Raw genomic sequence first — 121896 nt, forward strand, 5'->3', positions numbered from 1 at the left:
TGTGGCATATGTATCTTCTAGGAGATGCTTAATAAAAACAAGGACTTCCCTGGTGGTCTGGGCTTCCACTGCAGGATCAGATCAGATCAGTCGCTCAGTTGTGTCTGACTCTTTGCAACCCCATGAATCATAGCACTCCAGGCCTCCCTGTCCATCACCAACACCCAGAGTTCACTCAGACTCATGTCCATTGAGTCAGTGATGCCATCCAGCCATCTTATCCTCTGTTGTTCCCTTCTCCTCCTGCCCCCAATCCCTCCCAGCATCAGAGTTTTTCCAATGAGTCAACTCTTCGAATGAGGTGGCCAAAGTACTGGAGTTTCAGCTTTAGCATCATTCCTTCCAAAGAACACCCAGGGCTGATCTCCTTTAGGATGAGCTGGTTGGATCTCCTTGCAGTCCAAGGGACTCTCAAGAGTCTTCTCCAACACCACAGTTCAAAAGCATCAATTCTTTGGCGCTCAGCCTTCTTCACAGTCCAACTCTCACATCCATACATGACCACTGGAAAAACCATAGCCTTGACTAGACAGACCTTTGTTGGCAAAGTAATGTCTCTGCTTTTGAATATGCTATCTAGGTTGGTCATAACTTTCCTTCCAAGGAGTAAGCGTCTTTTAATTTCATGGCTGCAGTCACCATCTGCAGTGATTTTGGAGCCCAGAAAAATAAAGTCTGACACTGTTTCTACTGTTTCCCCATCTATTTCCCATGAAGTGATGGGACCGGATGCCATGATCTTCGTTTTCTGAATGTTGAGCTTTAAGCCAACTTTTTCACTCTCCACTTTCACTTTCATCAAGAGGCTTTTGAGTTCCTCTTCACTTTCTGCCATAAGGGTGGTGTCATCTGCATATCTGAGGTTATTGAGATTTCTCCCGGCAATCTTGATTCCAGCTTGTGTTTCTTCCAGCCCAGCGTTTCTCATGATGTACTCTGCATAGAAGTTAAATAAACAGGGTGACAATATACAGCCTTGACGTACTCCTTTTCCTATTTGGAACCAGTCTGTTGTTCCATGTCCAGTTCTGTTACTTCCTGAGCTGCATACAAATTTCTCAAGAGGCAGATCAGGTGGTCTGGTATTCCCATCTCTTTCAGAATTTTCCACAGGCGTGGGTTTAGTTCCTGGTCAGGGAACTAAGATGCCTAAAGCTGTGTGGTGTGGCCAAAAATTTAAAAAAAAAAAAGTTTTTTGATGAATTTTTAAATTAAAAAAATAGGAAGATAATTCTTGTAAATTCCTTGTAATTATAATGCATCTTAATGAAAAATTAGAACTTGAACATTCAAATATTTTAAATATCTATTTCAAAAGAGAGATGTGATTAGGTCATCTGTGTCTAATATTGGTGCTTATTGAGGTTGGTTCCTATTCTCTCACAAATACTGCATGATAGACCCTTATCCTTCTTGATGGTCACATTTTAAAGGAAGGGCTCCCTTTGAGAAAGACATTCCTGGGTTATAGAAGATACACATACTTCTCAACGGGATGGGAGGAAAGTCTTATAATTGCAAGTTTTCTAAAGTAAATAAGAAAAGGGAGGTCAAGGGGCTCATCAGGAACAAATAGTAAATTTGTTTGACAGCCTGAGTTTTCCCAAGCAGGAAATTAGAGAGGCTGGGTCAACCCAGGGACACAGCCACAGGCCACTAGGGCCACGTTAGAGTTTGGTCATGTCCCTTTGCGTTGGGAATTGGATGGAGTCTTTCGTGTTGAGAGTTTTGCAATTCTGAACACCAATGTCAGTTATACACTTTCAATGTGTACAGTGTATTGTCTGACAATTATACCTCAATACGATTGCCTTAAAAAAGAAAGCACCATTATAAATCAACTCTACTTCAATGAAAAGAAAGGAAAATAAAAAACTCTCCTTGTTGACTGAGATCTCAGACGGAGGAGGAAACCAGAAAGTCAGTGTCTTTCTTCTTTTTTTTTAATTAAAAAAATTTTTGGCTGCACTCTGTCTTTGTTGCTGTGGCCAGGCTTTCTCTAATTCTGGTGCATGAGCTTCTTTTTATGGCGGCTTTTCTTATTGTGGTGTATAGGCTCTAGGTGTTCAGGCTCCAGTAGTTGCGGCACATGGGCCTAGCTGCTTTGAGATACATGAGTCTTCCTGGACCAGGGATTGAACCTGTGACCCCCTGCATTGGCAGGTGGTCCCATCCATTGCACCACCAGGGAAGTCCCAGCTTCTCTCTTGATAAAGAATTTCTTGGCTTTCAGATCAGATGTGACCACAGCATGGTGTTAAACAATACATTGCTCAGACACAACCTTTTCTAACATTCTCAGAAATAGCTTAGTGTCTTTTGAAAAACCAAGAGCCCCAGGATCCAAACCTTGGTTTAAACTGATCTGACAGACAATTTGATTTTTTTTTTTGCTTACCAAAATGCAAAATTTGCAATATTTCCTGATAATTTGCTCTGGAAAGTTAGTATAAACTACATTTTAAGAAGTGGCATAAATGCTTTTGAACTTTATTTTTTGAATCATTCATGTGAATCACACATTAAATATGTATACAGTGAAAAGTACCCCATGTTGCTTTTCATCCAACCAGCTCCCAACCTGCAAGAAGGTAATAACTGTCATTTGTTTCTTGTATATCCTTCTAGGGTCTTTTACGCACATGCTTTATTCTATTTTGTACCATTGATCACTTTGTCTAGCATTATGCCAATATCACAAGATTCTAAACAGTATGTAGCTTTATAATATTTCTTGAAATCACATACTGTTAGTTTCTTCCTTAACAGACTTGTTTTGGCTCTTCCAGGATCCTTGCATCTCCATTTGAATTTTATTTTTTATTTTTTTATTTTTATTTATTTTTTTTTCCATTTGAATTTTAGAATCAATTAGAATTAGGAAAAAAGCATGATGCGATTTGGATTGGAATTGCATTGAATAAACACACACATACATACTCTTGCTTCTCTATAGACTAAATGAAGAATGGTACTCATAAGTGTCTTAGAAATTATTTTAAGTTAAATTCAAAAGATAGCAAAAGATAATACATTCATACTATACCAAACTCCAAATACAGCGAAAAGTATGTCCTACCACACTCACCCTCAACCAAACTCCTAGTTATACAGTTTTTGTCCCTAAAGGAACTCTCTGTTACCAGTTTCTTGGGAATGTTTCTGTGTTTATCCTCATCATATTTGCATCTTCTTCATCCTTATCCCTCACCCCTTCAGCACAAATGGGAACGCAGCAAACACACTGTCCTGCTCCTCACTTTAGCAACCCACTCCAGTGTTCTTGCCTGGAGAATCCCAGGGACGGGGGAGCCCAGTGGGTTGCACAGAGTCGGACACGACTGAAGCGACTTAGCAGCAGCAGCAGCAGCCGCGTGTTCTGGGCTTGTTCCCTGTCAGCACATATGGCTCTGCTCCATTCTTTTTAATGGCTACATAGTCCTGATCTCAGAGCTTCAAAGCCATGCATGTATGCAATTCATCTTCCGTTTGCTTAGCTCTGGAGTTTGTGACGACACTGGCCAGGTATCAGCTCAGTGTCACTTTTCTATTACACCCCATTTTCTTGTTGACTTGTGGGTCCAAGAGATGATGAATTTACTGAGGGCAGGAACTCCAATCTCCATTGCTGTATCCCCCACCACGGCAATGTTCTGCAAATTGCAGATACAAAGACAGAGCACAGCACAAGGTTGACATCCAACCAGTGTCAGCTCTGCAGAATTGAGCAACAAATAAGTACTCAGCAAGAGTCAACATCCTTTCAATTAGTGAGAAGTTGGTATCTTATGGACAAACTCTGTATACTTGAAAGGCTGCTCCGAGGTCTGTGCTAACACCCCTCTGTTTGGGGGTTTATTAACATGGGTTGTTTGTCTTCTAGAATTTCCTCATAGCATCCTTTAGAAAGGGATTTGAAAGTTGTGGAAAAATCATTATGGGCAGCCACCAACAGGGCAAAAAGCCAGCTGTAGTTATTCACAGTCTTTTTATCAATCAAGTCATGATTGTGCTGGGGGCGGGGAGGAGAGAAAACAGGCTTGTTTGAAGCATATTCTATAGCAGAGCTCAATTGACCTGACACAGAAGACTGGGTCACTTCTCCCCCTGAACCCCTTCTCGGGGAGTGAGTGCCTTTGTTGGGAGCCATCTGGGCCCCCAAACACTGGCAGTGTCCCTTTGGGCAGAGTGATGGAACAGTTGCTCATTCATACAGAAAACTTGCTCTGTGCATGACAATCAATGTTAACTTGACTCTGTTGAGATATCTGAATGGCCTATGGGTCTCCTGGCCTGGCTAGCATCATGCTTGTGGCTTTTAATTGAGACAGACACAACTTGGGTCAGCTTCCCACTGGAGTTGGGACCCTGGAAGCTAAGGAACCTATGAGTGAGGCAAGGTGGTTTTATAAGTCTCTTTTAAAATGATTTTAAAACTGATACTGTATGGTTCTATAAAATCTGTGCTGTGCTTAGTTGCTCAGTTGTGTCCAACTCTTTGCAACCCCATAGACAATAGCCTGCCAGGCTCCTCTGTCCATAAGAATTCTCCAGGCAAGAATACTGGAGTGGATTGCCATCCTCTCCTCCAGGGGATCTTCCCAATCCAGGGAGCGAACCCAAGTCTCCAGCATTGCAGGCTGATTCTTTACCGACTGAGCCACCAAGGAAGACCAGGAATACTCAAATGGGTAGCCTATCCCTTCTTCAGGGGATCTTCTCAACCCAGGAATTGAACTGGGGTGTTCTGCCTTGCAGGAGGATTCTTTACCAGCTGAGATCTAGCCTGGAGCAAAGAGCTGAGTTCAGTTTGTGACTTATTTTCTTGGTGGTAAGCTTTATATGTTGTTTAGCTCTTACCTTTATTTTATTACTTCATTAAGTAGCTGTCACAAGAACAGGGACCATTTCCTTCATAGTTGGAGTCTTGTTTTTACTTGATACCTCTAGACACATGTCCACTTAGAGATAAGAGCTTTGAGAATTATAAAGTATGGATCTTTTTTTGCCCTTCAAACAACACTGACATATTTCAACATTGGTAATCACTGAGATTTGGCAATATTCTTTTCAATAGTCATCACAATATCTACAATATTTATAAATTCATAAACATAAATGGAAGTCACAACAATTTATTGACAGTGTCCTATAAACCATTAATGCATTGTGAATGTAAAACAAATTATTAGCATTCATGAACAGTACTTGAACCTGTTGAATTTTTCATGACATTCAACATTCAGCCCCTTACACATAGAGGAGAGCAGTTTTGCTGTAGAAGATTTTGCTCTAGCTGAGGATTCAGGCTACTAAAGAATTTCAGTTTAGGCCTAGTGGATCCACCTCTTCTTGGTTACTGTTAAAGTCCACAAGATTCTGTTTCCTTGATATGCTAGACATTTGTCTTGGTAAAGCTCCATCAAGAGGACCCAAGAGAAACTCCCTGGGAATAAAACTACAGCTTCTTCATGGTAATGATGAAGATGAGGATGCTTACAGTGAGGCAGGCATTGGGAAATGGCCCTAGCGTGAAGTTCATGGGCAAGGGTGACAAGCCACAGCAAATTTATGGAACGTGTATGCACTTAGATAGTGCTGCGGGCTGAGTTAAGTCCCCCTCCAACTTCATGAAGCTCTAACCCCCAATGAAGGAAGTCAAGTACTTCAACTGCCTGAAGTAACAGGCAATTTGGTCTTGGAGTACAAAATGAAGCAGGGGAAAAGCTAACAGAGTTTTGCCTAGGTAATGCACTGGTCATAGCAAACACCCTCTTCCAAAAACATAAGAGATGACTCTACACTGAACATTACCAGATGGTCAATACCAAAATCAGATTATATCCCTTGCAGCTGAAAATGGATAAACTCTATACAGACAGCAAAAATAAGACCAGGATATGACTGTGGCTTACATCGTGAGCTCCTTATTGCAAAATTCAGACTTAAATTGAAGAAACTAGGAAAAATCACTAAACCATTCAGGTATGACCTAAATCAAATTTATGATTATCAGATTAGATCTGATAGAGTGCCGGAAGGACTATAGACAGGTTTGTAGTATTGCATAGGAGGTGGTGATCAAGACCATCTTCAAGAAAAAGAAATGAAAAAAGGCAAAATGATGGTCTGAGGAGGCCTTACAAATAGCTGAGAAAAGCAGGGAAATGAAATGGCAAAGAAGAAAAGGAAAGATATATCCATCTGAATGCAAAGTTCCAAAGAATAGCAAGGAGAGATAAGAAAGCCTTGTTAAGTGAACAATGCAAAGAAACAGAGGAAAACAACAAAATGGGAAAGACTAGAAATCTCTTCAAGATAATTAGAGATACCAAGGGAACGTTTCATGCAAAGATGGGCACAATTAAGGACAGAAACGGTATGGACCTAACAGAAGCAGAAGATATTAAGAACAGGTGGCAAGAATACACAGAAGAACTGTACAAAACAGATCTTCATGACCCAGATAACCACAATGCTGTTTTCACTCACTTAGAGCTGGACATCCTAAAGTGTGAAGTCAAGTGGGTCTTAGGAAGCATCACTATGAGCAAAGCTGGAGGAAGTGATGGAATTCCAGTTGAGCTATTTCAAATCCTACAAGATGATATTGTTTAAGTGCTGCATTCAATATGCCAGCAAATTTGGAAAACTCAGCAGTGGCCACAGTACTGGAAAAGGTCAGTTTTCATTCCAATCTCAGAGAAGGGCAATGACAAAGAATATTCAAATTACCATACAATTGCACTCATTTCACATGCTAGCAAGATAATACTCAAAATCCTTCAAGCTCGGCTTCAACAGTACATGAACTGAGGACTTACAGATATGCAAGCTGGATTTAGAAAAGGCAGAGGAAACAGAAATCAAATTGCCAACACCCGTTGGGTCATAGAAACAGCAAGAGTATTCCAGAAAAGCATCTACTTCTTCACTGACTATGCTAAAGCCTCTGACTGTGTGGATCATAACAAACTAGAAAATTCTGAAAGAGATGGGAATGCCAGACCAACTTACCTGCCTCCTAAGAAATCTGCATGCAGGTCAAGAAGCAACAGAACTGTACACGGAACAACAGACTGGTTAAAAAATGGGAAAGGAGTATGTCAAGGCTGTATATTGTCACCCTGCTTATTTAACTCTATGCAGAATACTGCATGTGAAATGCCGGGCTGGATGAACCTCAAGGTGAAATTACGATTGCCGGGAACAATATCAACAACCTTAGATGTGCAGATGACACCACCCAAAAGTGAAAAAGAACTAAAGATGAAGGTGAAAGAGGAAAGTGAAAAAACTGGCTTGAAACTCAACATTCAAAAACCTAAGATAAGATCATGGCATCTGGTTCCATCACTTCATGGCAAAAAGGTGGGGAAGCAATGGAAAAAGTGACAGACTTTATTTTCTTGGGCTCCAAAATCACTGCAGATGGTGACTACAGCCATGAGATTAAAAGACGCTTGCTTCTTAGAAGAAAAGCTATGACAAACCCAGACAGTGTATTAAAATCAGAGACATCATTTTGCCGACAAAGGCCCGTATAGTCAAAGCTATGGTTTTTCTAATAGTCATGTACTATTGATGTACATGTGAGATCTGTACATGTGAGAAGATGTGCGAGCTGGATCATAAAGAATGCAGAGTGCTGAAGAAATTTTTGAACTGTGGTGCTGGAGAAGACTCTTGGGAGTCCCTTGGACTGCAAGGAGATCAAACCAGTCAATCCTAAAGGAAATCAACCCTGAATATTGATTGGAAGGACTGATGCTGAAGCTGAAGCTCCAGTACTTTGACCACCTGATGCAAAGAGCTGACTCATTGAAAAGACCCTGATACTGGGCAAGATTGAGGGCAACAGGAGAAGGGGGTGACAGAGGATGAGATGATTGTATGGCATCACTGACTCAATGGACATGAGTTTGAGCAACCTCAGGGAGATAGTGAAGGACAGGGAAGCCTGGTGCAAAGAGTCGGACACGACTGAGCAGCTAAGTTCAGTACAGACATATCTCCAAATAAGAAATAAAAACAGCCAAAAAATGCATGAAAATACACTCAACATCATCAAACATCAAAGACATGCAAATCAAAACCATACTGGAAGCCCTATAGTAGGATAGTTACTATTAAAACAAAATGAAACAAAATAACAGGTGTTAATGGGATGTGATAAAATTGCAACACTTGCACACTGTTGATGGGTATATAAAATGGTATAGCTGCTACAGAAAGCAATAGGAGTTTCAGGGCAAAACTAAAAATAGCACTGCCGTATGATCCAGCAATCCCACTCCTGGGTATATAGCCAAAAGAATTGGAAGCAGTGTGCACTCATTCATAGCAGCTCCATTCACAACAGCCAAGACATAGAAGCAACCCAAGGGTCCATCCATGGATGAATAGATGGACAAAATGCAGTATGTACCTGCAATGCAGTATTATTCAGCCTCAGAAAGGAAGAAATCTTGGCGCATGCTACAAAATAGATGAGCTTTTAGGACATTATGCTAAGTGAAATAAGCCAATCATGAAAAGCTAACTGCTGTACGGTTCCACTTGTTTGGATCTAAAGTAGTCAAATTCAAAGAAACAGAAAGTATAATGGTGGATATCTGGCTCCCAGAGGGGGAAAGAGGAGTTGCTGTTTATTGGGTACAAGATTTCAGTTACACAAAATGAGAACGTTTTGGAAATCTGTTGTACAACAATGTGAATATGCACTTAACACTACTGAACTGTACACTGTAAAATGGTTCAGTTCTTTTCAGTTCAGTTGCTCAGTCGTGTCTGACTCTTTGTGACCCCATGAATCACAGCACGCCAGGCCTCCCTGTCCATCACCAACTCCCAGAGTTCACCCAAACTCATGTCCATCGAGTTGGTGATGCCATCCAGCCATCTCATCCTCTGTCGTCCCCTTCTCCTCCCGCCTCCAATCCCTCCCAGCATCAGAGTCTTTTCCAATGAGTCAACTCTTCGCATGAGGTGGCTAAAGTATTGGAGTTTCAGCTTTAACATCAGTCCTTCCAAAGAACACCCAGGACTGATCTCCTTTAGGATGGACTGGTTGGATCTCCTTGCAGTCCAAGGGACTCTCAAGAGTCTTCTCCAACATGACAGTTCAAAAGCATCAATTCTTTGGCTCTCAGCTTTCTTCACAGTCCATACATGACCATACTCTCACATCCATACATGACCACAGGAAAAACCATAGCCTTGACTAGACAGACCTTTGTTGGCAAAGTAATGTCTCTGCTTTTGAATATGCTATCTAGGTTGGTCATAACTTTCCTTCCAAGGAGTAAGTGTCTTTTAATTTCATGGCTGCAGTCACCATCTGCAGTGATTTTGGAGCCCAGAAAAATAAAGTCTGACACTGTTTCTACTGTTTCCCCATCTATTTCCCATGAAGTGATGGGACCAGATGCCATGATCTTCATTTTCTGAATGTTGAGCTTTAAGCCAGCTTTTCCCACTCTTCTCTTTCACTTTCATCAAGAGGCTTTTTAGTTCCTCTTCACTTTCTGCCATAAGGGTGGTGTCATCTGCATATCTGAGGTTATTGAGATTTCTCCTGGCAATCTTGATTCCAGCTTGTGCTTCTTCCAGCCGAGCATTTCTCATGATGTACTCTGCATAGAAGTTAAATAAGCAGGGTGACAATATACAGCCTTGACGTACTTCTTTTCCTATTTGCAACCAGTCTGTTGTTCCTTGTCCAGTTCTAACTGTTGCTTCCTGACCTGCATACAGGTTTCTCAAGAGGCAGATCAGGTGGTCTGGTATTCCCATCTCTTTCAGAATTTTCCACAGTTTATTGTGATCCACACAGTCAAAGGCTTTGGCATAGTCAATAAAGCAGAAATAGCTGTTTTTTCTGGAGCTCTCTTGCTTTTTCCATGATCCAGCGGATGTTGGCAATTTGATCTCTGGTTCCTCTGCCTTTTCGAAAACCAGCTTGAACATCTGGAAGTTCATGGTTCACGTATTGCTGAAGCCTGGCTTGGAGAATTTTGAGCATTACTTTACTAGCGTGTGAGATGAGTGCAATTGTACAGTAGTTTGAGTATTCTTTGGCATTGCCTTTCTTTGGGATTGGAATGAAGACGGACCTTTTCCAGTCCTGTGACCACTGCTGAGTTTTCCAAATTTGCTGACATATTGAGTACAGCACTTTCACAGCATCATCTTCCAGGATTTGAAAGAGCTCAACTGGAATTCCATCACCCCACTAGCTTTGTTCGTAGTGATGCTTTCTAAGGCCCACTTGACTTCACATTCCAGGATGTCTGGCTCTAGGTGAGTGATCACACCATCGTGATTATCTTGGTCTTGAAGATCTTTTTGTACAGTTCTTCTGTGCATTCTTGCCACCTCTTCTTAATATCTTCTGCTTCTGTTAGGTCCATACCATTTCTGTCCTTTATCGAGCCCATCTTTGCGTGATATGTTCCCTTGGTATCTCTTAATTTTCTTGAAGAGATCTCTAGACTTTCCCATTCTGTTGTTTTCCTCTATTTCTTTGCATTGATTGCTGAGGAAGGCTTTCTTATCTCTTCTTGCTATTCTTTGGAACTCTGCATTCAGATGCTTATATCTTTCCTTTTCTCTATTGCTTTTCACTTCTCTTCTTTTCACAGCTATTTGTAAGGCCTCCCCAGACAGCCATTTTGCTTTTTTGCATTTCTTTTCCATGAGGATGGTCTTGATCCCTGTCTCCTGTACAATGTCACGAACCTCAGTCCATAGTTCATCAGGCACTCTATCTATCAGATCTAGTCCCTTAAATCTATTTCTCAATTCCACTGTATAATCATAAGGGATTTGATTTAGGTCATACCTGAATTGTCTAGTGGTTTTCCCTACATTCTTCAATTTAAGTCTGAATTTGGCAATAAGGAGTTCATGATCTGAGCCACAGTCAGCTCCTGGAAGAAGCTGTTAGGGTGCATATAAAGAGATGTTTGGTTTAGTTGTTGTTTTTTTTTTTCCAGGCTTTGAGTTTGTGCATTAATTTTTATTCCTTTTTCTTCCAATGGTGAATATACCTCATGCTTTTTATAAAAGGTTCAATCAGTACTGGGGTCTCCAGAATGAGATTTCTAGCTGTCTTGCACATTCCTACAAATGCCAGTTCTCAAGGGAAAGCACATGAACTCTTGTTTCAGATATTTGCTCTTCAATTTTCTATATATGTAACTAGAATAGGTTTAAATTTTAAGTTTGTGGTTTTAAGGTTTTTAATTTTTAGTTTGACAGAGAATTAAAACAAAAAAACAAAAAGTAAATATTAATCCACTACAGCATAACTTTAAACAATTTAAAAATGTTATGCTTCAAAGTCTTCTTTCTTTCTAAGCAATGCCTTGCCCTCAAGGTAACTGTTCTTTAAATTCTGTGTACTTTTCCCCTAAATTTTACTCACGTGTATAGTGTCATTTATATGTTTATTTCTATATCATCTGATCGGAAAACTTTATAATGATGAAATATAAGTTATATATTTTTATCTTCAACTTACATTTTGCACTTTATATATTATATAGATATTTTTTAGGTTGGTACATTTAGATTGAATTTTTTAAATAAAACTACTCTAAAATAAATCCAGAATATCAAGTTATTTTACCCCTAACACACTTCAATATGCATCTTAAAATTTTAAAGCATTTTTCTATTAAAAAGCACTTCTAACCAAATACGTGAAAATTCCTTGATATCAGGTAATATCTAATCTATATTCAAATTTTGTTAGTTGCATAAAAAACCAGGGATTACATTCAAAATGTATTTGTATGTTTGATTGAGTCAGGATCCAAACTGTTGCACATGTTACCTGTGCATCCAAGGTCCACATGTAACATCTGGGGGTTGTATTTCTGAATCTGCAGCAACTAACTCACCCCCACCCTTTTTTAATACAAGCTTTTGTCCCACAGAATTTTCCATGACTTCTCTGTTTGTTTTTCAGGGTGTCATCTTTTATTCCACCCTTGTATTTCCTCAGCGCTGAAAGCTATATTTAAAAAGTGATTAGGTTCAGGTTCAATGTTTAAGGTATGAATAGATCATAGTTGGTGCTGTGACATCATAATTCCATCCCAACAAAAACACAGTAGGGTTCCACTTTTGGTGATGCTAAGATTGGCCAATGGGCCCAGGAGCTGAACAGATTTGAAGATATAAACTCTTCGTTCTTCTCTGACCCTTAAGTTTTGGATTTCCTTCTGGCTTCCTGAGCATTGAATCCATGATTGTTGAAAGGCTCAGCTGAGAGATAAAAGGTCTTTCTGAATTTCAAAAACCATCTCTTGAAATAGCAAGAACCAAGACTTGGTTGACTCAGATCACTTTAGCCACTGAGAGGATATGGAAAGAATACCATGTGAAGCCAGGCTCACTTGGCAAGAATGGGGAAAGCCTTTTTGATGAGGGAAGGAGTGAGTGGATGGCTGTATGTTGGTGGAGGTGAGTAGGAGGGGGTGGGATGAAGTTGAGGAGGTGGGAAATAGAAAAATCAAGTAGATCTGTGTCAATCTGAAACCTTTTTGGTTAGTGCGCTCTTGAGAATCCCTTGGACTGCAAGGAGATCCAGCCAGTCCATCCTAAAGGAGATCAGTCCTGAGTGTTGATTGGAAGGACTGATGTTGAAGCTGAAACTCCAATACTTTGGCTACCTGATGCGAAGAACTGATTCATTTGAAAAGACCCTGATGCTGGGGAAGATTGAAGACGGGAGGAAAAGGGGATGACAGAGGAAAAGATGGTTGGATGGCATCACTGACTCAATGGACGTGAGTTTGAGTAAACTCTGGGAGTTGGTGATGGACAGGGAGAACTGGCGTGCTGTGGTTCATGGGGTTGCAAGGAGTCACACATGACTGAGCGACTGAAGTAAACTGAATTCTCCCCACCAGGTGTCACCTAAAGATCATTCAGACTCATTCAGCACAGACATGGGAGGTTTCTATTGAGATAGCGTTCGGCTTCTGCAGTTTATGACTAGAGTGGATCCTATACTGAAGGCTGGGAGGCAGGGGATGGAGGTTAAATTAAGCTATTAATACTTTTGGTTAATAGGAACCCTTCCATTGGCTTCTTGGACTTGGGAAGTCCAGTATTCTTGGGCTTTCCTTGTGGCTTAGCTGGCAAACAATCTGCCTGCAATGTGGGAGACCTGGGTTCGATCCCTGGATTGGGCAGATCCCCTGGAAAAGGGAAAGGCTACCCACTCCAGTATTCTGGCCTGGAGACTTCTATGGGCTGTATAGTCCATGGGGTCACAAAGAGTCAGAGACGACTGAGCAACTTCCACTTTTCCATGGCTTCTGGTCTTTCAGATATGACTCCTGTAGCTTTGGTAACTTCCCTGCTTTCTAATATGATATGATGTCCAGGCTCATCTTATATATTTCCTGTCTCAGGCTTGGAATCAGTGATTTTAGTTTTAATGGGAGATCATTTGGAGAATAATCTAGGGGCTGGAAGCCCTCACTGCTACTGGGATTGTTATTTTTTTCAAAGTTATTCCAGTGGAAAGACATGGGGAAAAGTGGTGAATTTTGTGTTATAAAAAGTGTATCATAGTCTCAAATTGATGTTTCCAGTTGAAATGTTTTGCTTAATCTCTCCTATTTTACAGCTTTGACCCTCTCTTTGACCTTCTCTTTTACCCTGAGAATCCTGATTCTTAAGAACACTGAACATTGGTGGTCCAGGGGCTAAGGCTATGGTCCCAGATTCAACCCCTGAACACCGAACTAGATCCTGCATGTTGCAGCTAAGATCCCACACATGGCATTGAAGATTCCATGTGCTACAACTGAGACCCGGTGTAGCCAAATTAAAAGAAAAAAAAAAAAGACCGAAAATGTTGAATTTAGAATACTACCTTCTTGCATGTTACTTTTATCCCATATTATCCACAGAGAAAAGTTCAAAAGTAGCAATGCTACCAACAATATGATATCTGAAAACAATTTTGAAATATGATACAATTTTCCCCTAATTTGTTTAATTCACTCTCTTTCTTGGTCTCCTTCCTTTCCTGCTACTTGAGCTCCTCTCAGGCTTCCTGGGATTAATTGGCAGTATGTAAACCTTTGCCTTGGGGCTCTGCTTTCTGGGAAATTCAAGTATGATATTTGTCAGAGGATATGCATTCTAAAAATTGGTGCCATTTTCACAGGAGTCTTGAGTGAGCATGACCAAATCTTATTTCTATCAGTCAGATAAATATAAATAATCTCATGAATTAATTTGCCTTTTCTTGTAATGAAAAAAATTGAGTATCTTTGTATACGTTTTTTGGTCACCTTTGGCCCTTCGCCCATTTTCCTATGGGACTTTTTGTCCTTGTTTAATGATTTGTGAACATTCCTTATACTAAGGAAATTGGGAAATTAGACTGTCATATATGTTGCAAATATATTTTCTCAACTTGCATTTTTTTCTCAGCTCTGCAAAAGGTTTTAATTTTCACTTAATCACACCTATCAATTGTTTTATTTACTTGCTGCAGTCTTAAAAAGATCTTCTCTCCAAGATTATAAACATATCCTTAATGTTTATTTTTATCCCTTTTGGGGTTTTACACTTGAATCATTGATACATCTCATTAGTATGTGATGCATTCTCTAATTTTATCTAATGAAGTGCACAAAAGTCCAAAATGTATTAAAGAAAATTCTGCCTCAAGGTAACTCACTGTTCTGTGTATAAATGAATTTCTGGCCTGCAGTATCAAAAAAATGTAAAAAAAATCAGTGACCCTTTTATTGAAAATTTATTATAAAGTAACATCTTTTTAAAAATTTTTATTTATGTGTTTATTTTTGGCTACACTGGGTCTTCATTGCTGCATCAGGGCTTCTCTAGTTATGGCAAGCAGGGGCTACCTTTCAATGTGGTGTGCAGGCTTTTCATAGTGGCAGTTTCTCTCATGGTGTGGCAGAAACTCTAGGTCCTGGGCTCAGCAGTCCTGGCGCACAAACATGGTTGCTCTGCAACATGTGGGATCTTCCTGGACCAGGGATTGAAAGTATGTCCCCTGCACTGGCAGGAGAAGGCAAAGGCACCCCACTCCAGTACTCTTGCCTGGAAAATCCCATGGATGGAGGAGCCTTGTAGGCTGAAGTCCATGGGGTCGTGAAGAGTCGGACATGACTGAGCAACTTCACTTTCACTTTTCACTTTCATGCATTGGAGAAGGAAATGGCAACCCACTCCAGTGTTCTTGCCTGGAGACTCCCAGGGATGGCGGAGCCTGGTGGGCTGCCGTCTCTGGGGTTGCACAGAGTTGGACACGACTGAAGCGACTTAGCAGCAGCAGCCCCTGCACTGGCAGGCAGATTCTTAACCACTGGACCACCAGGGAAGTCCTAAAGTAACACTTTTTTAAAAAATAAAAAGGTATTTGCATGAACACTTTTCTATACACTTCACAATATAAAAAATTGAAAACAAACCATGTCTAATAATAATTATTCATGTTGTTTTAACTTGAAATATTTCCTTTAAAATTTTAATTGTCAAAACTATATAAAAATATGAAAACATCATATGCATTATTGTAAAGAAAACACAACATTGTTGTGTTTGTCCAATGACTGTTGTTGTTGTTTAGTCGCTAAGTCATGTCCAACTCTTTGTGACCCCCATATACTGTAGCCCACCTGGCTCCTCTGTCCATGGAATTTCCCTGGCAAGAATACTGGAGTGGGTTGCCATTTCTTTCTCCAAGGGAATCTTCCAGACCCAGGGATTGAACCCGTGGCTCCTGCATTGGTAAGAGAATTCTTTACCACTGAGCCACTAGGGAAGCCCTATCCAATTATCAGACTGTATATATAAAGTAACATGGAAAAATGAAAATGAGCAGAAGGTTTTCCTGAAAGTTTTGAGGGTTTTTTTCTCCTGTTTTTGATTCACATTATTGTTATAATGTTTATTGATGTAATAAATTTTTTAAAATCTCATCATATTTCTAATATTATAAATATCTGTAAACCATAACTGGATGAAAAGTTAAAAATGCTTTTTGGGTGACTGAGAAAAACATTAGAGGTAACCACAATGAGATCTTAGCTTAGAAAAAAAATGACAATGATGGTAGGGCCATTTGAGGCAAACAAAGTCACAATGATTTTAAGCAGAATAGAATAAAAATACTAAATATTTAAAAATCTCATAAATGTAGAATAAAACAACAAAGCTGCCACTGTATGTGTATGCTTAGTTGAGCCTGACTCCCTGGACTGCAGCCTGCCAGGCTCCTCTGTCTGTGGGATTTTCCAGGCAAGAATACTGGACTGGGTTACCCTCCAGGGGATCTTCCTGACCCAGGGATCAAACCGGCATCTCTTGCGTCTCCTACATTGGCAAGCGGATTTTTTTTACCACTGAGCCATCTGGGAATCCTGAAGTTGTCACTATCTGTATTCAATCTGGAAAATAGCCACAGAGATAGTGAAAAAATATTGTAGAGTTTACGTTACTCTCCTTAACTGGGAAACTTAGGAGCCATGGATTTGGATAGCATAGAAGTCATGACTTTTTTCCCTGTACAAGCCAATAGATATTTTTTTTCAGTCTCCAAAAGAAACTTAATGAGTTGTTTTGTTCTGGTCTTAATAGATTGTTTTTTGGTAACAGTTTTAAGTTTACAGGAAAATGGAGTGTTAAGTACAGAGAGTTCCTATAAACGTCCCCATTCCCAGTTCCTTATCATTAATGTCTTGTGTTCATGTGGTACATTTGTTGTAATTGATGTGCCAGAATTGATACAGTATTATCAACTAAAGTTCACTGGTGACATTGGAGTTCCTTCCTGGTGTTCTATAGTCCTTGAGTTTTGACAAATGCATAATGACATGTATCCACTGTCATATCATTCAGAGTAGTTCCATTGCCCTAAAAATCCTCCATGCTCTGCCAATTCGTTCTTCTCTCCCACCCGCTTCTCCAACCCCAAAGACGGTCTTCCTGCCTGTAATTCTCTCTCTTGATGTGTCCATGACCCGGATTTGGCCACATAGACAAGGAAATCCCACCAGAGGGGGGCGAGATAATGAGACAGAAGGATACTGGGTTTCTAAATGACTACACGAGAAAAGCTATCCCACTAACCAGGTTCACTCACTGTGGGACAATTGTGTGAGAGAGGAATACACCTCTCTCCTTGAGACATTGAACTTGGGATCTTTTTTGGAACAAAGAGCCAAGCTGGTCTGAACAATACAGGATATTAATATATTTTTTGTTGTTGCTGTTTAATTGCTAAGTCGTATCCAACTCTTTGTGATCTATGAACTGCAGCATCCTAGGCTTCCCTGTCCTTCACTATCTCCTTGAGTTTGCTCAAACTCATGTCCGTTGAATTGGTGAAGCCAACCAACCATCTAATCCTTCATCCTCTTCTCCTCCTGCTCTCAATCTTTCCCAGCCTTAGGGTCTTTTCCAACAAATCAGATCTTTACCTTAGGTGACCAAAATGTTGGAACTTCAGGTCCAGCATCAGTCCTTCCAATGAATATTCAGGGTTGATTTCCTTTAGGATTGACTGATTTGACCTCTTTGCTCTCCAAGGGACTCTCAAGAGTCTTCTCCAGTACCACAATTCAAAAGCATCAATTCTTCAGCACTCAGCCTTCTTTATGGTCCAACTCACATCCATATATGACTACTGGACAAATCATGTCTTTGACTATACAGACTTTTGTTGGCAAAGTGGTGTCTCTGCTTTTTAATATGCTGTCTAGGTTTGTCATAGCTTTTTTCCCAAGGAGCAAGAGTCTTTTAATTTTGTGGTTGTAGTCACTGTCCACAATTTTCCTTTCCCAAGAAAGGAAAATCTGTCACTGCTTCCAATTTTCCCCATCTATTTGCCATGAAGTGATGGGAATGGATGCCATGATCGTAGTGTTTTGAATGTTGAGTTTTAACTCAGGTTTTTCACTCTTCTCTTTCACCCCCATCAAGAGGCTCTTTAGTTCCTCTTTGTTTTGTGCCATTAGAGTGCTATCATCTGCATATCTGAGGTTCTTGATATTTGTCCTGATAATCTTGATTCCAGCTTGCAATTCATCTAGCCCAGCATCTAGCATGATGTACTCTTGCATTAAGTTAAATAATACATATTCATATGATGTATAAATATGTAACACATATATATATTAATGTCCTGGATTGTGTTCCAACATCACCAGAAGACTCTACGCATGGACATCACTGAAATCAGATTCATTATATTCTTTGCAGCTAAAGATGGAGACGTTCTATATAGTCAAAAAAAAAAACAAGACTGGGAGCTGACTGTGGTTCAGATCATAAACCCTTATTGCTAAATTCAGACTTAAATTAAAGAAAGTAGGGGAAACCACTAGACCATTCAGGTATGACCTAAATCTAATCCCTTATGATTATACTGTGGAGGTGACAAATAAATTTAAGGGACTAGATCTGATAGAGTGCCTGATGAACTATGGATGGAGCTTTGTGACATTGTACAGGAGACAGGGATCAAGACCATCCCCAAGAAAAGAAATTTAAAAAAGCAAAATGGCTGTCTGAGGAGGCCTTACAAAGAGTTGTGAAAAGAAGAGAAGCAAAAAGCAAAGGAGAAAAGGAAAGATATACCTATTTGAATACAGAGTTCGAAAGAATAGCAAGGAGAGGTAAGAAAGCCTTCCTCAGTGATTGGTGCAAAGACATAGAGGAAAAGAACAGAATGGGAAAGACTAGAGATCTCTTCAAGAAACTTAGAGATACCAAGGGAACATTTCACGCAAAGATGGGCTCAATAAAGGACAGAAATGGTATGGACCTAAGAGAAGAAGAAGATATTCAGAAGAGGTGGCAAGAATACACAAGAACTGTACAAAAAAGATCTTCAAAACCAAGATAATCACGATGGTGTGATCACTCACCTAGAGCCAGACATCCTGGAATGTGAAGTCAAGTGGGCCTTAGAAAGCATCACTACAAACAAAGCTAGTGGAGGTGATGGAATTCCAGTTGAGCTATTTAAGATCCTAAAAGATGATGCTGTGAAAGTGCTGCACTCAATATGCCAGCAAATTTGGAAAACTCAGCAATGGCCATGGGACTGGAAAAGGTCAGTTTTCATTCCAATCCCTATAAAGGCAATACCAAAGAATGCTCAAACTACTGCACAACTGCACTCATGTCACACGCTAGTAAATAATGCTCAAAATTCTCCAAGCCAGGCTTCAGCAATATGTGAACCGTGAACTTCCAGATGTTCAAGCTGGTTTTAGAAAAGGCAGAGGAACCAGAGATCAAATTGCCAACATCCACTGGATCATGGAAAAAGCAAGAGAGCTCCAGAAAAACATCTACTTCTGCTTTATTGACTATGCCAAAGCCTTTGACTGTGTGGATCACAATAAACTGTGGAAAATTCTGAGAGAGATGGGAATACCAGACCACCTGACCTGCGTCTTGAGAAATCTGTATGCAGGTCAGGAAGCAAAACTGGACACGGAACAACAGACTGGTTCCAAATAGGAAAAGGAAAACGTCAAGGCTGTATATTGTCACCCTGCTCATTTAACTTATATGCAGAGTACATCATTAGAAACACTGGGTTGGAAGAAGCACAAGCTGGAATCAAGCTTGCAGGAAGTTTTATCAATAACCTCAGATACACAGTTGACACCACACGTATGGCAGAAAATTAAGAAGGATTAAAGAGCCTCTTGATGAAAGTGAAAGAGGAAAGTGAAAAAGTTGGCTTAAAGCTCACCATTCAGAAAACTAAGATCATGGCATTTGATCCTATTAAGTTCAGTTCAGTTCAGTCGCTCAGTCGTGTCCAACTCTTTGCGATTCCATGAATCGCAGCACGCCAGGCCTCCCTGTCCATCACCAACTCCCAGAGTTCACTCAGACTCAGGTCCATCGAGTCAGTGATGCCATCCAGCCATCTCATCCTCTGTCGTCCCCTTCTCCTCCTGCCCCCAATCCCTCCCACTATCAGAGTCTTTTCCAATGAGTCAACTCTTCATATGAGGTGGCCAAAGTACTGGAGTTTCAACTTTAGCATCATTCCTTCCAAAGAAATCCCAGGGCTGATCTCCTTTAGAATGGACTGGTTGGATCTCCTTGCAGTCCAAGGGACTCTCAAGAGTATTCTCCAACACCACAGTTCAAGAGCATCAATTCTTCGGCGCTCAGCCTTCTTCACAGTCCAACTCTCACATCCATACATGACCACAGGAAAAACCATAGCCTTGACTAGATGGACCTTTGTTGGCAAAGTAATGTCTCTGCTTTTGAATATGCTATCTAGGTTGGACATAACTTTCCTTCCAAGGAGTAAGCAGCTTTTAATTTCATGGCTGCAGTCACCATCTGCAGTGATTTTGGAGCCCCCAAAAATAAAGCCTGACCCTGTTTCCACTGTTTCCCCATCTATTTCCCATGAAGTGATGGGACCGGATGCCATGATCTTCGTTTTCTGAATGTTGAGCTTTAAGCCAACTTTTTCACTCTCCACTTTCACTTTCATCAAGAGGCTTTTGAATTCCTCTTCACTTTCTGCAATAAGGGTGGTGTCGTCTGCATATCTGAGGTTGTTGAGATTTCTCCCGGTAATCTTGATTTCAGCTTGTGCTTCTTCCAGACCAGTGTTTCTCATGATGTACTCTGTATATAAGTTAAATAAGCAGGGTGACAATATACAGCCTTGACGTTTTCCTTTTCCTATTTGGAACCAGTCTGTTGTTCCGTGTCCAGTTTTGCTTCCTGACCTGCATACAGATTTCTCAAGACGCAGGTCAGGTGGTCTGGTATTCCCATCTCTTTCAGAATTTTCCACAGTTTATTGTGATCCACACAGTCAAAGGCTTTGGCATAGTCAATAAAGCAGAAGTAGATGTTTTTCTGGAGCTCTCTTGCTTTTTCCATGATCCAGTGGATGTTGGCAATTTGATCTCTGGTTCCTCTGCCTTTTCTAAAACCAGCTTGAACATCTGGAAGTTCACGGTTCACATATTGCTGAAGCCTGGCTTGGAGAATTTTGAGCATTATTTACTAGCGTGTGAGATGAGTGCAATTGTGTTGTAGTTTGAGCATTCTTTGGTATTGCCTTTATAGGGATTGGAATGAAAACTGACCTTTTCCAGTCCCGTGGCCACTGCTGAGTTTTCCAAATTTGTTGGCATATTGAGTGCAGCACTTTCACAGCATCATCTTTCAGGATCTGAAATAGCTCAACTGGAATTCCATCACCTCCACTAGCTTTGTTTGTAGTGATGCTTTCTAAGGCCCACTTGACTTCACATTCCAGGATGTCTGGCTCTAGGTGAGTGATCACACCATCGTGATTATCTGGGTCGTGAAGATCTTTTTGTACAGTTCTTCTGTGTATTCTTGCCACCTCTTCTTGATATCTTCTGCTTCTGTTAGGTCCATACCATTTCTGTCCTTTATTGAGCCCATCTTTGCGTGAAATGTTCCCTTGGTATCTCTAAGTTTCTTGAAGAGATCTCTAGTCTTTCCCATTCTGTTGTTTTCCTCTATTTCTTTGCATTGATTGCTGAGGAAGGCTTTCTTATCTCTTCTTGCTATTCTTTGGAACTCTGCATTCAGATGCTTAGGTCTTTCCTTTTCTCCTTTGCTTTTCACTTCTCTTCTTTTCACAGCTATTTGTAAGGCCTCCTCAGACAGCCATTTTGCTTTTTTGCATTTCTTTTCTTGGGGATGGTCTTGATCCCTGTTTCCTGTACAATGGCACGAACCTCTGTCCATAGTTCATCAGGCACTCTATCTATCAGATCTAGGCCCTTAAATCTATTTCTCACTTCCACTGTATAATCATGAGGGATTTGACTTAGGTCATACCTGAATTGTCTAGTGGTTTTCCCTACTTTCTTCAATTTAAGTCTGAATTTGGTAATAAGGACTTCATGATCTGAGCCACAGTCAGCTCCCGGTCTTGTTTTTGTTGACTGTATAGAGCTTCTCCATCTTTGGCTACAAAGAACATAATCAATCTGATTTCGGTGTTGACCATCTGGTGATGTCCATGTGTAGAGTCATTGCTTGTGTTGTTGGAAGAAGGTGTTTGCTATGACCAGTGCATTTTCTTGGCAAAACTCTATTAGCCTCTGCCCTACTTCATTCTGTATTCCAAGGCCAAATTTGCCTGTTACTCCAGGTGTTTCTTGACTTCCTACTTTTGCATTCCAGTCCCCTATAATGAAAAGGACATCTTTTTTGGGTGTTAGTTCTAAAAGGTCCTGCAGGTCTTCATAGAACCATTCAACTTCAGGTTCTTCAGCATTACTGGTTGGGACATAGACTTGGATTACTGTAATATTGAATGGTTTGTTTTGGAAACGAACAGAGATCATTCTGTCATTTTTGAGATTGCATCCAAGTACCGCATTTCAGACTCTTTTGTTGACCACGATGGCTACTCCATTTCTTCTGAGGTATTCCTGCCCACAGTAGTAGATAAAATGGTCATCTGAGTTAAATTCACCCATTCCAGTCCATTTTTGTTCGCTGATTCCTAGAATGTCGACATTCACTCTTGCCATCTCCTGTTTGACCACTTCTAATTTGCCTTGATCCGTGGACCTGACATTCTGGGTTCCTATGCAATATTGCTCTTTACAGCATCGGACCTTGCTTCTATCACCAATCACATCCACAACTGGCTATTGTTTTTGCTTTGGCTCCATCCCGTCATTCTTTCTGGGGTTATTTCTCCGCTGATCTCCAGTAGCATATTGGGCACCTACTGACCTGGGGAGTTCCTCTTTCAGTATCCTATCATTTTGCTTTTTCATACTGTTCATGGGGTTCTCAAGACAAGAATACTGAAGTGGTTTGCCATTGCCTTCTCCAGTGGACCATATTCTGTCAGATCTCTCCACCATGACCCGCCCATCTTGGGTGGCCCCATGGGCATGGCTTAGTTTCATTGAGTTAGACAAGGCTGTGGTCCTAGTGTGATTAGATTGACTAGTTTTCTGTGAGTATGGTTTCAGTGTGTCTGCCCTCTGATGCCCTCTTGCAACACCTATCATCTTACTTGGGTTTCTCTTACCTTGGGCGTGGGGTATCTCTTCACGGCTGCTCCAGCAAAGCACAGCCACTGCTCCTTACCTTGGACGAGGGGTATCTCCTCACTGTCGCCCTTCCTGACCTTCAACGTGGGGTAGCTCCTCCCGGCCGCTGCCCCTGACCTCGGACTTGGGTAGCTCCTCTCGGCTGTTCCTGCACCGTCGCAGCCTGGCAGTCTCGGCCACTGCCCCTGACCTCGGACGTGGGGTAGCTCCTCTAGGCCTGTTTGGTCTTATTACTTCATGGCAAATAGATGGGGAAACAGGGGAAACAGTGGCTGACTTTATTTTGGGGGGCTCCAAAATCACTGCAGATGGTTATTGCAGCCATGAAATTAAAAGACACTTACTCTTTGGCAGGAAAGTTATGACCAATCTAGATAGCATATTCAAAAGCAGAGACATTACTTTGCCAACAAAGGTCCGTCTAGACAAGGCTGTGGTTTTTCCAGTAGTCATGTATGGATGTGCGAGTTGGACTATAAAGAAAGCTGAGCGCCAAAGAATTGATGCTTTTGAACTGTGGTGTTGGAGAAGACTCTTGAGAGTCCCTTGGACTGCAAGGAGATCCAACCAGTCCATCCTAAAGGAGATTAGCCCTGAATGTTCATTGGAGGGACTGATGTTGAAGCTGAAACTCCAATACTTTGGCCACCTGATGTGAAGAGCTGACTGATTTGACAAGATCCTGATGCTGGGCAAGACTGAAGGTTGGAGGAGAAGGGGACGACAGAGGTTGAGATAGTTGGATGGCACTACAGACTTGATGGTTGAGTCTGGGTAAACTCCGGGAGTTGGTGATGGACAGGGAGGCCGGGCATGCTGCAATCCATAGGGTTGCAAAGAGTTGGACACGACTGAGCAACTGAACTGAACTGATTGTGTGTGTCTAGCTCACCTATATTGTGTGTGTGTGCATGGGTCTCACCTTCTGTTTACTTTACCAGCTCATAAAAGAAAAATATTTTAATACCAGAGAGTAGAAGAGTAGGAAGGCGATTATTTATCTCAGAAAAAAAACACTGTCATTTTTCCTTCATGAAAACTCATGTCCTTATTTTTCCCATTGTGCAGATGATGAACAAATGACCTGTGATGGACCAACTTCAGAACATGCATTGTTCTTTGGGAATCACTATTCTTCATTATGGAGATCATATGGTCTGATTTCACTGTACCCAGAGGGCACACAACAACTAGCAAAAATAGATCATCTCAGAAGGGGAGCAGAATACATTATCCCTAAAGATAGAACTGAATTGGCATGTGGATTATTTTGGGCTGAAGGCAATCTTGATCTAGAGAACTCAAGAAACACTTTTACCTCTCCCTTAATGACTTAAAAGTTACCAAGTCCAAGTTCATACTGTTCCCTATAGGAGAGGCCAATCAATCAGGAAATTAGGTGTTGGGACAAGGAATAGTGACTTTATTCAGAAAGCCAGCAGACAGAGAAGATGGTGGACTAATGTCCCAAAGAAACATCTTGCCCAGGTTTGGATGCTAATTTCTTTTATAGAGCAAAGAAGGGGTTCAGTTCAGCTCAGTTCAGTCGCTCAGTCATGTCCAACTCTTTGTGACCCCATGAATCACAGCACGCCAGGCCTCCCTGTCCATCACCAGCTCCCAGAGTTCACCCAAACTCAAGGAGGTAAAGTAAAAAAGGCAATAAATTGTTGCAAATATTTCCTGATTCTGGGCAGACTTCAGAGGGGATGTGTTAATTTTTTCATGCCTGCAGCCATTCTCAGGTGGGCCTGGTCAGGACATGTCCTATAAGATAAACAGTTACTATAGCTTAAGGTCAGGCATGAGAGCCGGGTTCACACAGATGGGCCATTATGTATACATTAAGCTGTAGCAGCATCCCTTTAGTGATTGACTTGTAGCAAAAGCAATAGAATACAAAGGTTAAAGTAAAAGAAAGAGATCCAATATGGGGTCAGATTTGTTCTTTCCTATTACACATTTAGATAGGGAGCCTCCTTTTTAACTCAAGAGGAAGTACTCTTACCAGAGATAACTGTCATCTGAAAAACCTGTCTGTATGCAGAGACAACATCTAATTACCAAACGTCAGCTCTACTTTTTGTCCTGTGAATGACCCTCCTTCCCTTTGAAGCCCCAGACCCCTGTCCCATCCTCTAGCTCAGGATGGCATATAAGCCCCAGCTTGTCCTTGGGCCTAATATTCTCGTGGAACTCCCATATCTATGTAATCAAGTTGGTTTTTCTCCTATTAATATGTTCCATGTAAATTTAGCTAATAAGCCAGTCAAAAGAACATAGAAGGGTAAAGGAAAATTTTCCTTCCCTGCATCTGGACAGTCTATAATAAACCTTTTGGGGAGTGGCAGACAGAAAAATCTTTAAGCTAAATCATGCATTCATCCATTCATTAAACAATCATGAATGGAATACCTTTGCTGTGTTAGGAAATGTTTTTTGCTGGGCTCACAGAGAAGAAAAAGGGATGCTTTTTGCCTTCAAGGAGCTCACATTCTCATGATTTACAATACAGCATGATGAGTACCAAAAGACAGGTTTTAAGAAATTTCAGAGGTGTCTGACTCAGCGTGGGAAGAGGGAATTGTAAGAACAGGTGACATCTGAATTTTGAAAGTAGGTGAACAAAATTGTCCTTCCCAGGTAGCTCAACGGTAAAGAATTCGCCTGCCAATGCAGTAGCTGTGGGTTTGATCCCTGGGTTGGAAAGATCCCTTGAAGAAGAAAAAGACAAGGCACTTCAGTATTCTTGCCTGGGAAATCCCATGGACAGAGGAACCTGGCAGGTTACAGTCCATGGGGTCACAAAAACATCAGACATGACTTAGGATATGACTTAGGACAGCAACAACAAACAAGGTTTGGAGTTGGTGTGGGAGGCACAGGGGCCACCCAAAGATACACAGGTGGGCAGAAAAGAACCAACCTGTGTATTACATGTGGAAATAATAATCCCTACTGGGAATTCATAAATAGCCTCTATGGAGACACATGCTCATATTAGTGAGATTTTGAATAATTAAAAAGAAATAGGGACTTCTTGGTGGTCCAGTGGTTTAAACAGAGCTTTTACTACTGAAGGTCTGGGTTTAGTCCCTGGTTGTCAAACTAAGATCCTGCAAGCCACGTGGCATGGGCAAAAAATTTTTTAAAAAGAAGAAAAGGAAATGGAGGTATGGGTTTTTTCCTTGCTGCTGTATATTCCAATAGTTATTAAATTGCATATACTTGAGTAGGATCAGTCCTGCAAAACTAGGCATTGTCTCCCACAGTCAAGGCATAATGAGCTGAATGATTTCTTTAGCATAAAACCAATTTTCTCCCAAACACAAAAGACACACTAAACTAAATGACCTCAATAAAAAGATCTCAATGGGGAATTTTCTCAGTATTTGTTTTACAGATGGTGAAGGTTACTTCTGCAAGCCAAACATTTAAAATTATTTTTAAAAGAATCCTGTCCTGAGTCACACAGTGTATCTTCAAATAGGGGTTTCATATTTGTATTCATTGAATATGGATATGAACAAAATTCATATTCAAGTGAGCCCTGTGCATAGCAGAAAATCAGACAAACATTCATCTAAATAACTAATGTTAGGACCTGACTGTGAATCTGTAGCATCAATTTGGCTTTTACCCAATAGAAATGGGAAAGCCTTCAAGTGAGCATTTATCTTTCTGAAAACTGTAATCTTTAGAAAGATAACAATGTCCTTTATTGTTATAAAAAATGATACTATCCTTTTGGACTCGATCATGACTCTCCTGCATGAATGTTTCCCATATTCACAAGTCCATTCCATATCTGGGATGATGTACACACTTGGCTGCTTCCTCACCAGGCCAAAACCTGAGCCCCAAAGCCCCGAGCTCCCTAGGGGTGGGGAGCAATGTGATTGCAGGTGGTTGGCTAGAATCAAGGCAGAAACAATGTCTGTGTGTGTCAGCAATTGCTGGGGAACAAGTGACAGATGACCATTTGAGCTAGCTCAGGGACAAGGGTATTATTGGAAAGGATTCACCATACATTCTCCCAGACCCCCGGGAGCTCTGACCACACAGGAGAGAAGTCCATTCACACATCCTCTTCCACTTCTCTTTTATCCAGGTCTGCTGCATCTCTTCCTGAGTTTTAAAGCAGGTTTAATTCACATACCATAAAATTCACCCTTTTGAAGGATGCTGTCGTGTCTGACTGTTGGTGACCCCATGGACTATAGCTACAAGGGAAGTCCAAACCAATATATATATGAAGTGAAAGTCACTTCCCTTGTGGCTCAGCTGGTAAAGATCCACCTGCAATGCAGGAGACCTGGGTTTGATCCCTGGGTTGGAAAGATCCCCTGAAGAAGGGAAAGGCTACCCACTCCAGTATTCTGGCCTGGAGAAATCCATGGACTGTATAGTCCATGGGGTTGCAAACAGTTGGACATGACTTAGTGACTTTCACTTTCACTTTCAAAGGATGCTATTTGTTGGGCTTCCCTGGTGGCTCAGGTGGGTAAAGAATCTCCCTGCAATGTGGGAGACCCAGATTCAATCCCTGAGTGGAGAAGATCCCCTGGAGAAGGGAATGGCAACCCACTCCAGTATTCTTGCCTGGAGAATCCCATGGACAGAGGAGCCTGGTGGGCTACATTCCATGGGGTCGCAAAGAGTCGGACACGACTGAGCAACTACACTACTACTCTTATTTGTTTCTTTGGTATATTTCAGACTTTCACAACCGTAACTACTTTCTAATTTCAGAACATTTCATAAATCTGAAAATAAACCCATACTCATTAGCATTCACCCCTTATTCCCCCTCTTCCCCTCAGCCCCTGGAAACCATGAGTTGCCATACTTTCTGAATGTCTCTATGGATTTGCCTATTCTGGATACTTAATATAAATGAGATTATATTCTATGTCGCTTTTTACTAATATGACTGGTTTCTTTCACTTAGCATGTTTTCATAGTTCATCCATGTTGTAGCATCTGTACTTTGTCCTTTCTGTGGCTGGAGAATATTCCAATTTATTTATCCATTCACCAACTGATGGGCCTTTTTCCACCCCCACCCCCCACTTCTTGGCTATTATGAATAATGCTTCTATGAATATTTGTGTACAAGTTTTTAAGTCAACATATGTTTTAATTTCTTTTGGTATAAACCTAGAAGTGGAATTGTTGGGCCGTATGATAACTTGATATTTAACTTTTTGAGGAACTTCTAAACTGTTTTCTAAAGTGGCTGCACCATGTTATATTGCCATCAATAGTGTTTGAGGGTTTCTATTTCTCCATATTCTTATAAGCACTTGTCATTGTCTGTCTTTTGTATTTTAACCTCATTGTGGTTAGTTTTTATTTGCATTAACCTAGTGACCAGTACAATGGCACCCCACTCCAGTACTCTTGCCTGGACAATCCCATGGACGGAGGAGCCTGGAAGGCTGCGATCCATGGGGTCGCTGAGGGTCGGACACCACTGAGTGACTTCAATTTCCTGCATTGGAGAAGGAAATGGCAACCCACTCCAGTGTTCTTGCCTGGAGAATCCCAGGGACAGGGGAGCCTGGTGGGCTGCCATCTATGAGGTCACACAGAGTCAGACACGACTGAAGTGACTTAGCAGTAGCAGTAGCAGTGACTAGTATTGGCCAGTTGGGTATGTTCTTTGGAGAACTATCTATTAATATTCTTTGTTTGTTTTTTCAATTGAGTTATTTGACTTTTTATTTTGTTGTTGTTCAGTCACTAAGTCATGCCCAATTCTTTGTAACCCCATGGACTGTAGCACACCAGGCTTTTCTGTCCTTCACTATCTCCTGGAGTTTGCTCAAACTCGTGTCCATTGAGTCTGATGCCATCCAACCATCTCATCCTCTGTCACCCTCTTCTCCTCCTGCCATCAATCTTTCCCAGCAGTTGTAAAATTTCTTTATATATATCCTAGAGATACATCCTTTATCAGATAGATACATGCTTTGCAAATACTTTCCTTCATCCTGTAGATTACAGGTCATTTAAAAAATATGACCTTAATGATATCCTTTGAAGTAAAAAAAGAGTTTATAATTTTTCTGAAGTCCAATTTATCCGTTTTTGTGGTTTATTTTTCATTTGGGCTTTTGGTATCATATCTGAGAAACCCCTATGTGAACCAAGGTCATTAAGATTTACTCATACATTTCCTTTGTGTGATTTTAGTTCTTATATGTAATTTCATGATCCATTTTGAGTTAATTTTTGTATATGGTGTGAGGTAGAGTCCCAACTTCATTCTTTTCCGTATGGATACCCAGATGTCTCAGCATAATTTGTTGAAATGATTTCCCCACTGAATTGTCTTGGCACTCTTGTAGAAAACTCATTGAACATAATGTGAATCTGAACTGCAATTCTATTCCATTCGTTCATTTATATATTCTTATGCCAGTATTTGGAGAAGGCGATGGCACCCCACTCCAGTACTCTTGCCTGGAAAATCCCATGGATGGAGGAGCCTGGTAGGCTGAGTCCATGGGGTCACGAAGAGTCGGACACAACTGGGCGACTTCACTTTCACTTTTTCACTTTCATGCGTTGGAGAAGGAAGTGGCAACCCATTCCAGTGTTCTTGCCTGGAGAATCCCAGGGACGGGGGAGCCTAGTGGGCTGCCGTCTATGGGGTCACACAGAGTCAGACACGACTGAAGCGACTTAGTAGCAGCAGCAGCAGAATGCCAGTATTACTCTGTTTTTTTTTACTCTTGTTTGTAGTAAATTTTCAAATTGGGGAATGCACTTCCTCCAACTTTGTTATTTTTTAAGATTGTTTAGGCTATTGTGGGGCCCTTGTAATATTATATAAATTTTAGAATTAGCTTTCAATTTCTGCAAAGAAGCCAGCTAAGATTTTGATAAGGATGGTGTTGAAGTTCTGTATCAATTTGGGAATATTATTGTCTTAATAATATTGTCTTCTAATTTATGAACATAGAATATCTTTTCCTTTGTTTAGGTCTTCTTTGTTTCCTTTCAATAAATATTTTATGGCTTTCAGTGTATGCCTTGCAGTTATTTTATTAAATTTATTACTGAGTTTTTTATTCTTTTTGATGCTGTCGTAAGTAGAATTTCATTTCCAGATTTAGTGTACGGCATGCAATTGATTTTTGTATAGCATTCTTGTATCTTGCTACCTTGCTAAACTTGTGTATTAATTCTAATGGTGTTTGAGAATTCCTTGGGATTTTCTATATATAAGATCTTGTCTTCTGTGAATAGGGATAGTTTAATTTCTTTTTTTTCCCCAATCTGAATGCCTCTTATTTATTTTCCTTGCCTAATTGTCCTGGCTAGAACCTCCATTACAATACTGAATAAAAGTGGCAAGAACAGACATCTTTGTCATTCCTGATATCAGGGGGAAGTGTTTCCATCTTTCATCATTAAGGATGGTATTAGCTATGGGCTTCTTTTTTTTTTTTTTCAATATGGGCTCTCTCTGTCTCCTCTGCCCCTTCATGATTTCAGCTCATTTTTGTGTTCTGTAGTACCAACCTGGCCCTGAATTTGCCTGATCTTTCAGTTGAAGGCCTCATCATCTTCTAATTTCTTGCTTCTCTCCAATTCTAGAAAAAAACAAATCTAATTGACTCAGCCAGGTCTAGGGGTTGGTTTCTTTTTGGTCAAGTGTCGTCTATGGTCCAAACTGCTGGAGTTTGGTAGAGGGCTGGGGCAGGCAGCACACGTGCCCCTGAGGCCCACATCGGGGAAGATGAATTCGTCCCAGTCTTCTAATGACTAAATAATCTCAAAGACCCTCAATTCAATACAACTATATTTTCCTCTTCTTTGAGGAGGAAATGTGCTTATAGTTTGTGATTTCTTTTTTTGGTCTCTTGTGCAAAAAGTCATTGCTCACATAGAATCACAGAATAATACTCCATGTTCTTGTTTTTCATCCTTTACATATAACCTATACAATTATTGCAATTTTGAGCAAGATTCCAATAGAATTTTTCAGAGAGGTTAAAAAAATAATTCTAAAGTTTATATAGAAGATGTCAGAATGGGGAAAATGTTATAGGAAGAGCTAAAGTAATTTTGAAGATGAAGAGTAGTGAACTAAGATTTACGTATAATTTGTGTACCTACATTAGAAACATCTTAAATGGGATTGGGACTGCTTAAAAAAATTATGAAACATGAAGCATTATGAAATACCATGAAGTTAGGATGATAAAAGAAACAGCTCTGCTGATATGGAATAGTCTCTAGATGCTAAAAATGAGTGATATGTGATGTATGAATTTGTGGCAGACCAAGCATTTAAGCCATTAAATGACATCAAATGACATAATATCTGCTTATTCCTCACTGCTGAGAACACAGAGTTCTAAAAGGCTTGATTCAAGTTCTCTGCTCCCATTGGAGGTACAAAGGTATAGGCCACATCTTTTTACCAAAAATAGTCAGAAGGCAGGGAATGACTTTGAACATATGTGAGAACTGAATGTGATTAGGCTCACATGTGGCAAAGATTCCTCTGGCTGACATGTGGACAATAGATTAGAGGCGATTACAAAAGGATTAGAAATGATACAAGGAAAGCAATCACAGTAATCCAGAAGAGAGAGAAATGGTGACTGGCAATATGGAAGTGCTGGGGCCTGGCCGCTCACTACTGGAAAGCCAGTACTTGAGGAGCTAGGTTGGAGGAAAGGAAACTTTGCTTTATTTCAGAGGCTGGCACCTGGTGGGAGAAGAGGACTCATGTCTGAAGGCCAATTCCCCACTGACAATCAGTGGGGAAGAATTTTTAAAGGGGAGTCCAGGGGCATAGCGGAGAAGGCAATGGCACCCCACTCCGGTACTCTTGCCTGGAAAATCCCATGGATGGAGGAGCCTGGTGGGCTGCAGTCCACGGGGTTGCTAAGAGTCAGACATGACTGAGCAACTTCACTTTCAGTTTTCACTTTCATTCATTGGAGAAGGAAATGGCAACCCACTCCAGTGTTCTTGCCTGGAGAATCCCAGGGATGGGGGAGCCTGGTGGGCTGCCGTCTATGGGGTCGCACAGAGTCAGCCACGACTGAAGCGACTTAGCATCAGCAGCAGCAGCAGCAGCAGGGGCATATAGACAGAGCAAGGCCATGCAGAAATAGCAGAGGCAGCTCTGACAGTCGTCTTGAATTGGTCGATGGTGGTCTGACCAGCATCATCTTGATTGTCCTGAGTACAGTTAATCTGCGGTTCCATGGTTGGTTTGTTCCCATTTCTTTGAGGCCAGTTCTTGGAATTGTGATAGCTTACGCCATGGCTACAGTCTGGTTATCATGTATTTAACTTCTTCCATCTAGTAGGGGTTTCAGTATCTATAAGACAGGTCACAGGATATGGCTCAGAATATTATCTATAGCCTTTGAGAAGGAACCAAAGGTCCTTGACTTTAATGACTAAACAACTATGATTTGGTCTTGTTGGACTGTTTTCCTTTGCTTCTGCATCTTCTCACTTCTCTGATTAAATTTATTCTTTGACCAAAGTTTTTCTACAGACCAAAGGCAAGTGGAGGACATTGGAAGGAAAGACTGTAGGTCCTACCCTGTTTCAGGGGTGCTGATAAAGATGGAAAGAAATGGATGGATTTGAAAAATATTTATGAGTAAAACAGGAAGGACCTGGTGGTAGATAATGGGGAGTGGGGAGCATGAGGAGCATCAGAGTGACTCCCAGACACTTTAAAACATGTTCCTGCCTTCGGAGAATTTCCAGTAATTAAACCAATACAGTAACAGCTGAAATTAGCCTCCTCTGGGGCTTTTTTTAGTGGGTGATTGCTGGTCTCTCCTGTCTTCACTGGGCCAGCCCCTTGCATCCTTGGCACCCCATCTTCATCTTTGAGTCTGCATCAGCACCTGGCTCAATGCTTGGCACGTGGTCATCAACATAGCCTTGTGGAACGAGTGCCAGTAACCACGGCACTTGCCAAGTGTTTAGAACCTTGTAACCAATTTGTCAAACAGAGTGGATTCAACACTGGAAGAACTGTATCAATCACTCTTTTTGAAAAAGGATCAATAAAAGGATAAGCAGTTAGATGTGAGATGTGGTATAATAACTGATGGACTGATTGAGATACAGATAAATTTAATTCGAAAGAACATAGCCAACATCACTGTAAGGACTGAAGTTTGCTGCTCCTGTTCCTTATAACCGTGCTGCCTCTGCTAGGAACACTCTCCTTCCTGGGTCCTCAAATACCTGGAAAATGTCCATTGACTTTTTTGAGATGAGGCTTCATTTCCGGGCAGCATCTCATGATCCATCCAAATCAGGAGAACTTCAGTGATGGCATTAACACAGGCTAAGCCTGTCTGTGCCCAGCTGTCCCCTCTAAGGACAGGGACCTGGCTTGGTTCATTTTGCTCCCTAGAATCCATTAGAATCCTTTCTTAATTAGTCTAAGATTCTCTTGTGATCAAAGTGATTATCATCCTTATAATCATTTTGATTATAAGGATTATAAGATAAAGAAAGGAACAAGCAAGAATGATCACTAAGTTATGGTTAAATACGTGATAGGAAATATTAATTAGTCAAATGTTACCAAGGACCACAAAACACAGTTTATTCAAGTTAGGGGCAGCATGGTTTAGAAAGAAAGAGTACTGAACTTTGGACTCAGAATTCCACTGCTGACACTTCATTTTTCTCTCTACAGGAGTTTTGATTTCTCATCTACTAAAGGTCTGGGGTCGAGATTGTAGGAATCAGCAAACTAAAATGCACTGCAATGGGTGAATTTAACTCAGATGACCATTATATCTACTACTGCGGGCAGGAATCCCTTAGAAGAAATGGAGTAGCCATCATGGTAAACAAAAGAGTCCGAAATGCAGTACTTGGATGCAGTTTCAAAACCGACAGAATGATCTCTGTTCGTTTCCAAGACAAACCATTCAGTATCGCAATAATACAAGCCTATGCCCCAACCAGTAACGCTGAAGAAGCTGAAGTTGAACGGTTCTATCAAGACCTACAAGACCTTTTAGAATTAACACCCAAAAAAGATGTCCTTCTCATTATAGGGGACTGTAATGCAAAAGTAGGAAGTCAAGAAACATCTGGAGTAACAGGCAAATTTGGCCTTGGAGTACGGAATGAAGCAGGGCAAAGACTAATACAGTTTTGCCAAGAGAACGCATTGGTCATAAAAATACCCTCTTCCAACAACACAAGAGAAGACTCTACACACGGACATCACCAGATGGTCAACACCAAAATCAGACTGATGATATTCTTTGCAGCCAAAGATGGAGAAGCTCTATACAGGCAGCAAAAACAAGACCGGGAGCTGACTGTGGCTCAGATCATGAGCTCCTTATTGCCAAATTTAGACTTAAATTGAAGAAAGTAGGGAAAACCACTAGACCATTCAGGTATGACCTAAGTCAAATCCCTTATGATTATACAGTGGAAGTGAGAAATAGATTTAAGGGACTAGATCTGATAGACATAGTGCCTGATGTACTATGGATGGAGGTTCGTGACATTGTACAGGAGACAGGAATCAAGACCATCCCCATGGAAAAGAAATGCAAAAAAAGCAAAATGGCTGTCTGGGGAGGCCTTACAAATAGCTGTGAAAAGAAGAGAAGTGAAAAGCAAAGGAGAAAAGGAAAGATAAGAGCATCTGAAAGCAGAGTTCCAAAGAATAGCAAGAAGAGATAAGAAAGCCTTCCTCAGCGATCAGTGCAAAGAAATAGAGGAAAACAACAGAATGGGAAAGACTAGAGATCTCTTCAAGAAAATTAGAGATACCAAGGGAATATTTCATGCAAAGATGGGCTCATTAAAGGACAGAAATGGTATGGACTTAGCAGAAGCAGAAGATATTAAGAAGAGATGGCAAGAATGCACAGGAGAACTGTACAAAAAAGATCTTCATGACCCAGATAATCATGATGGTGTAATCACTCACCTAGAGCCAGACATCCTGGACTATTAAGTCAAGTTGGCCTTAGGAAGCATCACTACGAACAAAGCTAGTGGAGGTGATGGAATTCCAGTGGGGCTATTTCAAATCCTGAAAGATGATGCTGTGAAAGTGCTGCACTCAATATGCCAACAAATTTGGAAAACTCAGCAGTGGCCACAGGACTGGAAAAGGTCCATTTTCATTCCAATCCCAAAGAAAGGCAATGCCAAAGAATGCTCAAACTACTGCACAATTGCACTCATCTCACACGCTAGTAAAGTAATGCTCAAAATTCTCCAAGCCAGGCTTCAGCAATACATGAACTGTGAACTTCCAGATGTTCAAGCTGGTTTTCGAAAAGGCAGAGGAACCAGAGATCAAATTGCCAACATCCGCTGGATCATGGAAAAAGCAAGAGAGTTCCAGAAAAACATCTATTTCTGCTTTATTGACTATGCCAAAGCCTTTGACTGTGTGGATCACAAAAAAATGTGGAAAATTCTGAAAGAGATGGGAATCCCAGACCACTTGACCTGCCTCTTGAGAAACCTACATGTAGATCAGGAAGCAACAGTTAGAACTGGACATGGAACAACAGACTGGTTCCAAATAGGAAAAGGAGTATGTCAAGGCTGTATACTGTCACCCTGCTTATTTAATTTATATGCAGAGTACATCATGAGAAATGCTGGGCTGGAAGAAGCACAAGCTGGAATCAAGATTGCTGGGAGAAATATCAATAACTTCAGATATCCATATGACATCACCCTTATGGCAGAAAGTGAAGAGGATCTAAAAAGCCTCTTGATGAAAGTGAAAGAAGAGAGTGGAAAGGTTGACTTAAAGCTCAACATTCAGAAAACGAAGATCATGGCATCTGGTCCCATCACTTCATGGGAAATAGATGGGGAAACAGTGGAAACAGTGTCAGATTTTATTTTTTGGGATCCAAAATCACTGCGTATGGTGACTGCAGCCATGAAATTAAAAGATGCTTACTCCTTGGAAGGAAAGTTATGACCAACCTAGATAGCATATTCAAAAGCAGAGACATAACTTTGCCAACAAAGGTCCGTCAAGTCAAAGCTTTGGTTTTTCCAGTGGTCATGTATGGATGTGAGAGTTGGACTGTGAAGAACGCTGAGCGCCGAAGAATTGATACTTTTGAGCTGTGGTGCTGGAAAAGACTCTTGTGAGTGCCTTGGACTGCAAGGAGATACAGCCAGACCATCCTAAAGGAGACCAGTCCTAGGTGTTCATTGGAAGGACTGAGGCTGAAGCTGAAACTCCAATACTTCGGCCACCTCATGCGAAGAGTTGACTCATTGGAAAAGACCCTGATGCTGGGAGGGATTGGGGGCAGGAGGAGAAGGGACGACAGAGGATGAGATGGGTGGATGGCACCACCAACTTGATGGACATGAGTTTGGGGAAACTCCGGTTTTGGTGAAAAACAGGGAGGCCTGGCGTGCTTGATTCATGGGGTTGCAAAGAGTCGGACACGACTGAGCGACTGAACTGAACTGAACTGAACTGAAAGGTCTGGGGAGGGAGTTGGGCCACATCTGTAAGGTTCTTTCTAATTCCAAAAAGTCAGAGTAGCACGTTGCATGTTGGGAGGTCTGAGTCCTCATTCTATTCATCCATCATAGGTTACAGCCAAGGAATTCCCTGGTAGTCCAGAGTTAGGACTCTGTGTTTCCACTGCAGGAGGCATGGGTTTGATCCCTGGTCTGGAAACTAAGATCTCGAATGCCATGTACAATGGCCAAGAAAAAAAAAAAGATTATCGCCAGACACTGTGCCAAGCCTGGCAGTAAAATGATGACTAAGAGTATTTTGTGCTTTCTCCTCACAGCCCAGTGGAGCAGGTGGGCAGGGAAGAGAGAAATCCTCCCTGTGGGTACCTCCAGGGGACACGTAGAGTCTATGCCTCGTTGGGACTCCACGCTCCTCTCTCCTTTCTGGTTTTGCCCCTGGCCTTTGTGCCTTGCACAGAGTAGTGTTCTTGAAAGAGTTGTTGGTGAGTAAATGAATAAGTGAACTGTCAAGATGGAGATATTCTGGAAGCAGGAATGAGGGGTCCCTGACATAGTCTGGGCCCAGGAGCTGAGGTGGAAGAGAGGTGAAAAAAGGCCTTCCAGGGGTATTAGTAAGTAGGATTAGCTGGTGAAATGTGTGTGGGGTGAAGCTTGCAGGCAGAGGAGACGGTGGAAGCCAGGTGGAGAGATGGCTGGTGGAGGGGTCCAGTGGCCAGCACATAACGTGAGAGGCAGGGATGCAAGAAGTAGGAAGAAAGAGAGGCCTCAGGTTCCACTTGAGACCCAAGACTTCTCCAGTAGGTGAAGGTTTCAACCCCGAGCAAGAGTTAGGTTTGCTTTTCAAATAGCCCACCCTTTCCCCACCTTGTGGCGTGTGGATGGGATGTAGACAGGACAGGGCTGGAAGGCTGTCCCTAGGAGGCTGTACTGGGGACAGTGTGAGTACTATGGGATCAGAAAAATTAGGGTAGAGGTCAGAGAAGTATTTCAAAGGTGAAACGGACTGGAGGTGTATTATGTGGATGTGGAGAGTGAGGGAGAGTGGGTTTAGAGTCCCCACCAAGTGTTTGACTTGGGTGACAGATTGGGACAGTAAGTGAGCTCAGGAAAGGAGCAGGAGAGCAGGTGGAGAGGAAGAGGTGCCTGACATAGCCTGAAGTGCCCCCGGGCAGGTGTGCAGCAGGCTGTCCAGAAGATGTGGCTGCAGACACAAATCTGAGAGGTGTCAGAGAATCGCTGTTCTGGAACCCTGAGAAAAGCATGATCACTCGGGAGAGTGGACAGAGAAAAAGGCGGAACTTCCCCACTTAGAGCATCAGTGATTGTGGTGCCCAGGGAGAAGCCAGACTGCAGATTTTAGCAGGAGGGAGAGTCATTGAGAAGACAAATTTGAAAGGCTAGATGATTGATGGGAAGGACATGGGTTCTAGAATGGGGATGTGGATAGGATTTGAGGCTGTTCAGAGACTGTAGGAAAGAGGTATTTTTTTTAACAACATATGACAGGTGGATCTAGGCCCAAACAAGCATGACTGATGGCACTGGAGACACAGGTAGGCTAGAGAGACCTGGACAGGGCCAGACTCAGGAGAAGCCGTGGCAGGGAGTGAACCTGCAGATCCCAAGGTCTGTAATACTGAAACCAAACAAAGGCACAGTTGAAAAAACTGCTATGGTATTTTTCAAACAATGCTGGGAATCATTTTCCTTAGACTGATGCTATAATTTATTAGCAAAGTGAGTCACTTTGGAGAGGAAAGAGAAGAGTACAAGTCAAGACAACAGGCATAAACAGCAACTGCTTCACATCAGCTGGGGTTCACTGTCATTTTAATTTGAGATCGCGATCATTGGTTTTGTAATCGGGAAATTTTCTATTGTTTTGGTAACATAAATATCTGTTTCACATCTGATGATTCCCTGAGGGGTCACCCCAGCCAAGGTGTCCCTTCTTCTATATTAAAATTGGGAATATTGTCTTGAAAAAAATCTTAAATAGAAATATAGATGTGCAAAGAGTTGGTCTTGTCTTTGAAATCTTACTCTATAAGTATGTGCAAAATTTTATTAAAATTTTGATGACATCTTTTTCATAGGGTACAAAAATTCCTAGGTAACAAGAGCAGGAAGAAACAAAGACAGATACTATAAGATATGAACTTTCAGGTCGAATCCTCAGTGAATGCTTGATTTTTTAATTGAAGTATAGTTGTTTTATAACATTGTATTAGTTTCTGGTGTACAGCAAAGAGAGTCAGTTATTTTTTCAGACTGTATTCCATTATAGGTTATTGGATATTGAACATAATTCTCTGTGCTATATGTAAATTCTTGTTGCTTATCTATTGTATGTATAGTAGCTTGTATCTGTTAATCCTATACCCCTAATTTTTCCCTTCTTCCCTCTCTTTCCCGTTTGGTAATCGTAAGTTTGTTTCCTATATCTGTGAATCTGTTTCTGTTTTGTATACGGATTCATTTGTATTATTTTTTAGATTGGACATTTAAGTGGTCTCATATAGTATTTGTCTTTCTCCGTCAGACTTATTTAACTAAGTATAGTATTTTCAAAGACCATCCACACAAATGGCAATATTTCATTCCTTTTTTATGGTTCAGTAATATTCTACTGTGTACATGTTCCACTTCTTCTTAAGATAATTGTCTGTTGATGGACATGGGCTATTTCCATGTCTTGGCTATTGTAAATAGTGCTGCCCTAAACACTGGGGTGCACATACCTTTTCAGATTAGAGTTTTTGTTTTTTCTGGATATATATCCAGGAGTGAGATCACTGGGTACATATCCCGTGGTAGTTCTATATTTAATTTTTTAAGGAACCTCTATATTATTCTGCATAGTGACTGCACCAATTTACATTCTCACCAGCAGTGTAGGAGGGTTCCCTTTTCCTCATCCCCTCTTGGCAATTATTATTTTTAGACTTTTGATGATAGTCATTCTGACTGGTGTGAGATGATACCTCATTGTGGTTTTGATTTGCAATTCTCTAATAACTAGCAATGTTGCACATCTTTTTATGTCCCTGGTGGCCATTTGAATGACTTTGTGGAAAGAATGTGTGTTTGGATCCTCTGCCCACTTTTTGGTTGGATGCTTGTTTTTTCAGTATTGAGTGTATGAACTCTTTGGGTTTTTAACGTGGTAAATCCTTGGTTAGGTATGGGGTGATTTTATATAGTTATTTTAAATTAACTTTTAATTTCAGAGTAGTTTTAGATTTATTGAAAAGTTGTAAGGACAGCACAAAGTGTTCTCATAAGCACCTCATCTCCTTTCCCTATTGTTGGCATCTTATGTTCCCACGGGGCCTTTATCAAAACTAAATAGCCAACATTGTTATAGTATTATAACTAGACTGCACACTTTATTTAGATTTCATTAAATAATTTTAGTGTTCTCTTTCTGTTCTAGGATCACATTTAGGATACATTACTCTTGGTCATCATGACTCCTTAGGCTCCTCTTGGCTGTGACAGTTTCTCAGACTTTTCCTGTTCTAATGACCTTGACAGTTTTGTGGAGGATTGGTCAGGTGTTTTGTAGAATATTTCTCCATTTGAGTTTGTTGATGCTTTTCTCATGGTTATACGATGGTCATAACTTTTTGGAAAGAACACCACAGAGGCGAAATGCCATTCTCATGGCCAATCCTACCGAGGGTGTGTGCTCCCAATATAAGGCATCACTTGATCACCTGGCTGAGGTCATGTTTCCAAGTTTCTCCATAGCAAAGTTACTCTTTGTTTCTGTCCCCCTTTCCAAAGTGTATTCTTTGGAAATGAGTCGTTAAGTGGAGCCCACACTCAAGGGGCAGGGCTTCCCTGATAGCTCAGCTGGTAAAGAATCGCCTGCAATGCAGGAGACCCCGGTTCGATTGCTGGGTCAGGAAGATCCTCTGGAGGAGGGATAGGCTACCCACTCCAGTATTCTTGGGCTTCCCTCGTGGCTCAGTCAGTAAAGAATCCACCTGCAATGTGGGAGACCTGGGTTTGATTCCTGTGTTGGGAAAAATCCCCTGGAGGGGGACAACCCACTCCGGTATTGTCGCCTAGAGAATCCCCATGGACAGAGGAGCCTGGTGGGCTTCAGTCCATGGGGTCGCAAAGAGTCGGACATGACTGAGCGACTAAGCACAGCACAGCACATTCAAGGGGCAGAGATGTGAGCCCTACCACTTTGAGGGCAGAATTTCCATTTTTAAAAAAATAGGTTTTATTTTTAAGATTTATTTACTTATTTATATTTTTGGCTGTGATGGGTCTTCATTGCTGCTTGTGGGCTTTCTGTAGTTGTTGCGAGCGAGGGCTACTCTCTAATTGTAGTGCTCCGGCTTCTCACTGCGGTAACTTCTCTTATTTCAGAGCACGGACCCAAGAGCCTGCGGGCTTCAGCAGTTGTGGTGTGTGCTTAGTCACTCCATGGCATGTGGGATTCTCCCAGACCAGGGATGGAACCCGTGTCCCTTGACAGGTGGATTCTTTTTTTTTTTTTTATTTCAGGTATACACGTGCTCCCACAGGTGGATTCTTAACCACTGTTTCACCAGGGAAGCCCCAAGGACAGGGTTTCTACAAAAATTATTTGGAGTTTTGCTGCACAGGAGATTTGTCTGCCCTCCTATTTATTTATTCAGTCACCTATCTATGCCAATATGGATTCAAGGGCATTTGTTTTGTACTTTGGGTTTTAATCCATACTGTTTCTTTCTTTTTTTTTTTTTAAGCTTTGGCCATTGGGAGCTCTTTCTGTTGGTTCCTATGTTCCTTTGACATGCCCACATTGCTTTGATTTTTGAGCACTTTCCTTTTGGCATTGCAAGGTACTCCAGGCTCATCCTGTGTATTCTCTGCCCTGGCCCCAGAACAAGCCATTTCTCAGAGTCTTAGATTCCTTTCATTGGAGAATGGGTTTAGAAACCAAGATTTGTGCTCTAGGTGTTCCTATTGGTACTGAGGTGTCATGGTTCTTAGACCTCTCACTGGACAGAGCTAGGTAATACATGTACAGCTACTAGCCCACATTTTTGTCGTCGTTCAGTCACTAAGTCATCTCCAACTCTTTGTGACCCTATGAACTGCATGCAGCACACCAGGCTTTCCTGTCCTTCACTATCTCCCAGAGTTTGCTCAAACTCGTGTCCATTGAGTTGGTGATGCCATCCAACCATCTCATCCTCTGTCACCCTCTTCTTTTTTTACCTTCAATCTTCCCCAGCATGAGGGTCTTTTCCAATGAGTTGGCTCTTCAGCCCACAGTTACCTAATTATTTCTGTATCTAGCCATTTGTATATACAAGGCTAAATATGAGTTCCTAATGATGTCTGCCTGTAATCCAACACCACATGGTTCATTCTATCTTCATGAGGGTGATTTTTAATAAACGAAGTGATGAAAGTGAGAGGGGAAAACAGAGATGGTCAATGCAGACTTAGATAATACTAAACTAGAGGAGAATATATTCAGTTAATCACAGAACTGAAAGTAACCTTGGAGAATATGTCACCCAACTTGTTCACGTAACTATGAGAAAACGGATCCAAAGATGTGAATTGTTCAGGGTCTAGAGCCAGTTAGCAGCAGAGGAAAATCCGTTGACCCTGAGGACAGTCCCTTTTACACTATCTTTTGCTCACTGTCTCACCAGTTAGGCACTTTTCTTTGGAGGGCCAAAGACTGAGAACTGCAGAAAGGTTTCACACATTGGTGACAACCTCAGTTTTTATCATGTGCAAGGGCTGTCCCACAAGTGGTCAATGTGATGCAGACAGTCTCTTCCTTGGAGAAGTTCTGAGCTTGTGAATTAATACTAAATGAGTTTAAAGAGCTCTGGGCACATTGAAGGGTAAGGGGTTATTTGTGCTGTGCCAGTAGGTTGGGGTGAATTTGACAGGGTAGGATTTTGCAGATAAAACCCAGACCCAGGGAAACTGGGGGGACTCCCTGAGGGTAAGTTGTAGAAAAAGCAGACTGCATGTATCTTGTACCTGAGATAGCCTCTCTTTTCCCACAAGGTGAGAGCTTGCTGGTGTGCTTAACTAGAGTCTTGGTAGTTTTTGCTTTACCCTGAATTTTGCGAGCTGGAGTGGAAACCATTTCAGTTTTCCTTTTCTCTTTCTAAGATGAGTTCCTTGGCATGACAGCCAAATGAGATGTTTTCGGGGCCTCCTCACTGATTGGGTCCCCAAGCTTTCTTGTCATGCTCCCAACTTAACCTGGGATTCTGGGAAGCAGGAAGTCCTGGGAAAGAAGTCGGGGTTTTGGGAGCAAGATGTTCTAGGAAGACATATAGAGTTACTTCTTGGGAGAGCCCTGATGGGAGTTGGCTGGTGGAACTTACCTTCTTAGAGTGGGTGGAATAGCTAAGCTGCCCCAGTCATGCACTGGCTGTTGCTGCTGCTGCTAAATCGCTTCAGTCATGTCCGACTCTGTGTGACCCTGTAGATGGCAGCCCACCAGGCTCCCCTGTCCCTGGGATTCTCCAGGCAAGAACACTGGACTGGGTTGCCATTTCCTTCTCCAATGCATGAAAGTGAAAACTGAAAGTGAAGTCGCTCAGTCATGTCCGACTCTCAGCAACCCCGTGGACTGCAGCCTACTAGGCTCCTCCATCCATGGGATTTTCCAGGCAAGAGTACTGGAGTGGGTTGCCATTGCCTTCTCCAGTCACTCAATGGGCCAGTTCCCAACTCAAATTTAGGTTCTTATCATCAGCCACTAGGCGGCAATAACATGCAGGGAAATGGATCCAACTTCCAACCTTCAGATTATTCATTTCACAGATGTGGAAGCTTTAAGCATCTTTTTAAAAATGTTAAAGTTGAATGAAGTTGTTTGGAGCAGAGGCATTCACAGCATCATGAAATCATTAAAACATAAGCTCAATATGTTTTAAAATTTTTTTCCAAAACATTATTTACTTATAACATCATACATAAATCAGTGAGACAATATTAAACATGAGATTAATAGCATGAATGCTTTCAATATTCTGATCATTAATTTTTTATTTTTTGGGATTCATTTTCATATTTCTGTACTATTATAAAGAATATTAATGGACAGTTAAAATGTGTCTATTTAAATACCTGAATATATTTTATGGAAAAATAGATTGTTAGCAATTCCTTACTGCTGTTTTTCCTCTGTACATCTGGTTGAAGATGGCTACTGGAACTTCTCGATTTATTGCTGTTCTGGTCAAAAGAATCATGCAGACTGAACTGGAATGTCAGCCCAGTATGGAACCTCTGGTGGAGAAAACCTGACTAGCTTGTTACAAATCAGGTGCCTACCCTCAGTCCAAACAACTGAGCCCAGGGCTCCAGTGCAAACATGGCTACAATGAGAGGGTTGATGGGAACCGAGCAAATATCTACAATTGGGTCATCACGGATATACATTTATATTTATTTAACAAGTCTCTTACTAAAGATTGATTTTAACTTTCTGATTTTGTTCAACAGCAATCATTCTATTATCACATTGTCTTTGTTACTCTTCCTAAAATTCTGATGAAAAACATTCCTAGAAGTAAGATTTCTGGGATAACAAGAATTTTCATTCTTTTGCTTTTAAAACTTTCACTTGGAAATAATTTCAAACTTAAATAAAAGTTGCATGAATAAAAAGGAAAAAGGAAAATTTGCATGAATAAGAAGAGTATGAAGAACACTTGTATACTCATCATTCAGATGCACCTATGTTAACATTTTACTCTTAAATATTCAGTGTATATTTTCTAAGAATGCAGAGACTCTCTTATATAACTACAGTAAATTTACCTTTGGTAAAATACTTTCATTGAATCTCTTGCCTGTATTCCAGTCTCAGATATTAACTCACTTGTTGACTCACTTATTGCGTCAATAACTCAGATGTTGACTCACTTATGCCTAAAAAGTTTTAAAAGCATTTTCTCCAGTATAGGATCTGTGTTAGGATCATGCATTATATTTAGTTGCCATATCTCTTTAGCCTCCTTTAATCTGAAACATTTCCACAGTCTTTCTATGTATTTACAACCTTAACATTTCAAAAGAATAGAGGTTCTCCTAATCCTGTAAAAGAGCAGCATGCTTCTCATGGATCTGTTAGGTGTTTCTTCATGATTAGATTCGGATTATGCATTCTTGTGTCCTTTTCAGGACATCACGTCTGGCACACCGCGACCATCTGTCCTTCACTGTGACGTTAATTTTGATCATCTGGTGAAAGTCTTCTCTTATTTCTCCATTGTGTAGTGACTACTGCTATTTTCCCTTGGAATTACTGAGCAAGTTGTGTGGAGACATTCAAATATCCAGCTCCTCATCAAAATTTCTCCCTCAATGTAGCGTTAATATGATTCTTACCCAAACCAATCGTTATAATGATGGCTGCAGAATGATAATTCAACACCAGCACTGTGTCCCCATTTTTCAGTTGGCAACCAGCATTCTACTGTAAGGAAGAGCTCCCTTTTTTGTCATTTGTTAATAATGGATACGGATTCCTCAGTTTCTATTTTTTCCTCTGATGGTTTGTGATTCATTACTGTACTCAATTATTTTAGTGCTCAGGTTGTCCCTGACTTGTCCAGTGGAAACTGCTTTGAGTAGGCTGCCTCCATCATTTTTTAGGGTGCTTTCCTACTTTCTGGCATGATAAGATATTCCAGACTCATCATGTATCCATCCATCCACCCGACTCCAGACCTGGAATTGGTTATTTTACCAAGGAGCCCTGCTCCTTTTTTTTGTTTGTATTATAGAATGATATCTGAGTGCTAGGTAAGCTCACTGATACTGGGATGTTTTTATTGCTTGGGTCTACAAGAGTCAGAACCAGGAAATATATGCGTGTATGGTATATATACATATAATATGCATGCAAACATAGTTACCTATATGACTATGCACATGTACAAGTGTCATGCGTATATATATATGGTCAATTCTCCTTATTTTCCATAGTTATGTTCTATAAAGTTGCCACAAACACTGAATTAGAAAATATTAAACTATTGTTAAGAGGGCAAATATAGGGTTGTGCTAAGTTATACTTAGTCACTCAGTTGTGTCCAACTCTTTGCGACCCCACGGACTGTAGCCTGTCAGGCTCCTCCGTTCATGGGGATTTTCCAGGCAAGAATACTGGAGTGGCTTGCCACGCCCTCCTCCAAGGGATCTTCCCAACCCAGGGATCAAACCCAGGCAAATTCTTTACTGTCTGAGCTACCAGTGACTACGGCTTGTTGAAATTGCACCAAGAGCCTGACCACATGCTTCAGATGACAGTATCCACAATAGGTGAACTCTAACTGTGCAAAGGACAAAATCGGCTGCTGCTTGTTCAGTCTGCAGTGACTCTGCGAACAACAAACATGCCCTGTTTCATGATCGAGCCCCTTTTAGAAGCAGCCTGGTATGTATCTGTTTTCCAGGCCACATGCACTGACGCTGCGTAGTTGTGTTCCTGCAAGCCTCTGGTCACATTTTTGTCAACTGATCAATACATGACTTTGTTTTATATGTGTTTATTTAAAGACACCTTATTTAGTATATATTGTTGACTCATTGACATTAAATTCATGGCCAATAGCATTATATTTCCATGCCTCAACTAGGTTTGTCTTATAAATATATTTCTCCATAAATCATGTCACAGCTTCCTTGTGCTTGGGAACATTAAACAGCTCTTCAGCACTACACTTGGGGGGCATGTTAGCAATATCACCAACAGAAAGCATCAAAAATGGGAAAGATGTGGCACTGAATAGACTGCAAAACGGGCATTTGCTTACAGAAGGAGAGCTGCAATGAGAACAAGCATGAGAGCACTGCCTCGTTCTACCTCAGCTGGGAATGTGTCAGGTGACTCAAATTTTTGCCACTCTGAACATGTCTGCAAGAGACCACAGATTGGCATATGTATTGACTTTAGCGAGTAGAAGAATCCTCCAATAATGAGGATTAACAACGTGGTTAAAAATCATGAGACTCCATAGATACTTCTGATTCCAGTCTGTACCCCTAAGGTTCTTTCTGACCCTCCATAAGCCCACTTCGTATCCATAAGTCCTCCCTTCCACAGCAGGAATCCTGGCTTCCAAAGTATCAACACATTTACAAGTTTATTCAACCTTAAAATACATCTAAAATAGTTTTAGGACTCCCCTGGAGGCTCACTGGTGAAGAATCCACCTGCCAATGCAAGAGACACAGGCTTGATGGCTGGTCCAGGAAGATCCCATGTGTTATGGAGCAACCAAGCCCTTGTGCCAAAACTACCGAGCCTGAGCTCTAGAGCCTGGAATCTGCAACTACTCAGTGCATACCCCTAAAGCCTGTGCTCCACAACAGGAGAACTCACAGCAGTGAGAAGCCCAAATACTGCAATGAAGAGTAGCCCCTGCTCACCGCAACCGAAGAAAAGCCCAGAAGCAATGAAGACCAAGCACAGCCAATAAACAAATAAAATTATATAAGCTTCAGAATTGTTTCTAATATACGACTGCAGAAACAGATCTACTCAAAAGAGCCACTCTGCCAAATCTGTCTTTCTATGTTGGGTTACTTCTTTCTATTTCTCCCCTTCAGGAGTTACGTTCATTCTATTGGGTTTATTTTTTTCCCCCAGTTTCCTTTAGTTTAGACATATTCCTCTCTCATCTTTGTTAATTTTATTTCATGAACACAAGGAACATTAATATGTTTCCGAAAGTCAGAAATATACAAAGAAGGACAGAGTGCTGTTACTCCCTTTCATACCCCTCAGCTCTTACCTCTTGAAGGCAATCAACTTTATTATTAGTGACTGAACAACAACCAAAGGCCTGGGCTTTGTGTTTTCGGCAGGGTGGTAGGAGGCGGCATCTAAATAAGGTCACCACATCTTAAGTCTAAAGCCTCCTGAATGAGGTTGTTCTAACAGCCCTGAGGCTGTTTAGCACAATAGGTTTTGTTGTCCTTTTTTTTCCTTTCTGCTTTCTATTCACGTGTTCCAAATGCTTTAATCAATGTCACCAGAAGGCCTGGTTCATTACCAGTCTATGCCTCTGTGACATGATGAATAGTTTGCTTTTCCAAGATCACAGCATCTATTTCTATTTTCAGAGACAGTAACCTGATTATTTGTTTTGTTTTTGGACTTGATAAGAGACCCCGCTTTCTTTTAAAGTGACCTATTTTTCCTTAGTAATCATTTCTTAAAAGGAAGTCACATGAATTCAAAACTATTATGCTTACTTTCATCATCTGATTGTATCATTGGGGTGATAATTTTCCCTTTATAAATTTGCAGATTATTACATTTTGATTATCTCAGAATCCTGATTGTGTTACCTATTCTTTTAATGAAACTCCATGTGTATCTGCAGTCCCTAATCTTATTTTGTTATATGATTCAGGCTGATTTTATTACCATTGTAGAAGCAGATACAAATTAGAGGGAAATTAGGAACAAAATTGGTACCACAGATTCTCAGTTTCATAACGCATTAAATGCAGAGGCAATTGATCACTAGTGGGAGAAGTTCAAGGGAGGGCAATTATAAGTGAGGGCCCTGGAAGAGATAGGATTTTATCTTTAATGTCCAGAATAAAGGAAAGCATCTGTTCACTACTCTGAATAGGAATTGACTTCATGGGCCTCATTTTCACTACTGAAGTTTATTGGCTATTGGTGAATTGATTTTAAAGAGTTTACTTTTAAAGTAGTCTGGCACATAGGACCTAGTATTTGACACTACAGAGTTAGTGGTCACATTTGAAACTTCCTAAGGGAGGTCCAGTACTCTTGCCTGGAAAATCTCATGGATGGAGGAGTCTGGTAGGCTTCAGTCCATGGGGTTGCTGGGAGTCGGACACGACTGAGTGACTTCACTTTCACTTTTCACTTTCATGCACTGGAGAAGGAAATGGCAACCCATTCCAGTGTTCTTGCCTGGAGAATCCCAGGGACGGGAGAGCCTGATGGGCTGCCGTCTATGGGGTCGCACAGAGTCAGACACGACTGAAGCAACTTAGCAGCAGCAGCAGCAGCAAGGGAGGTCCAGTTCCATACAGATGCTTTCATTCATTCTTTCAATAAAATAGCGAGGATTATTTTATTCATCCCACAAATAATTATTGAATATTTATCATGTGTCAACAAGTGTTCTAGGCACTGGAGACATGACAGTAAACAGAATGACAAGATTCCTGCTGGGAAATACTAATAAGTATCAAAATGTGAAAAAACATTACATAAAGTTTTAGTAATCATATAGTTGTACAATTATACATTATATACTAAGCAGAGATGGTGTCTGAGAGAGGGATGGGGTGGAGAGTCCTAAGTTGGGGCTTTGGAAACTGGGATGTGACGAATGAAGAGGAAGCAGCCATGTAAAATTCAGGGGGATGCATTCTGGGCAGAGAGGGCTCAGTATCAACATTTCAAGTCAGGAAGGGGCTTAGTGAGTTGAAAGGACTAAAAGAAGGCAGTGTGGCTAGATGGCGGTGGCTGAGGGGCACTGGACATAAAATGAGGTCACAGGGTATAAAGGCTTCAGAAAATTAGAGCTTTGTGGGCTTTAGCTATATCCCTCATTATTGACGCTGCCGAGTACTTGCCTGTAACCATCCATCCCCACTTCTTCCTTTTCTAACAGAACTACAATTTTGTTTGGGGTTGCATTGTATCCAGTTAAAAACCTTTCATTTCCAATAATCCCTTGCATCTGGAGATGCTCACATTACATGGTTCTGATTAATAGTCTGTATCTAGGATTCTGATAGAAACAGCTTCCCTTCCTGTGTAAAGAAAGAAACTTCTAGAAGACAGCTTTTAATTTTTTCCTGTTCTTCTGCTTGAAACATTGATGCAATGCCCATGGGTATAGCAGCCCTCTTGAAACCATCTGAATGAAAACCACAGTTAAATACTGAGATAAGGGAAGCACAGGAGTCTAAGAGACTGATGATATCTTAGTTCTGCTGACTTCTGTGCATCTCAACAGATGCAATGAACAAAACTTTATTCTTTTAGGGTGCTGGCATGTAGGCATTCTCTTCAGTTCAGTTCAGTTGCTAAGTCCTGTCTGACTCTTTGCGACCCCATGAATCACTGCACGCCAGGCCTCCCTGTCCATCACCAACTCCTGGAGTTCATTCAAACCCATGTCCATTGAGTCGGTGATGCCATCCAGCCGTCTCATCCTCTGTCGTCCCCTTCTCCTCCTGCCCCCAATCCCTCCCAGCATCAGGGTCTTTTCCAATGAGTCAACTCTTCACATGAGGTGGCCAAAGTATTGGAGTTTCAGCTTTAGCATCAGTCCTTCAAATGAATATCCAGGACTGATCTCCTTTAGGATGGACTGTTTGGATCTCCTTGCATTCCAAGGGACTCGCAAGAGTCTTCTCCAACACCACAGTTCAAAGGCATCAATTCTTCGGCGCTCAGCTTTCTTCACAGTCCAACTCTCATATCCATACATGACCACTGGAAAAACCATAGCCTTGACTAGACAGACCTTTGTTGGCAAAGTAATATCTCTGCTTTTCAATATGCTATCTAAGTTGGTCATAACTTTCCTTCCAATGAGTAAGCATCCTTTAATTTCATGGCTGCAGTCACCATCTGCAGTGATTTTGGAGCCCAAAAAAATGAAGTCTGACCCTGTTTCGACTGTTTCCCCATCTGTCTGCCACGAAGTGATGAGACCAGATGCCATGATCTTTGTTTTCTGAATGTTGAGCTTTAAGTCAACTTTTTCACTCTCCTCTTTCACTTTCATCAAGAGGCTCTTTAGTTCTTCATTTTCTGCCATAAGGGTGGTGTCATCTGCATATCTGAGGTTATTGATATTTCTCCCGTCAATCTTGATTCCAGCTTGTGCTTCTTCCAGTCCAGCATTTCTCATGATGTACTCTGCATATAAATTAAATAAGCAGGGTGACAATATACAGCCTTGACGTACTCTTTTTCCTATTTGGAACCAGTCTGTTGTTCCATGTCCAGTTCTAACTGTTGCTTCCTGACCTGTATATAGGTTTCTCAAGAGGCAGGTCAGGTGGTCTGGTATTCCCATCTCTTTCAGAATTTTCCACAGTTTATTGTGATCCACACACTCAAAGGCTTTGGCATAGTCAATAAAACGGAAATAGATGTTTTTCTGGAACTCTCTTGCTTTTTCCATGATCCAGCGGATGTTGGCAATTTGATCTCTGGTTCCTCTGCCTTTTCTAAAACCAGCTTGAACATCAGGAAGTTCACGGTTCACATATTGCTGAAGCCTGGCTTGGAGAATTTTGAGCATTTCTTTACTAGTGTGTGAGATGACTGCAATTGTGCAGTAGTTTGAGCATTCTTTGGCATTGCCTTTCTTTGGGATTGGAATGAAAACTGAACTTTTCCAGTCCTGTGGCCACTGCTGAGTTTTCCAAATCTGCTGACATATTGAGTGCAGCACTTTCACAGCATCATCTTTCACGACTTGAAATAGCTCAACTGGAATTCTATCACCTCCACTAGCTTGGTTTGTAGTGATGATTCCTAAGGCCCACTTGACTTCACATTCCAGGATGTCTGGCTCTAGGTGAGTGTGAGTGATCACACCATCGTGATTATCTGGGTTGTGAAGATCTTTTTTGTGCAGTTCTTCTGTGTATTCTTACCACCTCTTCTTAATATCTTTTGCTTTTGTTAGGTCCATACCATTTCTCTCCTTTATCGAGCCCATCTTTGCATGAAATGTTCCCTTGGTATCTCTAATTTTGTTCAAGAGATCTCTAGTCTTTCCCATTCTGTTGTTTTCCTCTATTTCTTTGCATTGATCGCGGAGGAAGGCTTTCTTATCTCTCCTTGCTATTCTTTGGAACTCTGCATTCAGATGCTTAGATCTTTCCTTTTCACCTTTGCTTTTCGCTTCTCTTCTTTTCACAGCTATTTGTAAGGCCTCTTCAGACTGCCATTTTGCTCTTATGCATTTCTTTTCCATGGGGATGGTCTTGATCCCTGTCTCCTGTGCAATGTCACGAACCTCCGTCCATAGTTCCTCAGGCACTCTGTCTATCAGATCTAGACCCTTAAATCTATTTCTCACTTCCACTGTATATTATAAGGGATTTGATTTAGGTCATACCTGAATGGTCTAGTGGTTTTCCCCACTTTCTTCAATTAAGTCTAAATTTGGCAATAAGAAGGAGTTCATGATCTGAGTCACAGTCAGCTCCCGGTCGTGTTTTTGCTGACTGTATAGAGCTTCTCCATCTTTGGCTGCAAAGAACATAATCAATCTGATTTCAGTGTTGACCATCTGGTGATGTCCATGTGTAGAGTCTTCTCTTGTGTTGTTGGAAGAAGGTATTTGCTATGACCAGTGCGTTCTCTTGGCAAAATTCTATTAGCCTTTGCCCTGCTTCATTCTGTACTCCAAGGCCAAATTTGCCTGTTACTCCAGGTGTTTCTTGACTTCCTACTTTTGCATTCCAGTCCCCTGTAATGAAAAGGACATCTTTTGGGGGGTGTTAGTTCTAAAAGGTCTTGTAGGTCTTCATAGAACCATTCAACTTCAGCTTCTTCAGCGTTACTGGTTGGGGCATAGGCTTGGATCACTGTGATATTATTGAATGGTTTGCTTTGGAAATGAACAGAGATCATTCTGTTGTTTTTGTGATTTCATCCAAGTACTGCATTTCGGACTCTTTTGTTGACCATCATGGCCACTTCATTTCTTTTAAGGGATTCCTGCCCACAGTAGTAGATATAATGGTCATCTGAGTTAAATTCCGAAGAAGGCAGTGGCACCCCACTCCAGTACTTTTGCCTATAAAATCCCGTGGACAGAGGAGCCTGGTAGGCTGCAGTCTATGGGGTCGCTAGAGTCAGACACGACTGAGCGACTTCCCTTTCACTTTTCACTTTCATGCATTGGAGAAGGAAATGGCAACCCACTCCAGTGTTCTTGCCTGGAGGATCCCAGGGACGGGAAAGCCTGGTGGGCTGCCATCTATGGGGTTGCACAGTCAGACACGACTGAAGCGACGCAGCAGCAGCAGCAGCAGCAGCAGCAGCAGAGTTAAATTCACCCATTCCAGTCATTTTAGCTCACTGATTCCTAGAATGTCGACATTCACTCTTGCCATCTCCTGTTTGACCACTTCTAGTTTGCCTTGATTCATGGACTTGACATTCCAGGTTCCAATGCAATATTGCTCTTTACAGCATCGGACCTTGCTTCTATCACCAGTCACATCCACAACTGGGTATTCTTTTTGCTTTGGCTCTATCCCTTCATTCCTTCTGGAGTTATTTTCCACTGATCTCCAGTAGCATATTGGGCACCTACTGACCCAGGGAGTTCCTCCTTCAGTATCCTATCATTTTGTCTTTTCATACTGTTCATGGGGTTCTCAAGGCAAGACTACTGAAGTGGTTTGCCATTCCCTTCTCCAGTGGACCACATTCTGTCAGACATCTCCACCATGACCCGTCTGTCTTGGGTGGCCCCACACGGCATGGCTTAGTTTAATTGAGTTAGACAAGGCTCTGGTCCGTGTGATCAGAATGGCTAGCTTTCTGTGGTTATGGTTTCAGTGTGTCTGGCCTCTGATGCCCTCTCGCAACACCTATGGTCTTACTTGGGTTTCTCTACCTTGGACGTGGCATATCTCTTCATGGCTGCTCCAGCAAAGCACAGCCGCTGCTCCTTATTTTGGATGAGGGGTATCTCCTCACAGCCACCCCTCATGACCTTGAATGTGGAGTATCTCCTCTTGGCCCTCCTGTGTCCGCACAGCCACAGCTCCTTGGACGTGGGGTAGCTCCTCTCGGCTGAGGTTTTGCGCGATCCGTCGCAGCCAGCGGGCTTCTGAGATGGACCCTGGCATTCTCTTACTTGTAGCTAAACACAATCCTAAATCAAACAGTACAGCATAGGAAAAAACAAAAGGGAACTAGAAGAAATATTGGTGAAAATAAATCCAGTGATGATGGTAACCCCAAAAAGAAGACAAGCTGGTCTTGCACAGTTGCTACATGCCATCCTGAAATTTGCTCCCAAATATGACAGAAGCCAAAACCAAGAAGAAATTTCTCAATATGACTACTACTACTAATACTACTGTTAACACTATTCACAACACAGAGCAAAGGTACACACTCATGGCATAGCTAGGTCACGTTTCCTAAGTGTTGACTGTATGCCAGGCCCTCTTGTAAGCACTTTACATTGAACTGAACATTTAAGCTTCAGAATGGCCTTTACGATTATTATCTGTATTTCACAAATGAAGATAATAATATCTAGAGAGCTTACGTGGCTCACCAAGGGTCAAAGAACCAGTATTTCAACCTGAGCCGTCTTACCACAGACCTGCGTATTAACCATATTTTACAGAAATCTTACAAGTCTGATGTATTATCTTTTTTTTTTAACTTTGGTAAAGGGTCTGCTCAAATCTTTTATTTCTAAAAATTGGGTTTCTCATCTACTTAATTATTGCCTATGTGCTCTTCAAAGTTAACACTGACAGTTGAACACCCCAAAGAGACAGAGTCAAAGGCAACGATGGAATGGCATCTTCAAAGACCAGAAAGAAAATCACTTCTAACCTAGAAGTCTACATTCAGGGAAAATATCCTTTAAATGTGAAAGGAAAGGAGAGATATTTTTGGACAAACAAACAAACAAGTAAACAGAAAAAAGAAAATGCACATCTAGGATACCCACTTTAAAGAAAATATTGAGGATTGTCCTCAAGGCACAAGGAAAATTAAATGAGATAGAAGGCTGGAGATGCAGAAAGAAATGAAGAACAATATGAAAGGTGAATATGTAGGTAAATCTAAATGCATATTAGCTGTATAAAACTTTGTAAAATAATACACGTGTGTGTGTGTGTGTGTGTGTGCACGCGCACGCATGTATAGTCACTAAGATTTGGGCCAGAGGCACCCTTCCCTAGGCCTTGCACTCTGGCCTTCTTCCTGCCATGCCTTAAGGTAAGGAATCCATAGGGTACATGCCCACCTGGAGCCTATGTCTCTCTACTTAGAGCACAGTTTGGGTACCTGGGACCTCAAAATTCCCCACACACATGGATCTGATCCTCCTTCCATGTCTTTGTGGTGTGGGCCCTATTATCCCTGGCTCCATCCTCCCAAGAACAGACCACATTTCCAGTGCACACCTGAGAGCCTAGGAGTGAATACTCAGAGGCTGTTTGTAGCAGGAATTCACAGAGCTGGATAGTCCGTACACACATGCGTGAGGCCTCCCGGGGTTGGAGGTAGAAGTGGGAAGAGGAGTGGGGGTGGGAGGAGGAGGAGTGTAACTGTGGACCAGGAACCAGAAGCTAGCTGCTCTGTGCCATAATATTCTAGCAGGGAACTCTGAGGAGTCCTGAATTCGAATTCAGAATTATGAATTCTATCTGGCTTTCTAAATTGTCATTACTGATAAATGTAGGAAAATAACATATATTTTGCTCAACAATTTGTTAGCATGATTTATTCTTTAAACTATCTAGATACATAGTGTATGGGTTTCCATGTGTACTCATCCAAATCTTAAAAATGTTATGGAATGGGCATCTGCCTATAGAATTAAAATACATGAAAACAAAAACACGTAAGTTGGGATGGAGGTAAATGGAGTTCAGTTCAGTCGCTCAGTCGTGTCTGACTCTTTGCGACCCCACGAATCGCAGCACGCCAGGCCTCCCTGTCCATCACCAGCTCCTGGAGTTCACCCAGACTCACATCCATCGAGTCAGTGATGCCATCCAGCCATCTCATCCTCTGTCATCTCCTTCTCCTCCTGCCCCCAATCCCTCCCAGCATCAGAGTCTTTTCCAATGAGTCAACTCTTCGCATGAGGTGGCCAAAGTACTGGAGTTTCAGCTTTAGCATCATTCCTTCCAAAGAACACCCAGGGCTGATCTCCTTCAGAATGGACTGGTTGGATCTCCTTGCAGTCAAAGTAATAACACGTGTGAGACATGAAAGAAGTAACGTTTATTAGTTCTAAGTTAAAGATGTTTGCTGTCATATCTAGGATATCCACTGAAAGAATAGGAAGATACTATATCATAAAAGGAAATAGAGGAAGAGAAATGAGTAATAAAAAATATTTAACCAACCCAAAAGTAGACAAGAAAGTCAAGAAAAAGCCATATAGTTTGGGTGGGAAAAGCAGAGGGCATATAGTAAGATGTTAAAACTGTGTATGTTGTTGTTCAGTCGCTAAGTCGTGTCCGACTCTTTGTGGCACCGTGGACTGCAGCATGCCAGGCGCCTCTGTCCGATCGTTCATGGGGTTCTCGTGGCAAGAATACTGGAGTGGATTGCATTTTCTCCTCCAGTGGACCACATTTTGTCAAAACTCTTCACTATGACCCATCTGCTTGGGTGGCCCTGCATAGCATGGCTCATGGCTTGAGTTACTCAAGTCCCTACACCACAACAAAGCTGTGATCTATGAAGGGAAAACGGTGTATATCAACACTTAAATCGATATGAATTGAATAACTACCTCAAATTAAAAGCCAAAGATTGGCAGTCTGGATAAAAAAATTCCAGTGACCTGCTGCTTACAAGAGACATAATCTAAGTATGAGACTACACAAAGGTTAACTGTAAAAGGATGGGAAAAGATATACCTCTGAAACATTTAGTAATAGAAAGTTGTTATAGCTATCACAATATCAGACAAAGTCAATTTTATTTATTTATTTTATCATTTCATTTATGATTAAAGGTAACAAGAATTATTTATCATTAAAGCTTTGTTTATCAAGAAGATAAAACATTTATAAATTGTATGCCCTGAATAGCAGAGTCTTACATATGAAGTAAAAATTTAATAGAACTAAAAATAAAAGCAAAATCCTATTTAATCAAAATAGAAAACTTAAATGTATCCCTCCTCTCAGTAACTGATAAACAAAATCAGTAGACCTACTGAATGACATGATTAACAAATTTGACATAATTGATATAAATAAAAACCTATACCCAATAATTGTAGGATAGACATTCTACTCAGGTACACATGAAACCTTATCAAAATTAACTGTGTTAACCCATAAAGCATATTTCATAACAAGCAAATTATACAAAGCATGTTCTCTGACCACAGTGAAATTAAGCTAGAAATCAATAACAAAATGATAATGAAAAATATCCATATATTTAAGGGCTAAAAATATAATTCTGAATAGTTATTTAAAAGCAATACACTTTAAAAAATAAATGAAAGCCATACACATGAATAACCTTAAATAATTCAAAGATATCATATTGGAAATTAGAAACTATCATTTTTTTTCTAACTTATGCTTAAAGTTAAATAGTTTATTTTCAGCTTTTCCTCTTTTCTAATATGTGCATTTAGGTCTGTAATTTTCCCTCTAAGCATACCTTTCAGCTGCTGTACAACTTTTTAGGACATCTTATCAAATGTAAATAGCAATCCTAGAGGATTGCAGACTTAAATATGAAAGATAAAAATATAAAGCTTTGACAAGATAACATAGCTGCATGATCTTTGTACAAGCAAAGAATTCTTCAACAGGATTAGCTGCAGAGGAAAAGATTAATCAACTGAGTATATTAGAATTAGGAAATCATTTATCAAAAGGTATCATTAAGAAAATAAAAAAGCAATCCAGCTAATTGATAAGTCTACATTACTATTTAAAAAGAGAAAAAGAGATGGGGAATTCTCTTGTGGTCAGTGATTGGGACTCTGCACCTTAACTACCAAAGACACAGGTTCGACTCCTGGTTGGGGAACTAAGATCCCACAAGCCACGCATTGTGGCCAAAAAAAGAAAAAGAGAGAGAGAAACGTTTCTTTGGTCAATTTAGGAGGTAGCTAGAACATCATCTCTTTAATATGAATATTGGCAACTAAAGGGGAAATCTTAAGCAATGAATCATCTCTCTTGTGCAATTTTTCAGTGTAACTAAATAGCCCTAATTGATGGGGAGAAAGTTTTTCTTAAAAATTATTCCCAATTAATAAATTTAGAATAAATGATAGAATTAGAAAATCACCAAATGAGTAAATTGTAAGGAAATAATCTAGTCAAAGATTTTTGTATTAGTTATCTCTTGTTGTGTAACACATTACCCCCCAAATGTAGCAACTTAATACAACCATTTTTTATGTCACAGTTTCCATGGGTCTGGAATCTGAGTGTGGTTTAACTGGATGCCCCTGACTCAGGCTCTCCCATGAGGATGCAGTCAAGGATTCAGCTGGGACTGCAGTAATCTCAACCCTTGGTAAGCGGAGGATGTGCTTCCAAGCTCACTCTTGCGGCTGTTGGCACAGCTCAGGTCCCTGCTGGCAGTTGTCCAGAGATGTCAGTTATTTGCCACAGGGACCTCTTCATAAAGCATCTCAGAATATAACAGCTGGTTTCCCCAGGAGCTACCAAGTGAGTGAGAGCAAGAGAGAGAATTCAAGATAATGTGCACAGTTTTCTTAAACAATGTCAAAGTGACATATCACCTCTGCTGGTTCTGTTAATAGAAACAGTCATAAGTCCAGCCTACACTCAGGGAGAGGGTGTAAATTTACACAAGGATGTGAATACCAAAGTGGGGATCACTGGGAGCCTCAGAGAGGATGCCATCATCATCAGTGGATGGAAACCACTGGACGAAAGGCCTGATGGAGAACTTCATCATCAGAGGCACCACCACCTGAATTTACTCCTCAATCTATTATAAAGGGGACAACCAGCTATTGTTTGCCTTCTGTTGTGAAGCAGTCTGAAGTACATAGCATCATCTCATGAACTGTCCTTTGCAAAAAGAGTCTAAATCTAATCAAGCCTCTAGCAAACATTCAATTTACAAGAAATATGGATGACAGAAGAAAAAGTGAATATCATGAGGATAAAAATCTAAATTGAGGCACCTTCTATAGGAGAATGGATCTATTTATTCAGTAAGTCAATTGCATGGGGAAAAAATGAAATTCTCTATATTAAAAGAACCTTAAAAGAAGTAAAAACCCGTCTTCCCTTGTGGCTTATCTGGTAAAGAGAAGTAAAAACCAAACGCAATATTTAACCTTGCTTGGATACTGATTGAAACAAGTCAACTAGAAAGTATTTATTTTGAGACAATAAGGGGACTTTGAACATAGACAGGATCAAGGAATTTTTGTTCACTTTTTTGGAATGATAAAGGCTAAGCGAAATAAACCTGTCACAAAAAGACAAATGAGGGGATGGAGCCAAGCAAAAACAATACCCAGGTGTGGATGTGACTGTTGATAGAAGAAAGGTCTGATGCTGCAAAGACCAATATTGCATAGGAACCTGGAATGTTGGGTAAATGAATTAAGGCAAATTGGAGGTGGTCAAACAGGAGATGGCAAGAGTGAACATCGACATTCTAGGAATCAGCGAACTAAAATGGACTGGAATGGGTGAATTTAACTCAGATGACCATTATATTTACTACTGCGGGCAGGAATCCCTTAGAAGAAATGGAGTAGCCATCATGGTAAACAAAAGAGTCCAAAATGCAGTACTTGGATGCAATCTCAAAAATGACAGAATAATCTCTGTTCATTTCCAAGACAAACCATTCATTATCACAGTGATCCAAGTCTATGCCCCAACCACTAATGCTGAAGAAGCTGAAGTTGATCAGTTCTATGAAGACCTAAAAGACCTTTTAGAACTAACACCCAAAAAAGATGTCTTTTTCATTATAGGGGACTGGAATGCAAAAGTAGGAAGTCAAGAAACACCTGGAGTAACAGGCAAATTGGCCTTGGAGTACGGAATGAAGCAGGGCAAAATCTAACAGAGTTCTGCCAACAGAATGCAGTGGTCAAAACAAACACCCTCTTCCAACAACACAAGAAATGACACTACACATGGACATCACCAGATGGTCAACACTGAAATCAGATTGATTATGTTCTTTGCAGCCAAAGATGGAGAAGCTTTATACAGTCAGCAAAAACAAGACTGGGAGCTGACTGTGGCTCAGATCATGAACTCCTAGTTGCCAAATTCAGACTTAAATTGAAGAAAGTAGGGAAAACCACTAGACCATTCAGGTATGACCTAAGTCAAATCCCTTATGATTATACAGTGGAAGTGAGAAATAGATTTAAGGGTCTAGATCTGATAGACAGAGTGGCTGATGAACTATGGATGGAGGTTTGTGACATTGTACAGGAGGCAGGGATCAAGACCATCCCCATGGAAGAGAAATGCATAATAGCAAAATGGCTGTCTGTGGAGGCCTTACAAATAGCTGTGAAAAGGAGAGAAGCGAAAAGCAAAGGAGAAAAGGAAAGATCTAAGCATCTGAAATGCAGTGTTCCAAAGAATAGCAAGGAGAGATAAGAAAGTCTTCCTCAGCGATCAATGCAAAGAAATAGAGGAAACAACAGAATGGGAAAGACTAGAAATCTCTTCAAGAAAATTAGAGATACCAAGGGAACATTTCATGCAAAGATGGGCACAATAAAGGACAGAAATGGTGTGGACCTAACAGAAGCAGAAGATATTAAGAAGAGGTGGCAAGAATGCACAGAAGAACTGTACAAAAAAGATCTTCATGACTCAGATAATCACGATGGTGTGATCACTCACACTCACCTAGAGCCAGACATCCTGGAATGTGAAGTCAAGTGGGCCTTAGAAAGCATCACTACGAACAAAGCTAGTGGAGGTGATAGAATTCCAGTTGAGCTATTTCAAATCCTGAAGGATGATGCTGTGAAAGTGCTGTACTCACTATGTCAGCAAATTTGGAAAACTAAGCAGTAGCCACAACTGGAAAAGTTCAGTTTTCATTCCAATCCCAAAGAAAGGCAATGCCAAAAAATGCTCAAATTACCACACAATTGCACTCATCTCACACGCTAGTAAAGTAATGCTCAAAATTCTCCAAGCTAGGCTTCATCAGTATGTGAACCGTGAACTTCCAGATGTTCAAGCTGGTTTTAGAAAAGGCAGAGGAACCAGAGATCAAATTGCCAACATCTGCTGGATCATCGAAAAAGCAAGAGAGTTCCAGAAAAACATCTATTTCTGCTTTATTGACCATGCCAAAGCCTTTGAGTGTGTGGATCACAGTAAACTGTGGAAAATTTTTCAAGAGATGGGGATACCAGACCACCTGATCTGCCTCTTGAGAAATCTGTATGCAGGTCAGGAAGCAACAGTTAGAACTGGACATGGAACAACAGACTGGATCCAAATAGGAAAAAGAGTACATCAAGGCTGTATATTTTCACTCTGCTTATTTAACTTATATGCAGAGTACATCATGAGAAATGCTGGGCTGGAAGAAGCACAAGCTGGAATCAAGATTGCCGGGAGAAATCTCAATAACCTCAGATATGCAGATGACACCACTCTTATGGCAGAAAGTGAAGAGGAACTAAAAAGCCTCTTGATGAAAGTGAAAGAGGAGAGTGGTAAAAGTTGGCTTCAAACTCAACATTCAGAAAACTAAGATCGTGGCATCTGGTCCCATCATTTCATGGGAATTAGATGGGGAAACAGTGGAAACAGTGTCAGACTTTATTTTTCTGGGCTCCAAAATCACTGCAGATGGTGACTGCAGTCATGAAATTAAAAGACGCTTACTCCTTGGAAGGAAGGTTATGACCAACCTAGATGGCATATTGAAAAGCAGAGACATTACTTTGCCAACAAAGGTCAGTCTAGTCAAGGCAATGGTTTTTCCTGTGGTCATGTATGGATGTGAGAGTTGGACCTGGAAGAAAGCTGAGTGCTGAAGAATTGATGCTTTTGAACTGTGGTGTTGGAGCAGACCCTTGAGAGTCCCTTGGACTGCAAGGAGATCCAACCAGTCCATTCTAAAGGAGATCAGTCCTGGGTGTTCTTTGGAAGGAATGATGCTAAAGCTGAAACTCCAGTACTTTGGCCACTTCATGTGAAGAGTTGACTCATTGGAAAAGACTCTGATGCTGGGAGGGATTGGGGGCAGGAAGAAAAGGGGACGACAGAGGATGAGATGGCTGGATGGCATCACCGACTAGATGGATGTGAGTTTCAGTGAACTCCGGGAGTTGGTGATGGACAGGGAGGCCTGGCGTGCTGCGATTCATGGGGTCGCAAAGAGTCGGACATGACTGAGCGACTGATCTGATCTGATCTGATCACCTTCATATGCACTCTTCTTTTCATACGATTTAAATTACCTCAGCCCTGGTCCAGATGGGTTTCAGCAGTCCAAACCAGGCATTATATTAGCAGACCAATTTAGATCTTTTACTCCATAATAATGCTTTAATACTGAACCTTACATGCATATTTTATAGACTCGGTTCCTATTTTCCGTGGGGCCACTGCTTCTTTGCTTTTCATGTATAAATTCACTGCTCTCAAAAGGAAGATCTGTATCTAAGATGTTTTAATGAACTATATATTTCATTTAAGAAGGTGATAACGTTTTTGGGTAATCAACTTTAGGATAAATGACCAGAGACTTATGAACTAGAGGTGGGGAAAGAGGATGCGGCAACTGCTGGCTCCCCACAAATCTCTTCTCGCTGTCATTCTTAATGTCTGAAAACTCATCCGAAATGCAGCGCTTCCACTTCACAAGCCCCTTGTAAAACTTCCATTCCAGATCCCTTAGATCCATGAATTGTTTTGCTGAAAAGAATCATATTTTCAAAGAATCACACAATGGCCTTATTTAACCTTCAGTTACTTAGAGATGCTTCGTGAACAGAATGAACCTTTGATGAATTCAAGTCCCCTTTTCCCTTATGTTTCTGAACTTTCTGAAGAAATCTGTTTCTGAAGTTTTGTAAACTAAGGGGGAACCTATATTGTTCATCTCATCTAAAGCCGTCCTCCACATGGGAAATAGAGTGGGCCTGGCTGGGCCTGGCTAGGCCTGGAGTGGACTTTGCAGGGCCATCACAGGTAGAGGTGTCTCCTCTGGTGAGAATCGAGAGAGTACAGAGGTCTACAGGACATAGAAAAGGATCCTAATGTGTGGTTAAGATGAGTGGAAAGACTGATCACAGTTTATTTGTTAGTGTCATTTCTCCCAAGACACTAGTGTAAGCCCTGAGTATAACAGGGCAGTGGTTTAGCTAGAATCTGGTTGTTTTCCCTTCACTTTCAGGACCTGCCAGCTTAGGGCATCATTAGTAGTTTCAACCTCTTCATGGAGGTAATGAACCATGAAAAACTCAAGCCAACATATACTACGCAGTCCCCTCCTCAGCAGCCATTGCCCTTTCCCTTCCCTTCTTTTCATGGCTAGTAAGGATGTGTTCATGGCTAAAAACAAAAAGAACAATAAAAAGCAAGATCTTAGGCAGGGGCTTGGGTGGAAAATCTGAGGCCAAAGAGCAAATAGGAGTGTAAAGAATATCAGGAGAACAGGAGAAAATGGGTCAAGCAAACAAGCAGGTGGGCTGGTCTGTCTCTCATGGGTGACTCTAGCATCCTCCCTGTGTGGTGATATTTGAGCAGGTCACCTGTGGCCGAGATACCGCCCCTGCCCCAGTCAGGCCCCCACCCCTGGGAAGGGTTTGAGTTTCCCCAGGTCTGCGAGATAGGAAGTCTGTATAAATATTCTACACATGCCTAAAGTAGCAGACAGGGGCCAGGGACTGTGCTTTGATTCAGATCTGGCCATAGTGTTCAACGGCCTGTCCTAGGGCTCAGTTGCCAAGGTTGAGGGAATTTGGCAGGATCTCAGCAGGCCTGGAATAGCAGGAAGGGCAGGGATATTTGGTGAGGTCATTCAGTTCAGTTCATTTGCTCAGTCGTGTCCGACTCTTTGCGACCTCATGAACCACAGCATGCCAGGCCTCCCTGTCCATCACCAACTTCCAGAGTTTACCCAAACTCATGTCCATTGAGTCGGTGATGCCATCCAACCATCTCATCCTCTGTCATTCCCTTCTCCTCCAGCCCTCAATCTTTCTTAGCATCAGGGTCTTTTCAAGTAAGTCAGCTCTTTGCATCAGGTGGCCAAAATATTGGAGTTTCAGCTTCAATATCATTCCTTCCAATGAACACCCAGGACTGATCTCTTTTAGAATGGACTGTTTGGATCTCATTGCAGTCCAAGGGACTCAAGAGGTGAGGTAATAGAATGCATGATATTGATTAGTGAAGAGCTTTATGTTGTGATCTGTGGTGGACACCACGGGTTGGTTCACTCTATACCGAGTATAATCCTTTTCAGCCTTCCTCTCCTCAGAAAGTTCGAAGCTAGGATCTCTATTGACCAGCATTCCTTGCAGTAATGGGTGGCTATTGGACACAATTTTGGCCAAGAATATGTGTGGAGAGGTCACCTGAGAAGGGGTGTTCTGAGGAAGCATTGCTTTCCTATTAAAAGAGGACAGAAGTAGCCAGTGTGGCTCTTTCTCTTAGCCCCCCTTCCTCCCTGAAATGTATTCATAGCACCTGGAGGTACATATAATTTTAGCCATGAAGACAAAAACCACACACAAAAAGATGGGGAGCATGGGTTCTTGACAACATCAAAAAGCTTTGCTCTTGCTCTTGTCTGCCTCCAGATGGAAAAATTAAAAAAAAAAAAAAAACTCATTTGATTTTTTCTGTTATTTTTCATAAAACACATGTCTAATCTACATAGTCCTGTAGGATTTATCCAGAGCAAGAGAAGCTCATGTGATAAGAGAAGAAGAAAATGTCAGCACCCACGCCCTTTTCCTCCCCCAGTTCTTGGAGCTAGTAAGGATGTATTCTATAATATTCTTTGGTATATCAGGAGTCCTCAAGTTCTCCTGGACTGAGGAAGATTTAGGGACTGGCTGACTGATACAATAATAGCAATAACAAGCAATATAGAACAGTAAAAGATGAATTGTTACAATTAAACCTAACTAATTACTGGATGTTCCTCATACGGATGCATACTTGGCTTCATGCATACTCCTTGGATAGACAGGCCATGTCTCAGAGATTTTGCCTCCAAGATCTCAGGAAATGAATTCATGGAGGCAGAAGAGAGATTTTAACATAGAGTCTGAAAGGGCACATGAGAGAACTCAGAGGAAAGGACAATTAGGCCCCTATGGGTGGCAAAGCTGTAAATGTTTCAGACCTATCAAACATTCAAAGCCTTCAGGACTTCTTTAGTAGGCATTTTGCAAATTCTTCTTATTGATTCTCAATACTTTCTATGCTTTTTAGTCTCTGGGCATACTTCACCTATGTACTTTTGTGGACTATCTAGGCCATTCCTACAGTTTCCTAGTTTCCACTTTGCCTGGGCTCCATAGCATACTAGATGTGACTCTGCAAAGGAATTTGAGACCTGAATTAGGCTCTGTCAAGACTTCAATGCAGGGAATTACAGTGAAGATTCTTCCAGCATCTTGGACCAAACATGATCAGAGTAATCAATACATTTCTTTAAATGAGTTCCTTCAGATACTACTTTTAATATAACAATGGAGGTGCCAAAATATTTGCTGGTTTTGATTCAAGAACTTACTTCAGAAGGTCTCAAATATTTTATCATTGATTTAACATATTTTTTATAGCTACAGAGAATAACAAGATATAATTTTCCTTGCTTACATAATGAAAATGGAAATCTTAAGAAGACACCCTATCCTTGCTAAAACTAACCATTGTATGTTTTGTAACATTTTAAACTTTCTCTGTGTGGCCTTTGGCTTTATATGGGTGTATCCCTATTCAAAACTCAGATATGGCTTGCTTAGAGTTCATTCACTCAGAGCTCCCTCACACTCTCCATTAAAAATAAGGAGGAAAGGAAGGAAGGAAGAAAAAGAAAAAGGAAGAAAGAAAAAAAATCAGATATGAAGTTTCTTTCTGTTGTTTGTGTCCTGTTGATAGCCTTGATGCAATAATAACTCAAGGATAAACATTTGTGAAAAATATTTTTAGAAACCTCCAATTGCAGTTGAGGTAAGATACTTAAGAAACAAAAACAATTGCTTCATAAATACTTGACTTATTCATCAACCTGGAAATGATAGTGAGTCCAAGTTTAACTGGCTCACTTTATAAATGTTTAAATGCTGTGCCTCAGTAGCACACCCTTTCAGGGGTGAATCTGAGACGTGGCCCTCAAAGTTTGATTCCCTGTTCTCTATTTCCCTCATCAGTATAGGCAGCGGGTGCATCAGCTCTGAACCTCAAAACTGCACGACTCCCTTGGATCAAGGACGCTAGGAACCAGGGTACAACTCGCAGTCAGAGTCCACTCATTTCCTTCCACATGGCCTCATCTGTTTAGATTACCTGGATCAATGAGGAAGTATTTAGGGGCTTTATCTTCAAAGATAAACTTCTCTGGCGAGACACAGGGAATGCCCAGCCTGCACAGAATTTTGGTGCTCTGAATCTTCTTCCGTATGGTGACCATTGACACGGATTTGGAGTGATCGATGAGAATCTCATAAGGAAAAGTGTGCACGGGAGGGGGGATCCCATACTCAGAGATTCTCTGCTGGGATTTGGAGAGTCTCTCCACGGGGGAGAGGGACCTGGTAAGCAAGCTGCGGTGCAGGAGCTCAGTCATGGACTCCGGCCGCTCTTCTCTTCTCACCACCTTGCACGTGAAAACAGGTAAGGAATCATCTGCTCTCCCATCAGTCCCCCCGGTTCCATTCAGGAAATGCTTTTGACTGAGCATTCTCTGTGCTTCACCAGGTGAAATACAGTGCATTTTCAGGAGATTCAATTTTTTGTTCTCCTTATTAAAATTCTCAGCAAACGCATATAATTCTGGCAGCTGTAGGAAAAAAAAAGTGGGGAATCAGGAGATTGATCAAAATGTCATTGTCTGATAGGTTCAAAAATTCTAGAACAAATAGGACAACAATATTACAAACAGAAACATCTATCTTTGAACGATAACTTTGCCTGACTAAACAAAATCAATCGTGGGTTGAATTTGTCGAATTCAGAAGGTTGACAGAAGGTCGAATCGTAGATTGAGTCCCAAAAGGGTATTATTTTTGTTAGGGGAAGCACACTGACTGAAACCGCCCACCCTGGCCAGGCCCTTTAGTAACCATTCGCATGAGTTGTTTTATGACAGGAGATCCTGGTAAGGAATAAGGAACTAATAAGCCACCACCAACTAGAAGAGTTCGGGAAACATCAAAAGGAGACACCGCGTGTCCCGTCCACTTCCCAGAATTCCTCTTGCTAGCATCCATCTTGGCTGGGCGATGTGTGCGCCACCAGGAAAGACTCTGAATTAGAATGATTGGCCAAAGAGAACCCAGAAACTAATCCTATCACCACAAAACCCGAGACTGTGAGCCATGTGGCAGAGCAGTTCTCCCGGGTTCCCTTACCCTACTGCTCTCCACCCGGGTGCCCCTTCCCAATAAAATCTCTTGCTTTGTCAGCACGTGTGTCTCCTTGGACAATTCATTTCCAAGTGTTAGACAAGAGCCCTGTTTCGGGCCCTGGAAGGGGTTCCCCCTTCCTGCAACATTTTGACACATTGTTAATCCTGTGAACTAAAACGAGCCCATTAGACTTGGATTCTAATGTCTTTAAGATCTTTTCAACTTTAAAATTCTATGAGTGATTAGGGAGAGAGACTGCTGTGAAGATTGGTGACCTGTTTTGAGTAAAGCTGTATTTCCTTCTCGCTTTCCTGCTGGCTCTACAGTAAAGAATCCGCCTATAATGAAGAAGACGGGGTTTGATTCCCTGGGTTGGGAAGATCCCCTGGAGGGGGAAATGGCAACTCATTCCAGTTTTCTTGTCTGAGAAATCCCGTGGACAGAGGAGCTTGGTGGGCTACATTCCATGGGTTTGCAAAAGAGTCAGACATGACTGAGCAACTCAAGAAAATATTTCTTTGAAGGAAGAAAGGGAGCCGAGCTAATCTAAATATCAAAACCTCACCCTGGTGTCCAAAGGCCTTGAATGTTCAGGAATGCCATGCAAAGGAAGCTGTAATTGTCCTTATTCACTGGAATATTTTACCAAAGCACATGGGTTTGTGGAGTGGCTGACAATGGTTGTTGGCAGAAGACAGAAGTCTTACTTCTCTCAGAGTACTCTTCTCTATCTAAAATCCTGTATTGAAAAAAAAAAAAAAAAAGTTCCTAGAGTATCCTGCCTACTAATTCTGTTATTCCTAACAGGATCTGAGGCCTTTGATTGGAAGGCCAGCAAGGCTGAAGTGAGAGCCTGCTTTTGGGCAGCTGAGTTTCCCTTCAGTCCTGGTCAACTCTCTTGCAAGAGCAGCAGATGGGAAGGAGGCTAAAGTTGGCACAGGGCTCTTTCACAGGCATTGCCATCACCATGAAGACACCTGAGCACTCCTGCAGGCAAGGGTCTCATTTTGCTGTGACAGTAAAGGGTAAGTCACTGAAGTGAGATTTTTGTGTTCTCAATGGCCCATCGCTGGGTAAACAAGAGTTGGGATTTGAACCATTCTTGAATGTCAAGTGTCCTGTACTCTTAAGTACATACCGAGCATGTCAGAGATTCATCTTCCTCACCCTCTTTACTCGGATCCATATCTCTATTGAAGGACATTGTGCCTTGATTTGAGTCTCTGATTCCTAAAAGATCAAAATAAGGGAATACCAAAAGAAAGATGAAAAATGAGATAAACTACAAAGAGAGAAAGGTAACACTAAGTCTTCAGAAGGTTGTAAGACACCTTTAAATTTTATACCATTTAAATATTTCTTTTGAGGCACACCTCAAGAAATAAGAAAAAAAAGTCAAATAAATAACCTAACTCTACACCTAAAGCAACTAGAAAAGGAAGAAATGAAGAACCCCAGGGTTAGTAGAAGGAAAGAAATCTTAAAAATTAGAGCAGAAATAAATGCAAAAGAAACAAAAGAGACCATAGCAAAAATCAACAAAACCAAAAGCTGGTTCTTTGAAAGGATAAATAAAATTGACAAACCATTTGCCAGACTCATCAAGAAACAAAGGGAGAAAAATCAAATCAATAAAATTAGAAATGAAAATGGAGAGATCACAACAGACAACACAGAAATACAAAGGATCATAAGAGACTACTATCAACAATTATATGCCAATAAAATGGACAACATGGAAGAAATGGACAAATTCTTAGAAAAGAGCAACTTTCCAAAACTCGACCAGGAAGAAATAGAAAATCTTAACAGACCCATCACAAGCACGGAAATTGAAACTGTAATCAAAAATCTTCCAGCAAACAAAAGCCCAGGTCCAGACGGCTTCACAGCTGAATTCTACCAAAAATTTAGAGAAGAGTTAACACCTATCCTGCTCAAACTCTTCCAGAAAATTGCAGAGGAAGGTAAACTTCCAAACTCATTCTATGAGGCCACCATCACCCTCATACCAAAACCTGACAAAGATCCCACAAAAAAAGAAAACTACAGGCCAATATCACTGATGAACATAGATGCAAAAATCCTTAACAAAATTCCAGCAATCAGAATCCAACAACACATTAAAAAGATCATACACCATGACCAAGTGGGCTTTATCCCAGGGATGCAAGGATTCTTCAATATCTGCAAATCAATCAATGTAATACACCACATTAACAAATTGAAAAATAAAAACCATATGATTATTTCAATAGATGTTGAATTTGACAAAATTCAACACCCATTTATGATAAAAACTCTCCAGAAAGCAGGAATAGAAGGAACATACCTCAACATAATAAAAGCTATATATGACAAACCCACAGCAAACATTATCCTCAATGCTGAAAAATTGAAAGCATTCCCTCTAAAGTCAGGAACAAGACAAGGGTGCCCATTTTCACCATTACTATTCAACATAGTTTTGGACGTTTTGGCCACAGCAATCAGAGCAGAAAAAGAAATAAAAGGAATCCAAATTGGAAAAGAAGAAGTAAAACTCTCACTATTTGCAGATGACATGATCCTCTACATAGAAAACCCTAAAGACTCCACCAGAAAATTACTAGAACTAATCAATGACTATAGTAAAGTTGCAGGATATAAAATCAACACATAGAAATCCGTTGCATTCCTATACACTAATAATGAGAAAACAGAAAGAGAAATTAAGGAAACAATTCCATTCACCATTGCAACGGAAAGAATAAAATACTTAGGAATATATCTACCTAAAGAAACTAAAGACCTATATATAGAAAACTATAAAACACTGGTGAAAGAAATTAAAGAGGACACTAATAGATGGAGAAATATACCATGTTCATGGATTGGAAGAATCAATATAGTGAAAATGAGTATCCTACCCAAAGCAATTTATAGATTCAATGCAATCCCTATCAAGCTACCAACAGTATTCTTCACAGAGCTAGAACAAATAATTTCACAATTTGTATGGAAATACAAAAAACCTCGAATAGCCAAAGCAATCCTGAGAAAGAAGAATAGAACTGGAGGAATCAACCTACCTGACTTCAGGCTCTACTACAAAGCCACAGTTATCAAGACAGTATGGTATAGGCACAAAGACAGAAATATAGATCAATGGAACAAAATAGAAAGCCCAGAGATAAATCCATGCACATATGGACACCTTATCTTTGACAAAGGAGGCAAGAATATACAATGGATTAAAGACAATCTCTTTAACAAGTGGTGCTGGGAAATCTGGTCAATCACTTGTAAAAGAATGAAACTACAACACTTTCTAATACCGTACACAAAAATAAACTCAAAATGGATTAAAGATCTCAATGTAAGACCAGAAACTATAAAACTCCTAGAGGAGAACATAGGCAAAACACTCTCTGACATACATCACAGCAGGATCCTCTATGACCCACCTCCCAGAATATTGGAAATAAAAGCAAAAATAAACAAATGGGACCTAATTAACCTTAAAAGCTTCTGCACATCAAAGGAAACTATTAGCAAGGTGTAAAGGCAGCCTTCAGAATGGGAGAAAATAATAGCAAATGAAGCAACAGACAAACAGCTAATCTCAAAAATATACAAGCAACACCTCCAGCTCAACTCCAGAAAAATAAATGACCCAATCAAAAAATGGGCCAAAGAACTAAATAGACATTTCTCCAAAGAAGACATACAGATGGCTAACAAACACATGAAAAGATGCTCAACATCACTCATTATCAGAGAAATGCAAACCAAAACCACTATGAGGAACCATTTCACACCAGTCAGAATGGCTGCGATCCAAAAGTCTACAAATAATAAATGCTGGAGAGGGTGTGGAGAAAAGGGAACCCTCTTACACTGTTGGTGGGAATGCAAACTAGTACAGCCACTATGGAGAACAGTGTGGAGATTCCTTAAAAAACTGGAAATAGAACTGCCTTATGATCCAGCAATCCCACTGCTGGGCATACACACTGAGGAAACCAGAAGGGAAAGAGACACGTGTACCCCAATGTTCATCGCAGCACTGTTTATAATAGCCAGGACATGGAAGCAACCTAGATGTCCATCAGCAGATGAATGGATAAGAAAGCAGTGGTACATATACACAATGGAGTATTACTCAGCCATTAAAAAGAATGCATTTGAATCAATTCTAATGAGGTGGATGAAACTGGAGCCTATTATACAGAGTGAAGTAAGCCAGAAGGAAAAACACCAATACAGTATACTAACGCATATATATGGAATTTAGAAAGATGGTAACAATAACCCTGTATATGAGACAGCAAAAGAGACATTGATGTATAGAACAGTCTTATGGACTCTGTGCAAGAGGGAGAGGGTGGGAAGATTTGGGAGAATGGCATTGAAACATGTAAAATATCATGTATGAAGCGAGATGCCAGTCCAGGTTCGATGCATGATACTGGATGCTTGGGGCTAGTACACTGGGACGACCCAGAGGGATGGTATGGGGAGGGAGGAGGGAGGAGGGTTCAGGATGGGGAACACATGTATACCTGTGGTGGATTCATTTTGATATTTGGCAAAACTAATACAATTATGTAAAGTTTAAAAATAAAATAAAATTTAAAAAATAAATAAATATTTCTTTTGTTGTCTCCTTACTCTGTCAGTCAAAGTAATGATGTTTCAACCAAATCTTTTTTATGAAACACCTCAAATTTTTATGCAACATGTATTTTTACGCATTTAATACTAGTTCAAAGAATTCTATATGGACTGTTCGATTTTCTTAGGTCTATATTTTTTGATCAACTTCAGTTCCTCTGAATATTAACTCACCTACCCCCTTATCCAGAAAAAGTATTTTTTATTCAGGAAAAAAAGGCTAACAATAATGAAAACAACAATAATTAATGTTTTGAAATAATTTGCTTTGGGCCACATATAGAGGAGGCACTTTACATATGGGATTTTGTTTAACCCATTTTGAGAAACTAAAAATGGCCACAGAACATTTACAATTAGCCTCATGGATAAGAGGTGCCCAAACACCCTCTTCCAACAACACAAGAGAAGACTCTACACATGGACATCACCAGATGGTCAACACTGAAATCAGATTGATTATATTCTTTGCAGCCAAAGATGGAGAAGCTCTATACAGTCAGCAAAAACAAGACCAGGAGCTGACTGTGGCTCAGATCATGAACTCCTTATTGCCAAATTCAGACTTAAATTGGAGAAAGTAGGGAAAACCACTAGACCATTCAGGTATGACCTAAATCAAATCCCTTATGATATACAGTGGAAGTGAGAAATAGATTTAACGGCCTAGATCTGATAGAGTGCCTGATGAACTATGGAATGAGGTTAATGACATTGTACAGGAGACAGGGATCAAGACCATCCCCATGGAAAAGAAATGCAAAAAAGCAAAATGGCTGTCTGGGGAGGCCTTACAAATAGCTGTGAAAAGAAGAGACGTGAAAAGCAAAGGAGCAAAGGAAAGATAAGCATCTGAATGCAGAGTTCCAAAGAATAGCAAGAAGAGATGAGAAAGCCTTCCTCAGCGATCAATGCAAAGAAATAGAGGAAAACAACAGAATGGGAAAGACTAGAGATCTCTTCAAGAAAATTAGAGATACCAAGGGAATATTTCATGCAAAGATGAGCTCGATAAAGGACAGAAATAGTATGGACCTAACAGAAGCAGAAGATATTAAGAAGAGGTGGCAAGAATACACAGAACTGTACAAAAAAGATCTTCACGACCCAGATAATCACGATGGTGTGATCATTCACACTCACCTAGAGCCAGACATCCTGGAATGTGAAGTCAAGTGGGCCTTAGAAAGCATCACTACGAAGAAAGCTAGTGGAGGTGATGGAATTCCAGTTGAGCTCTTTCAAATCCTGAAGGATGATGCTGTGAAAGTGCTGCACTCAATACGCCAGCAAATTTGGAAAATTCAGCAGAGGCCACAGGACTGGAAAAGGTCAGTTTTCATTCCAATCCCAATGAAAGGCAATGCCAAAAATGCTCAAACTAGCACAATTGCACTCATCTCACACGCTAGTAAAGTAATGCTCAAAATTCTCCAAGCCAGGCTTCAGCAATATGTGAATCGTGAAATTCCTGATGTTCAAGCTGGTTTTAGAAAAGGCAGAGGAACCAGAGATCAAATTGACAACATCCGCTGGATCATCGAAAAAGCAATAGAGTTCCAGAAAAACATCTATTTCTGCTTTATTGACTATGCCAAAGCCTTTGACTGTGTGGATCACAATAAACTGTGGAAAATTCTGAAAGAGATGGGAATACCAGACCACCTGACCTGCCTCTTGAGAAACCTGTATGCAGGTCAGGAAGCAACAGTTAGAACTGGATATGGAACAACAGACTGGTTCCAAATAGGAAAAGGAGTACATCAAGGCTGTATATTGTCACCCTGCTTATTTAATTTATATGCAGAGTACATCATGACAAACGCTGGACTGGAAGAAGCGAAAGCTGGAATCAAGATTGCCGGAAGAAATCTCAGTAACCTCAGATATGCAGATGACACCACCCTTATGGCAGAAAGTGAAGAGGAACTAAAAAGTCTCTTGATGAAAGTGAAAGTGGAGAGTGAAAAAGTTGGCTTAAAGCTCAACATTCAGAAAATGAAGATCATGGCATCTGGTCCCATCACTTCATGGGAATTAGATGGGGAAACAGTGGAAACAGTGTCAGACTTTATTTTTCTGGGCTCCAAAATCACTGCAGATGGTGACTGCAGCCGTGAAATTAAAAGATGCTTACTCCTTGGAAGGAAGGTTATGACCAACCTAGATAGCATATTGAAAAGCAGAGACATTACTTGCCAACAAAGGTTCGTCTAGTCAAGGCTATGGTTTTTTCTGTGGTCATGTATGGATGTGAGAGTTGGACTGTGAAGAAGGCTGAGTGCCGAAGAATTGATGCTTTTGAACTGTGGTGTTGGAGCAGACTCTTGAGAGTCCCTTGGACTGCAAGGAGATCCAACCAGTCCATTCTGAAGGAGATCAGCCCTGGGATTTCTTTGGAAGGAATGATGCTAAAGTTGAAACTCCAGTACTTTGGCCACCTCATGTGAAGTGTTGACTCATTGGAAAAGACTCTGATCCTAGGAGGGATTGGGGGCAGGAGGAGAAGGGGATGACAGAGGATGAGATGGCCGGATGGCATCACTGACTCGATGGACATGAGTCTCAGTGAACTCCAGGAGTTGGTGATGGACAGGGAGGCCTAGTGTGCTGCGATTCATGGGGTCTCAAAGAGTCGGACATGACTGAGCGACTGTACTGAACTGAAGTATGCTCAGGGTTTCTCTAGTGGTTCAGACAGTAAAGAATCTGCCTGCAATGTGGAAGACCTGGGTTCAATCCCTGAGTTGGGAAGATCCCCTGAAGGAGGGCCTGGCAACCCATTCCAGTATTCTTGCCTGGGATTTGCCCATGAACAAGGAGCCTGGCGGGCTACAGTCAGTCCATGGGGTTGCAAAGAGTCAGACACCATTGAGTGCCTAAGCGCAGCACAAGTCTGCTGGACATTTGACTCTGGGCTGGCCTTGTGCTTGACTCAGACTGGCAGCACAAGTTAAAGCACTGAAGAGCTTTGCAGTTTCACTGCACACTCTGGGAAGCCTGAGCCACCCCGTAAGGGGATACAGCTACCCTTCTGGAGAAACCATGTGGAGTCAAGACCCAGCACCAGCCTCTGGACACGTAAATGGGGCCATCTTGGGTCATGACGGCCCCAGATGCCCTCAGCTGCACCAGTAACTCTAGATGAATTCAGATGGAGAACTGTCAGCTGAGTCAGCCAACTCCAGAATCATGGTGTGTAATGAATTACAGTTGTTTCTAGATGCTGCATTTTGAGTGGGTTGTTACATAGCGATAAATACTAAACTCCATGGTAGTTGAATTCTTGGTTTGAATTATTCCAGTGAACCTCAGTTGGTAGGTAGGGTATGTGAGAAAACATCTTCCTAGGCACATGTGTATGCTGACTGGTGAATACAGTAACTGGGAGGAGTGTCAGAGATGAACCCAGAATGCTCATCTGGTATTTGGGGATGAAGCAAAAACAGTTAGGTGCTTCCTCCTTCCCAAGCGAAGTGGGAAAATTCAGGATGAAGGGTATGTACTTGAATATACATATATTTGAATATATACTCATTTTGGGATATTTATTATTTGAAGATATCTATATATATATAAGATATAGATATACACCTTAATATATTATCATCACTACTAAGTCCAGTATATCATTATTTATAACTATATCTATACCTAAATATATATATATATATATATATATGTAAAACATACGAAACACCAGGGAATCCAATGGCAGTCCAGTGGTCAGGATTCCTTACCTTCACTGCTCATGCCCCAGGTTCATCCCTGGTCAGGAAACTGAGATCCTGCAGGCTGTACAGCAGATAGAATGCCTCCCCACCCTCAAACGAAAAACAAAGCCAATGTAACACAACATGCCTACCCACTTTCCTACGTTTGGGCAGAGGCTTCACATACTTGTCAAACCCCAACCTGCTGAAATAAGACTTGATTGTGCTTTCCTTTCAATAGGGAAAGCAAAGAAAACTATTTCTCAAACTTGCTTCACCTGAAACCTCTGGAGTTTTGTGGTCAGCCATGACTTGCCTTTCAGGGCAGTCGTCCACCATGGGAGGGCTGCCTTCTCCCATTATCAATAGACAAAACATTCTCTCTCTCTCTTTTTTTAAATTTTATTTTTAATTGGAAGAAAGTTACTTTACAATATTATGATGGCTTCTGCCATATATCAACATGAATCAGCCATAGGTATACATATGCCCCCCTCCCTCTTAAGCCTCCCTCCCATCTCGTTCTTTATCCCATCCCTCTGGGTTATCGCAGAGTACCAGCTTTGGATTCCCTGCATCACACAGCAAATTCCCACTGGCCATCTATTTTGCATATGGTAATGTATATGTTTTAATGCTACTACTGTCTTAAGTCATTCCCACCTCTGCCTCCCCTACTGTGACTGTAAGTCTGTTCTTTACATCTGTGTTTCTTTTGCTGCCCTGCAAATAGGATCATCAGTACCATCATTCCAGACTCCATATATACGTGTTAGTATTCGATATTTGTCTTTCTCTTTCTGACTTACTTCACTCTGTATGATAGGCTCTAGGTTCATCTGCCTCATTAGAACTGACTCACATGCATTCTTTTTTTAACAGCTGAGTAATATTTCACTGTGTATATGTACCACAGCTTCTTTATCCATTCATCTGTAGATGGACATCTAGATTACTTCCATATCCTTGTTGCTGTTCAGTCACCAGTTGTGTCCAGCTCTTTGTAACTCCATGGACTGCAGCACACCAGGCTTCCCTGTCCTTCACCATCTCCTGGAATTTATTCAAACTCATGTCCATTGAGTTGGTGATGCCATCCAACCATCTCATCATCTGTCGTCCCCTTCTCCTCCTGCCTTCAATCTTTCGCAGCATGGGGGTCTTTTCCAGTGAGTTGGCTTCTCGCATCAGGTGGCCAAACAATTGGTGCTTTAGCTTCAACATCAGTCCTTAAAGTGAATATTCAGGGTTGATTTCTTTTAGGATTGACTGGTTTGACCTCCTTGCTGTCCCAGGGACTCTCAAGAGTCTTCTCCAACACTACAGTTCAAAAGCATTAATTTTTTGGCACTCAGCCTTTTTTATGGCCCAACTCTCACATCCATATGTAACTACTGGAAAAACCAAAGCTTTAACTATATGGACCTTTATTGGCGAAGTAATGTCTCTGTTTTTTAATATGCTAAGTTCATCATGGCTTTTCTTCTTTTTTCTTTTATTTCATGGCTGCAGTCACCATCCACAGTGATTTTGCTGCCCCACCAAAATAAAGTCTGTCATTGTTTCCATTGTTTCCCCATCTATTTGCCATGAAGTGATGGGACCATGATCTTAGTTTTCTGAATGTTGAGTTTCAAGCCAGCTTTTTCACTCTCCTCTTTTACCTTCATCAAGAGGCTCTTTAGTTCCTCTTTGCTTTCTGCCATTAGGGTGGTATCACCTACATATCTGAGGCTATTGATATTTCCCCCAGCAATCTTGATTCCAGCCTGAAATTCATCCAACCCAGCATTTAGCATGCTGTACTCTGTATGTAAGTTAAATAAGCAGGGGGACAATATAGAGCCTTGATATATTCCTTTCATGATTTTGAACCATTTTATTGTTTCATGTATGGTTTTAACTATTGCTTCTTGATCTGCATACAGATTTCTCAAGAGACAGGTAAGGTAGTCTGGTATTCCCAGCGCTTTACAGATTTTCCACAGTTTGTTGTGATCCACACAGTCAGAGGCTTTAGCGTAGTCAATGAAAAAGTAGATGTTTTTCTGGAACTCTCTTGCTTTTTCTATGATCCAACAGATGTTAGGAATTTGATCTCTGGCTTCTCTGCCTTTTCTAAATCTGGCTTGTACTTCTGGAAGTTCTTGGTTCACATACTGTTGAAGCCTAGCTTGGAGAATTTTGAGCATTACTGTGCTAGCATGTGAAATGATTAGAATTGTGCAGCAGTTTAAACATTCTTTGGCATTGCCTTTCTTTGGCATTGGAATGAAAACTGACCTTTTTCAGTTCTGTGGCCACTGCTGACTTTTCCAAATTTGCTGGCATATTGAGTGCAGCACTTTCACAGCATCATCTTGTAGGCTTTGAAATAGCTTGGCTAGAATTTCATTCATCACCTCCACTAGTTTTGTTCATAGTGATGCTTCCTAAGGCCCACTTGACTTCACATTCCAGGATGTCTGGCTCTAGGTGAGTGATCACAGAATCGTGGTTATCTGGATCATTAAGATCTTTTTTGTATAGTTCTGTGTATTCTTGCCATCTCTTCTTAATATCTTCTGCTTCTGCTAGGTCCATACCGTTTGTCCTTTTCGAGTCCATTTTTGCATGAAATGTTCCCTTGGTATCTCTAATTTTCTTGAAAAGGTATCTAGTCTTTCCCTTTTCCTCTATTTCTTTGCACTGATCACTGAGGAAGGCTTTCTTATCTCTCCTTGCTTTTCTCTGGAACTCTGCATTCAGATGGGTATGTCTTTCCTTTTCTCCTTTGCCTTTCACTTCTCTTCTTTTCTCAGTTATTTGTAAGGCCTCCTCAGACAACCATTTTGCTATTTTGTATTTCTTTTTCTTGGATGATTTTGAGCACCGCCTCCTGTACAATGTTACAAACCTCCACCCATAGTTCTTCAGGCTCTCTGTCAGAACTAATCCCTTGAATCTATTTGTCACTTCCACTGTATAATCATTAGGGATTTGATTTAGGTCATACTTGAATGGCCTAGTGGTTTTCCCTATGTTCTTCGATTTAAGTCCTAATTTTGCAATAAGGAGTTCATGATCTGAGCTAGTCAGCTCTCGTTCTTATTTTTTCAGACTGTATAGATCTTCTCCAAAAGCAGAGACATTACTTTGCCAACAAAGGTCCGTCTAGTCAAAGCTATGGTTTTTCCAGTGGTCATGTATGGATGTGAGAGTTGGACTGTGAAGAAAGCTGAGCGCTGAAGAATTGATGCTTTTGAACTGTGGTGTTGGAGAAGACTCTTGAGAGTCCCTTGGACTGCAAGGAGATCCAACCAGCCCATTCTAAAGGAGATCAGTCCTGGGTGTTCTTTGGAAGGAACGATGCTAAAGCTGAAACTCCAGTACTTTTGCCACCTCATGCAAAAAGTTGACTCATTGGAAAAGACTCTGATGCTGGGAGGGATTGGGGGCAGGAGGAGAAGGGGACAACAGAGGATGAGATGGCTGGATGGCATCAACAACTCGATGGATGTGAGTTTGAGTGAACTCTGGGAGATGGTGATGGACAGGGAGGCCTGGCGAGTTGTGATTCATGAGGTTGCAAAGAGTTGGACACGACTGAGTGACTGAACTGAACTGAACTGAACTGATAGATCTTCTCCATCTTCAGCTACAAAGAATATAATCAACCTGATTTTGGTATTGACCATCTGGTGATGTCCATGTGCAGAGTTGTCTCTTGTGTTGTTGGAAGAGGGTGTTTGCTATGATCAATGCGATGTTCTAGCTATTGTAAATAGCTAGCCATGTCCTAGCTATTTTAAATAGTTCTGCGATGAACACTGGGGTACAATGACTTTTTCAATTATGGTTTCCTCAGGGTATATGCCCAGTAGTGGGATTTCTGGATCATATGGTAGTTTTATTCCTAGGTTTTTGAGAAATCTCCATAATGGTCTCCATAGTGTCTGTATCAATTTTCATTCCCACCAACAGTGCAAGAGAATTCCCTATTAATAATACCCTCTCCAGCATTTATTGCTTGTAGACTTTTTGATGATGGCCATTCTGATGGATGTGAGATGATACCTCATTGTGATTTTTTAAAATTATTTTTTATTGAAGGATAATTGCTTTACAGAATTTTGCTGTTTTCTGTCAAACCTCAACATGAATCAGCCATAGGTGTACATATATCCCCTCCCCTCATTGTGATTTTGATTTGCATTTCTCTGATGATGAGCAATATTATGCCTCTTTTCCTGTGTTTATTAGCCGTTTGTGTGTCTTCTTTGGAGAAATGTCTGTTTAGGTCTTCTGCCCACTTTTTGATTGGGTTGTTTGTTTTTCTGGTATTGAGCTGCATGAGCTGTTTGTGTATTTTATAGATTAATCTTTGTCTGTTGTTTCATTTGCTATTATTTTCTCCCATTCACCTTGCTTATAATTTCCTTCATTGTGCAAAAGTTTTTAAGTTTAATTAGGTTTAATTTGTTTATTTTTGCTTTTATTTCTATTACTCTAGGAGGTGGGTCATAGAGGATATTGGTGTGATTTATGTCAAAGAGTGTTCTGCCTATGTTTTCCTCTAAGAGTTTTATGGTTTCTGGTCTTACACTTAGGCCTTTAATCCATTTTGGGTTTTCCTGTGTATGTTGTTAAAAAGTGTTCTAATATCCTTCCTTTACACATAGTTGTCCAATTTTCCCAGCACCACTAAAGACTGTCTTTTCTCCATTGTATATTTTTGCCTCCTTTGTCAAAGATAAGGTGCCCATAAGTCCATGGATTTATCTCTGGGCTTCTTGGATTGGAAGAATCAATACTGTGAAAATGACTATTCTACCCAAAGCAATCTGTAGGTTCAGTACAATTCCTATTAAACTATGAGTGGTATTTTTCATGTAATTGGAACAAATAGTTTGACAGTTTGTACATAAGACCCTAAATAGCTAAAGCAATTTTAAGAAGAATGGAGAAGGAGGAACCAACCATCTTGACTTCAGGATACACTACAAAGCTACAGTCACCCAGACAGTATGGTGCTGGACAAAAACAGAAACATAGAGCAATGGAACAAGAAATTCTCTTACTGAAGCTGCTGTTGAGGATCTTGCCCTCTCATTGTAGGGTCAGGACTCAGAACACTAAAACAGAACATTAGCCAATGATGCTTTTATCTAGTTTAATGCTGACTTCACTAACATACTCAGACTATGAGCCAAGTCAGTGCGTACACTTGGGTTAGCCCTGTAATGCAACCCCCCTGGACAGAAATCCTAGAAATCCAGGAAAATATAACCAATGCCCTGTTACAGATTCATGCAACTGGAGGGAGCCCTTGTAAGGGTTCTCTAGCACTTCTATTTGGAGAAGGCAATGGCAACCCACTCCAGTACTCTTGCCTGGAAAATCCCACGGATGGAGCAGCCTGGTAGGTTGCAGTCCGTGGGGGTCATGAGGAGTCGGGCACGACTGAAGAGACTTAGCAGCATCAGCACTTCTGTTTATCATCTGTTATTCCCAGAAATTCCTACAGTTGATCCTGATTTTACCAAGATCAAGGGCATCTCACAGGAATTCCTCTCCATCTGCCATCATACCCAACTTCTCTCTGCTCATCTAATGGTAACTTTATCCATTCCACATTGGTATATTTTATCCTCCTCATAACTCTTGAGCTCTTTCCCCTTCCTCCCTTCCCTTCAAAGGGGAAATAACTTCTCTTTCTGCTTCTTGTTTCTTTACTGTTTTATCTTCAATCTCATGATCCCCAATGGCTCCTTTCTTTTTTTTACAGACATGTAAAATCTCTTCCATTTGGAGAAAAATACAATTTCTCTTGACTCTGATCCTACCTCCAACCTTCAAATTTTCTCTCTCGTTTACCTCTCTGTACTTGCTATTTATAAGATTCTCATTATCTAATCTTCAGAATTTAGCTAATTCTGAAGATTAGATAAATTTGGCTGACTAATGAAGCCAAATTGAATTCTTGAAGGCAGTAGTGACTTCTTCATCATCTGTGTTAATGTTGTTTTTAAAGTCCTCATTTCCTCCATCTCAACTCTTAGCTACCCCTTTTCTTTGAAATTGATTTTTAAAACTCTCCTGGTGGTCCAGTGGGTAAGACTCTATGCTCCCAATGCAGGGAACTCGGGTTTAATCCCTGATCAGGGAAGTAGATCTCACATGCCACAAGTAAATATCCTGCATGTTGCAACTAAGAGCCGTCACAGCCAAATAAATAAATAAATTAAAATCTTCCTTATTCTTCCCAAACTCATTTTAATGATCTCAGTGTAAAATTTATGATAGGAAATCTGATTGATTTCAGATTTGGGCTATTGCAGTCATCTTCTGGTTTCCTTGCCCTTATTTTTTACTTTTTTATAACCTATCCTAAATCCCCTCTGCCCCCATAAACTGTTTTTTAAAACGATTTGCATGCAATCTCTTTATAATGACCATGTTAATGTGTGTCTTTAACAATAGTACTTTACCATATTCACACAATCATTCTTTTCTGTCCAGGAATCCTGAGTGTACTGCTGCGCCACCAGGTGGCCGGTATTGGAAGGTCGCTTCTAATACTCCATACAACTTTTTCTTTCAATCTCTCTCTCTCCTCCCTTCTTTCCTTCCTTCCCTCCACTCTTGACTGATTTTTGGGGGCTTTAATTTATAGTATACCTTAATTCAGCACTTTACAATGTGTCAGGCACTGGACTAGGCCTTAGACAAGACAAATGAAGGATTGTGTGTGCAAATAATAAGAAAAGATTTCTAAGACATTTACAAATATTTATTAATCACCTGTTATGCCCCAGGCACTGTTTAAGTCCTTGATATACATTGGAAAACAAACAAACAAAAAGTTTCTGCTTTTGTGAGGTTTACATACAGGGGAGACACACAGAAAATTGTATATATAATAAATGATTTAATAAATAGGAAAGCCATAAATGCTATAAAGGAAACAAAATAGATCAGGGTCAAGGGGATTGGGAGTGCCACGGGCTGGGTGTAATTTTAATAGGGTCATCAAGGGAGATAATTGAGGTACCATTTGAGCAAAGACTTGTAGGGGGTGTGAACCCTTAAGGTAACTGTGGGGAGAACCTTCCAGACAGAGAAGCCAGGGCAGAAGCCATATGCTTCTGCCTGGAGAAAGAGCAAGTTGCAAGACAAACAGGAGAGCGAGGAAGTGAGGGGAAGAAGGCAGAGAGGAGGGGGAGGAGGACTCTACGTCCTCATGGTCTTGGAAGTTGGCTTTCCTCAGAGGGAAGCCAGGAGCCATTGCAGGTTCTGTGACAGCTTCTGACATATTTTTTAAAGAACACCCTGGCAGTCATGCGGAGAGACAAACTGTTAAAACATTTTATCCATATAATGCTAATTGTCCAATATGATTCCACACATTTACAAAAGCTGTATGTGTGTTTTATGTAGGAGAGAAAATATGTTTGTATACTAAGTGAATATATCAATACACGCATAGATGTCAGTTCATAGCAAATCATCTGGAAGGACAAAATTTCAACAGAAGGGATTGAGTAGGAAGGGGATGAAAAGCGAGCTTTTGCTCTTCTTGTCATCTTGCATTTGCTTGGATTTCTTTTTTTAGTTGTAAGCTTGTGTCTCTCTTGTAATGTCACAACAATACCGTTAGAGATGTGGCTGACTTTCTGTTTGAGGAGAAAGTGGTATATAATGGGAAAGATCACCCCATGACTGTCTTCTTGTATATAATTACTTATGTACTCAGTCATGTGACAGGCCATTGAGAGGATACTGAAGCAATATCTGAAACAATTCCTACTCTAAGAATATTTTTTGAGGAACTTCCCTGGTGGTCCAGTGGCTAAGAATTGCCTTGCAGTGCAGAGGACATGGGTTCAATCCTTGGTCGGGGAACTAAGATCCCATATGCCCCAGAACAACTAAGTCTGCCTGTGGCAACTACTGAGCCTGCACAGTGAAGATCTTGCTGACACGGCTAAGATCTGACACAACTAAGACCCCACACGACTAAGACCAGAGGCAAATAAGACCTTATGCAATTAAGATGCAACATGGCCCAGTGGCTGTCAAGACTAGCTTCATGGCCTGTGTTTGCAGGAAAGTAGACATGGCTGTCAGAGAAGGCAATGGCACCCCACTCCAGTACTCTTGCCTGGAAAATCCCACAGATGGAGGAGCCTGGTAGGCTGCAGTCCATGGGGTCGCTAATTCAGACATGACTGAGTGACTTCACTTTCACTTTTCACTTTCATGCATTGGAGAAGGAAATGGCAACCCACTCCAGTGTTCCTGCCTGGAGAATCCCAGGGATGGCGGAGCCTGGTGGGCTGCCGTCTATGGGGTCGCACAGAGTTGGACACGACTGAAGCGACTTAGCAGCAGCAGCAAGGAATCTTATGAGTCCCAAGGTGAAACAAACAGCATTGTAAATTTAAAGAAAAACCAGAGTGGCATTTTTGCACACAAACTGTCTGGGATTATAAATGAGAGCCCCCAAAGCTGCAATCTGAAGTCTTACCCATGGGGTTGACACAATGCCTGGGACCCTTTCCCAACTGGGGCTCCAGATTGCTGTCCTTCGGGACGTCCCAGCGCTGTGAAGTGTGAACATCTGGGTGTCTGTTTCAGTCAACAGCGCACTCCCTGAAATGGCTTTTCACTGAGTTTTCAATGACAAAGAGAACAAACAATTGCTGTAGCCTTATTCTTGGTGTATACATACAACATGTATATCAGCAGTTCACAGTTGCAGCTGGAAATGCTTTGTCACATGGTATAGTGTTAATATTTGTATAATAAGATCTTGGATAAAACTTTTGTTGATAGTTCATTTTGTTTCTCTCTGAGCATAACATGGGATTAACTTGTAAGTTTATAGATTCTTAACAGAAATTTAAGAATGTACTCTGTGTTTACCAATGAAATTAATCAACTTTTTCCTGAAAGCATTTTTTGTACTTGTTCTGGGAAAATCTCCATTAGTTGATTAGAATGTCATTGTGTTTGCTTGTTGAATGACTCGCAAACTTCAGTGGTATCCTCCAAGTGGGAATTATAACTGCATGGAGGGCTTGTACAGTGAATTTTGATCTAATCAAATTCAGCTTTCAGGTATTTATTGTAGCACCACTTATTCAGTTTCAGTTCCAACCACTTTGGTAAAATCGTCACACCTGCAGATTTGTTTGACTCAGTAAATCCTGACTGACACTCTACATTACCTGTGTGTTTGTAAGATTATTCTGATCTATAGGACAGATGCTACTGTTTCCATCACTGTTTTATGCTTCAGTGAACACTTTTGAGGCACTGCTCCTTTTAAAAGAGTGAATTGGAGTAGAATATAACTCCATAGCAATCACAAAGGTTGCAAATCTGCTAAAGAAGCCAATGGTGGACCAGGATGAATCTTGTTAACTGAATATTATGTGACAAGCTGGTTAATGGAGTCCTTGTGAGAAATGTTTCACATTGAAAGAAGCAATGATTACTGAGAACAAAATGGATTTCTGTGAAATCATGACAATCTTACTTCTCCAGTTCATGAGGTGTGATGATGACTGTTTCACTGCTTTTTCCTCTGAAGCCCCCAAAGGCCGTGTGGTCTGCAGAGAGATCTCTGTGTTCCCTGCTGTGGGGACACTTCAAGCAAGGGAGCCTCCCTGGAGGCAGGCAAGAGCCCACAGGGAGCTGAGGGTTCTATAGACATATCAACTCCAACCTGATCTCTCACCAAAATGCCTAGCAGACCTTCCTATGTGCTTTCCTTGGATTCCTCAGCCCTGGAGTCTGTCTGTCTGTCCCCAGGAATGACTTTCCTGGCATAGTAACTGGCCCAGGGTCAGTGCTCAATAATTATAGGTCTTCTGCTCAGGTTACCTGGAGACTTGATTGATGAGGTAATCAACACACTTGCTTGATGACGGAACACACTTTGCTACTGTGGGTTATGTAACACAATCAGAATAGATAGTGCGGAGCAATCAGATTCAGCACCTCTGAGAAGGAAATGAGTCTGTGGCATCAGCCAAGAGCAGAGCGTGGGGTGAGGATGGTGACCTCATGGAAGGCGTCTTGCAGCCCCGGCTGGTGCTGATGCTCAGAGCCAGCACATCAGTCTTGATAAGATATTAGATGCCTTCTGATGGGTAGATTTTATGACTGTAAAATGACTTTATTATTGAAATTCCTGGGCTTCCCTCATAGCTCAGTCAGTAAAGAATCTGTCTGCAATGCAGGAGACCTGGGTTCGATTCCTGGGTCAGGAAGATCCCTTGGAGAAAGAAATGGCAACCCACTTCAGTATTCTTGCCTGGAGAATCCCACAGGCAGAGGAGCCTGGCAGGCTACAATCCATGGGGTTGCAAGAGTCAGACAGGACTTAGCAACTAAACCATCACTACTACTGAAATTCTTATAGGCAAAGCAACATTATAGTAGAGAATGAAACTCAATTCCCCCATTGGAATAACAAGTAATTCATTTTTAAAAATTAAATGAAAGATTATTTAAATTCTATAATGCTTTACAATTTTCAAAAGTTTTACACAAATGATTTCATGTATTTCCATAATAACCCTTTCACTTTCCTTCTCACCCCTACCTTGCCTGTCCCCTCTTGCCTCTCCCCATTGGTAACTACTAGTTCATTCTCTGAATCTATGAGTCTGTTTCTTGTTTTATTTACTTTTTTTTGTTTTGTTTTTGCCATTTGGCATGCGAGATCTTAGTTTCCAGACCAGGGACTGAACCTGTGCCTGCTTCAGTGAAAAAAGCACAGAATCTTAACCACTGGATCACCAGGGAATTCTCTGACTGGTTTGTTGTATTTTTTTTTTTAGTGAAATAATTGCTTTTTAAAAACTTGAATTTTTCTTAGGAATGCAATTATATTGCTAATTTAATACATAGCTTCCTTTTTTCTTTAAGATTTTTTATGTGGATCATTTTAAAGCCTCTACTGAATTTTTACAATATTAATTCTTTTTATTGTTTTGGTTTCTGGCTGTGAGACATGTGGGATTTTAGCTTCCCGACCAGGGATCGAACCCACTGCATTGAAAAGCGAAATCTCAACCTCTGGGCCGCCACGGAAGTCCCAAGGCTTCTTTAACTTTTGTCGAATCAATAAGCCTGGTGTTTTATGAGCAGTTTTGGTTTACAATTGATTGGCAAGTACAGAGTATTCACACATGCCTCTCTCCATCATACACAGTTTCTCCTATCATTGACACCTTGCGTTAGTGGGATGCATTCATTGAAACTGATGAACCAGTAGTATACATTATTATTACTTAAGTTCATAATTTCCATCAGGGTTCATTCTGTGTTGACTGTATCCTCCGGGTGTTGACAAATGTATGAAGACACGTACCCACTACTGTGTATCATATGGAACAGTTTCTCTGCCCTAAAAACCCCATGCTCCAACTTTTTAACCTTCTAAAAGCCTCTCTGGGTTAGCCTTCCTGAAAGAGAATTGTGATGCAGACTTGCTCTTGCTGAAATTAAAGCGGCTTCCTTGTGACCCACAAAGTGCAAGCCTGTAGCACTTGGACTTCTCACCATCCAGCCTCACTTGTGTCTGTCACTGCTCCTCTTTCAGGGCCTTCTACTCCTGCCACTGCTCTTTGACATTCCCCCCACGCGCTGCTCACCTCCCCACTCCCTGCCTGTTTATGTCGCTCTTCTCTCCACACGAAGGCCCGGGCCTTTCCCACAGAGCTGCCTTCTCTCAAAGCCCATCACAGGAGCCCTCCCGCGATATACTCTGTTCCCTTGTGAGAGTCATCTCCCACTTCTCAGAACCTCCCTGACGCTGTCCCTCTGTCTCCTCAATGGCATTTACAGGTTGACCTCACATTACTGCAACCTGCCAGATAACTGCATATTTTTTACAAATTGAAGTTTTGTGGCAACCTTGCATTGTCAGATGATGGTTAATATTAATATTTTAGCAATAAGTTAGCTTTTAATTAAGGTATGTACATTTGTTTATATATAATGCTGTTGCACACTTAATAGACTACAGTATATTGTAAGCATAACTTTCATAGGCACTGGGAAACCAAAAAATTCATGTGTCTCTCTTTATTGCGATATTCGATTTCTTGCTGGAATCTGGAACCCAACCCACCGCATCTCCGAGGTCTGCCTGTATCGGTTTCCGTCTCGTTTAGTTGTACTTGTCTTATTTTCTGACGTGCAGCATGGTGGGTAAGAGAATGTGCTCTGGAACCGAGGCCTTTCTTGCTGGCCTCTGACCTCAGTATTGGGTGTACACATACATAATGTGGAGACAGTTTGTGTGGTGTGAACCATCTGGAGTTATTGTGAGGATAAAATGAGTTAATCCATGTGGTGTTGACAAGACAGCCTGGCCCCCAGGAAGAGCTCTCAGATCATTAGCTGTTTGTTACTCCTCTGGTCTTCCTCCCACCACCCTCCTCCTGGAGGGCAAGCTCCTGGGAAGTCCAGGGACTCTCACATTCATCTCTGTGTCCTCCACACATCAAGACTCAAGAAAGCCTGAGAGCAAAGGCTCAGTAGATGCCTAACGGTTACACAGCTGGAGCCCTGCAGTCCCACACCAAAAGCAAGTGTAAAAAACAAACCGACAAGACAGATCTCTGATCCTTAGAGCAATCTCCAGATGAGCCGGCCCTGCCCTGCCCGAGCCCATTAGAGAGAACATGGCCATGAACATCTTTGCTGTGATGCTTGCAGTTGAGTTTGCTGTGGCCCTGGGTCTCAGGGGATGGGGCGGGAGGCAGCTTCAGTGCTTCAGGAAAGGGTGATGGACGATGCCAGTGTTTTCAGAAACAGGAAAGAATCAGTACCTGGTGTAGGCTCCAGGGGAAACCTCTGCGTGCTTCTGGTCCTCTTGGTGGAGGCGTCAGCACTTGACCAAAGGCTGGAATCCCAAAGCCAGGAGCTGGGCTCCCAAAGATGGAAACGCAAAGGAGAGAGACACCGTTCCACTCAGCAACCTAAAAGAGGAGGGACAGCTTCTTTGGTGTATCTTGTAATTCCATCCATCTCTGCACCTACAAATGTTTCTGTTCTGCTTCCTCTGATATCAAAGAAAAGCCATGCAGCAATAGTGGGGCTTCCTGCCCCGCCTCTTCTTCAGGGAACTGGCAAAGATACTAACTGGGATTCAGGGCCAGTATGGGAAGATTGCCCTGGGGTCAGCACCCTTAACCTGTGTGCTGTTCACAATAGCATGGTACACTTGCGGGTGTCCGACACCTGAAACATTAAAGCAGCACATACGAAGGAAGGAAGGATGCTGGGTGGCGAGCAGCGGGCGTAGGAGAGAGTGGGGTGGATCAGAGGGAACAATTCCATCCAAGGGAATGGCTGTGGAGAGCTGCCTGTGCTGACTGTTCTGAGCTCTGCGGACGGTCCCTAGGGAACTGGGCCTGCTCAGGACCTTCACTGGTTGGATGAACAGTGGCCTTGAGGACTGACAGGCCTGTTGGGACAGGGGGAGGAGGTGACATCTGGCAGCTTCTGATGGGAGCCGACATGACTGGTTCATTTATTCCCATCATTCAGTTTGGGCCCAAGAGACAGCTTGTCCCTGTGAGCTGGTTCTGGAAAAAGGGAGAGAAAGTTCTCTGCCATTTTTTTTTTTTTAATCTCTTCGTTGTTCAGATTTTCATCTCTACTGAGGCTGTAACACTCAAGGCTGCATTTGAGGAGAGGGAGAAGGGAGGCCAAGCATGGTGAGGGCAGAGCAGTCCGAGGGCATGGGAAGGCAGGGTGTGCAGAGATGAAGAGAGGGCTCCAAGGGAGGAGGAAGACTGTGTGGGCTCAGGCCTCGCCCCTGGGGCCAGCTTCCCACGACCTCCTGGAGGCCTGGAAGTCCTGACCCAACTCGCAGCCCTGAACGCAGCTGCCATCTGTCCCCGGTCCTGCTCTTTTCCATCCCTTTCTCCACCTCCCACTTCACCCCCTCCTTGCCAAGCCCAGACTGGCTTCATTTCCTTCCTCTGTGTTCTCACTTACCAGTTGCTTTACAGTTCTCTGTTTAGGTGGCCGACTCTATCATGAATCTGTGTGCCTGGGGCCAGGGCAGGGCCTCATTCACCCTGTAACCCCATGCCCAGCCCTGCACCTGGCACATGCCAGAGCTGGGGAAGTGCTGAGTAGATGAGTGTGGCTGCCCATTGTGACATAAGGACAGCCTCAAGGTCACAGAAACAGCTGTGTCACACTGTCAGGGGACTATCTTCTTGCTTGAGGGTAATGGGTGGAGGATGCAAAAGTTTTTTTTTTTTTTTAAGTGAGCTTTAAATAACTGAATTGTGAATATAATTTCTAATCGGTTGAGTTTTTCCTTCTGTAGACATAGGCAAAGTGCAAAGGAGGTGTCAAAGCAGTCAAATAATAGGAGACAGACCCTTGCTCCCTGCATCTACCTAGAAGTTTGGGTTGGTTGTACTAACTTATGATGTGAGCCAAGATGCTGTGCTCTGGACTCCACTCTAACCCTGACATGGCTCCTTGCTCAGGAGATGGTTACAGTCATCACCGAAAACTCCCCAAAGACCATTTCCCCAGAAATGAATCTAATGGAGTATTATCAGTGTTTTCTAGACACACAGAATCAGTAGAATAAGGCTTCCCTTGTGGTCCATTGGTCAAGCATCTGCCTTGCAATGCAGGGGACTCAGGTTCGATTTCTGGTCCGGGAACTAATATTCCCCATGTCACAGGGTAGCTAAGCCTACATGCCACAACTAAAGAGAAGACTGCACACTGCAACAAAATGCTCAGGTGCTGCAATGAAAGATCCTGTGTGCCGCAACTAAGACCTGACACAGCCAAAAAAGGGAAAAGAACCAGTAGGGTACACACACATGCAGGGTTGGCTCTTATTATGCTTAGGCTTTGCGTCCACAGATTCAACCAACAGCGGGTCAAAAATATTAGAAAAAAATTCCAGAAAGTTTCAAAATGCAAAACTTGAATATGATCTGTGCTGACATCTATTTACAGTCTCTACATTGTATTTACAACTATTCACATAACATTTATACTGTGTAATCTCTGGATGATTTAAAATATATGGGAGGGTGCAAGTAGGTTTTCTATATGGAACTAGAACATCTGAGGATTTTTGTATATGTGGAGGGTCCTGGAATCAACTCCCCGCAGATACGGACAGAGGTGTATAGAAAAGATGATTTATTATGCAGAATTGGCTCACACAGTCATGGAGGCCAAGAATCTTTGATCTGCAAGTTAGAGATTCAGGAAACCCAATGGTGTGACTCAGTCTGAGGCCAAGGGCCTGAGAACTAGAGGAGCTGATGGTGTAAATCCCCTTCCCAGAACAGGAGATGAAGTGAGACATCCCAGCTCAACAGTGAGGTAGGAAAAAAGGTGGACAAAATGTTCCTTCTGGTGTCTTTTATTTTATTCGGGCCCTCACTGGATTGGGCGATGCCCACCCACATTGCGGAGGCAGATCTACTAATCCTGAAACACCCTCCCAGACACACCCAGAAAAGATGCTTAATCTCGGCACCTCCTGGCCAGTCAATTTGACACAAAGAACTATCCATCTATTGGGTAATTAAGTAGTCTGGCTAATTGGGAGTCATCAGCTTTTAAAAATTGTGGTGAAATAAATATACATAAAATTTACTATTTTAACCATTTTTAAAAATCTAGTGGCATTGAGTACATTCATATTGTGCAGCCATCATGACTATCCACCTCCAGAAATTTTTCATCTTCCCAAACCGAAACAGACCCCGTTAAACAGTAATTCCCTGTTCTCTCACCTAGCTTCAACTTTCTGCTCGTATAAGTTTGATTCACAGCCTTGACTTACTCCTTTTCCTATTTGGAACCAGTCGGTAGTTCCATGTCCAGTTCTAACTGTTGCTTCCTGATCTGCATATAAGTTTCTCAAGAGGCAGGTCAGGTGGTCTGGTATTCCCATCTCTTTCAGAATTTTCCACATTTTTTTGTGATCCACACAGTCAAAGGCTTTGGCATAGTCAATAAAGCAGAAATAGATGTTTTTCTGGAACTCTCTTGTTTTTTCCATGATCCAGTAGATGCTGGCAATTTGATCTCTGATTCCCCTGCCTTTTCTAAAACCAGCTTGAACATCTGGAAGTTCACGGTTCACGTATTGCTGAAGCCTGGCTTGGAAAATTTTGAGCATTACTTTACTAGCGTGTGAGATGAGTGCAATTGTGCGGTAGTTTGAGCATTCTTTGGCATTGCCTTTCTTTGGGATTGGAATGAACACGAATCTTTTCTAGTCCTGTGGCCAAAAGTTTTCCAAATTTGCTGGCATATTGAGTGCAGCACTTTCACGCATCATCTTTCACGATTTAAAATAGCTCAACTGGAATTCCAACACCTCCACTAGCTTTGTTCGTAGTGATGCTTTCTAAGGCCCACTTGACTTCACAGTCCAGGATGTCTGGCTCTAGGTGAGTGTGAGTGATCACACCATCGTGATTATCTGGGTCGTGAAGATCTTTTTTGTACAGTTCTTCTGTGTATTCTTGCCACCTTTTCTTAATATCTTCTGCTTCTGTTAGGTCCACATCATTTCTGTCCTTTATTGTGCCCATCTTTGCATGAAATGTTCCCTTGGTATCTCTAATTTTCTTAAAGAGATCTCTAGTCTTTCCCATTCTATTGTTTTCCTCTATTTCTTTGCATTGATTGCTGAGGAAGGCTTTCTTATCTCTCCTTGCTATTCGTTGGAACTCTGCATTCAAATGGGTATATCTTTCCTTTTCTCCTTTGCTTTTCACTTCTCTTCTTTTCACAGCTATTTTTAAGGCCTCCTCAGATAACCATTTTGCCTTTTTGCATTTCTTCTCCATGGGGATGGTCTTGATCCCTGCCTCCTGTACAATGTCACGAACCTCCGTCCATAGTTCATCAGGCATCTGTCTATCAGATCTAGGCCCTTAAATCTATTTCTCACTTCCACTGCATAACCATAAGGGATTTGACTCAGGTCATACCTGAATGGTCTAGTGGTTTTCCCTACTTTCTTCAATTTAAGTCTGAATTTGGCAACAAGGAGTTCATGATCTGAGCCACAGTCAGCTCCCGGTCTTGTTTTTGCTGACTGTATAGAGCTTCTCCATCTTTGGCTGCAAAGAATATAATCAATCTGATTTCAGTGTTGGCTATCTGGTGATGTCTATGTGTACAGTTTTCTCTTGTGTTGTTGGAAGAGGGTGTTTGCTATGACCAGTGCATTCTCTTGGCAGAACTCTATTAGCCTTTGCCCTGCTTCATTCTGTACTCCAAGGCCAAATTTGCCTGTTACTCCAGGTGTTTCTTGACTTCCTACTTTTGCATTCCAGTCCCCTATAATGAAAAGGACATCTTTTTTGGGTGTTAGTTCTGAAAGGTCTTGTAGGTCTTCATAGAACCATTCAACTTCAGCTTCTTCAGCATTACTGGTTGGGGCATAGGCTTGGATCACCGTGATATTGAATGGTTTGCCTTGGAAATGAACAGAGATCATTCTGTCATTTTTGAGACTGCATCCAAGTACTGCATTTTGGACTCTTTTGTTGACCATGATGGCTACTCCATTTCTTCTAAGGGATTCCTGCCCAAGGTAGTAGATAATAATGGTCATCTGAGTTAAATTCACCGATTCCAGTCCATTTTAGTTCGCTGATTCCTAGAATGTCGATGTTCACTCTTGCCATCTCCTGTTTGACCACTTCCAATTTGCCTTGATTCATGGTCCTGACATTCCAGGTTCCTATGCAATAGTGCTCTTTACAGCATCGGACCTTGCTTCTATCACCAGTCACATCCACAACTGGCTATTGTTTTTGCTTTGGCTCCATCCCTTCATTTGTCCTTTTGTGACAGGTTTATTTCGCTTAGCATGGGGTCCTCAAGGTTCATCCATGTTGTAGTGTTGAGTCAAAATTTCCTTACTTTTTAAAGCTGAATAATATACCATTGTTACTGAATTCGGGTTTGGCTGATTCTAGGTACTATTCAGGGCAAATCAGGCTTCAAGCTCATTTTTATCTGTGGGGATGCAGGGGTAGCCTTGTTGGTGGTGTTAATGGTGAACATGAATGACAGCAGACAAGGTACAGTGAGTCAGGCGTGGTCTCTACAGTGACTCCAGTGGGTTTTATGTGCCTAAGCTTATTGACTTTTTCTAACACAGACTTGATATTGTGGTGGCTGTCTTCCTCTAAGAGGAAAAATATCTGAATTTTTGTAGTATTTTTAAGATGTAGAGAAGTTTGCTATATTGAGAGTAAAAAATAACTCCCTAAAATAATCTAGGTTTTATCTCCTATAAATTGGCCTAATGCCAAGTTGTTGTTGTTCAGTTGCCAAGTCGAATCTGACTCTGTGACCCCACGGGCTGAAGCACACCAGGCCACCCTGTCCCTCACCATCTTCTGGAGTTTGCCCAAGCTCATGTCCATTGAGTTGATGAGTTGTCCTCCAATCTTCCCCAGTAGCATATTGGACACCTTCCGACCTGGGAGGCTCATTTTCGGTGTCATATCTTTTTGCCTTTTTATACATTTCATGGGGTTCTCACGGCTAGTATATTGGAGTGGCTTGCTGTTCCTGCCTCCAGCAGATCACGTTTTGTCAGAACTCTCCACTGTGACCTGTCTGTCTTGGGTGGCCCCACACGGCGTGGCTCATAGCTTCTTTGAGTTACACAAGCCCCTTCACCATGAAAAGGCACTGATCCATGAAGGGGAATGTCAAGTTGCTTTGTTTTAAATAAATGCTTGGACATGGGGTATCTCCTCTCGGCCTTTTGCCGTGCCACCGTGGCACAACCACTCCTTGCTGCTCGAGTGATCCACAGCAGCCCCTTGCCACTCTCATGGTAATCCAAGTCTATGCCCCCACCAGTGCTGAAGAAGCTGAAGTTGAACAGTTCTATGAAGACCTACAAGACCTTTTAAAACTAACACCCAAAAAAGATGTCCCTTTCATTGTAGGGGACTGGAATGCAAAAGTAGGAAGTCAAGAAACACCTGGAGTAAAGGTGTTTGGCCTTGGAGTACAGAATGAAGCAGGGCAAGGATAATAGAGTTCTGCCAAGAGAACGTACTGGTCATAGCAAACACCCTCTTCCAACAACACAAGAGAAGAATCTACGCATGGACATCACCAGATAGCCAACACCGAAATCAGATTGATTATATTCTTTGCAGCCAAGATGGAGAAGCTCTATACAGTCAGCAAAAACAAGACCGGGAGCTGACTGTGGCTCAGATCATGAACTCCTTGTTGCCAAATTCAGACTTAAATTGAAGAAAGTAGGGAAAACCACTAGACCATTCAGGTATGACCTGAATGAAATCCCTTATGATTATGCAGTGGAAGTGAGAAATAGATTTAAGGGCCTAGATCTGATAGACAGAGTGCCTGATGAACTATGGACAGAGGTTCATGACATTGTACAGGAGGCAGGGATTAAGACCATCCCCAAGAAAAAGAAATGCAAAAAGGCAAAATGGTTATCTGAGGAGGCCTTACAAATAGCTGTGAAAAGAAGAGAAGCTAAAGGCAAAGGAGAAAAGGAAAGATATACCCATTTGAATGCAGAGTTCCAACGAATAGCAAGGAGAGATAAGAAAGCCTTCCTCAGCAATCAATGCAAAGAAATAGAGGAAAACAATAGAATGGGAAAGACTGGTTATCTTTTCAACAATATTAGAGATACAAAGGGAATATTTCATGCAAAGATAGTTACAATAAAGGACAGAAATGGTATGGACCTAGTAGAAGCAGAAGATATTAAGAAGAGGTGGCAAGAATACACAGAAGGACTGTACAAAAAAAGATCTTCATGACACAGAAAATCAAGATGGTGTGACCACTCACCTAGAGCCAGACATCCTGGAATGTGAAGCCAAGTGGGCCTTAGGAATCATCACTACCAACAAAGCTAGTGGACGTGATAGAATTCCAGTTGAGTTATTTCAAATCATGAAAGATGATGTTGTGAAAGTGCATCAATATGCCAGCAAATCTGGAAACCTCAGCAGTGGCCATGGGACTGGAAAAGGTCAGTGTTCATTCCAATCCCTAAGGAAGGCAATGCCAAAGAATGCTCAAACTACCACACAATTGCACTCATCTCACACGCTAGTAAAGTAATGTTCAAAATTCTCCAAGCCAGGCTTCAGGAATAAGTTAACCATGAACTTCCAGATGTTCAATCTGGATTTAGAAAAGTCAGAGGAACCAAAGATCAAACATCTGCTGGATTAAACATCTGCCAACATCTGCTGGATCATCGAAAAAGCAATAGAGTTCCAGAAAAACATCTATTTCTGCTTTATTGACTATGCCAAAGCCTTTGACTGTGTGGATCACAGTAAACTGTGGAAAATTCTTCACGAGATTGGGAATACCAGACCACCTGACCTGACTCTTGAGAAATCTGTATGCAGGTCAGGAAGCAACAGTTAGAACTGGACATAGAACAACAGACTGGTTCCAAATAGGGAAAGGAGTACATCAAGGCTGTATATTGTCACTCTGCTTATTTAACTTCTATGCAGACTACATCATGAGAAACGCTGGGGTAGAAGAAGTACAAGCTGGAATCAAGATTGCCATGAGAAATATCAATAACTCAGATATGCAGGTAAACTACCCTTATGGCAGAAAGTGAAGAGCCCCTTGATGAAAGTGAAGGAAGAGAGTGGAAAAGTTGGCTTAAAGCTCAACATTCAGAAAACTAAGATCATGGCATCTGGTCCCATCACTTCATGGCAAATAGATGGGGAAACAGTGGAAGCAGTGGCTGACTTTATTTTTTGGGCTCCAAAATCACTGCAAATGGTGACTGCAGCCACTAAATTAAAAGATGCTTACTCCTTGGAAGAAAAGTTATGACCAACCTAGACAGCATATTAAAAAGCAGAGACATTACTTTGCCAACAAAGGTCCTTCTAGTCAAGGCTATGGTTTTTCCAGTAGTCTTGTATGGATGTGAAAAGTGGACTATAAAGAAAGCTGAGCACTCAAGAATTGATACTTTTGAACTGTGATGTTGGAGAAGATTCTTGAGAGTCCCTTGGATGGCAAGGAGATCCAAGCAGTCCATCCTAAAGGAGATCAGTCCTGGGTATCCATTGGAAGGACTGATATTGAAGCTGAAACTCCAATAATTTGATGCGAAGAGCTGACTCATTTGAAAAGACCCTGATGCTGGGAAAGATTGAGGGCAGGAGGAGAAGGGGACAACAGAGGATGGGATGGTTGGATGGCATCACCAACTCAATGGACATGAGTTTGGATAAACTCCAGGAGTTGGTGATGGACAGGGAGGACTGGCATGCTGCAGTCTATGGGGTCGCAAAGAGTTGGACACGCCTGAGCAACTGAACTCAACTGAAATAAATGCTATCTTTATGTACCCTGAAAAGTTCACCTTTTAACATGAAATTTTGAAATTACAGACTCTCAAGTTGGCGGGCAGGGAGAAACCTATCTCACTTTACTTTTTCATCATGTATAAGTGCAAGTCACTCAGCTGTGTCTCACACTTTGCAACCCCATGGACTATACAGTCCATGGACTTCTCCAGGCCAGAATATTGGGGTGGGTAGCCTTTCCCTGCTTCAGGGGATTGTCCCAACCCAGGGACCAAATCCAGGTCTCCCGCATTGCAGGCAGATTCTTTACCAGCTGAGCCACATGGGAAGCCCCATCATGTACAGACCTCTTCTGAAATGTTGGAGGAGACATACTTTCCACTTGAGTACCTGGGGCTGCCCCTCCTCCAACGGCAGCCCCCACAATTGTCACAACCTTCTCTGCCTGCTTTCAGAGGACACACACCATGTTTAACTCATTTTTCCACAACATGTTTTACTTGCTTTTAGTGAATTACATGTGTTGGATCTGGGGACCACATGGGTTTTGTCAACTCTGGAATTTCCAGGGCCTCAAAAAATCCCAGCATAGTATAGGCATAGAATAAGTTTTTGTTTATTGATGGAATGAATGAATAAAGAGATTGAATACTGGAGAATAAGGAAGAAGAAAATATTCGTTGGAGCACCAAATTAGTCTACTGACAATTTCTGCACATGAGTGAGGGAAGTCTCACATATTTAAATTGTTATACTTGATCAGGTTTCTGCTCATGAAGAATTTCACCTAGGTCAGGGATTATATCATCTTTTGATGCTTTTCTTAAAATGACCCTAATTATAATGATGCTAAAGCCGAAACTCCAGTACTTTGGCCACCTCATGCGAAGAGTTGACTCATTGGAAAAGACTCTGATGCTGGGAGGGATTGGGGGCAGGAGGAGAAGGAGACGACAGAGGATGAGATGGCTGGATGGCATCACTGACTCGATGGACGTGAGTCTGAGTGAACTCCGGGAGTTGGTGATGGACAGGGAGGCCTGGCGTGCTGCGATTCATGGGGTCGCAAGGAGTCGGACACGACTGAGCGACTGATCTGATCTGATTCATAAATAACCATCAACAGGCATACCACCAAAAGACCATTTCATAGGTAGAGAACTAAGAATTTATCATTATGGCTTAAAGAGCAATGGTAATAACAGGTCAATACGTTTAGGCCATTTAATCTTGACAAAGGAGATTAAAAAACATCACCAGACACAAGGGCAAATGGATTCCATTTATATGAGGTGCTCTCATGGGTGCTGAGTCGCACCCATGAGTCCTGTCTGACTCCTTTGCGGCCCCACAGTCTGTAGCTCACCAGGCTCCTCTGACCATGGGATTCTCCAGGCAAGAATACTGGAGTGGGTTGCTGTGCCCTCCTCCAGGGGCTCTTCCCAGCCCGGAAATGGAGCCTGCATCTGTTGTGTCTACTTGTATGGGCAGATGGGTTCTTTACCACTAGCGTCACCTGCAAAGCCCTAATGTCACTGCACTTCACACTTAAAAATGGTTAAAATGGTAAATTTTATGTTATGTATATTTTACCACAAAACCTACCACCTGCACCACCTTATGTGGTCAATCAAAGGACCACACAAGACTTTCCCAGGTTCTGGGTCAAGGGCATTAGGATAAGAATAACTTGTGGACCCTCCAGGTTGCCTGGTTCTGCTGGTTAGGCAGGGGTGGCCAAGTCAGGGATCCCAGCTACCAAGGAAGCTACTAAGAAGAAATGAGGCTGGGTCCCCAAATAGTGTTTGCATCTCAGAATACCTTAATGAAATCATAGTCAGCAGTTACAGAGTTAAAACTGCCAGGTGACTGTCCTGGCCTTTGAGCTCTGTCACTTCATGGGTATTTCATGCTAATCAGAAACCCTGAGCACAATGGTGGATGTTTAATAAAGACAAACACGGGCACGAATGATCACTTAATACAGCCAGGTTCTTCCAGAGAGACTGAAGTTTAAAACTTGGCACTCAAAGGTCGTCTGGGAGCAACAGCATGGCCTCCTCTTGGCAGGACTTCAGACCTTTGGAATTAGGGCTGTGTTCTGATAGATTCCCAGGTGACTTACCACCCTAAAGCTTGAGAGGAATTGCTTCAAGACACGAACTCCATGGGGAACAATAAAACAGGTAGTTTCTAGTGAACAGTTTGGGGATTACTTGTTTATGGAAGTAAAACCATGAAGTAAACCTCTAGGCTATCAAAAACATAGCTTGAAGCTGGGGGAACTACTGCTGGACAGGTCCCTTGCCTTGGGGAAGGCTGAATTCCACTCTATCAGCTAAGATTCTGTGGGAGTGAGGGAGGAAGTGGATATCACACATCCTGCAGTATCGTAACCCCCCCACATGGGCTGTGTGTCTCCAAAGAGGCTGGGGGTAGGGTGGACCTCCAGCCCTACTCTCCCTCTGAATCTGCTGTGGCCTGCAGGGCCCAGGCGCTTCAGCTACTACTCAGTTAAAGCAGATTTCTCTCTACCTAGGAAGTCTTTTTAGAGCTAAATCAGCTACTTCCCGACCCAGGGATCGAATCCTGGTTTCCTGCATTGCAGGCAGAGTCTTTACCATCTGAACCACTAGGCAAGTACAATCAGCTACTAAGAGAATACAATTTCTCTGTATTATTATATTTTTTGCTCTTTTCAAACAAGTTACTGTGGTCCTTTGAGAGAAACACAGCAAACTTCCCCCAGATTTTAATGTGGGACTGTAACTCCTTTCCTGATGGGAGAGACTGACTGGGGGGAAACTGGGTCTTGTTCTGATGGGTGGGGCCGTGCTTAGTAAATCTTTAATCCAATTTTCTGTTGAGGGGCTGGGCTGTGTTTGCTTCCTGTTGTTTGACCTGAGGCCAAACTGATGGAGGTAATGAAGATGATGGCAACTTCCTTCAAAAGGTCCCATGCATGTACTGCTGCACTCAATGCCCCCAACCCTGTAGCAGGCCACTGCTGAACCATGCCTCCACCAGACTCCTGGACACTCATGAGCAAGTCTGAGTCAGTCTCTTGTGGGGTCACTGCTCCTTTCTCCTGGGTCCTGGTGTGCACAACATTTTGTTTGTGCCCTCCAAGAGCCTGTTTCCCTAGTCCTGTGTAAGTTCTGGTGGCTCTGTGGAGGGGTTAATGGCGACCTCCTCCAAGAGGGCTTATGCCATACCCAATTCTACTGCACCCAGAGCCCCTGTCCCTGCAGTAGTCCACAGTTGACCCACACTTCCACAGGAGACACTCAAACACAGTTCTGTCTCAGTCTCGGTGGAGCCTCGGGTCCTGGTGTGCACAAGGTTTGTTTGAGCCCTCTGAGCATCTCTGGTAGGTATGGGGTTTGATTTTAAACATGATTTTGCCCCTCCTACAGTCTTGCTGGGGCTTCTCCTTCACCCTTGGATGTGGGGTATCTCCTCCAAGCCGCTTTGGTCTCTTGTTTGTTAATGTGCTTTCCTCCAAGGAGTTGAGGATGTTCTACAGAAACGTTAGCAACAAGGTCAACTAGGGTTTGGGCAGGAGGATCATTTGTTGTTGTTCAGTCACTCAGTCATGTCCCACTCTTTTCGACCCCATGGACTGCAGCATGCCAGGCTTCTCCATCAGAGGGCAGGCAGAATGAAAACCACAATCACAGGAAACTAACCAATCTGATCACATGGACCACAGCCTTGTCTAACAATGAAACTATGAGCCATGCTGTGTAGGGCCACCCAAGATGGATGGGTCATGGTGGAGAGCTCTAACAAAATGTGGTCCACTGGAGAAGGGTATGGCAAACCACTTCAGTGTTCTTGCCTTGAGAACCCAATGAACAGCATGAAAAGGCAAAAAGATAGGATACTGAAAGAGGAACTGGCCAGATCAGTAGGTACTCAATATGCTACTGGAGATAAGTGGATAAATAACTCCAGAAAGAAGGAAGAGACAGAGCCAAAGCAAAAACAACTCCCAGTTGTGGATGTGACTGGTGTGATGGAAGTTAAGTCCAATGCTGTAAAGATCAACATTGTATCCAAACCTGGAATGTTAGGCCCATGAATCAAGGCAAATTGGAAGTGGTCAAACAGGAGAGGGCAAGAGTGAACATCCACAGTTTAGGAATCCGCGAACTAAAATGAACTGGAATGGGTGAATTTAACTCAGATGACCATTATATCTACTACTGTGGGCAGGAAACCCTTAGAGGAATGGAGTAGCCATCATAGTCAATAAAAGAGTCCAAAATGCAGTATTTGGATACAATCTCAAAAATGACAGAATAATCTCTGTTCATTTCCAAGGCAAACCATTCAATATCACAGTAACCCAAGTCTATGCCCCGACTAGTAATGCTGAAAAAGCTGAACGTTTCTATGAAGACCTGCAAGACCTTCTAGAACTAACACCTGAAAAAGATGTCCTTTTCATTATAGGGGATTGGAATGCAAAAGTAGGAGGTCAAGAGATACTTGGAGTAACAGGCAAGTTTCGCCTTGGAGTACAGAATGAAGCAGGGAAAAGGCTAATAGAGTTTTGCCAAGAGAACACATTGGTCATAGCAAACACCCTCTTCCAACAACACAAGAGAAGAATCTACACATGGACATCAGCAGATGGTCAATTCTGAAATCAGATTGATTATATTATTTCCAGCCAAAGATGGAGAAGCTCCATACAGTCAGCAAAAACAAGACAGGGAGCTGACTGTGGCTCAGATCATGAACTCCTTATTGCCAAGTTCAGACTTAAATTGAAGAAAGTAGGGAAAACCACTAGACCATTTAGGTATGACCTGAATCAGATCCCTTATGATTATACAGTGGAAGTGAGAAATAGATTTAAGGGAGTAGATCTGATAGACAGATGCCTGATAAACTATGGATGAAGGTTTGTGACATTGTACAGGAGGCGGGATCAAGACCATCTCCCAGAAAAAGAAATGCAAAAAGGCAAAATGGTTGTCTGAGGAGGCCTTACAATAGCTATGAAAAGAAGAGAAGCTAAAGGCAAAGGAGAAAAGGAAAGATATACCCATTTGAATGCAGAGTTCCAACGAATAGCAAGGAGAGATAAGAAAGCCTCTCTAAGTGAACAATGTAAAGAAATAGAGGAAAACAATAGAATGGGAAAGACTGGTTATCTTTTCAACAATATTATAGATACAAAGGGAACATTTCATGCAAAGATAGGTACAATAAAGGACAGAAATGGTATACACCTAGCAGAAGAAGAAGCTATTAAGAAGAGGTGGCAAGAATACACAGAAGAACTATAGAAAAAAAGATCTTCATGTCACAGAAAATCAAGATGGTGTGATCACTCACCTAGAGCCAGACATCCTGGAATGTGAAGTCAAGTGGGCCTTAGGAATCATCACTACCAACAAAGTTAGTGGAGGTGATGGAATTCCAGTTGAGTTATTTCAAATCGTGAAAGATGATCCTGTGAAAGTGCTGCACTCAATATGCCAGCAAATCTGGAAAACTCAGCAGTGGCCACGGGACTGGAAAAGGTCAGTGTTCATTCCAATCCCTAAGAAAGGCAATGCCAAAGAATGTTCAAACTACTGCACAATTGCACCCATCACACTTGCTAACACAGTAATGCTCAAAATTCTCCAAGCCAGGCTTCAGGAATAAGTGAACCGTGAACTTCCAGATGTTCAATCTGGATTTAGAAAAGGCAGAGGAACCAGAGATCAAATTGCCAACATCTGTTGGATCATCAAAAAAGCAAGAGTTCCAGAAAGACATCTACTTCTGCCTTATTGACTATGCCAAAGCCTTTGACTGTGTGGATCACAATAAACTGTGGAAAATTCTTCACAAGAGGGAATACCAGACCATTTCACCTGCCTCCTGAGAAATCTGTATGCAGATAAAGAAGCAACAATTAGAACTGTACATGGAACAACAGACTGGTTCCAAATCGCAAAAGGAGTACATCAAGGCTGTATATTGTCATGCTGCTTATTTAACTTATATGCAGAGTACATCATGAGAAATCCTGGACTGGATGAAGCACAAGTTGGAATCAAGATTGCTGGGAGAAATATCAATAACCTCAGATATGCAGATGATACCACACTTATGACAGAAAGTGAAGAACTAAAGAGCCTCTTGATGAAAGTGAAAGAAGAGAGTGAAAAGTTTGGTTAAAGCTCAACATTCAGGAAACTAAGATCATGACATCTGGTCCCATTATTTCATGGCAAATAGATGGGGTAACAGTGGAAACAGTGACAAACTTGATTTGTTTGGGCTCCAAAATCACTGCAGATGGTGACTGCAGCCATGAAATTAAAAGATGCTTACTCCTTAGATGAAAAGCTATGACCAAACTAGGCAGCATATTAAAAAGCAGAGACATTATTTTGCCAACAAATATCTATCTAGTCAAGGCTATGGTTTTTCCAGTAGTCATGTATGGATGTGAGATTTGGACTATAAAAAAGCTTAGTACCAAGGAAATGATGAACTGTGATGTTGGAGAAGACTCTTGAGAGTCACTTGGACTGCAAGGAGATCCAACCACTCCATCCTAAAGGAGATCAGTCCTGAATATTCATTGGAAGGACTCATGCTGAAGCTGAAACTCCAATACTTTGGCCACCTGATGCAAAGAACTGACTCATTGGAAAAGACCCTGATGCTGGGAATGATTGAAGGCAGAGGAGAAGGGGATGAGAGAGGATGAGATGGTTGGATGGCATCACCGACTCAATGGACATGAGTTTGAGTGAACTCCGGGTTTGGTGATGGACAGGGAGACCTGGCATGCTGCAGTCCATGAGGTCACAAAGAGTTGGACAAGACTGAGTGACTGAACTGAACTGATAACTCCCTAATTGGGGGTTATATTTCCATAAACTCTTTAACTGATAATCCATGGGCTTATCTTGTCGCTCCATTGGTAAAGAATCTGCCTGCACAAAAATATACAATGGAAAAAGACAATTTCTTTAAAAAGTGGTGCTGAGAAAACTGGTCAACCACTTGTTAAAGAATGAAACTAGAAAACTTTCTAACACCATACACAAAAATAAACTCAAAATGGATTAAACATCTAAATTAAGACCAGAAACGATAAACTCCTATAGGAAAACATAGGCAAAACACTCTGACATAAATCACAGCAAGATCCTCTATGATCCACCTCACAGAGTAAAGGAAATAAAAGCAAAAATAAACAAATGGGACTTAATTAAACTTAAAAGCTTTTGCACAATGAAGGAAACTATAAGCAAGGTGAAAAGACAGCTTTCAGAATGGGAGAAAACAATAGCAAATGAAGCAACTGTCAAAGAATTAATCTCAAAAATATACAAGCAGCTCATACAGCTCAATACCAGAAAAATAAAGGACCCAGTCAAAAAATGGGCCAAAGATCTAAACAGACATTTCCCCAAAGAAGACATACAGATGGCTAACAAACACATGAGAAGATGTTCAACATCACTCATTATCAGAGAAATGCAAATCAAAACCACAATGAGGTACCATCTCACGCCAGTCAGAATGGCTGCCCTTAATAAGTCTACAAACAATAAATGCTGGAGAGGGTGTGGAGAAAAGGGAACCCTCTTACACTGTTGGTGGGAATGCAAACAAGTACAGCTACTATGGAGAACAGTGAGGAGATTCCTTAAAAAACTGGAAATAGAACTGCCTTATGATCCAGCAATCCCACTGCTGGGGATGCACACCAAGGAAACCAGAATTGAAAGAGACATGTGTACCCCAGTGTTCATCACAGCACTGTTTACAATAGCTAGGACATGGAAGCAACCTAGACATCTATTAGCAGACAAATGGATAAGCAAGTTGTGGTACATATACACAATGGACTATTACTCAGCCATTAAAAAGAATGCATTTGAATCAGTTCTAATGAGGTGGATGAAACTGGAGCCCATTATACAGAGTGAAGTTTAAGTCAGAAAGAAAAGCACCAATACAGTATCAGTTCAGTTCAGTTCAGTCGCTCAGTCGTGTCGGACTCTTTGCGACCCCATGAATCGCAGCACGCCAGGCCTCCCTGTCCATCACCAACTCCCGGAGTTCACTCAAACTCATGTCCATCGAGTCGGTGATGCCATCCAACCATCTCATCCTCTGTCGTCCCCTTCTCCTCCTGCCCCCAATCCCTCCCAGCATCAGAGTCTTTTCCAATGAGTCAACTCTTCTTATGAGGTGGCCAAATTACTGGAGTTCATATTAATGCATATATATGGAATTTAGAAAGATGGTAATGACGACCCTACACGTGATGGTAGAGACACAGATAAAAAGAACAGAATTTTGAACTCTGTGCGAGAAGGTGAGGGTAGGATGATTTGAGAGAATAGGATTGAAACATGTATATTACCATATGTGAAATAGATGGTTTGATGCATGTTCAATGTATCCATTGAACAGTCCAAGTTCGATGCATGAAACAGGGCACTCAAAGCCGGTACACTGGGACAACCCAGAGGGATGGGATGGGAAATGAGGTGGGAGGGGGATTTGGGATGGGGGACACATGTACACCCATGGCTGATTCATGTCAATGTATGGCAAAAACCACCACAATATTGTAAAGTAATTAGCCTCCAATTAAAATAAATAAATAAACACATAAAAAAGAATCCACCTGCAATGCAGAAGACCTGGATCTGATCCCTGGGTTGGGAAGATCCCCTGGAGAAGGGAAAGGCTACCCACTCCACTCCAGTATTCTGGCCTGGAGAATTCCATGGACTGTATAGTACATGGGTTTGCAGAGTTGGACATGACTAAACCAATTTCACTTTTTCACTTTTCCATGGGTGAGAGGGGCTAGGACTGTAATGTACTGAGCATGCACTCTAAGCTGATGCTGCTTGCCTGCAGTTAGCTCAGCTGCTGCTGCGTCACTTGAGTTGTGTCCAACTCTGTGTGACCCCATAGACGGCAGCCCACCCGGCTCTGTTGTCCCTGGGATTCTCCAGGCAAAAACACTGGAGTGTGTTGCCATTTCCTTCTCCAATGCATGAAAGTGAAAAGTTAAAGTGAGGTTGCTCAGTCGTGTCTGACTCCTTGCGATCCCATGGACTGCAGCCTACCAGGATCCTCCATCCATGGGATTTTCCAGGCAAGAGTACTGGAGTGGGTTGCCATTGCCTCCTCCGTTAGCTCAGCAACTGACTCCCAGTTCTGAGCTTGTTCTAGAGAAGGGAAACAGGCTGAGAGAAGTTACTTAACCTGTGCTAGGTCTCAAGACTGCAAAATGACAGAACTCATGATTCAATCCAGGTGTATCTCACTCCTGACATATGTGGCACACCAGCCTCCTACAAATAGCACAAACTAAGCATCAGTATCGTGTTTGTGTTTATTCCACCCTGAAGCTGTCTCTCTGGCCCGAGGCGTGTCTGTCTGAGGCACAAATGTGATGCTGGTAGTTAAAGACGGTAAAGAGCTTTGCAGGCAGTGAATGTCCTTACAGCTGTTAGATGGCAGGGGAATTACCAGGCGCTTAACATCACAGGCTTCCGCATTTCTTGATCTCAGCCTCCAAAACAAGAAAGGCTGGTTTTTTAAGATATGTCTTGCTGAGTGAAATCTAGGAAGTTCTGGAAACCTAAGGGACATCTGATCTTGCAGGGATTTTTCCAACCCTATTCTACCCTCTCCTCTTTGAGGGGAAAAAAAAAAAGCCATTCTTGTGGGTCCAAAGATAGAAGGCAGGGCCCACCCTTCGTCTCTTGGAAGAAATTCCTCAAGGGGTATTTTAGTCACAGTGGCCTGAGCCCCACAGTTAACATCCCGTATGGAAGACTGACTGGGCTTCTAAACCTGATCTAACCGTGATCAAGCATTGGCTCTGCCTCCCCCTGAAGCTCCCTCCATAGCAGCTGATGGCCTATGTGTCACACAGGGTGCCACCAAGTGACCACACAGGACACCCAGGGGCTGAAGCAGCGCTGGGATGAACAGGATGCAGGACAGAGAGGACATGATACGGCTGTAGGAGTTATTCTGCCAAATAACCATGTGCTTGGTGCTAAGTGAATATCAAAGATGACAGTGCTCCTGAGTTCCACAACCTTTCACTATAGTGCAAGCAACAAACCAAAACCCAGACACCAGCACAAACACTGCTAATGCGATTGGCCAAAAGTCACAAAATGGTAGCCTGCTGGGGTTGGTGTGTTAGGGGAGTCCCTCCCACTTCACCTAAAGCCTTCCTCACGCTGGCTCCACCCTCAGATCTCATTTGGGGTTTGGCAGTAGCTTCCTCCTGCCTTCTTCATGTAGCCTTCTCCAGCTCCACAGGGGAGCCACGGCGACACTTCACAATGTAGTTGTTTTCATGACCCCCTTGGGAAAGCCTTAGCGGCTCCCAGCACCCAAAGAACTGAGTCAGTCCCAGGTCCTGGGCCCACCTGCCCGTCTCCTGCACCTTGTTCCTCATAGTCTTCTAAGTGTCTAGTTTCCTAGCGTGCTTTTAACCCTCTTTTGTTCATTCTCTTCCGTCTTTCCCCTCTAAGACTCAGCTCACACGTCATAACCTCTTAGATACATTTTTAGAAGTGCACCTGCAATCTCGGTTCTTATCACCTGTGAAAAAGTGGAAGTGTTAGTTGCTCAGTCATCTTTGTGACTCCATGGACTACAGCCCGCCAGGCTCCTCTGTCCATGGAATTCTACAGGCGAGAATATTGGAGTGGAAAAAAAAAAAAATACTGGAGTGGGTAGCTATTCCCTTCTCTAGGGATCTTCCTGACCTTGAACCCAGGTCACCTGCATGGCAGACAGATTCTTTACTGTCTGAAGTAAAGTGAAATGAAGTCACTCAGTCGTGTCCAACTCTTTGCGAACCCGTGGACTGTAGCCTACCAGGCTTCTCCGTCCATGGGATTCTCCAGGCAAGAATACTGGAGTGGGTTACCATTTCCTTCTTCAGGGGATCTTCCCGACCCAGGGATCGAACCCGGGTCTCCCACATTGGAGGCAGACGCTTTAACCTCTGAGCCACATCCTTAAATAAATACCTTTTTAGAAGTGCATCTGCAATCTCAGTTATCATGTGTAGTGTGACCTAACTGTGGGGGTCATGGGGTTGGAGTTAGATTGCTGTGGCTTGCTGTCCTGACTCAACTACTTACCATGTGACCTTAGGTCAACTATCAATATTTTATCCATGCTATACTTCAGTTTCTCATTTATGAAAAAGACAGTCATCAGTTACTTTACTGGGCTGTCGTGAAGAGTATGCTAATCAGAACAGTTCCTGGCATGAAGCAAGTATGGAATAAATACTATTAGCCTTTACCTACCATTTTATTTTACTTACCCTATTCATTGGTGTCTGTCTAATTTGTCAATGCTGAGATCTTTGAGATCAGAGCCTGTCTCTGGTTATCTTTGACGTTTCAGGGATGGGAGAGACCAGGTGCTTACAAATACGCCTGAAGGTAACTGCTAAGCAGCTTTGTGTAGGAGATGAACATAAAGCTCAAGTCACAGAGTTGGAAAAGGCATTCCATATCAGGAGTAATACCACATGAGAAAGGAAAGAACAAATCTGCGTGGGAGGGTGTAGGCAGCAGTTTGGATGAAGTGAACCCTTAGAATGAAATGGGGAAAGACAATGCACGAGAGGCTGAGGATGAGGATGAGGACTCTGGAGCCCAGAGCAGTCTGAAATGGTCTGTCAAAAGGCTGCACAAGGAACCCAGCTACTGAAAGAGTGGATGGAACAGAATTGGGTGTGGAAAATCCTGGCGGCAGGGAGACTGGTTAGAAAAATCCAGCATTACCTACTAGTAGCAACGATGGCTCTACTCCCAAATCCTGCTGTCTTAAAAGAAAAGCCAACTTTATGATCACAAAGAGGCTACTTTTCTTTTTTTTTTTTATTGGCAATTCAATCTCTACATATATACAGTATTGCATAAATTATAAGTGGGTTGACAATTATAGTAACAATACAAATTCATAAGCATTTACATAAAGCTGCTGCTCTAGGTTTTGGGGCATCTTGTGCCAGGTACCTTAGTAAATATGTCAAACATAAAGGAACTCGGCTACTTCAATTCATAAGAACAGGCCTTCAAAAGCAGCAAATATGTCATCTCATAGAATACTTAATAAGTCAAATCCAGGAAAATTGATAACTAAAGGACAAAAGGAACATTCTTTAAGAAAGCGTGGCGATAAAAATGTTAGGTTAAAATATTAGGCTTACACTTTTAGCAACTGGACTTAGGATCCAGAAAGTGTACACATGCTGGGAATTACAAGAAAAGATGTCCGTGTTCTGCTTCACAATCACTACCACATTCCAAAAGAACAATTCTGGGTTGCTACAGTGTCCTCTTCCCTGCTAGTATGAACTACTGTTCCAAGTCTTAGTGAAACAAGATGGTGATTCACATAAATGGGTTTTAAAATAAGACTCTTCTCACCCCAAATAAAATAAAGCTAAATATGCTCTCCAAATTACAAGGAAATCTAATCAAAATGCTGACCAGGTAAAGAAGCCAGATCACCCATTTACCTCCACTGACTGCCTCAGAACACAGAGCTGGTGTGGCACCTCCAAGACAGGAGATGTAGGTGGTCCCGCTCTGCCCCAATCCAGCCTGCAGTGTCGGGGGACAAAAGCCCATCAGCATTCTTCTGGTTTTATTCCCCAGGTAAAGAATTGAGTGAATGGGTTAGATGGCTTTTCAGAGAACTTCCTGCTGTTTTTTTTTGGCCTTGCCATGCAGCATTTTGGGATCTTATTTCCCTGATCAGGGATGGAACCCATGACCCCTGCAGTGGAAGCGGGGAATCTTAACCACTGGACCACCAGGGAAGTCCCTTAAAGAGACTTTAAGAGAAAGGATCTGAGTCAGCTTGAGGTCTCACCTCTGGGCAGACACTTAAGAGTGGCAAAAGAAATGGACTTAAAAACAGGTGGTGAAGTATCTACCTTCTGATCTCATCACTGGGAACTGTTCGGCACTATAGTTCAAGGAAAGCTTTGTCCACTATTTTAATCTAACGGCTGGGGATGCTACAGGGTGATAAGCAAATGAGGCATCTGACGCTCAAATTCTGGATGAAAAATGTAGGAACACGATGCCAAGTCTGGGTAGGAAAACAGTACACCATCACAGAACACCAGCAGTCTGGACTTCTTGCCTCTGAAGGGAAGTGAAAGATCTACCAAAGCACAGCTGTTAAGAATACGTTTTCTGAAATCCTCCCAGGAAGGCCACTTTCATGGAACCAGTTCTAACAGAAAGGATGCAGGAAGGAGAATTTAACTTTTTCTTTACAGATCAGAAAGATGACCCAAAGAGAGCAATGGATTCTCATTTTCTGTCTCGTATATAGAACAAAAGTATCAATTCTCTGGAATCTAACACACTGGCTTCATTTTCGAATGCATCACTTTATTTTCCTTGGAAGGCAGCCATACATTACACACCTTAATCACGTGACAGTCACATGGTTTCTTCAATAAGCCCCAGAGCTTCCACAGGTCTCCGGCGGCCTACAGCCCGAGCAGTCCTGAGGAGTCAAATGTTAAAGCTTTCTCCACAGCCACATGTTCCTTTGATGTTTGGGTTATTGAACACAAACTCACTGGATAATTTGTCTTCAACATAGTCCATTTCTGTTCCTAACAGTGTTAGCTGTGCTTTCTTCTCGATGAACACTCTGACTCCTGAGGGAGAAGAAAACGTTGAGTCATAGAACATGAGTCATGCCCACCCTGGAACGTGCTGATTCAAAGCACAACTGAACTTTAAATAGTAACCACTAACAGAAGTCAAACAAGACGCTTTTGAATCTGTCTCATTTCCTTTAAGGAATGCAGTGCTCAGTTTCCTGTCTGTCCCCTTTCCTACACAATAATTTATGTCAAAAACAATTGTACTAGGCTAGACAGCTGTACACAAGCAAATTCCATGGCAATTCTATGTAAAACTGAAATTTGCCACATGATGAAAATCTGTATATTTTCAGTAAGAGTGCTGTAAAGATGCAGTCAATAACATTAATGAACATCCTGAAATGACATCTGTGCACACAAAAGACCTCCAAGCCTAGAGAAACACAAAGGACTATGATACAATGGACTGATTTAATAAGATGAAATCAGAGTGATCAGGACAAGTAGTTCTGTTTTTCTACTTACGGATTGGAAAACTGATAATAACATAACTTCCTAGTTACTATGTAGGTGGAGGTAGGTATCCTCATAAATACAAATGGATTAAGAAAGCTTTCTTCCTTACAAGAAACTGAGTCAGATAAAAGATTACAGGATTAAGATACTTTTATGCATTGATTTTAAAATAATATTTACTTATTTGATGTAGATGCTTCACACCAAAGTGGTTGGTTCATTCAAGTGGTTGAAGTTTTATCATCTTAAAATCTTTAGACACACAATGATAACCTTTCATAACTGAAACAAGTAAGTTTATCCAATAATATATCAACTGGTTACTAAGAGGACAGCTCCGGGGTAAACTTGATTGGGTTCAAATGTTCACAAGGCCATTTCCTAGCTGTGTGACCTTACGCAAACATATTTAACCTCTTAGTGCCTCAGTTTCTTCATCTGCCAAATGGGGGCAATATAGAACTATTTGCATTTAGTTGCTGTGCATAAAACAGTTAACATATGAAAGCTTGTTAAACCACGTCTCCCTCATAGTGAGCATTAGACACCATTCTTACTATTATCATCATTACTCTTCAGGCTTCAGAAGGCTCAACATTTTAGGTAGAACAGAGTGCCCAGAAAAAGTTTGTTTAAAGCTCACCATCTTGAATAACTTCTTCATCAGAGTCTCCTTTTGTCTTTGTATATTCTAAAGTGTAGGAAAGGCCATTACAACCCCTGGTTCGGACACCAACTTTCACACCAACCTGAAAAGGCATTGTAAAAGTAAACTTGGTTTTGAGGTAGCACAGATTAAACAATTATATTAATAAAAGCCCTATCTGATATTCATTTCTTCAAAAGCGAAAGATAAATATTAGATTTCTGTTATAAAATGTCCCTTTAGGAAGCAGAATGAGAAACTAGCATATAAACATCTCAATTATCTACACGTATCACTACAATGCTGGCAGGGATCTGAAAAAGAATAAAAACCAATTATATACAAAGAAAAAATACAAAGGGAAAACTGCCCCCCAAAATTACAGTCATCGCTACTATAAAAATGAGCTATGTGTTTCTTCCTGTTTTCTCTCAGCCTACGTCATATAAAACCTAAATTTCTTTTGGCTACATCATACAGCTCGTAGGATCTTACTTCCTTGACCAGGGACTGAACCTGCCCCCTTGGCGGTGAAAGCCCAAGGTCCTAATCAATGGACTTCCAGGGCATTCCCCAAGCATAGCTTTTATTAGGAGTAGAAATAAAAAAGTTTACTCTCTGTTTTTTCCACTTAAAACATTTCCCCATGTAATTAACTTGCATAATTACCATTTGCAATTAATGCCTTTATAATATTCCACTATACCTAAACCCAAGTTTACTACTTAACGATTACTATTAGCCGTTTAGTCTGGGAATAACCATTTTTAAGGGAAGAATTTTAATCCAAAAAGGAATAATCACCTTTGCTTTTTTTAAAGGAAAAAAATATCCAATAGCAGAGATGACTATCTAAGAAAATTGGACTTTCTCAAAAATGTTTTTGCTCCACGCTCCCAGAAGTTTCCCTACAGGTTCACCAAGGTTCATAGGCCATCACCTGGCAATCTCATTTTGCCTCTACGTAACATGGGGCCATAATTCTGTAAACATTCTCGACTACCAGAAAGCAAAAGATTGCAGTCAACACAGACACAGGAAATTTAAAAAGTGATCAAAGAGGACTTTTAAAATACTAACGTCTGCGTCTGTGTAATTTTCTAACATTTCCCCAATTTCTATTCTGGGGTCCCATCTTCTTTTTCATGTGTGTATATAGCATTATCATAAGAAGTATCATTTTAGTAAGCTCATCTTGTTTCCCTGAAAAGCAGTAACATGTGCTTGCTCCAGTAAAGTAACTATAACGTGGGAAGACAGCTGGTGAAGAGCGTGAGTTAGATGCTAAGCCATCTGGGGGTTCTGAGGAACCGGAGCACTCAGAGCACTCTCTTCTGTCCTCAAACAAGGAGACAGTAGTCTTACCACACTGTCAGAGGACAGCTTTGAGAATCTGTGAGGAAATTCCACATACTCAACATGATAAATAATAAACTGCCTGACTGAAATTCTGGAGCACATGTCATAAATATTTAACTTAGCTTTTATCTTTACAACAGGAAGACTCACAGTAGCAGGAAGTTCAACTATCAGGAATAGACTCAGGCACTTTAGGTAACTGGAGTTTGGAAAAGGAAGTGCTTACGCCACAAGTAACACCTGATGAAGCGCCTGGTCAACCCTTTTCACATCGTGAACAAATATGCCTCAACACTACAAAGCAAAATTGTGTCAACTTGTCAATTTATGCTCTGGTCTTTAGTCTACCCAAACTGAGTTGGAACACTGATACACTTTAGATTTAATAATTCTTAGGAGGAACATGCTAGAACTCCCATTATACCGTAACAGATTGTGCAAAAGAACCCAGAAATTACTCTGTTGTCTAATCACCAAATATTGATTGTTTTGGAAGTCATTTACATATCCCTTAGATAATTAATGATGCACTAAGATGATATGCACACCCCTTGTTGAACAATTCTACATCTAAGAATATAGTCGACATAGATGAACTAAGCTACGCCTACAGGTCTAGAGCAATGGCATGCTACAGACAGTAAATACATGCTGAATAATATTTGTGGCAGCATCGAAAGAGAACAACCCCAAAGACCTTTTATATGAGAGCCTGGCTACATAAACTTGTTCAGTGGAATATACTAGTCTATGCAGCCATGAAAAAGCATGAGGACCTTACATAAGGACAGGGAAGGATGTTCACACTATATTATCAGGGGCAAAGCAAAGCGTTACCACAGCCTGCATGGTATGTTTTCACCCAGGTAGGAAAAGAGACACACATGCAAACGTAAAAAGCAAAGCCCAGGCTGGTGGTTCCCCTCAGGGAATTACTCTGGCAGAGGCGAGAGATGCTGCTAAACATCCTGCAATTCACTCTCAACAAAGAACTACCCAGTCCAAGACATCACCGGTGCTGAGGCTGAGAAACCCTGGTCGAGGTATAAATAAACTACAGATGTCTCTGCAAGGACACGAGGAGGCTGCCTCTTTGAAGGGAGAGTGAACAAAGAATGTGGGGTGAGAGAGTGACTTCCTTTTCATAACAACCTGTGTTATTTGCATTTAACAATCACGAGCATATTTCACTTTTTAAATAAAAACCCCTAATTAATGAAAGTATACTGTTTATCACAAGATAAACATATTGTGGAAACACAACTTCAATTTGTTAGGAAATATTTGTCTGATTGGTTTTACTTACATGTTCAGGCTTATCTTTAAGAAGTTGTTTTATCTTGTTTACTGCTGAAGGTGTCTGAAAAAAGAAAAGGTTATCAAGTTGTTAGTTACAAATTTTTCGTTCTTCAAAGCATTGTATTTCCTAGGCTTTAAGAATTCAGGACTAATCTTTAACAAATTCATGTGATGAATTTATGTTCCATTCTTGCCAAAGTACCTTTTGGATTTTATGGAGGCATATGAACTCTACTCAATTAAAAACACTTTAAAATTTAAAAAAAAATGTATCTACTAGCAACATCCTCTTCATCCCTCCTTCCTCTACTCTGGTCAAGGAGGGGCTCCCGTCATAATCTCTATGGTACTATCTACTTAGATCACAAACTTAATTTTTCTGGTCAGCATATACTTTGTATCCCTACATTATGCTCAGCAAAAGGCACACTGTCTGACACCCAGAAGGCACTCAACACTCTGTGAGTGACATCAAGCGCTGCACTGGGAGAGGCAACTTTCAGGCATTTTCCCTGTTGGTCATTATTAACTCTGTTGCTCATTCTGCTTACCCTAAACCTATTCAGAGCCAACAAATGCATACTTAAGAGAAAAAAGTAACACAGAGTAATAACACATCAAATAACACAGAGTGTGCCTCTCATGCCAATCCCACCAAATGTTCAGATTCCTAAATCAGCATCTCGGATATCTAAACGACCAGAACTACACTAGTCAAAGATACAAAGAAGGACACATAAGAGTTTTCAGGAGAAATGCTGTTTAACTGAGTCTAGTTTTCTCAAAATAAAATGTCTCGATGTACTTACTACATGTGTATAGATAAACTTCCTTGAGGAAAAAGCTTTTCCAGGGAGAAAGCCTGTCCCAGGGCATTCTTAGTCTACTTCTTAGCTGTGTCTTAGCTCAGTACTTGGCTTAAACAGGGATAAAAGTCCCTCTTCCTCAGGATTCTTGTGAAAAGTAAATGAGCAAATTAATGAAGAGCATCTAGAACAGTGCCCGGAACAAAGAGCTCAACGTAAGCCAGCTGTTACTACAACGATGAGAGTATGTCATCATGAAGAGGCATCTTTCCTACTTTTTGTTTTACTAGCTCCTCCAGCTGGCAATGCTGTGCTAGCTCTCTAATTTCTATACATGCATTTCCCTGGTTATTAAATTGAGTGGACATTATGACCATCACTGGGGCCGTAACTCATGCCTGTGCTGGGGGAGCGGACTCCACGGATGGCCCGGGTGCGCTCTTTCACTCCGTCTTGTGGGGGCTTGGCCAGAAATGAAGATGCTGAAGCAGAGTCTGGGCCCAAGAAAAGTCATGAAACCAATTTAGAAGGTTGAGACTGGCATTAAAAAAATCAACCCTCTCCCTCCCCACCAAAATAGAAGATAAATCAATGCACTGAACTTGATTCAGTTTGTGAAACTTTGACTTCGGTTATTAATACATGCTGTGTACATATTTCTTACTGTGCATCATTGAAAAAAAAAGTTAAATGAATCACAGTGGGTTAAGGTTTTAAAAGGCCATTTCCCACAGTTCTATCAGAACAGGAGCCAACAGAGCAACAACTTGGAATGGGATGGTGGTCGGGGAAAGGAGGAAATGCTGAAGGATTATGGATTTTTTTTTTTTTTTTGAGATTACAGTAGGTCAGCTTCAAATAGTTACAGAAATATTAGTGAAAAAAATTTTAAGTGCTTATTTACCCTTCTAAATGACTGCCAGTAAAAACTAGCTTTCCAAAATTTCCCGGTCAAATTTCCCTTGTGAGAGAAATTAACCTAATTACTATCAAATTACAATCAACAGATTTTCAGTAAATTAAAAAATACATGTCACAGCCACTGGAAAATATTTGCTGCAAGTCCAACCTGATGTGGAACCTTGGTTTATAGCTGGTGGCTCGGAGGTGTGCCGCTGTGTGATATAAGATCGGGGCATGCACGCTACGCTGCTCCTACACCCCCTGGTGTTTCTTTTCATCCCAACCAGAGACTGGACCTGGGCCAGTCTCTGGCAGTGAAAGCAACAAACCCTGACCACTGGACAACCAGGGAACTCCTGAGCCCTATAACTGTCTAACTTGTCTAATTTGCCTTTACAAAAGTAACATGTTTCCTTTTTTTTTCAACTTCTGGTAGAAAACACTTAAGCAACCAAACAAAAACAATTTAGAGAGAGTGGTTCACTTATCACAAAGTGGTTGATGTTCAACATCTCATACTGAAAGGAGCTTGAGGGAAAAATAACCTGTGTTGGGGAACTGTCATTACAGGAATCAAAACGTGTCTTCACTGTCTAGTGTCAGGCAGAAACCAAACGTACCCCCTTGGGAGGAGTGCTATTAATGAGGATGGATAACCTTGCTGAATACTCAATTCAGGGGAAAGAATCTTCCAAGAGATAGATTTTCAGAACAAGTCAGAACGACTGAACAGGAAACATTTGGGACCTAAGATCCTTCCAGGAAATAATATAAAAACTTCAAAACAACACGCTGCATGCCTAATGGCTCTCCAACTTCAACATACTCCCCCAAACAATTCAGAAACCCACATCTGTCCAAGAAATTTATGTATAATTAATGAGTCTAATTCACCTGAGATTTGGTCAGTGAATTAAAATTTAAGCAGCCCCAGAAACTCAATGAAATATAATGATGTCTTTCATACGTGTATCACAGAACAACACATTCTTTCAAGTGAGAGTATCTTTGAGTGAGACATTTTGGCCTTAAAAAAATAAGAGTTTCAGTCTGTTTTTGTTGCCGAAATTACGGGAAAAGGCACTGTAGATGAAAAAACTTTAACTACTTCATAGCAACATACTTTTACTTTATCCAATGCCATAGGGTTTCTATTCCTTGTAGCAGAAACTTTCCATCCTCAATACTGTATTTCCTTAGTCATTCCCCAGGCAATTTTCATTTTTTGCTGTTTAAGGAAACAAGATTAAAACCCAAAGTTAACTCCATGATTATGTATACTAAATATGAGCCAACAGCTACAACCTATTTTAGTTTCATAATAAATCTGACATTTTACAGTTTAAAAGATGGCAGATAAGGAGTAGCCAGTGAATATTACAGTATACTCTGTTTAATTCATTCTTTAACAGCTATGGCATTATGGTGCTGTTTCCCTTTTGCCTTTTACTATTTCTGTGTCTGCAGGTAATCATTGTATCTATTCACAATTTGTAGCCTACTTTTGAAAGTTTAACATGCTTCTTATTTGACACACAGTATAATAACATACATATATTCACTGTTTGCTGAGTACTTTCCAGATGCTTAATGGTTTATATACATCATCATTCTGTGATTTAGGTATTAAAGATTAAATATTCAAAAAGTTGCACAGGACTACCAAGTCAAAGAATGAAGAATTATGACTCCCAAACCTTTAAAAAAAAAATCATGATTTACAATCATGATTTACCTATCTACCAACAGGATTCACTCTAATGTAACTGACCTTTCATTGTTAGATATTCAGGCTACTTCCAACTGTTTCCTGTGTAATACCCCTTAAACTATCTCCATATACAAATCCCACAGCTTGGTCACTGTTCCAAAGGACTTCTGGGCTAGTTCTTCAGTGAACACTTCCTTGAGCCCCAGTGTATTTCACTTATATTGTTTCCATACCCTTCTCAACCAGGTGCAGCTAAAAATTAAGCCTTAAGACACTCACTGTATATAATAAATCAACTTCTCTCCGGTGCATCAAGAATGATGCTGGCTATGTGCCATTAATCTTTACAGCTTTAGCTGAGCTTTAGGCCAGCTGTGGGTATATCTCTAACAGCAAATTAGGGCTGCAATGATTCTAATTTGTATAATGGAAATAAAGGGCTCTGCCAGCAGTGGGGGTTTCCCAGGTGGCACTAGTGGTGAAGAGCCTGCCTGCCAACGGAGGAGATGTAAGACACGTGGGTTCCATCCCTGGGTTGGGAAGATCCCCTGGAGGAGGGCATGGCAACCTGCTCTAGTATTCTTGCCTGGAGAATCCCATGGACAGAGGAGCCTGGCGGGCTACAGTTCATAGGGTCGCAGAGAGTCAGTCACGACTGAAGTGACTGAGCATGTATGCATGCCAACAGTGGAATGTTAAATCTTCAAATTCTTTGGTTAGCCAGAGTAAAATTACTCTGGCTCCTGTATGTTCAATACCATTCATCAATTCCTGGGTCTGCAGGGAAGTAGGGGAAGGGGACGTCATCCGCCCTGGATGTTCTCTGCAGGTATCAAGGGTACTGCCTTTGATGTGGTGGGTTGAAATCTTATGGTATTCTATCAAGGACCTACCTTGGGCTGCATAAAAGTGCCTGGGACTAGTCTTTTAAGTCTCTCTTTCCAGCAAACGGCCAACTTCTCCTGGATTAACATCAGTTACTGCTGATAATTTGGTGCTGAAAACATGGAATCATATTTCTTGCTGACAGGTATAGCACTTCTCCAAGGTTGCAATACATCTAATTCTTGTCAAAATATATCTATGTCAAAGCTTATATATTTAGCTAACATTTCTCTCTTCTTACCAGTTTTATTATCTCATTAAATTTGCTCTCATCTCTCTTCACTCATTAGTCCTTTGATGATTTCACCCCTTTTGCACTTAAATGAACATGGTGGTGTTAAATGTTTGCAAACACTTGAAAATTAGGCAGATATCAATACATGTGGTTAAAGCCAGTGTGTTAAGACTAGGCAACACGTGCCAGGATTAAAATGACTGCAAGCCTGCTACCACAGACCTCTGGTGGAAAGCAACAGGAGTGTGTTCTGGCACCAGCTAAGATCACAGGGAAAGGGACTGAAGTGTACTAGAGAGTTAAGTCGGATAAATTCACACAATAGACTCCTGCACGCTAACTGGAAATGTTGATATAAGTAAGGCAACACAGAGTCCTTGTGAACTGAGCACTGATATGATAAAGCAGTGCTGGTGACAGAATTGGCCTGGTAAGCTAGAACAAGTAATCGGGTATAAAAAGGAGCAAGCATGGATTGAGAGCTCAGGTCTGAGAAAGTGAGCTAGGTTATCATTCCCAGTCATTTCTAGAGGTGCCAAAGGCCTGGCCCATGACTGTGTCCCAGGAGGGTGGGAAATGTAGGTCTTAGACTTAATGGTGTATCCTTCAGAAATGAAAATGGGCTTGGTGGCACAGAAAAAAGGAATGCAGAATACAGGATCACCTCCTTATGGACCTAAAACAGTGACCCATTATGAAAACAAATTCTCCCACCTGATTGTGACTTTATTCTGTTTCGCTAAATCCTAATTTTCCGGCAGCAAGCCTTATGGCATTCAGTTCAGTCGCTCAGTCGTGTCCAACTCTTTGCGACCCCATGAACTGCAGCACGCCAGGCCTCCCTGTCCATCACCATCTCCCGGAGTTCACTAAGACTCACGTCCATCGAGTCGGTGATGCCATCCAGCCATCTCATCCTCTGTCGTCCCCTCTTCCTCCTGCCCCTAATCCCTCCCAGCATCAGAGTCTTTTTCCAATGAGTCAACTCTTCACACGAGGTGGCCAAAGTACTGGAGTTTCAGCTTTAGCATTATTCCTTCCAAAGAACACCCAGGGCTGATTTCCTTTAGAATGGACTGGTTGGATCTCCTTGTAGTCCAAGGGACTCTCAAGAGTCTTCTCCGACACCACAGTTCAAAAGCATCAATTCTTCGGCACTCAGCTTTCTTCACAGTTCAACTCTCGCATCCATACATGACCACTGGAAAAACCATAGCCTTGACTAGACGGACCTTTGTTGGCAAAGTAATGTCTCTGCTTTTCAACATGCTATCTAGGTTGGTCATAACTTTTCTTCTAAGGAGTAAGCGTGTTTTAATTTCATGGCTGCAGTCACCATCTGCAGTGATTGTGGAGCCCCCCCCCCCCGCCCCCAAAAAGTCTGACACTGTTTCCACATCTATTTCCCATGAAGTGACGGGACCAGATACCATAATCATTGTTCTCTGAATGTTGAGCTTTAAGCCAACTTTTTCACTCTCTTCTTTCATCAAGAGGCTTTTTAGTTCCTCTTCATTTTCTGCCATCAGGGTAGTGTCATCTGCATATCTGAGGTTATTGATGGCATTAGATTGAACGAAATCCATGATTCATTCTCATCTTTTTTCCCCAGTCTTTAGGAAATGCTTGCGCAAAGGTTTCTTAACCAAGAGTCGTGTGTGAGAAGAACGCTGATTGTAAGTTTTCTTATGAAATTAATCTTTTAAAACTGCAAATAGTGACTGCTTAATGGGCAGAGGGTTTTCCTTTGGGGCCAGGTGTGTGTAGGAACTACAGTTCCATAATACTGTGAATGTATTAAACGTCACCGAATCGAACGTTTAAGAATGGTTAATCTTCTGTGACTTTTCCCTCAGTTAAAAACAAAACAAAACTGGGCAGTACGAGGAACCAGCATGCACAGTTAATCCTGTTAAGGAGCTACAGCACGTACTCTGGTCCCCTTTGAGTGTGTTTGACCTTTCACCCTGAGTACGTTGTAAACTCACTCAGGATAGAAATGTAGCCTTCTTTCTTCTTTGTCAGAGTCACTACGGCCTAGGACTGCTGGAAGCACAGAGTATCTCAAAGCCTCTTCCACCTCAGACATCAGGAAGCAACCCTTTGTGCACTGCAGCTTTGATCTTCGCAAGGGGGGTGGTGGGCTTTGTTGTCTGTGCTCTCACGGCCCTCGCGCACACCACTGAGGTCCTCCGGCTGGGCTCGACTCGGCTCCTTCATAAGGGCCTCAAGCTGGTTCATTCACCCGTTACGCCTGGAACCTGGCACATCAACCTCTAAACCACCCACGATCCCCAGCACTGCAGCCCCTACGCGGCCCCAGGGTCCCGGAAAGCCGCGCTGGACTGCCGGGGGCCACGCTCACAACGCCCCTCCCCCCTCCGCACGCTACAGCGCGCGGCCTGCTGGGAAACGTAGTTCCTGGGCCCAGGTTCCCGGAGCCGCGCCCGCCCGCGCTTGTTTATCTCAGCAGCAGGGGCGAGCAGGCGGTGAGGGCGATGCGGCGGCTGCGGAACGGGTCTAGGGCGCAGTCGTCGGGCCGTGCAGTGTCCCGCCACCCTGACCTCCCACCTTGCGGGGGGCAGAGGTGAACCAATGTCACCGGCCCGGCCACGCGCCCCAGCCACTCACCAGGGTGAGGGCGGCCCGGGTGGGCTGCAGCTTCCTCTTGCTCACAGCCCGGACAGTGGCCCGGACTAACGAAGCCGACATCCTCGCCGTCCTGCCGCCCCGGTGTCTAGGGCTGGAGGTCGGCCATCTCAACCTCTCTCCATGGACACCGCGAGCGCTCTGACGCCACAAGCTCCTGCGCACGGAGCCCCAGGCTCCACCCCTCGAGGGCCCGCCCTCGCGATCGCTATTGGGCGATCCATGTGAGTGACAGGCGGGGGGCGGGGCGCGACGCTAGGGCCTGGGTCACGTGACGCGGGGCGCAAGGGTCAAAAGAAAGGTCGTCTCTTTGCCGGCTGTCTTGGCTCGCAGTCTCTAGCGGCGCTGGGGCACGTGGAATGAGCTCCGCCTTGTGGACTCTGGGGGCGCGCGGTACCTCGCCCTGCCCTCTGGACAAGGTGCGGCGCCGCCGATTAAGAGCTCAGATAAGTCCACAGGCCGGGGAGCTGCAGCTTTCAAGGACAGAATGGATCCGAGGCCCGGGCAGCTCCACACATTGCCGTCTTCCTTTTTGGTTCAGCGAGGCAGTTTTTAGGAGTGT

At 41.8% G+C, this 121896-nt stretch overlaps 2 protein-coding genes across 4 annotated transcripts; both read right to left on the reverse strand.

Moving 5' to 3' along the window:
• Nucleotides 1–61992: 61992 nt before the first annotated feature.
• On the reverse strand, nucleotides 61993–89911 carry C8H9orf153 (chromosome 8 C9orf153 homolog). Its single transcript, XM_061426076.1, has 5 exons — nucleotides 89299–89911; nucleotides 88125–88274; nucleotides 68064–68155; nucleotides 65865–66357; nucleotides 61993–62252 (listed from the first exon to the last, which is right to left on the reverse strand). The coding sequence occupies exons 3-5, from the start codon at nucleotides 68127–68129 to the stop codon at nucleotides 62029–62031; spliced, it is 783 nt and encodes a 260-aa protein (XP_061282060.1). The 5' UTR covers nucleotides 68130–68155; nucleotides 88125–88274; nucleotides 89299–89911; the 3' UTR covers nucleotides 61993–62028.
• A 20169-nt stretch (nucleotides 89912–110080) lies between these two features.
• ISCA1 (iron-sulfur cluster assembly 1) lies at nucleotides 110081–121523 on the reverse strand. Of its 3 annotated transcripts, XM_061426090.1 has the most exons (6): nucleotides 121317–121405; nucleotides 118459–118562; nucleotides 116978–117082; nucleotides 114153–114206; nucleotides 111485–111590; nucleotides 110081–110376 (listed from the first exon to the last, which is right to left on the reverse strand). In XM_061426090.1, exons 3-6 carry the CDS (start codon nucleotides 116996–116998, stop codon nucleotides 110228–110230), a joined length of 330 nt encoding a protein of 109 aa, XP_061282074.1. In that variant the 5' UTR covers nucleotides 116999–117082; nucleotides 118459–118562; nucleotides 121317–121405; the 3' UTR covers nucleotides 110081–110227. The 3 variants fall into 3 exon arrangements, with proteins under 3 accessions (XP_061282074.1, XP_061282073.1, XP_061282072.1); XM_061426089.1 differs by lacking the exon at nucleotides 118459–118562; XM_061426088.1 differs by lacking the exons at nucleotides 116978–117082; nucleotides 118459–118562 and having other exon boundaries at nucleotides 121317–121523.
• Nucleotides 121524–121896: the final 373 nt, after the last annotated feature.

The sequence above is a fragment of the Bos javanicus genome, chromosome 8 (assembly GCF_032452875.1).
Source record: "Bos javanicus breed banteng chromosome 8, ARS-OSU_banteng_1.0, whole genome shotgun sequence".
NCBI lineage: Eukaryota > Metazoa > Chordata > Mammalia > Artiodactyla > Bovidae > Bos > Bos javanicus.

Coding starts and splice junctions, on each gene's coding strand:
- C8H9orf153 (XM_061426076.1), bottom strand. CDS start 68,129: ATGTCCTTCAATAGAGATATGGATCCGAGTAAAGAGGGTGAGGAAGAT. Junction 66,358..68,063: donor ATGAATCTCTGACATGCTCG/GTATGTACTTAA, acceptor TTTTTCCTACAG/CTGCCAGAATTATATGCGTT. Junction 62,253..65,864: donor ATACTTCCTCATTGATCCAG/GTAATCTAAACA, acceptor GATTCTTTTCAG/CAAAACAATTCATGGATCTA.
- ISCA1 (XM_061426088.1), bottom strand. CDS start 121,397: ATGTCGGCTTCGTTAGTCCGGGCCACTGTCCGGGCTGTGAGCAAGAGG. Junction 114,207..121,316: donor CCCGGGCCGCCCTCACCCTG/GTGAGTGGCTGG, acceptor TTCTTTTTTCAG/ACACCTTCAGCAGTAAACAA. Junction 110,377..111,484: donor TGAAGAAGTTATTCAAGATG/GTGAGCTTTAAA, acceptor CTTCTCCCTCAG/GAGTCAGAGTGTTCATCGAG.